At 41.6% G+C, this 144179-nt stretch overlaps 2 protein-coding genes across 3 annotated transcripts; one reads left to right on the forward strand and one right to left on the reverse strand.

Annotated features, from left to right (window-relative positions):
- Positions 1-18534: 18534 nt before the first annotated feature.
- Positions 18535-62195, reverse strand: PNPLA8 (patatin like phospholipase domain containing 8). 2 transcript variants are annotated; one of them, XM_063134021.1, is made up of 10 exons: positions 62124-62195; positions 56728-57907; positions 54908-55057; positions 52158-52309; positions 46754-46848; positions 45126-45297; positions 43147-43204; positions 39790-39984; positions 21934-22129; positions 18535-19884 (listed from the first exon to the last, which is right to left on the reverse strand). In XM_063134021.1, exons 2-10 carry the CDS (start codon positions 57820-57822, stop codon positions 19610-19612), a joined length of 2388 nt encoding a protein of 795 aa, XP_062990091.1. In that variant the 5' UTR covers positions 57823-57907; positions 62124-62195; the 3' UTR covers positions 18535-19609. The 2 variants fall into 2 exon arrangements, with proteins under 2 accessions (XP_062990091.1, XP_062990090.1); XM_063134020.1 differs by lacking the exon at positions 62124-62195 and adding an exon at positions 60443-60523.
- A 14555-nt stretch (positions 62196-76750) lies between these two features.
- LOC134403653 (mesotocin receptor-like) lies at positions 76751-79704 on the forward strand. Its single transcript, XM_063134022.1, has 2 exons — positions 76751-77727; positions 79505-79704. The coding sequence occupies exons 1-2, from the start codon at positions 76812-76814 to the stop codon at positions 79702-79704; spliced, it is 1116 nt and encodes a 371-aa protein (XP_062990092.1). The 5' UTR covers positions 76751-76811.
- Positions 79705-144179: the final 64475 nt, after the last annotated feature.

Below are 144179 nucleotides of genomic sequence, written 5' to 3' on the forward strand. Positions count from 1 at the left end.
ACATGACTCCCACCCTGCCCATTTCACCTTTCTCTAAGGTTGAGAAGAACACCTTCTCACAGTGCCAGCTGAGTCTTTTGCAGTGGGGTGGAGATGTGCACAAAGGAAAACTCGGCTAACACTGAGAAGCGCTCCTCCCCAACAAGTTGGGTGCCTCCTTTGTGTGTCATTTGTTGTCTAAATGGGGACAGTAAGCAGACTTGGCTGGCCACTCTTCCCAAGAGTAGCCAAGTCCCCAGCTTCATGTGAGCCCTCATAATCGCTGCTATCTCAAAACCGCATCATAGATAACAAACTGGAGTCCCGTGTCCACTGTTCACACTCCCAATTGGGATGGGGGTGAGGGGCATGCAGGGGAATCCAATCAGGATAAGAGCAGGGATCCCTCCAGGGGCCAATGCTGACCAGACAGGCAACACCCACTAGCAGATTAGACCCAAGGACTGTAGGCTCCCAAACCCTGTCTTAAAGGTATGCAATTCTGAAAAATGAAAACTTTCATTTTTCTCACCTTGTAATATCAAGCAGTACACTATTTATTCCCATTATATGTAAAGTGGCCACAAAAAACAAAGGCAGAAAACAATTATTCATTCACAGTGCAGTCCAATGTCTACTCAAAAACAAGTTCCAATGAATTCAATGGGATTTACTTCCAGGTCAGTGCATATAGAATTGCAGCCTCAGTTGCTGAAATCCACAGAAGCATTTCCCTGACTTCAGCAGGAGCCCTTATAAAGCATGTGTGGGCAACATGTGGCACCCCCTGCCACCCCAAGTGCAGCCTTTACTCACACACACACACACACACACACACACACACAAATTTTTTCTTTTAAATAGTATAAAAGTATATAAATCATTCCATAGCATATGCAGATTAGATTGGATCTCAACGTGAAGTAGCAGAGAAATACAAAACCTTGGAATGAAAATACATAATAAATAAAGGCTCCATATAGGGGCTGATATCCAAAGAATTGATTTAGGAGCACCTGGTGGGTGTAAAACAAAAACAAAAACTCTGAAGAGCTGACTTCAATGCCATTTTACAAACTTTTTGGAGCTTCCTTCAGTTTTAGGAACTGCTTAGCATATAGGATAGAGGCAACTGTTCAAGGAAGTCCAAAAACCCTCTCAAGTGCCCCAAACTAATTGAACACAAGTTTAGGTACCAGCATAATTTGCAACATCATCATTTAAGCATACACCATCAGTTGAAGCATTTGTATGTTATTCAAGTGGCACTAAATATTATATTAGGTAGCAAAGAAAACACATGTCTTCATAATCAGCATAAATGAGTATTGTATTTTTGAGTAAGACACAGGAATCTGAACTCCAATATATTTTTATTTTCAATCAAAACTTTTCATGTCCAAAGATCCATTAGCAGACCAAACTCAAATTAATGAACACTTGCAAGCTGGCTGCTTGCATTTATGACCATTTTTGCATAAGTATCAAAACTAAACACAGGCAGAGTGAGTCATCTCAGCATCCACTGTACATTTTACTGTTTCACAAATCCAATTCCAGATGTAGAGTTTACATCCCAATCCCTTTGGTTCAAGATAGGTTTACAAACACTTATTATATACAGGGATTCTAGATGCTAAGACATTCTTCTGCACCTTAGGGCACCTGCAAGCAATCCTATTACTTCTGCACTGGAAGCCTCTGAACTCAGAGGTGTACAAACACCCAGTGCAGAGTGGGAGGAGCAGAGGAGATGATCCCTGCCTCCGGTACTCCTCCTGCTCTGCATTTCAGCTAGACTGGCTTATTTGGACATCAAAAGAGGAGGGAAGGAGCCTGGTGATGCCTCAGGATAGTTTATAATCTGGTTTCTCCAGGACCCTCCCCTTCCCAGCCACCAGAACTCTGCCCCCTCTGCAAGATTGTGTTCCCAAGCATGGAGAATCAGCCGGCACAGTTCTTTCTACGCCAGCTGCGAGGAAGAGGGACGTAAAGTGCAGGTTCCATGCTCTGAGGTCAGAGCACTGTCTACAAGCTTAGATCTAGGAGTCTGAAGTATCCTATGGCCGCCCCAGATGTTGTCTAGGAACCATAGGATTGCTCTCCCTGTTTGCGTCTTTTTCCATTCGAATCATAAATGTAAATTAGGTATCATATACACCCACACAAACATTTAAGGGGGAAAATACAAAAGAGGATAAAGGAGACAATTTGTGGGGGGGGGGATAAACAAATCAACACTTTCTACTTATGAGACCACGTTTTTGGAAAAAATAAAACTGGCACATCCATTTAATTCAGACTACAGCCTGTCAATCTGGTCTGGAGCACTGGCTTTTTCTACAAGGCAATGTGGATTTTTTGACTCAAGTACATAGTGTTCTCCCACAACTGATTCTACCATGTGAACCAGCTCTCCTTCCTCTTTGCCCTCATCCCTTCCCAAATCTGTATAATCAAGATTCAGCATATCTGCCTCGCACAGATGGAGAAGGAAAAAAACAACAACACTCTGTAGCCTGCATGGGCCTCTTAAAACCCTAATCCGCGGCTGAGTTCGCTTGCTTCAGCATAGACAGCTCCTTTCTCCACGCATGCAATTGCAGCGGCTGCAAGAGCCTGAGCCAAATCAGGCGGGTTTCCGCCGGGCACGCGGTGGAGCCTGCTCTGTTTGCAGGAGCCGGGAGAGCTCTGCAAAGCAGGCAGCCTGTTGCCCCCTTCAGGGTGTCTGAAATGGCGACTGCTGTCAACCTCCGCCAGGCTGGGGACGTGGGAGAGCTTGAACTGCATGTCAGGAAATCTTAGCGGGCAGGGCTCGACTCCTGATGGCCAGGGGGCGACCTCCACCCCCTGCTATGTTTTCCTGAACTGCACAGATCGATAGCTATGCACCGTCTCTCCAGCGGTTTGGACAGCAGAGCAGACACTCCCCAATAATGCGGGCGCCCCACGTTGATAGGCCACCAACGCAGGATTCCCGCGCCAACCTTGGTCCCCACAGGGAATCAATGAATGCATGCTCGCAGCCACTTCCCTCAGAGGAACCGACACTTGTAGCACACAAAGGTCTCCTCCGGAGCAAGCAGTCCGAGCCCACAAGCCCGGCAGCTGCAGCCTCCAACGGACACCAACTCCAGTCTCCTTTGCAAAATAGGGTGGGCTGTGGCGGCGGCTGCTGTTGCAACGAGCCTGCCTGTCACACCCGGTGGATGTGCACAACGGAGGCACACCCACGCGGCTAGAGAAACGGATCCACCCCTGGCATCACGGCTCCAGCACATCGAAGACACGCTGGGCCTCGGGGCCCCCGAGCTGTTGCCATGCCTTCGCCCGAGCTTCAAAACCGCTACGGCCTGATTCAAAAGCCCTGAGGTTAAAGGCAACGGATCATCCGAGGCATCTCAGACTTCACGTCTGTAAACCAGCAAGGAAGAACGAGGGGGTTGGAATGGGGGAGAGAACGCGTGGAGAGAGAGAAGGAGAAGGAGAAGGCATGCCTGGCTGTGCGCCGGGCTCTCGCTGGTCAGCGCTACGCGCAGTGCGAATGCTGCCCCGTGCACTCGGGCGGGCGGGCCGGCCCAGGGTTGTCCCGGCTGCCCCGCTTTTCCTGGGTGACCCCGTGGTGGACTCCGGAGGGGGACCACACATGATTACATAATTCGCCTGGCCCCTCCGATTTCTGGTATTGGGGAGGGGGGAGTGTTTGAGGGTGGCTCTGCGCATGGCAGAAGAATCGGATGAAAAGCGGTTGTTGGGGGGGTGGGGTGGGGGGCGTTGAAAAACCCGGCCCTCCCTACTGGGCTCCAGAGGGTGGATCCCGCCAGCCAGCCAGGCTATCCCTGCAAAACACTGGCTGCTGGTTGCCATGGGGAGCGGAGAGAGAAGTAGAGCCGGGCAGACTCGCCGGCGGAGGGGCAACACAGCGCCGCGTCTCCCAGCGCCTTCGCCCTGGGTGAGGGAGTGGGTGCGGGGCTCGCGAAGGGTGACAGCCCACCCCCACCCACCCGGCCCATCCCGCGCGAAGGCAGCCCGGCTACTGCTGAGGCGCCCCACCCACCCCGCCGCACGCTCCCCAAATACTCTGGACTCACAGGTAGCAGCAGCAGCCGCCTCCGGTGTTAGGGCGGGGCGCCGGGGCGAGCGCACCTTTTTCTCCTCAGGAGGAAGCCGCCCGCTCTTGTGCAAGCTCCAGCAAGCTTGTCGAGGAGCGCTCGCTCAGCAAGGCAAGGTGGCGCGCGTGCGCGTGCGTGCGTGCGCTCCCGAGCCTACCGCCTCCCCATTTCGGCTGAACCAGCCCAAGGCGCGCGCCCGCGCGCCTGAAGAAAAGCGGTGGGAGGAGAGGGATGAGCGCGTGCAGTAAAGCGGCTCGACCCCCCGCCCCGTCCTGCGACGAGCCCGCGCGCGCGCTGCGCCCTCGTTAGGCGAGGAGGCTTCTGCCACCACACCGTCTGACAGGGCGCGCGGCCGCTCCCTCCCCCCACCGCCCACCGCCCTCGCAGCGCCACGACACGCGCGCCGCCTTATCTGTGCCAGTCTGAGGGCCAAACCTGTGAGGGCGACTGTCAGAGTTCGCATCCCTTGCCAAGGCGCCTCTTTAGCTTACTTATGTAAGGGGTGTTGGCAAGAGGCAGGAGCAACTGCGTGTAATGCAGTTGTTGATTAGACCGTCTTTTTCAAAGCCCTTTATTTGGTAGCAATAGAATTAAATGTGCCCTTTTAATATCTCTATGGGATATAAAACACTCTAGACAAACACATGTGCTCTTCTATGTTTGGGCCTTCAACTCTCATCATCGCTTACCATTGGTATGCAGATTAGGGCTAATGGGAACTATAAGCCCCAAACATCTGGAGGGCCACATATTGCCACCCGCTGGCTTAGGCAATATGCAACCCTTAAGGAGGTTAATGAGTGTAGCTCTCTACCTGTACGTTTTGTGTGCTGTTTTATTTTTGTAAAATTCCAAATAAAAATGAAACACCTACTTCCAGTTTTAAGTTAATGAGCTATAATTTTCTCTCTTTCTGTGTGTGTGTATATACATACACACATACATATACACACACACATACCACTGTTTGGACCAATATAAATGTGTTTGATGTAACTGTATACAGTGTGAGACAGTGGCTAGAAGAGTGTATGCCATCCATATTGAAATATACATCCCAACCACATGTGTATAATGTATGCAGCTCTTCTGAGTAGATTACTCATCTCTAACTATATCATTGCTGAATTGGGGTACAGAGACACTTACATTCAAATACACATGCTCCCTGCATTACCTGCTTAGGCAGGGGGAGAAAAATGATGGGGCTGTTCGCACAACATGATGGCCCATCATGGGTTATTTGCCCCATGATGAGGCTGTGGCACATGTGGCCACTATTTTAAATATGCAACCCCCATTTGGTGTGTGTGTGTGTGTGTGTGTGTGTGGTGTCATGTCCACCCAGTGAGCATTGGTCATACAGGCTTTAAAAAATTGTCTGTTTTAGAATTAGGTAATGGTTGCTTAACCCTCACATAACCAACAGTCGCAGAGTTCACAAGACACAACAACCCTGAGCAAGGTTTGCCTATGCAACTGGGTGCTACAGTTTTCCATCCAAATGACCTGGTATGTATCACGGAGACCTGGGTGGATGAACTGGGAGGGGTTACTCTCACCTAGCTCTGCCCTCCTGGGTACTCGATGCAGCACCAGCACCGACTTGAAGGCCGGGGAAGGGGGGTTGCCGTGGTCTATAGAAATACAATCGCCCTCTCTAGGCTTCCTGTTCAGTCGAGTGCTGGTCTGGAGTGTTTGTACTTTGTGTTGGGTACTCGAGACAGATTAGGGATTCTGCTGGTGTACCGTCCACCCCGCTGCCCAACAGTCTCCCTGCCTGAACTGACGGAGGTTGTCTCGGATCTGGTGTTGAGGACCCCCAGGATGATGGTTCTGGGGGATCTCAACTTCCATGCTGAGGATCCTGTATCCGGGGCGGCTCAGGACTTCATGGCCGCCATGACAACCATGGGGCTGTCTCAACATGTTTTCGGCCCAACACATGCAAAGGGACACACACTTGACTTGGTTTTCTCGACTGGGCAGGAGGATGGTGATCTGAAAGTGGGGGAATTAACATCTACCCCCTTGTCATGGTCAGATCACTTCCTATTGAGGTTTAGACTCTCGGTGGCCTTTCCCCTCTGCAAGGGTGGGGGGCCTATTAGAATGGTCCACCCCCGGAGGCTAATGGACTCCAATGGATTCCAGAGGGCTCTGGGGGATTTTCCTGCTGATATGGCCAGTGCTCCTGTCGAAGCCCAGGTCGCTCTGTGGAATGCAGAGATGACCTGGGCGGTTGACACGATCACGCCCAAGCGCCCTCTCCCTCTGAGCAGAGCCTGGTCAGCTCCTTGGTATACACCTGAGCTGAGGGCAATGAAGCAAGAGGGGAGACGGCTAGAACGCAGGTGGAGGAAAACTCGTGCTGGGTCTGATCGAACACGGGTTAGAGCTCACTATCGAGCCTACTCTGTGGTGGTGAGGGTGGCAAAGAGGCAATTCTTTTCCACCAGCATTGCATCTTCTCAGTGTGGTCCGGCGGAGCTTTTCTGGGTGGTTCGCGGCCTGTTACACTCTGGGCCAGGGCGAAAGATGGTGGAACCCTCGGTAGCACGCTGTGACGAGTTTGCACGGCACTTTGAAGATAAAGTCGCTCAGATTTGCCATGAATTGGACACCACACTTAATACAGCTCCACTAGTAGAGGCGTTCAGAGCGCCATCCAGTTCAATTTTATTGGATGAGTTTCAGTTAGTGAGGCTCGAGGATGTGGACAAGGTGCTTGGCCAAGTCCGGTCGACCACCTGTGTGCTTGTTCCTTGCCCCTCATGGCTCATTACATCAAATAAGGGGGGATCGCCGGCTGGATCCAGGAGGTTGTAAATGCCTCCTTGAGAGAGGGAGTGGTGCCGGCCTCTTTAAAAGAGGCGGTAATTAGACCACTCCTGAAGAAGCCTAATCTGGACCCGGAGGACGTTAACAACTACAGGCCGGTGGCTAATATCCCCTTCCTGGGCAAGGTGCTTGAGCGGGTGGTTGCAGGACAACTCCAGGCACTCTTGAATGAAATGGATTATCTAGATCCATTTCAATCGGGTTTCAGGCCTGGTTTTGGAATGGAAACTGCCTTGGTCGCCCTGTGGGATGACCTCTGCCGGGAGAGAGATAGGGGGAGTGAGACTCTGTTGATTCTCCTGGACCTCTCAGCGGCTTTTGATACCATCGACCATGGTATCCTTCTGGATAGGTTGTCTGAGCTGGGAGTTGGAGGTACTGCGTTGCAGTGGTTCTGCTCCAACTTGGATGGCCGATTCCAGAAGGTGGTGCTGAGGGATTATTGCTCTGTGCCATGGCTCCTAAGCCATGGGGTTCCACAGGGCTCTATCTTATCTCCTATGCTGTTTAATATATACATGAAGCCGCTGGGGGAGGTTATCCGGAGATGTGGATTGAGGTGTCATCAATATGTGGAAGATACCCAGCTCTACCTTTTCTTTTCATCAAACCCAGGTGAGGCAGTGGCTGTTCTGAACCAGTGCCTGGGCACGGTAATGGACTGGATGGGGGCTAATAAACTGAGACTCAATCCAGACAAGACGGAGGTACTGTTAGCGGGTGGTTCATCTGTCTGGCGAGGTGATGTTTGCCCTGTCCTGGACGGGGTTGCACTCTCCCTAAAGAATTGGGTCCATAGTTTGGGGGTGCTCTTGGATCCAGAACTGTCACTTGAGGCACAGGTGAACTCAGTGGCAAAGAGCACCTTTTATCAGTTTAGGCTGATATACCAACTGCACCCTTGAGCTTTTATATTGTATTTTATATTATGGTTTTATACTGTTGTTTTATACTTTGAATGTTTTAAATTTTTGTGAACCGCCCAGAGAGCTCCGGCTATTGGGCGGTATAGAAATGTAATAAATAAATAAATAAATTTGGTCAGCATCATGGATCTTCCACAAAAGGTTGGGGGTACAGTCCTTAATGTGCTCAAACTGGTTATTAAAGAATGTGACTATTTTGTGTTCATGAAAAAGCAAAAGATGTCTTGTTTTGCTCCAGGCAATTAAGCATGTGGGATAAAAGGTAATTAGGAATCCAGAAAATTAAATAAAGAATGAGGTAAGTGTTACCAACAGGAGATACACAGTGAGTTCACAATAAACTTCAGGTAACTGTTATCAAAATGCAATTGGCAAAGCAGTTTGGATAATATCCAAAGAGAAAATGCTAAATTAAAGCTCATCACTAATGAGGAAAGGAGCTATGTGAAAGATGAAGAGACATCAAACTATTATTCAGGGTCAAAGTGAACTTAAGGTTTGTGCTTATCAAATAATGAACAAAAATATTGTTTGAAGTACAAACATTAAAAAAACATGATATATAGACATCTAGAAAAAAATGCACTTTGGTTTAATTAGTAACCTTTGAGTAAGAAAACATTTTGTCAAAGGCATATATCAAAATTAATTAATCTTGAAGGATTCTTTAAAAAGTTAAGGTTGTGAGCCCAGATTTAAGAAATGACAATTAGAATTGACATATTGACAATGAGGTAACATTTTCGAAACTGTATAATATGGGGGTCAGATAGGTTCTTCGATATCGAAGACCCTTGCCTGTGATACTGCCAGGCAATTCTAATGTATAGAGAAGTCTTGGTAAGCAATATGGGCTCAGCAATGCTCTCTTTTGTAACAAAATGCTTAGGAAATATAACTTTAGTTGCTTATAAATACTTCAGTACTTAAATTTTATTTGAAAATTTGTATGTTTATCAAGAAAAGTAACAGATTCAAAGATTCCTGTACTATAATGACTGTTAGCACAAGACCTGGATTGCAAACACCTAACAATCCTAGGTGTAGACTTTATACAGAAGTTCTTTAATCTGCTGTAGGGAGTTAAGCTCCCCAGAATACCACATTATAAGTAGGTAGCTGAAAGTAAAACCATAACAGTAATGGTATGAATTCAACTCCACATGGGACACTTCCATGGAAGAGTGCTACAAATAAGGAACATATAAGTGTGTGGTCAGTGGAGAATCTAATTGGTTTTCACATTGGCTGCAGATTCTTCACTGGAGAAACTGCTTTAAGAGTCTTTGTATTATTGACTGTAGGAATTTGTGCACCTGCTAAATCCAGATTATTGTGGTAGCACTCCTCACACCTTGTTTCAATAAGAACTAGTGATAAGGTTACAGGAAGGCACAATTTATACATTCTAAGGCTGAAATTCAACACCTACTTATTGAGAGCAAATCCCACTGAACTCAGAGACACCCAATTCCATTTATATCCATAGAACTGGGCTGGAATGATAATGCAGCATACTAAAATAACTTGACTCGGTGAAATGGTTTTAAATTTACTTGTGGGAAAATTCACAAAAACTTATGAATATTCTCTGTGGGCACACTTTTTTTAATATAAAAAAACAGATTACAAAATAATGTGCATAAAAGATTACAACTCCAGGATTAATGTTCAAACCAGCTTTAGATTGTAATGCAATATAGGAACAACAGATAAATTATACACAGAAATTATTAGAATTAAAAAAGAATCCTAAGGGATATAATGGATGCAAAAAGTCCAGTTCGTACACATGTATCAAATCCAATATATAATTATGTAACAAGTTCCTTTTTTAAAACTCTTTTTTGTTCTAATGTTAAGGCATTGATCATCTTTAACTATTTGATTGCATGTCCAAATGTGTAGTATTAGTATCTTAAAAATATTGGAATGTTTTCATACTTCCCTGCTAAATCAAGATGCGGAGACACACAAACCACTTGTTACATACCCCTTAATGGAACAATCTCACCTATGTTCCCCATGCTTTATTTACTCAATATCTATTCATCATAGACAGATAACACACAAAACAATATTTAAACGGCAGCAGGAGTCATATGGGAGAGCTGGGACTGTCTTCTTAGTATTTCATACAGAATTGTAAGGAAAAACAGTAATTGTATTTCTGGATATGCAAATATTATGTCACAGCCTAATGAATAGGTTTCTTGGAATCTATCCTAAACTCCACACCACTTAAATAGTAAGATTTTCAAATTTAAAGTGTTTTTAAGGCTTGATAGAGTGATTTAAAAAAAAACACACACACTACTGCTTTACTTCAGTGAGTAAATGTCAGCAGTAAAGAAGTTAGCATGCTTCATTATTCTAACTTTCAGGGCAATAATTGTAGTAGGAAACATGAATGGATATCACGTGACTACAGACCTAATATAATACTATAGTTTAAAAAGAAGAAAAAAGGATGAAAGCATATGTTGTCAAATCCCACAGTTTTGCATGTAAAATGAAGTCATAGTTTCCAGCATGCTATCCAGGATATACTGTAGTGTTCTGATGTGTGTGTGTTTAAACATCTCTGAAAAAGGAATTACAGTGTAGGATTTTAAAGTTGGTTGTTTTATTATGGTTTTAATTTTTGTGAACTGCCCAGAGAGCTTCAGCTATTGGGCAGTATAAAAATGTAATAAATAAATAAATAAATAAATAAATAAATAAAGATTATACTGTGTTGTCCAGAATAGGGCACTTGAAAATAATTAGCATTTAAGCTTAGTGGAAAGCTGTTCAATTAAGCCAAAAAGACAGCAAAAAAATTGTTAAAAGCAACGTGGTACAATCCTAGTACACCAGTGGCAATTTTTACTAAGATAAAACTTGCACTATTTCCTAATGGTCAATAAACTCTAATCCTTGCCACTTCTGAGTTGACACAGAACATTATTACTTCTTTAGCTACAACACATTTATTATTTTCCATGTCTACATTACAAATTCCTAAGTAACTAACTTCAATAAATTCAATAGGCAGGGAAAGGCAATTCAGGATTTTTTCATTGTGTAAGAGGAATTGAACTCATCAGTGTACCAAAGCATTAATGTTCACACTCATGAACACAGTAACCCCTCTAAAATAACTGGAATGTTTGATGTATGTGCATGACAGAACACACTGAGTTCTAACTCAGATAATATCGGAAAACACTGCCTCAATTTGACATAAAGACATTTGTTTAAACCTGAAAAAACAATGCTGTTTCCTAGCAAAATATACTTCAGTACCTTGAACAGGGGTGAGGAACATGTGGCCCTCCAGATACTGTTGGACTGCAATTCCCATCAGCCCTAGCCAGCACAACCAATAGTGAGGGATGGGAGTTGCAGTTTAACATTCAACTGGAAGGTCACACACTCCCCCATCTCTGAGCTAGAACAGATAACGCAAAGTGAGGTGGAGGCATCTTTGAATTTAGGCAGGAAACACAGCAGACTTTTTAAATCTGTGGACTACAGTTCACACATTTCACCAGATGTTCTTGACAGAGAGGGCATCTAACAAGACAAATAATGGTGAGCTGACTTGCCTAAAAGTTTTAGCACTAATGAAGCTGTGCTCATATGATTACTTACAAACAGAATGAGATGGAGAGTATCTGAAATTCAAGTATAGTTTAATCTGAAACACACACATACTGCTGTAAATGTAAGCACCCAGAAGATGCTGAAAATATAACTTGAACCTTTCTCTGTGAGAACAGCTGGCTTACAGACAAGAGGTTAAGCCCTGCAATATCAAAAGAGCTGCATGAAACTACCATTTAATTCAAGTTAAATGATGGTATTTAACCTTTCCCCCTTTTAGCACTACGCAATTAGGTTTGCATCATTAGAACATAAGACCGCCACCAATTATTTTTTAATTGCTAGGTTACATAGCACTGTAATTTTTTGTATGGTTATGTGCTGGGTTCTTAAAATGCCAAACAGAGAGACTTAATTCCTCCAAAAGCTGCACAAGTTCTTTGATGTTTGCAGAAGGGATCCTCATGAGCAATGATTACAACTAATATGTGCTTATTGATATTTTAGTTGAGCCCTTCAGAACTCAATCCATGAAGATGGAACCAGTTCTATTATGTCTTCTGTAACCCAGACTACTTAGACTATTCTTCATAATTTGAAACTGATTTCATCACTAATTTTGAAAACCATGCATCTTGTCACATAATATTTATACATTAAAATAAAAGAGGATAACATACATTCTATGAAGTAAACAATTGATGTGCAGCGGTATGCTGCATCACATTTCTATCCTACTCTTTTTTTTTATGCTCCTGGTGGTGTACTATACCCCATTCTTCACCCTCCCCATTTATCCTCATAATCCTGTGTGACTGGCCAGTTACCACTTCAGCATAAGTTATGGACACCCAGTAAATCTGGTGGCAAATGGGTATTTTAATTTGCCCAATTCAAGTCCAGTATACTTCCTACTACACGCCTCAGGCCTATGCATCTGTTCCAGCATAGGGTATGGTGAAAAACCAAGCCTATAGCTTTCATTGGAGGTCTTGCGTTTACAAAGCTGGCCCGCTCCATTTCATATCTTGGTATGCCACAAGCTTCTCCGACATTTTACATGCATTGGGGAAAAGCTTTGGTAAGATGACAGACAGTAGAGCAATTGCATGAATCACAGAAGCAGTATTTGAAAAGCTGAAAGCAGTTATGCAGCTTTCTGGTCCAAATGTGATTATACTCTTGTTGGTTCTTAAACTGCATGATGCAGTAATTTTGGAGCCGGAAGATGGGTTTACGCAGTATGACAAGTAACCAATTTTATTATCACTGGGTGCCAAATCATCTAGTTTCAAACAGCAACTACATTAACTGAAGTTGGTAAAATCTCAGTGTAATTTTAGTAAATAAATTACTGCTGCAGCTACCAGGCCATTTCTGTGGGAGCAGCAACAGTTGAGCGAGTTGCTCAACAGCAGCACAGACAAAAGTGTCAGGCCTTTGCAACAGGAGTTCCCCTCCCCTGTTCCAACAACACCATTAGAAATGGGGGGGGGGGTTCACATGCTACTGGGGCAAGTTCAGTCTGAACCAGGCAAATAAAAGGGATGGAATCTCCACCAAGACCTGGTGGCAGAAGTGGTGGGCCCTGCTGAGCCCCCTTTGTCCAAGGGTTATATATGCAGGTCATATCCCACTGTAAGGCTGATGGGGTGCAGTTAGCAATCAGATCAGTCCTTGAGCCACAACTTTTCATCTGGTTTGCCAGCTGAAGCCATTATTTTGCAAATAGCTCCAAGTTGGTGGACCTTGGGGATTTAGAAAGAAACCATGCCAATCTTTCAAGCCTGAGGTCTGCCTTTACCTTGCATATACTGTCAGCTAGGTCTGAATATCAGGTAAGCCAGGCAGCTTTGTACGTAAACCACTTTAATCAGACATATCCAGCTACATTACTGATAAAGTCAAGTGTGGCTTTGATTTTTCTGCAAATATTTTTTGGACAGAGCTAGCAGGAAATTTTCTTATCCATGTCTTTGAAAAATGCAATGCTAGTGTATCTTGAGGTGATCTGATGGAGAAACTAAATCCTAATTAGTGCTAGACAGAGTATACACTACTTTGGACGCATAGGTCTATTTTAATTTTTTTTTTAATGAAAACATTTGTGAAAGGACTGCATATATGCAATGACCCAAAACAGTCTAAATCTATAAGCCTACACAGTTAGGTTCATTACTATATATCCCTAAGAGTATAAAATATAGAATGAAGTTGTTAGAGCAATACAGAGTAGAAGAGGAAATCTCATACAAAGCAGAGGTATATCAATGTCACAATTTTGAAATTCAGCAAGGGATACTGTTTTCAAGAGGACTGCACGTCAATGATGGCCAGTGGTATAGTCCTTCTTAAAATATTGCTTTGTGTTGTTCTACTGCAATAGAAATCTATACTTCCCAGAAACTGATAGCTGTAGTTTTGTGTGCTGAGATGTGCCATCTCAATGGCTGATACTTTCCTGATGAGTGATGAACTTCCTTGCCGTTTGGACAGGTCTGTCTCTGCTGTGACTGTGCAATTTATTTCATTTTTATACCGCCCAATAGACGAAGTTCTCTGGGCAGTTCACAAAAATTAAACCATGAAAAGCATAATAAAACAACCAACAGTCTAAAAAACACAAATACAAAATGCAATATAAAAAGCACAACCAGGATAAAACCACACAGCAGAAATTGATATATACCCTATTTCTTCAACTCTAAGACACACTTTCCCCCTCATATAAACATCTCTAAAAATGGGGTGCGTCTTATTTTATTTATTTATTTATTTATTTATTTATTACACTTATATACCACTCCTATAGCCAGGGCTCTCTGGGCGGTTTACAGAAATTCTAAAATTGAGGTAAAAACAAGTATACAAAATTTAAAAGTCTAAAACACAGAACATACACACATAAAGTAATTAAAAACCGATTAAAAACTAAACATGTGGGTAATTAGGATGTGCTGCCATATGCCTGGGCAAAGAGGAAAGTCTTAACCTGGCGCCGGAAAGATAGCAGCGTTGGTGCCAGGCGAGCCTCATCAGGGAGATCGTTCCACAGTCTAGGGGCCACCACCGAAAAGGCCCTATCCCTTGTTGCCACACTCCGAGCCTCTCTCGGAGTAGGCACCCGGAGGAGGGCCTTAGATGTTGAACGTAGTGACCGGGTATATTCACGTCGGGAGAGGCGTTCCGTCAGGTATTGTGGTCCCAAGCCATGTAAGGCTTTATAGGTCAAAACCAGCACCTTGAATTGGGCTTGGAAATCGCGGGCGTGTCTTAGGGTTTTTTTTTCCTGTTGGTGGTACTGAAATTAGTGTGCGTCTTACAATCAATGGCATCTTACAATCGAAGAAATACGGTAGATTAAAATACGGAATTAAAACAGCAAAGTTTAAATTTAAGTTAAATTAGGTGTTAAAATACTGAGTAAATAAAAGTCTTCAGCTGGCAATGGAAGGAATACAGTGTAGGTGCCAGGCGAGCCTCTCTGGGGAGCTCATTCCACAGCCAGGGTGCCACAGCAGAGAAAGCCCTCCTCCTAGTATTATTGAGGATCAAACTACATGTGCTATAGGAGATTCTGAAGCCTTTACTTCAATGAAAGCCATCCTATAGCTGTTTGGCACAGGTGGAGAAAATTAAAACCCTCCCTCCTATGTTTTTCTTAGATGGGGGAAACACTGATACATGTTTTCTCTGGGTCTAATAGTTTGGAAGGAATTTCAATTAAGGAAACTATCCAGGAGGAAGGGTTTAAAAGCTACCTCCCAATATTGCCTTCTTGAACAAAATTGGCAACCCCTGCAGCTCTGTTCAAGGAGAAAGGTCTTGGGAAATCTGATAGCAGATCACCAGTCATGTGTACTTTGCCCCAACCCCCCGGATTTTCTTCAACCCATTTTTCTTTAGAAAGACAACATTTATAAGGGGGAACATCATTGTTTTATTCAGACAGAGAGGCATCCTGAAGAAAAATCCCTCTAAATTCCCCAACAAAGGGAGTTTCCTGATGTTAAGAATAGAACTTAAATGGCAATAGAAAAAACAGGTATGATAAAAAAGGAGAGCAATTGCATTCTCATACAATATGAGAAGATTGAACTGACAGTAAGCCTATATACACCAGTTGCTGGGAACATGAGCAGGAGGATGTTGTGCACCTGTGTCCTGCTCGTGCGTTCCTGGTCGAAAGCTGTTTGGCTGGACTAGATGCACCCTTGGTCTGATCCAGCATGGCTCTTCTGTTCTTGTGACAGCAAGCTTCACTACAGGACCACATTTTCACACAGTAAGATGGACCACTTGGAAATATTCCTACTTAAAGCATGCACATGTCATCAGTTATACTCATTTTTAAAACCAAATAAACCAGACATTCAATGGAAAACATACTAAATAAAGAACTATAGTATGAAATCAAAGACAATTAAAAGCCAAGCAGCAGGAAATGCAAAACTGATCATTTCTCAGTGACCAGCTTTGACATGAGTCGATGCCTTTGACCCTTACCTGATTCATTTGCCATTCAATATTAAACTTTTATATAGATTGTTACCAAACCAACCTAGTTACTATCTGAGTGTCAATATATAAGGATGCAGATGGATCGTGAGTGCCTATTGAAATGTCTGCTGTATTAAGAAAATAGGATACAAGATTGGTTCATCAGAATGTCTTCCACAGCTAATGAAATAATTAAGGGAAATGTTCAGGCAGAGATGACCTAGTTAAAATTTATTACAGTCAACCACTATACCTTTATTGCAGGACTTTGGAGATCAAACAAGCTACCTTACAAGTGTCTGATGGGGTAATTGGAAAGGTTAATTGCATATGCCCAAGTGCAGCATTCAATCAGGCTTTGAACAAAAACCCACTGGATAAGCAGTCACTTCAGTTGAGATAAGAAAACTAAGACACCACATTTCCTTCAGATAAGGCAACAAATTTGTATCCTCGGACTGCAAGTAAAAAGGAACACCACGTTTGGAAGTAAAGCTGGAAATTTCTGCCACACAGCCTAACATCATTTTAATAACTCTTAATATGCTCCTTAAATTCAAATACAGACCAACCTATTAATAATATGAAAAACAATGGCTGTTAGATCTTTAGATCATTATTCAGGTAGAAAATAGAATCTCAAAACTGCATTTTACTCATAACACCTGTAGAAAATTCAGGTCATTTCCCCACGTGCAACACAACTATGTGTTCATTTAATTGAAGGTTTAGCAACATTATGATTAAAATAATTCTTTTTAAATATCTCTTTTAAAGGAATTGCATGCTGCACATCATGGCTTGTATCCAATGGTGTACTTTTGCCCGTGGAATGGGCACCATTGGCAGAACGGACACCCACTCCTCCCTGCAATCCCCCAAATCCGCTTAAGGGTTGGCAGACTAACCAGAGCAGATTTGAGGAGAGGGGGCTTCAGGGGGGAAAGAGAGGAAGAAGTTCCATTGTGTAAGCAGAACTCTGCTTGTGAGATGTTGCATGTAGTCCATGAGCAGAATTCAACAGTAAATCCTTTAATCAAGATTTTACAGTCAGTTCCTATTATCAAAAAGCTTGTTTGTGTTAGGAACAGCCAATTAGGAAGCTTACAGAGACAGCAGTATCTTTTGATGCCAGTGGTATCTCATATAATTCTTAGAAAATATGCAAGCAAGCCATGGAAACTTGACATTTGAAGCAAACATACATGTAAGATTAGTGCACTCTCATTCCAAGATAATGAAGTGATGGAAGCAATGATCCCACCCCCTGCCCCAAAAGGGTCTTGTGACTCTTGGCTTCTTTATTCACAATGCTTTGGGAGAACAGAACAAGTTAATTTTAATTTTTTAACTGTTTATGGCAGACATAGCTGAAATATCCCTTAAAAGTCAGACAAAACCATGCAAATGTATTGCTTCCTATTTAAAATCTGCCCTTTCTTCGTTGCTGAGGAATCGTTCTTCCCCACTCTTTACTAGAGCATAAAAAAGCTCTGAGCAGCCAAACTCCAAAGAGCACAAATGGATTGAGGAAACCCTCTAGGATTCTAAGCATAATGTATATCAGGAGAGAATTACACATTCAAAAGGATCTGTTTGATACTAAGTCAAACTAATTAAGAAAATAAGAACCATCCTGCTTAATCAGTCCAAAAGGTCCATCTAGTCCAGGATCCTGTTTCCCAGAGTGGCCAACCTACTGCCTATGGGAAGCCCACAAGGAGGACTTGAAAGCAACAGCCTTCTATTATTGTTCCCCAGCAACTGGCATTTAAAAGCATAATGCTCTGAATCTAGAAATTGCATATATAGTAGCTATCATGACTAAGCCATTGGCCCAGTTCACATGTAGTGACTACCCATGGGTAGTCGGGATCATGTATTTTAAACTACGGGTAGTTGGGACCGCACAGAAGCAAGCATGCTGCCTTCTAAGCACTTGCTATTTCCACTTTGCTGGACAACTCAGGAATGCCCCATTCTTGGGTTGTGCTCCACAACATCCAAACCTGGCAGTCTGTGTTGTTGAGAAAAAAACAACTCAAGAGCTTTAACTCAACAAGACACCATGGATCACTGTCTTTCTAACCCAGTCCTGACAACCCTGACTGTTGGCAGTGGTCTATGATCATTCAGTCTAGGTCTTTCCTATCTTTATTAAACAAACACCTTAATTGGAGTTGCCATTGCTTGACCCAAAGACTTTAGTCACTGTAATGTCTGTTCTACTACTAACTGAATTGTATGTGTCTCCTAGGAATAACATTTTCATGGACACACATGTGAAGATTTATGGGTTTTATGAAGAAAACATAGTTTAAAAGTATTTGAAACACCTCTAATGCCAGTATTTGATATCAACATGACCTGTAATTAACAAGTCAAAAAGACTTCCATGCTGTTTTAAATACTGAAACAAAATCCCAAGGATTCTGCCAAAGCACAAAACAAAATAAATCTATTTAAGGTTAAAAATCAAGACTTCAAGCAATTCATGCATACAATATGGGGTATATACATAAACCTCTTTATTTTAAGTAATAAATATACTACACATCACTAATGAAATCATACTACAAGTACATAAATCATTTTACAATTTTATTTTATTCCTTACAAGACATGTAGTTTTTAGGATAGTTTTCAAGCAGGGAATTATTTTGGAATAGAATATCTGAAAAGTGCTTAAACGTTTCTGGAAAATATGTAGATATTAACTATGATAGACCTCACAGCAATAAGCCAAATATTTAACTGTATAAAGTAAAATGGATGAACTATGCACATTATATAAAATATTTCAACATTTTAAAATAAGAATTTGTTTACATGCACAAACCTTGCCATAAGGCAATTCCCATCGTTATTAATCTCAAGGGATGGCATTTAATGGCAGTGCCAAGAACCTTCGTGTTTATAATACATTGCAATACAATCTGCAAAATAACTGACCAGCTATTAGTGGATTTAAGATAGTTTAGTTCCATTAATTTCGATGGGATTAAACTGGTTTTATTTATTCTGTCTTAAGTACTTGGAGAGAAAGCTGTCTAATTGGTTTGGTTCTTTCCCCCACTTCTAAACCATTCAACAATAGGTAAACACATTATGTTTGTCAACATGATTTTTGGTATGCATTTCCAAAACAAAATGTGTTGCCTCATAATTATCACAAATTCGGACTGTAATGAATGGCAGATAAAACCCCATTTTACTCTAATTTACTTCAATTACAGATTCTGAAAGCTTAGAAACAATAACTCACCACTTCAAGAAATTGTGAAGAAAGTTAGAATCCCAAGTTTCCACTGCATGAGTGGAATGCATTTCTGCTTTTATAAAAAACAAATTAAAAATGGTGAGTCTCACCAATTCCCACACTTGTGTCCTGCAGAAAACTGGCTTCAAAGAAAGTGCTAGGGAACCCTTAGGGCAGCAGACTGGGGAAGAGTGGGGGAAGAAGAGAAGAAACTGGCAGCCTGCTTGGAAAATAGGATCTTCAGATCCAAGAAACTCGGGGTGTGCCTTTGCTGCCTTTGCTCCACCTCATCTTGTTCATTATATCCATAAGTAATTACATCTCAACTAATAAATGCTGATCCCTTTTAGTACAGAATGGACTTCTGAAACAATCAAACCTATGACTTTTCATGCTTTACACATTCACAATTTGGAAAGAAACGGAAGCCCTTCATACATGTCTGCTTTTAACTTCATCCAGTCATTCAATCTCTGAAAAGTTGTTTTTTCCTGTGTTAATATTTTGGCAGCTTTTTTCAGTTTTTCTTCATTTCTTTCTAAATATTGGATGCCATCCATCTGCAACTGATTAAGCTTTTCTTTACGATTTTCATCCAATGCTATGTCTTCATTCATTAAAGGATTAAATCTGAAGTAGGTGTCTGGAGGTAGAAGGGCATCCAGCATAGTGTGGACTTCTAGTTTTAAAACAGAAACAGTAAAAACACAGTATTAATTTGGGAATACATATGCAGTTATATGATTTTAAACTCTGCTTTAATCAAGGATTAAGGGATCCAGATGAAGTCTTTCTAGAGGAGGTAGGTTTTGAGCTGGGGTTTGGTGGCAGGAGGTGGCACCATGGAGGGAATACCAGTATAAGTGAACAGGCTGCACTGTTTAAGAGCAGGCAGCTAAGTGATACAGTCAGGTCCATGAAGGCCATGGGTGGATAAGATAGCAGAGACAAGGAGTGGGAGGCAAGGCCACAGGAATGCTTCCATGCAGAAGACAATGGAATGTAGAAGTTGATAAATGTTCTGTATAACTAGGCAAGTGATGTCAGAGTCCTCAATACAGGCCTAAAGCATGGACCAAGGAAGGACAGAGGAGAAAAGTGCTTGCAGCAGCCAAAGTGGGAGATAAACACAGCATAAGCCAGAATTTTAGATAAGGGAACAAAGAGGAATGGTAGAGTTTTGCTACACTGTACAGGAAGAAGTGACACGAACTTGCAACAGATTGAGTATGATGGGCAAAGCAGAGTAAAAGTCAAGGTTTCCGTGCCTAGTCAACAGGGTGAATGGTAACAGTGTCAGTGGATATAAAAAATAATCCAGGGGGGAAAACAAGACATTTGGAAACAAAAACAAGATTGAAGTTGGAAATTAGAATGACTAATGTCTATATAGCAATTTTCACAGCCCCACTTCAGCTCTTCCTTTCCCCCTTTTGGTTTCTGACACTGTTCTAATGCTTCCTTGCTTAAGATTTAACATACGGCTGCTTTATTAGCTCATTTTATTTCTTTCCCTTCATCTACTCTCCATTCACTATTTCTATTTGAAACTTTTAGATTGATTCAACCATAGTTCAAACGATACAGGATGATAATAGATTAATATGTTTCAACTTGCCCTAATCAGACTGAACTCGGGAGGTTGAAAAATGAACAAAACAAGCAAGCAAGATGATGGTGTGAATCCTACTCATACCTACTGCTTACTTCCCTGCAGCCCTTCTACCCAAGTACATTTCATACTGGTTCTGATACCAGAAGCAAGACTGTCTAGATGAAAAGTGAAATGGAAGGCAGGGACTGTAGGTCTGTAGACCACAGGCAGGGGATTAGCAACTCCCAAATTCATGAGAATCTCATCCCACTGTCTGTATGACTGGGGCAGCCCCTAATTAAAACCACCATTTGAGATCAAGCCTCTCTTATTCCCCCTCCCTGAACTCTATGCTTCTCCATACCTTCTTTCCTAATATTGATGTTGGCAGTCCTACCTTAGATGCTTTAAGCAGTAATATAATTCTCAACTACATGCTTATTCCTACGTTGGTGAAAAACTGATGTGAAATATGGCAAAGCAGCACCTTCCTACGTTCTGGTATTCATCAGCATTACTATCACTGCCCCAGTTCCATAAAAGTCCTTGCCTGGTTACTATAATGCTCATTCCAGCACTCCTGAACTACAAGGCTGGTAGCCTTCCTGGAGCTTTGTATCCCTAACACCTCATCAGCATTATGACCACACTTTTCAGAAGTGATGTATTCATCAATCAAAGACCTTAATAACAGCATAATCAAGGTACACTCTCAAGCAGTTAATTTAAATGCATATCTGGCAAGCTTTATCATCAACTGCCAGTACAATCCTTGTTCACCAAATATCTAACACAATATATTAGTCAGGCAAAAAGGAAAATCTTAAACAATGCATTTTAATTCTCTTTTTTTAATGTGTGCTTTGTATAAGAACTAAAAAATCTAAAATCCTCTCGTGGATGGTGAGAGACAGGGATTAACAAAATAATCCCAATTTGAACAAAGGTTACGAAACATGCCCTTGATGGAAACTGAACGCTGTTTGATGATGGTTTTACTGGTAAATCACATTTATTTATACTTCAGTATAATGTCTGCTATGCTGCTTCTAATCATAAAAAACTATATACTAGATACCCAAAAGACTACAAATGTTTACTACAAAAACAAGAAATTAGTCACTAGATACCAACCTTCAGTATCTGTGGCACTGCTGATGACATTAGTCAGTTTAGCTTTCAGACTGGTGTAGGTGACATTGGTTTTCCCTTCATTTTCGTATCGACCAGTTCCCAAGGATATGACACACTGCAGTGGCACATTTGGCCAAAGACATTTGCACTCGTGCACTGCTAAAGCTGTAGGATTATTTAAAAGTAGGCCTCCATCCTACGAAGTAAAAGAGGAAGCAAGATGTTTGAGTTATCAGTATTCATAGGCAGATTTCAAAAATATTACAAAAAGCAAATAAGTAGTCTTGTTAAAAAAGCACATTCGGTATTCAATTTTTATTCACCTTCTACCAGCATCAAACAAGATGTGATATAGTACAATACAAGGAAGATGCATAAAAATACCCCCTTCTGCTCCCTTTAAGGATGAACCAATGTTCTGAGTATCAAAAGAAAACCTCATGTTTACATACAGAGTATCTTTACAGTATTGTAGATGCTGAATTTAATTAGTAATACTACTCCAGGATATCTATGTGACTGCATGGTAAGTTTCTGATCTAAATGTACATGGAAGCTGAACTGCTTGGTTAAAAGCTATTCAAGAATGGTTAAGGTGTTAGTAAAAGAAAAGTCAGTTTTAAGAAATTACCAGGAAACCATATTCCATATTCACAAGAACTTTTCAGCTGCTCCTTCTGGTAACTCTGCATAACCCGAAAAACACCCCTGGAAGATCCTGATTACAATCCCCACTAGCCTTCAAGGAGGGCAGGGACAGAATTTCTCCATTCCTACCTTATACAAACCAAATGCAATTTTGAAAGGAGCATTAAACCCTAGCATATCAGTTATACTAACTTCAGGAAATATCTTACTATAGAGTAATTATTCCAGAGGTGAGAAAGGAACATGCATTGTGCCTTATGAGGCTTCTGAAGGGGAAAAAACCCCAGGAAGAGTACAATCCTATGCATGTTTAGACAGTAATAGGACCTACAACCCCCAGGGTATCCCAACCAGCACCTCTTCCCTCTGCAATTACATATCAAAATGATTTCCTGCATCATGGACTATGTTGTTAGGTTAGAGGCATTGATTCCTCTGTCAATCTGTACCAGAGATCCATTGGCATATGAGTGGAAAATCCACACATGATCAACTGGAAGTACTGCCTCTTATTAAGTTATACTGGCAGATGGACCACTTCTTCCTTGGAGCTTTTGATAATATAAAACCAACTTCAGTCCCCAGCTGCACATAGCATCAGTATCATTTAGACCCATGGATTTATTTAAAAACAACAACACTGTTCTAATTCCATGATTATCGAAATCCCATCTATACTTAATATATTGTTCATACTACAGTTAAGTGCATTCTTTATTAAAAACAGAAAGTCTTTTTACCCCAGCTGCAGTAGATAAAGCAGTGATGCAGATCATAGGCTTGATGAGAAAGTCCTTTGAGTAAGCTTCAATACAATCTACAAAAGCTTTTTGAACTCTTTCTGGACAAGTTAGTATATTGTGCCTTCAGCAGAAGTACGATGAACAGTAGCCTCTTAGTACCCATTTTATAATTTTGGCTAAAATCAGATTTACCCCAATACCACATAGTAAACACTTGCTCTATGAATAAATCTACTGATTTCAGTTTAATACTCTATTTTTTATAGCGTAAAGTAGTAAACAGAAGCAGTAGCATCTACCTGGGTCCACACATTCCATTTTAAGTAAACCGGATTCATGAAATTGTAAATCATATCCAAATGACAGACTTCACAATTTATATCACTGAAAGAGCTTAAAGCATGACCCCTTCCAGTGGGTCTACAGTGAACATACTTGAATTCTGAATCTGCTTGTTTTCATCTTTCTTCCAGCACTCATTTGCATTATGTTTATTTAGCTATAAGTCATTTTGGCAGGGACCTGTCTGGGTCTTTTTCTCCATTCAACTTAAGTACAGTCTTTCGTTTTAAGAGCCATCTTGTCAAAACTGCCCTTAAGGTTCAACCACAACAGTTGCCTCCAAAAGGAAAGGGCTACTCAGCTTTGAGTTTGTTAAGTGGAAGGTTTGTTTTTTTAAATAAACAAAAGGCAGATGACTGACTTCAGTAAATATTTTTTTTGCCCTTATGGATATACAAGAACCTGCAGTTCTCATCTTTAGACATGTAATGAATTGTAGTTTTGTTTATGTTCTATTTGCAATATATATTTGCTTTCCTAAATACAGAGTATAACCTTGAGTAACTGTTTAAATGTAAAGTAAAAAACTGTTTTTATTTATTTATTACATTTATATACCACCCCATAGCTAAAGCTCTCTGGGCGGTTTACAAAGATTAATAAGATTTAGATTAAAAAGACTGAACATTAAAAATCAATATACAAAATTTAAAAACAAAAACAGCTAACGTTTAAAACAATTTTTAAACACTCAGCCAGGCCAAAGTTAGTTTTGGAGTAAGTTAAAAACTCTGGGTTGATAAAAAGATTAAAGCCAAACTTAAAATTTTACAGAGCGGATCAATCCCATGATGATGTGGCTTTAAATATCATGTCTGAGTATGTACAAAACCCCCACTTAGAATATGTGGGAAAAAACATGCTCTTCAAAATGAGTGATCTATTACAAACATGCGTATGGAGTGTATGCACAAGCCTTGGATTTTACTGAACTGTGTGGCAACTGGCCAAAACTGACAAGCACTTCATTCCATTTATTCTCCCTTCACTTCTCATGTTGCCTTTCCTTGCCCTCTATTTTGTCTTCCCTGCTCTCTGTTTATTCTTATTCCAACTCTCTTCACCACTCCCCAAATATACATGTGCCATCTCGGCCGCTCTTTGTACTCGTGCAGTCTTACATTGATCCCATGCCCTGCTGTTACCATCAGCCCACTGGGAACATTTAAAAGATTTAATCTTTGCTATAATACTATTGACTGTAAATTCAATTCAAATTTAATGCTTCAGCCAAAAACAAAAAAACAAAAAACAAACAAACAAAGAGAGAGAATAAAGTACTTGACAGCTATTACAATTTTAACATAGAGCTTTGATCCCTAGGTATTAAAGTATCTGCTTCATTCTAGATTGGAACTTCTAAATGTCACACAAACAACTGCCAAAGAAATTTATCTATGTCACTTGTTTTAAAGGGGCTCACTTTAAAACCAAAGTGTGAAGGAAACAAGTTGTGGGGCAGAAAACGGCCTTGATTATTCCTTCCAAGCTCAAAGCCAAGGTTTTGTTTTGCTCATTTTATGTGCTTTACTCAAAAGTAGCATATGACAGTAAGGAGAAAAAGAGGCAGAAGCCTTCCTTAAAGATAAGCTCCACCGAAATCAAACCATTAGAGATAATATCTATTTCTGAACAACTATGTTCCTACAACAGGTATCTCTACTTCTTTTTTCAAAACTCTACAGACCTCCCCAGTGTACCGGATGAGAACTGGGGGAGGATTAGATGAGAAATAAGTAAATAGGCATGCTTTTCTCAATTCTTTTTGGCACTTTATGTGCTGCTGGAAACTCATATTAGCTGTCTTTTCAAGATTTCACTGCAATAGGAAAACTATTTTTCTTTCTTTCTGCAATTCTGTATTTCAATGGCTAGTCTAAAAGTAATGGTAACACTTTTTAGAATGCTTTGCAGCTAACAGAATGTTTGGCCTGGCACAAATAGCCATTAGTACACATGTCAATGAGAATCAACGCAAAAATGCATTCATTCTAAATGTAAGAGGCTAATTAGAATTTTTTTTTTAAAAAAAAACTACCTTGTTACTTATTTTCAGCATTAGTGTACATTGAAAGCTATTGTGCATTATCAAGAACAGTTGTCACACTGCACATGACACTTTCTCTCTCTCCCCTCCACCTTAACACAGTTTTTACTTCAACACAGTGAAGTTATGTGAACCGAGTACCAGGGTACTGAAAGATGTGATTTAGCAAAGCCAATTCCAATACATGGAGCTTGCTGGCTCCATAGCAACCATTTCACCTCAATGCCTGTGCAGACATGCTTTGCATTTCTAGTTCATTTTCACAGACTTGCTCTGTTGTTTACCTCCATTGTATTTGTGAAAAAGAGTCCGAACTAGCACAAGAATATTAGACAAGCAAGATTTGTAATGGACATTTCCCCCTTTTCTCTTTTTAAATTGAATTCAACAATAAAATATGAACGCTGTGTTTGAATAATATGTAAAAGTGGTTTTTAAAACAGCTATTTTCTGAGAACTACTGAGTTTTTGCTTTCTTTTGTCTGGTAAATATTGGGTAGATAAACAGTTATGGTAAAATATGATTATTAGATTTATTACACATTGTTCTTGCACATCATTATATAAGCATTTTACAGTAACTGGATTCCAGCTTTTTTATTTATAGAAGAGAGAAGAAATGGAACATTAACAACTAATTGTACGAGCTGGATTTTAAAATTACCACTGAACCAGTACAAGCAAGCTGGGTACTTGATCCTTTTGCATCATTTAAGACAGTGGTGGGGAATCTGTGGTCTCTAGATGCTGACTACAACTTCCATTATTACTGACCATTAGCCATGCTGTCTGGGGCTGATGGGAACTGGGACTCCCAATATCTGCATGGCCACAGGGTCCCCACCTCTAATTTAAGATGTTTCACCACCACCTATGTTACAATGTATTTTACTGGAATGCTCTTCTGAATTCAAATTAAAGTCTTGAATTACAATAATGGAAAAAAGAATGGCACTGATATACTAAGTTGGAGAGTTTGAGGGGATATAAGCCAATGTTGGTTGGTTTGATCAAAGGAAGGGTGCGGAGATATCCTTTTATGCTCCCCTTAAATTTGTGAGAAGCCAAACCCATACTTAAATGTCTCATCTATATGGTAGGTATCTTCAGTTCACTATTGTTTAGTGTTTCAGTTCTGCAACTCTAAAAGCTTCTGGAATTCCAAGTTCCCACCTCTCTCATTTTCAATGGCAACACAATTCTAGCTCTAGTCACAACAGATGGGTAGAAAGTATGCTTGTACAAGCCCAAGAGGGGATCGGTAGGATCTTAAAGGTACCAATACTATGTCTGGGTTGGCAGCTGACAAACCCATCCAAATTCCACAGCTGCCCTCAGCACACTTCTATTCCCTGTTGATTCCCAATGCTGAAATTTAATATGATAACAGCAAGGCATGGGGCACATTCCTAGAAGAAAGCGCTCTTGTCATGTTCCAGGATTCATACCCAGACTACGTTCCGTTACCAAATGGTCAAGGAGATGAAATCCAGCACCCTGAGCTTCATGCCACAAATAGTAGGGGGGTGTATCCTGCCCCCCTCGCCACAACTCCATCAATGTTAAACACACAAGTCCATGTTATGACAAAAATGCCACTTGCGCTTTGTTAAGCTCTAATGATATTTTAAAAATCACCCTACATATGTGACACAGTTATCCTACCACTAGAGCATGGGCGTGACATTAAAAAATGCTGCATAAAAGCTACTTGAAAATCTGAGAAATTAAAAAGTGGCTTCTTACATGAATACTTTGTATCTGAAAAATTAAGGAAAGGGAAAGAAAAAATACTTGATTGCACATAGTCTGGGAACAAAACTCCCACGTTTTTAAAAGGTACTTTACAAAATGGTAATTTTATGTTTCAACAAAATCTTCATCCTTCTTGTCCTTTTCTCTGGGTGCAGTACAAGAGGCAACAACAATTAAACTTGGCTTCTGGTATGAAGGAATTGTCCTTTCCTCTCAAGGCCAATTTGTATTTTATATAGAATAGGAAATTGCCACTTGTCCACTGAATGTCTGCAAGCAAGCAAACAACCATAATGTTTTTAAAAAGAAAAGAAAAAACGTATCTATAAATATGCAGCAGACATGTGACAGAGAGGAGGTTCTATGATGCATCTGTACCACATTCCAGTGTATTTACAGAGATGCATAAAACAGTAAGCCTTCAGTTTTCATTTGCAAGTTTTCTATTTAATAATAAATAACATTATTTTGCTCCCATTCTGAAATTAAATATTTGAGATTCTGTCCGTGAACACAATTCCTTTCACCTAATATTTTAATATAATGTCTACAATTTTTGTTTTAAAGAAATTCCCCCATGAGCGAAATATAAGCACACTCAAATCGCCCTCCTTGACATGTGCTTCCATTTCTACAAAAACAGCAATGATTTCGGCACAAAGATCTCTATTCCTACACGGTCACTTGCAGACATTCCAGGGATAAATGCAAACCTAGGATAAAATCCTGCGCACAACGATTGCAGCATACATTTCTAACAGCACACTAGCTATACTTCATGTTAAACAGACAAAGTTTTATTCCTTTGTGCACGCAACTTTAAAACTAATACACACCAATATGAAAAATAGATTAATAGTTTTAACATACAGTAGATATCAATTCAGGGACCTGGTTCACATGTAACAACTTATTTATTTAAAACCAATGGCTTGTCATGCACGAGTGGGGAAGCGTGGGCGTGCTGCCTGCAGCATACCTGCCTCTTTCACTTTTAGCCCACTGCCCAGGATCCGCTCCATCACAGTTGTGGAGTGTGATGCATGGTCCTGGACTGCTGGGTTAATGATCTACAACCTATGAAGGAGCCAATGGTGGGTTGTGGGGTGAAAGTGGAAGGGCTGGTGTGCTGAGGCCGTGGGCCTGCTCGTGCACAGCAACTCAGCGGTTGTCGTTACATGGCAACAGAACCAGGGAGATATTCTAAGCAGATAAAGGATTTGAAAAGAGGCAACAGAAAAATACTGACAGCAATTGTAACAATACAAAAGTAAAGAAATCCAGGGGTTTGTACCATTCAAGAGGACTTTCCTCTTGAAATAACAACACTGCACATTTCAGAATTGGAGTGAAGAACTTCCTGAGGAAAGTCTGCCTTTGCTACTTAGGCATCACAAGTCTTCTTTCAAATCCACATGGCACAGGCTTTTCCTGAGCTCTGAGCCCCTGCTTAAAACATGGACTTACAATCAATTTGAGCTGTAGTATCCCCCCCTTTTATCTACTTGTTTCATATGCCACAAGTCGATGCAGAGAACCTTGATCATTATGCATACCTCATAGTGGGTGGTATTTCAGTCTATACTGTCTAATAGCTGTCTGAGTTCCTGAGACTGTTCAATGGCTGCAATAGTGCTACTGACAGGGCATAAGAAGAACAGTGTCTGCAGCACTCTTTGCATCAAACTCAATGTGCTACAGAAACCCAGATTCCCTTCTGCAGCCATAATTGTCTTTACCCTTCTAGTCAAGTATAACAATGGAGATAAATTATATCGATCTAGAACTGCATAGAAAAAAACATTGTTAATAATAGGAAGAAACATGTTTTATCTGCTTTGAATAGTGAGTACAACACAAAATAATAACATAGCACTTACAGCACCAACCACTATACTTAAGCCTATTCCTTTAGAAGCCCTTATTGTAAAGGTCACTTCATATATTATAAAAATGAATATCCTGCTTTTCTTTATTAAAAAACCCCTCAAGTGACTGGCAACAGAGCAGTTACAAAAATAAAAAATACTAAGTAGTAAACCTGAACAATTTTAAAAAGCAGAAAAATAACTAGCTGCCACCAAAGGTAGATATTAACACTATAGTGCCAGCTCTCCCATGAGGCAGGAACTAGGTGAGATACTTGCCTCAGGGCCAAACCAGAGTAGGAGTCTAATCTGGATTCTAGTCTAAGGGTTAAAGGGCTTTCACCCTAGTTTTGGGCCAAATCCAGAATGAGTGCTCCGTGCCTGCAATTTCTATTGCAAAATAATGAGCCATAAAACAAATGCATCACTATTTTGAAAGGGGAGAGGGTTAAAACCAAACACTAGGGTCCTAGTCCAGATCAAGCACTCTGCACTTAATCTAGACTAAAAATAAAAAAAATGTAGTTCGGTTTGGCCAAATGATAACCCACGTTGGGTTAAATAAGCCACGGTGGTTTATTTAACCCATCGTTTCATCTGTCGGGTATTTTTTTAATCCACAATGGCTATTTGGCCAAAATAACCTACGGTCTGCTGTAGGGGTAATTTAACTCACCATGGGTAATTGTGCCATTTGTTGGGCACTGTGGGCTATTTCGGTCACCTACAGAGTTGTGTAGCAAGAGCGGCTCAGATCGCTGCCACTCTACTCTTCACAGGCTTTCTCTGCATAACCATCTATGCCAGAAATGTCTATGGGAGGAAATGTGCAACTGGAAACAGTTAAAGTATCTATGCCAGCAATGGCTATAGGGGAAATGCACCATAGCACTTTAGTGATATTGAGAATTTTTGTGAACCGTCCAGAGAGGTTCGTCTATTGGGTGGTATAAAAATGCAATAAATAAATAAATAAATAAATAAACAAACAAACAAACACCCACAAGCCTGCTTGCCAGGAGGGAAATGGGCAATTGAGGGCTTTGATAGTGGATTGGGCACCACCTAACTAGGAAAGGCTGTGTGTAAAGTCTGGTCCTGATCCTGCAAACTTCCAAGGGTTTATCTGTGCTACTCCCTTTTTGGTGCATCTGGGATTTTCCCTCCTATGGGTGTAATTGATCAAAGTTTTGATGGTAGATCGGGTGTCTCCTGACTAGGAGAGGCTGTGAGTGAAGTCCGGTCCTGATCCTGCTAATTTCCAAGGGTTTATTTATGCACCCCTCTTTTTTTTGGTGCACCCAGGATTTCGCTCCTTGTAGCCCCTACAGTACTGTAATGAATGGGTGAAACGGCATCACTGCTCAGGTGAGAGGACTGCAATTGGAGACGGGCGGGGGATGGGTCAGATTACGCACAGTAGTTTAATGAGCTATGCACAGTAGCAAAGCACCATGGACTATTTTTAAAAAAAATCAACTGTGAATAACTTATTAAGTCATGATAGACTAAAGTGATATCCGAATGCTGACCTCAGGCAGATCAGGAGGGAAACAGTGGATGATGTTCCCCCTTCCATGGCCAGAGAGTTACCCACTACCATAACTGGCCATGTTCCCCCAGAAGTTGCTATGCCTGCACCACTAAAACAGGAAATCAGCTGGCGGGACTCTCTAGAGAATCCCCTGGACCCAGTGCTTTGCTCTGAAGGGATTTTCCCCATTCTATAAAATTGACACCACTGCAGAAGAAGTCCTGCTCTTGGTTATTGTTATGCATTAAAAAACACTGTGGATTATACATGCTGCTAAGTGTTAGAAAACACATAGCTGATTGTGAGGTATGCTAGAATGTGCTTTCCAAATTAATCACTGTCATTGTTTTTATAAAATATTGTTGCTCCTGTTTCTTTTAGCTCTGTTACCAACTTAATTTATTGCTGCAATTTGATTGAATATTGTCTTTTAAAACTGTAAGCCACCTTGTGGTCTTGCTACTGAAAGGCAGTACAGAAAGGTTGATATAATGGAATTATTCCATATATAGAAGCTAAGGCTCCAATCATTATTTCATATATACTAGCTGAAACCCAAACCAAATTGGGCTCTTTTGGACGATTTCTGGTGCTTTCCCACGGTGAAGTAGTTTTCCCTTTAAAGTGACCAGAACCAAAGCTGGACCTCACATGAGGCTTTGTACATGACTTTGGAAAAATGGACAGTCTGACACCCACCCACCCAATAGCATTTTTGGTTGTTTTTGTAAACACTGATGAGCAGGGGGAGAGTGTGTTTGTGGCCTGCTAATAATAGGACATCCTTTACCAGGGGCTTTCCAATCACTGCACTTTGGGGGAGGAATTGTGAGTTTCCACATTGGAAAGATCGTCACTTGTTCCCCAGATTTCCCCCCCCCCCCAAAAAAATATATATTGGTGCCTCAAAGTGTGCAATTGGGGTTGTACTTTTTAAATTACTATTTATGTTTGTCTTTTTCAACTGCACATGTCTATACTTAGAGCTGTCCCATATGTGAGGTCTTGCCTGGTCAATTTCCTTGTATATTTCAGTTATCAAAGGGAGCACAGAAGTTGAGCAGGGAAATCGCCAAGGTGAGGTTGCTTATAAGCTAATTTGCACACAGCTGCAAAGAACAGAGGGGAAATAACAGTAAGAGAAAGGACTCAATCTCTGTCCTTTGAGGGAGGAACTGTGAGTTATAAACTGTGTCTCTTCACGTCCTTGTTCTGTAGCAAGCACGGTAGGAAGCCAGAACTTCTATGTTGAGTTAGATGACTTCAAATTCTGATTGAGTATTATTTTATAATCTTTTCTTACCCCTTCTCCTTTTTCCTGCAGTGAAAAATCTTGCTTTCCAATGCTACTACACTTTAATGAAAAAAAATCCTCACACTGGCCTTTAATCACCACAATGCCCTAGGCCCTACACCTATCTTTCTGAAACTTTGCGGATTTCCTGCTGGGGGACATGTGTACAATGTGTGCCATTTTCATACAAACTGCCCCCATAAACCAAAGTGGGAGAAGGAGAAGCAAGTGATGCCTTAACAGATATGCCCAATGATCAGTAACGTTGTGCAATGTCATAAATTGTTTGTGCCTACAACTCACCCTCCAAGCATCCACACTTTTCCTTGTCCTTACATGCCCAGGTCCAGATGGAGAAAATGGAGTGCCTGAGACCAGCAAAGATAACCCACCTTGTCCTGGTCCTGTATTACCTTATGAAGTATCTGAACCTTACTGTATTGCTAGAGGAGTTTTCCCTGTGAGTTGACCCATGCCTGTTTATTCCTTGTAAACAAGCACAATTTGTGACATTGCCAACATCATTCCGCTCAGTACTCTCAAAAGGCTGGAATACTGGCATCAGTATTCTAGCTTCAGAGTGAAACTGAGCACGCCCAACATAATGTTCCCAGCAGTTGCAGCCACAGGATTTCATAGAGCTGAAAAACAATTTTAAAAGTGCTGGCCAGAATTTCACCAAACCAATTTAAAGGCACACCTCTTCAACAAACCTGAATAAAGAATATAGACAAATTGCTTACCTGTAACTGTAGTTCTTCGAGTGGTCATCTGTGCATCACACATATGGGCTTTGCGCCTGCGCAGAGCTAGTTCCGGAGAGTTCACAAGCTGAGAACTTTCTGGCGGGAACCCCTCCCCCACCGTCCACTGAGCATGCTCGAGGGTTCCCGCCCAAGCTCCCCAGTTCCGAGACCGCAATAGTCCCATTGAGGAGAAAAACACTAGGTGCCAGACTGACACATAGCGGGGACGGTGGGTGGGTTGTGTGAATGCACAGATGACCACTCGAAGAACTACAGTTACAGGTAAGCAACCTGTCTTTCTTCTTCGTGGTCTCTGTGCATCACACATATGGGCGAATAACAAGCAGACTTACTGGAGGAAGGTGGTGTCAGGATGAGAAGTCACAAGATAGATGAAAGGACGGCGCGTCCGAAGGTGCAGTCCTTTCTAGCCCTGATATCGAGGTGGTAGTGTCGGACAAATGTCAGAGGGGTAGACCAAGTGGCTGCTTTACAGAGGTCTGGGATAGAAATCCCTCGTTCAAAGGCCGCTGAAGTGGCTACTCCCCTAGTAGAATGAGCTCGAACGTGACTCTGGAGGGGAACGTTGGCGATTTCATAGCCCAGTTTGATGGTCTGGATTATCTAGGATGAGAGTCTTTGGGTTGAAACCTGTTGTCCCTTTTGTTGTCCTCCATAGCACACAAAAAGGCGTTGTGATTTACAAAAAGTCTTTGTCCTTGACAGATAGAAAGAGAGAGCCCTTCTAACGTCTAAGGAGTGAAGTGTGGTTTCCAGTGCTGAGGAGGGTGAAGGGAAGAAAGCTGGTAGAGAGATATCCTGATTGAGATGGAAAGAGGAAACCACCTTTGGCAAGAATGTTGGATCGGGTCGTAGGACCACCTTGTCATGGTGGAAAATCAGGTAAGGAGGGTCGATCCGAAGAGCACATAATTCTGAGGCTCTGCGAGCTGATGTTATGGCTACAAGAAAGGCTACTTTGAGGGTTAGTAGCTGAATGTTAGCTGTTGCAAGAGGTTCGAATGGTTTGGATGATAAGGCTTTTAATATAACAGATAGGCTCCATTGAGGGATAATGGAGCGTATTGGTGGAATCATGTTCTTCATGCCTTTCATGAAGCGTTTTGTTAAAGGGTGAGAGAAAACAGTGAAGCCATGGACTGTATTGTGGGAGGCAGAGATGGCTGCTAGGTAGACACGAAGGGAAGAGTATTTGAGGCCTTTTTCAAATAGAGAGTAGAGGAATTGTAGAATAATTGAAATCGGAGCAGAGGTTGGATTGGATGTTTTGCTGAGTGCGAATTTGGAGAAGGCATCCCATTTACGGGAATAGGATCGTTGAGTGTTTGGTTTACGTGTAGAGTGTAGTACGGATAGGATGTTCTGAAGAAGTTCTGGCTCTAGATTTGATGTCGGATTCTCCATGCTGTTAGTTGGAGTGTTTGGATGTCTGGCTGAAGGATGTGTCCAGGTTCTTTGGTGATCAGATTCTGATGTTTGGGCAGCCTGATGTATTCCTCCTGGGATAGTTTGAGTAGAGGAGTGAACCAAGGCTGCCTGGGCCACCAAGGTACAATGAGGATAGCGTTGGAATTGTCCCTCATCAATTTGGCTATAACTCTCTGTAGAAGTGGTATGGGTGGGAATAGGTATAGTAGGGGTCCCGACCAATTGAACTGGAACGCATCTCCCATGGAAGAGCATCCGATACCTGCTCTTGTGCAGAAGTGAGTGCAAATGGCACTGATGGGAGAGGCAAAGAGGTCTATGACTGGTTTGCCCCAGAGGCGAAAGATGTTGTTTAGGGCAGTCTGTTATAGTTGCCAGTCGTGGTCGCCGATAAAATGTCAGCTGAGGTTGTCGGCTAGAGCATTGTCCTGACCCGCAATATGAAAGGCTGAGAGGACGAAGCCTAGAGTAATGGTGTGTTGGAATATATCTAAGGTTAGCTCGATCAAGTCCATCGAGCGTGTTCCGCCTTCCTTGTTGATGTGCCACACCACGGACATATTGTCCATGAGTATGAGGACGTTGTGGCCTGCAAGGATGTGCTGAAAGGAAATGATTGCCTTTTTTACTGCTAGGAGCTCTAGCACATTGATGTGCTTTTTCTTGTCTGTGTGGCTCCAGAGGCCTTGAGCTTTGAATTGTCTGCAATGTGCTCTCCATCCTAGCTGTGAGGCGTCTGTGATGACTGTTCTCGAGGGGATGGGTGTCGCGAAGTCCATGCCCTTTGTAATATTGTCTTTGACTGTCCACCAGTTGAGGGACTGGCGGATGTGAAGTGGTATGTATAGTATGCAACGATGGGCATCTGTCGTGTTGTCGAAGTTTTGTAAGAGCCAAAGTTGGAGTGGTCTCATATGGAGACGTGCCCAGGGGACCACGTATACAGTGGCCACCATCAGTCCTAGTAATCTTTGAATTTTGAAGGCCGACACTGCCCTGTGATGGCAAAGGGATCGAGCAAGGAGTATTAGTGTGGTAGCTCTGTCCGGAGGAAGGAAAGCTTTGTTTACTGTGGAGTCTAGGATTGCTCCTAGGAATTTGATGCGTTAGGTAGGTTGAAGGGTGGATTTTTGCTCGTTGATGCAGAGGCCGAGGGACTTAAGTAGGTTGATCGTGGTAGTAGTATTTTTTAATGCTGTTGAATGGGATTTGGCTACAAGGAGCCAATCGTCCAGGTATGGATAGATTTCTATGCCTAGGGTTCTGAGGAAGGTGCATACGGGAGACACGCACTTGGTGAAGACCCTGGGGGCCGTTGCTAGTCCAAAAGGAAGAACTTGGAATTGGAAAATCTGATCTCCTATCATAAAGCGGAGGAAGTGATGTTGTTTTTGATCTATGGATATGTGAAAGTATGCGTCCTTGAGGTCTACGGCTGTAAACCAGGAGTCTTGTTGGAGCAGAGGAAGAATGGCTGCTAGGGTGGTCATTCGGAATTTTGTTGTTATGACAGAGAAATTGAGGTCCCTTAAATCTAAGATGGGGCGCAGCCCTCCGTCCTTTTTTGGAACAGAGAAGTAACGTGAGTAGAATCCGTTGTTGATGTTGTGCTATTGTACGCGTCTCCCTTTCTTAGTAATGGGGTAGTTTCCTGTATAAGATGGGGGGAGGGTTGGGTGCTTTTTATGATTCCGAGTGGCGGAAGACTGGAGAAGGTGATCCTGTAGCCTTGAGAAATGATGCGTAGAACCCAGGTGTCGGTAGTGATGTGGTTCCAGGTATGAAGATGAGGAGAGAGGATGTTTCCGAATATGGGTGAATGAGGGGACCTGTTCGGCGAGTCAAAGACGGCGTTTGGAAGTGGTATCAGACTTGTTCTTGGGTTGTCTGAAGCGGTTGGGGAATTGTTGCCTCTTATATTGAGCCTGTGGTTGATACCTGAGAGTGCGGTCTTGTTGTTGTGCAATGGCACGAGTGTAAGTGTTAGGTTGGTTGCGAAACCAGTGTTTGGTGCGAAAGGAGGGTTGGTGAGACTGTCCTATGCCCATCTTTTTCGCTGTGTTTCTCGCCTTTTGTATATTGTCCATTGCCTCATCTGTAGTGGAATTGAAAAGGCCATTTCCATCAAATGGTAAGTCTTCAATGCGTGTGCGTGTTTCTTGAGGCAGACCGGCAGAACGAAGCCATGCATGTCTTCTTAGGGCAACGGCTGCTATCATAGCCTTAGAAGCGCAGTCGGTGGCATGACGGGCTGTATTAATTTCTTGTCTGGAGAGCCTCATGGCTTCCGTGTAGAAAACTTGAGCTAGGTCTTTCTGCTCATCAGGTAAGTATTTACAGACAGATGACATCTTTTCCCATAAAAACAATTGGTAGCGCGCCATGGTGGCTTGGTAATTGGCTACACGTAGAGAAAGAGCGGTGGAAGAGTAGATTCTTCGTCCGAAGAGATCAAGTCTGCGGCCCTCCTTGTCAACTGGGGCAGAGTGTCTTTTTTGGGTTCGACCCTGTGAAGCTTCAACTATAATGGAGCTGGGTTTAGGGTGATTAAATAAGAAGGGTGCCTCTGCTTCTTGAATCTTGTACATAGATTCATATCTTTTAGCGGTAGCGGGCATGGATGATGGCATTTTCCAAGATTGTTGAGCAGTCTGGAGTAGTGTAGGTAAATAAGGTATAGCTACGGGTGTAGAAGCCTCAGAAGAAACTGCATCAAAAACAGATCTACTAATTTCTCTTTAGGTTGCGACATTTTGATCCCGAGTGAAAGAGCAATACGTTGCACTTGTTCGCTGAACTGGGCCATATCCTCAGAGGGAGAAGATCTTTCTGGGGGAGAGACCAGGTCCGTGGGAGACGGAATGGATGGAGGAACCAAGGAGTCTGAGTCAGAGTCATATTCATCATCTGACTGCAGGTGGTGCTGTTGAGGCTCGGCATCGATATGGGTGGCTGTAGAGGAGAGCGCTGTTGCAGAGATGTGCAACGGTTGCTGCATTGGAACCGAGGTGAGAGCTAAAGAGGTATGTCTCGTAGAGTGTAAGTTAGCTGGAGGAGCAGCATCCTCAGGAGGAGGGTGAGAGAGCGAAGCCGAAGGAGGCTATCGGTATCGAGGGTAGGCAGGGTATCCTTGTCTAGTGTAAAAGTATTCACGTTCTCTATGAACTCTCCAGTCTTCCCAATGAGGAGGTTGGAAAGGGGGGAGGGAGCATTCGGAGGCTCTATCATAGTCTCTTAAAGGGGAACGTGATCTATGAGTCTGGTGTGTGGGTACCGATGGTCGGTACTGAGAGACGGTTGAGTGCATCGAGTTAGGTGAGTCATCTCGGTATCGAGGAGACTGACGGTATCGTAGCTCCTCATCTGCATTGGGAGGCTGCAATGTTTGTCAGTGTCAAGGAGGGTTCGCAACCGACGGAGCCGGAAGTATAGGGGAGTCCCTGATTTCCCCATCGGAGATGGACGGTATTGGTACCGAGTCATCAGCCGGTATGGAGATTATCCGGATAGATGGGGAGATCGGTATCGGAGTGTTCGGTACCGAAGCTCTTGGTGTCAATGGGGATCGCATTGGAGGGCTAGGTATCGGGGAGTTTGGTACCGATGGTGGAAGAAGAGTTGCATTTTTGGCCAAATGCTTAGATTTTTTTCTTTTTCTTCCTCAAATCCTCATTCCCTGGATTATCATTACGCCTCTTAGCTGGTTTTTTAGCCATAGGAGGAGGCAAAGCACGGCTGGGAGCCAGCTCCTGGATGAGGCCTCAGGAGGTGAATAGGGCAGTGATTCCATAGCGTGGCGGCTGGAATGAGTCGAAGTGGGTGCGGGAGGATCTACCACCGCTAATGCCCTCTCCCAGAGTGTTGCTCTTAGGCGATCAGCTCGGTTTCGACGAGCTTGCCTGGAAAACGTGAGGCAAAATCCGCAGGATTCAACTTTATGGGACTCACCCAAACAGAGTAGGCAGAGAGAATGCCTGTCCGTAGAAGAAATCTTCTGAACACAATTTGAGCACTTTTTGAATAAGGCGTTTTGTGCCATAGGCAGTATAGGAAAACGAAAGTAAAAGAGAGAAATATATAACAATTTTTTAAAAAAATATAGGAAAGAGATGAAAAGGAGAAGGAGAAGAAGAGAGAGAAGGAGTGGAGCGAGTTCTCAGCAAAGGTAGGTAAATAGCAAATATAATAAGCGAAGTCTCACGGAGCTGTTAGCTCTGTAGTGGTCAAAAGGAACTGGGGAGCTTGGGCGGGAACCCTCGAGCATGCTCAGTGGATGGTGGGGGAGGGGTTCCCGCCAGAAAGTTCTCAGCTTGTAAAGTCTCCGGAACTAGCTCTGTGCAGGCACAAAGCCCATATGTGTGATGCACAGAGACCACGAAGAAGAACAGTTGTTTCCTCCAAAATTTGAAAGAAATACATGATATACCAAGCCATAGCTTGAGTAAAAAGTCCAAATGTGTCCATTTTCAGCACATTTTACCTTGCTGTGGCAATTTATTAGATCATTTTGAAACTGTGCATGATTGTAGACCTCATCAGGTAGATTATAAATGCCACGATGCAATTATTAACTCTACAGCTGTCTTTTTTTTTTTTTAAGCAACAGAGGTTTGATTTTTATAATGCTAGAACAATTTCTTGTTCTGCTATTCACCTTAACTAAAAGGGCACTCTAAGGGCTACTTTAAATATTTGTTTCCTTCAGTGTAGAGGGGGAAACAGCATATAGAAATATAGTTTCCAAGTCCTTCCATAATAGAAATGCATTACTTGTAGCAAATTAGCAATACTTGAAGCAGCCCTAAGATTCTCAATACTGTTACACATCAAAGCACTGGTATACTTTATAACTGGTTCATTAGGCAGGCGGAAGAAGCAAAGACAATGAATTTTTAATGCCACAGATCAAAGGGTTCATGCATCCAGTAGAAACAATGATTAACATCAGCATGCAATCCTCAAAGTCGACTCCCTGCCATTAAGGTTTGTCAACGTTAACTTGAAACATGCAGAACTTTAATAGAGATCATAGTATTGCAACACCTTTATAATCTGTTTAAAGAAATCCACAAAATCAGAGGGCCCTTTGAACTACTGAAGCCCATACGGCAGTATGAACACAGACGAGTACTCCATTGTGTGAATTCCTGGCAAGGAGTCATGGCCAATCCTGGCTCCCTTGTGTACACAACCCTATTACACACAAAAATACGGTATTTATTATTTAAATCTAAATAAATTATATCTTATGTAAATATAAAACATGTCTGTGTCATGTGAAGTGATACACACTCTTGTTGGATATTATTTACCATTAGTGCCCAAATTTACAACCTCATTTAACTCAACCATGCTCAATTGATCAACTTTCTCTACATTTCACTATTCACATGGAAGTCATATTTTTTATACTAAAACATTATAACTAACCTGATGAAGTTCATTATCCAATACATACTCCTGGAAGTAGCCTGGCGCAGCAGATGACGCTCTGATAGCTTGCCATAGTTTATACTGGCAACCTCCAAGATAGTGAGACTTGACTCCAGGGAGGTGATTGTAATTTCTAAATACAAAAGCTTTGAGTGGTGTCCCTCTGCTTACAATGGTGCTTATAGCAGCCACCTAATAAAACAGGAAACAAAACACTGAAACTTATCTAATAGCAGCATTGTTTTCTACAAGTTCAATGGTTAGAAATGGGATGCATGCCATTCACTTTTGTAGGCCACACTTAGCATTTCCTTCAGATGAAAAAAATATCTGACACAAAATATTACTGTCTACATAAAATTAAAGGAATATCAGTGCATAATAAAAATCACCACTATTACCACTTTTAATAGACAAGGAGAGAAGTCTAGGATAATTTCATGGTGTTTAGATATTCTTGTCCAACCTCTTCATAAGCAAGAAATGATTCACATCTAGAAATGTTTATAATGCTTAAAAACCACAGATTTTTAAAGGAGAAATACAGGGTGGACTGAAAATTAAAACACTAAATAACTTTACTAAATGTAATATGCTTTCTAGATTACTCAAAATCATAATGCACACTTAGCAATTAATATTCTTGTAGTCACTTTGAATGACAAGAATATGAAGAAATCATTCATGGTATTTTAGCAAGTAGTTGGCTGGATTGGTAGTATTGGACCCATGTACTCATGAGAATTAGCATTGGGTCCATGCACAAGTGGTTCATTCACAAGTAAGATATTGATTGGTTCACCCTTTTGCCCAATCCTGAACATTTAAGGGCCGAAGGGGGGAAAAAAAGCAGGGGTGGGGGGAAGCCTGGGTATCTTCTCTTTGGTTCTGTTTCTGCTACTCTTGCTTTCATCCACACCTGCCATAAATGTCTGCTTGTAAGACACAAACATGCTTCTACAATTTGCTTTTCTGCCAGATTTAGAAATATATTTTTATATTTTAAATTCCAAGTCATCAGATTTTCTAGTTTTTTTAAAAAAGTTTATTGACTGGGTTCGCATGACACGCCAGCCCATTGTGGGTAACAAGCCATGGTGGGTTGTTGTATTGTGCAAACCCAGACTGATTCCTGCAGGATGGCTAGTGCATAGGCAACAAGCAAAACAACCCATGGCTTGTCCTAGGAGTTGTTCAACCCATGATGGGTTGGCATGTCGTCTAAACCCAGCCAATCACGGGTTGCAGACATTGGCGAGTGAGACGCTTGGCAAGAAACCCCTACAGATCTTGTTGAGTTACCTCACCCATGAACAAGTAACAGCCCCACCAATGGTGCCCAAGCTGGTGGCTGTCACTTGTTCATTACCCCTTAAAACACACACACACACACACACACACACACACACACACTCTTTAGGCTGGCATTTGTGTATAATAGACCAAAAAGGTTTTCGGCTCCAGTAATGTGTGCAAACCCTGGGGAACATCCTGCTAAGGGAGTAATCTGCACCCCTTTTCACCACCTATCGACTGTAAAGGGCTGTAAATTCACCTTACATACAGTCCCCTCTGATCAGTTATCTTGCATGTTTGACAGCTGAAACATACAATGTACCAGACAAGGCAAGCCTATCTATTTTGGACAGTCAGAGTTGCCCAGTCATAGTTACCGTGGTAACTAGGGCCATGGTTACCATAGCAAGGGGGACTTGGTGGCAAACAAGATGATTCTGTTGCCAAGTCTCCTGGGATACCTGCTGGTACTGGCAGAGGGACAGAGGGGGAAGGAGTTAGAGAACAATCCACAATGAACCAAATTGTCTGTCAGGCTCACTGTGGGTTGTTAAGATGACAACCCACACCATGTAGCTTATTTCACAGGGTGGGTTGTCATATCATGTGAACTCAGCAATTAACTACATGAATGTGCTGATGAACCCAAAAGTCTTTGCAACAACCTATACATTTAAATACTGTTTTGCTACATGCTGATGGTTAACAGTGATGGACCCAGAAAGTTGTGCTGTGAGACTAATCCTATGACCACTAGCTTTGGGGATACTCAGGGTTCTCTCATCTTCTATGCTGTTTAGCATCTACTTGAAACCTCTAGAAGTCATTGTGACGTTTGAGCTGAAGTGTCATCAGCATGCAGACCACATGCAGTTCTATTTCTTTTCCATCTTCCTGCCCCAGGAAACAGTGGGGACATTGAACTAGTGTGTAGACACAGTTTCAGGATGGATGAGGGCAAACAAACTGAAGCTTAATTCAGATAATATGAAAGTACGGTGGATGGGGAAACCTGGAGGTGCGCAACCAGTTTGGGATGGGGATGCATTATCCCTGAAAGAACAAGTTCACAGCTTAAATTTCTCCTGGCTTTGGCACTGTCGACAGAAGCAGAGCTATCATCAGTGGTCAGAAATGCTTCTTCTCACCTTAGCCTGATTTACCAGCTAGAGCAAGGAGATCATGCCAGACATTCATGCCCAGGTTATGATTAGACTATTGTAATGTGCTCTCCATGGGGCTGACTTTGAAGACAGTCCACAAGCTTCAAAACAATAACAACACACCAAGCCAGTGGCTTGTGGTGACTGATACAATATAGTTATCTGCCTACAATATAGGTATCAGGTTCACTGGCTGCCAATTTCTTCCCAGGACCTATTTAAAGTGCTGGTAGTTGCCTTTAAAGCCCTAAACAGTTTGGGACCAAATTATCTGAAGTACTGCTTACACATGTATAAGCCTGCCCAGGCCTTAATATCAGCCTCTGAGGTCCTAGGTAGCCAAGCATTAGAGATAGGAATTTTTGAGGGGGGCTCCATATTTATAAAACTCCCTGCCTAGGAAAGTGCTTGTGGTCCCAGTGCTGACTATTACACAGGCCCTGCACACTTTTTTATTCCAAAAAGCTTTTAATTGATTCTTTTAGTTGTGTTTTATTTATACCGCCTTTCTGATAACACTGCTTAATTCCTGTTGTTGTAACACTTTTAGATATTGTAGTGTTTTACAGATTATGGTTTTACAATCTGTGGTAAGTTACAATGAACTGTTTGCTTTTAAAAAGCCGTGAGCTGTCTTTGGAGAGTTACTCTCTGAACGGTGGCCTATAAACATCAAGACAAATAAAATAAACGGAAGTACCCCAAAATCACCAAAGTAACAATAGCCAAACTAAGTACTAGGCTACTGAAATAGGGGAACTGAACAATTGAGGAAATTTGCTTTTAACAGAAGTGTGTGTGTGTGAGAGAGAGAGAGTTGATATAAATATTGTGTATGACACGATTATCTAACCCACTTTCAGTATATTTTAAAAGAATAATAAGGTACACTTACCTTAGGGCATCTGGGATTTCTTGCTGTTTCAATCATAATATTTAATCCCATTCGCTCTCTAAACAAACAAGAGAAATTACGTATGTTATTATTTCTGAGCATGCTGTCTCTCCTTGTTCTTTCATACTGTAAAGAAATACAGTTGTTTTCTGCACCCACTTCTCTAGCTGGATGAGGATCAATATGTACAAATATGTTCTGTGTGCTTGTTGACAATACAGAGCCCAATTCAGAAGCTTACATGTGCGCACACACAAACAGAGCATCCCAATAACAGAATGCAGCATCTTTGAATTCTGCATTATTTCTACAACCAATGGTTACAACAATTGATGAATAATGAAAACTAAATCTTATCTGTCAACAGTTTAAGTTACATCTTTTTAAACTTATTTATAATGGCTATTGATAAAAATATTTAATTCCTTTAATAACCAATGTTCTTTGTTTTTGGAAATTACTTCAGTAAAATGACTACCTCCTTCCATTTTTGTTTCTTTTTGGCCAACTGATGAATAGCAACCACATAAGAAGATAGTTGCATAAGGCTTATTACGCAAGATCTATCAGACTGATTTTGCTCATTTTTGTTTTAAACTGAAGCTTGATCAGCGAAGAAGTATAGAAAATTTTGAAAGTTCGAAAAAGTTCAAAGATTGAGCTTTAATAGCAGTTAAATTCCTCTGTGCCAAACAGGCCAGTCAGCCCCTGCATCAGCAGAATGACAGACAGCTCTGCTTGGTCAATCAGTGTGGCACAAAGGCGGGCCCTAAGCGCAGCCATGCAGTTAGGCTATTGCCACCAGCAGGGAGGGGAAAGGGGGTGGAGGCAGCCAATCATGGCATGCGAGGGAGGGGCGAGGCAAATTTTGGAGGGGGGATTCACTATTCATGAGTCACATTGGTATTATTCAGCAACCAGGATGATCAGGGGTCTGGAAACAAAGCCCTATGAAGAGAGACTGAAAGAACTGGGCATGTTTAGCCTGGAGAAGAGAAGATTGAGGGGAGACATGATAGCACTCTTCAAATACTTAAAAGGTTGTCACACAGAGGAGGGCCAGGATCTCTTCTCGATCCTCCCAGAGTGCAGGACACGGAATAACGGGCTCAAGTTAAAGGAAGCCAGATTCCAGCTGGACAGTAGGAAAAACTTCCTGACTGTTAGAGCAGTACAACAATGGAATCAGTAACCTAGGGAGGTTGTGGGCTCTCCCACACTAGAGGCATTCAAGAGGCAGCTGGACTACCATCTGTCAGGGATGCTTTAGGGTGGATTCCTGCACTGAGCAAGGGGTTGGACTCGATGGCCTTGTAGGCCCCTTCCAACTCTGCTATTCTATGATTCTATGAGGCTGTCTGTGGTGAGGACCCTAAGGGGCAAAAAAGCAGTAGTCCCCATGGCAACATAGGCTTTACACTAGTACTTAAGATGAGTGCACATTGTAGCATTTTATTTTAGCATTTTTTTTTAAAGACAAAATTGTTCAGGTGATTTATTTATTACATTTATATACTGCCCCACAGCCGAAGCTCTCTGGGCGGTTTATAAGTGATTTGGAGTGACACTAATGAATTACAATTAATAACATTATGGAGCAGTTGGGCATATATTTAGAAAATAGATCTCAATTTATTAAATAACTCAATTAATTCCCCAGTAACAAAAAAGGATAACATTAAAAGGCTTTCAAATACTTGAGCAGCCTGAACACAAAGAGTTATCTGAAGAATTTGCTATAGTGCACCCACGCAACAACTCTAAAAATAGGTGTTACCATTTGTATTTGCAATTTCCATCACTGAAATGTAAATATAATGTCATTTTGTGGAGCTGTGCTGACATGGCTACAGTGACACAAATCCTTAAAGTTAACATGATGTGGAACAAAGATCTGTTACAGCTCTATTTTATACTTTGATATATCCTGAAGGAAGAAAATTGGCAAAGACTTAGATATCCTGATAAGTTTAACTTACTTAAGAATAGTCTCCCAGATTTCGCTATCATAAAATGCATGGCTCCAGCCCATTTTAACTGTCCCAACAATGACATTTTGCTTGAACACATCAGTTCCTAATTTGCGATAAAGTTCTTCACACTCATCCAGGGGGATATGGAATAACCCCAACATAAATGCTAGTATAGCACCTGAAAACAAGAAAAATATTTATACATTTGAAACATGGCATTTTATATGATCACCACCTAATGAATCCGTATAGCAACCTTCTCCAACCCAGTGCCCACCAGGTGTGTTAGATACACCACCCAGCATAGTGATTATGGGAGCTGTAGTCAAACACATCTAAAAGAAACCAGTTTGAGGACAGCTGCTTTATAGTATTCCTGTCATTTTTGTTAAAGTCTGAATAGACAAGATTATTATTTTCAATGCTAACACTATAAACCAGATTTTTGTCAGACAAGTTGTTAGGAGCCTGGAGAAAACAGAAAAGCTTAGAAACTGAGTGATAAATGCTAATGTGCAGTTTATGTAGCATTCATTTATAGCACCACCTAGTGTTCATGAAAACAGCAGGACCCTGAAATAGTCAATTGTCTGGTGTACACCAGAACTAATTTTAGGAACATGATCAGTTCTGTAAGATGTGCAGGATCCATGCCAGTACAGTACTGTTCTTCTAAACAGCACTCTTCCTATACTGCAAAATTCTTAAAATTTCTACTTGAATTGGTGTATGCAGCTAGGGTACACACTGGGGCACCCAGTTATGTACACATTGCATTAAAAGACTGGCTACTTATTAGCTACTGAGCTATGTTCAAGATTTTGTTTTTGACTTCAAAAGCCCTGAATAACTTGGGATCAGTATTCCTAGCAGTCTGCCTTCTGCTATATATGCCCAGCCACCTAGCTGACTTTTCAGAACTTCATAAGAGGCCTTGTTGGCCGCTCTGTGACCAACAGAATGTCACCATGTAACATCACAGGAGTGGGCCTTCTCAGTAGTGGCATCCACCCTTCGGAACCCCCTCCACCACACAGTTCAGAAGGTGGAAAATGTGGTGAGTTTTAAGCACTTTCTGAAAACGTACTTGTTTATGTAAACTTTCCCTGGTTTGTAATTGATTACAACACAGCTGTTTCATTGTTTCTTTTTATTTGTTTGTTTAAATTATAACTGTTTAATGATGTGCATACATAGGAAACTGCCTTATACTGACTCAGACCACTGGTCCAGCTAGCCAAGTATTGTCAACACTGACTGGCAACAGCTCTCCAGGGTTTCAGACAGGATTCTTCCCTAGCCCTACCTGAGATGCTGGGACCTTCTGCATGCAGAGCACGGGCTCTATCACACTGAGCTACAGTCCCTCCCTCACACACACACACACACACACACACACGAGAACACATATAATTATCACCACTTTTTATGTTTATATGTAAACTGCTTAAAGATATTATATTAAGTTTAATATAATTAATAATATATAAATAATAATGTCTGTGGGGGAAGGGCATTGCACAGGTTACTGTTTAAAACACAGGAGCACTGCTTGACACACAGGTCTTCTACCCTTGCAGACAGAAAAGTGTTCTGTGTAACATAAACATGACATTCATTTGAGAAATATTTACCTGTACTCACTCCACAAATGTAATCAAAAAGATGATGAATGGGTTTTCCAGTGAGCTCTTCCAGTTTACGAAGAGTCTGAAGGGCCACTAAACCCCTGTAACGTATGAAAAACAAGTCATGTTATGCAAGTTATCATGCATTAAGTTAAAACCAAGTGAGTACATTCATTTATTACTGTTCAAGTCACCACTATATTAGATTTATTTATAACATTTGTATGCTGCCCCATAACAAAGTTTTCTGGGCAGCTTCCAAAAACAAATTTAAATTCAAACAAAACCATGAAATCAAAAGCAACATGAAGTACTACAGCAAAACAAAACTCACAGCAGCCCCAAAATTAAACTGATTCAAAGTTTTATAGTTTGAAGTGTTGAAAGGAACCCCAATAGTAAAGATATATCTAGCTTTAGGCATCATCCATTTTTGTACCATGAAAACAAAACACCATATTCATGCTTTAAGAAGTTCTTCCTAACAAATAATAGGAAAGGACAATATAGGCTTATAATGCTTCAAAAAATGGATAGGCAATTTCTGTACTGTAGGATTAGAATTATTTTCTTCCTATATAATTCCCTAATCACTTTCTTGTGCTCTAATTTCCTGCAAGAGAGAATAAGACATTCCCAGCAATGGGAGCCACAGGCCATACAGTTTTGTACAGATCAACTGGGCTCCAGGTTCAAAACACACAAATTACAAACCTGCATCAGTCCTAGGAGCCTGACTGCAGGAAGCACAAAAAACATGTCTTATGATTTAATTGTCATCGTGATAAATCCTGAACTACCCTATTTCTTCAATTCTAAGACGCACTTTTTCCCCCCATATAAACATCTCTAAAAATGGGGTGCGTCTTAGAATCGCGGGTGTGTCTTAGGTTTTTTTTTCTGTTGGTGAAATTAGTGTGCATCTTACAATCGATGACGTCTTACAATCGAAGAAATACGGTACATAACAACCTGGCAATCTTACAATAGAATGCAAGCTTGAGTGTGTGAGAAATAAAAAAAATGAATATGCAATCCTACGCATATGTACTTAGAAGGAAGCCCCACTGTGTTCAATGGGGCTTAGTCTTAGCTGGGTGTACATAGGATTGCTGCCTGATTTACAAATCATGATGTCTTTAGTTAATACCTTCGCCCTGCCATGAACTCATTAGTTACTCTCAGCCTTGGGGCAATACTGACCTACTTTACAACATTGTTGCAAAATTCCAACAAGATAGGAAGCACTTTGAACATCCTAGATCGGCTCTATTTATTTTAGAGAACTGAACTTTTCCCCTCCAAGACGCAACAGTGGATCCAAAGGGTCCTCTCTCGCTCACCTGGATGTCTGACAGAGGAAAGGTGCTTTTGTATCCACCCTGTGGGCAGTACCCAACAACATCATTCTACAAACTCAAAAAACTTGAGAGGAGCTCCACCAACTTTTCTGCTGCGCAAGCAATTCCATATTACGCTTGCACAACCAGCTGCGCAAGTGCAATGCATAACAGGGTACACAACTGCACGTACGCAAATGCAACTTTAGTTGGATCCTCCCTTGCACGTAGTTCAGAACCTAGTTTCTACTAGTGAAACGTCATTTGCACAAGCGGAACGATGTAGTTGGATACTGCAGAGTATCTTATTTTTAATATCATGGTCAAGAGTGTAAATATGCCAGACACTTTGTATTATTTTGTTGTTAAAACCAAGACTTTTGCACTACAAAGGAGTTTATTGCAAGCTTGGAAAAAATAATTTTCTAGTGCACAAATATAAGAAATAAGTACCTTCACAGATAAAAAGTGCAGAGGTCATGAACTGTGCAGAAACTGTAATAATGACATTTGGAGAAAATGTGCTAATAGGAGCTCCAATACGGAAAAAATACCAAGCAAGAAAGCAATTGCTTAGTAAATCAGAAACAAGAATACATTAGCACATACCTTCATGGCTCACTGATTCAAAACAAGACAGAATGGTAGTGATTACAAGTAATTAATGTTTTCAGGCTGCTCTGCAGATTATGAGCAATTAATTGGTTACTGTCAAATTTATGTTATAGTCGACAGTTGGTGAAATTAATCCAAAATGTCCCTATAACTGACAATCTGAGCACTGGACTGAAAGAACTGTGTTAGAACTGTGTTTTACAGGGGAAGTCAGAAGGAAACTATTTATTGAGGAGAATAATCTGAACATCTCCCTTCTAAACTAATTCTGGCTTTTTATTCCAGTATTATTTAGAATGATCTATTAAATGTGACACAATGTCAAAGATTCTTCGAAAATAAGAATTATAACACCTGTTTTGAAGGACATATTAGTGTATCCTTTTCTGTCTCCAACGAAAATTCCTTTTAACCTACACAGGAGATCTAATATGAAAACATATCAAGTTATGATAGTGGCTGCTAAGTTAACATGTGGTAAACACTGGAATTCACCTAAAATGCACAATATAAATGAATGGACAGATAAATTATGGGGTTCTGCAGCAATGGCCAAAGTGGCCTTTTTTATATAAAACAATGTCATTATAAATCTGGCAAGTGTATGAATAACAGGTCACTACTTATTATTATTTTTATAAATGTATGAATGCTAAGACCACATTTATTTTTAAAACGAATAAAATTAATAATTTAGGCAGTGCACTAATAAATTGTGTCTTCTAAGCTGGAGCACTAGCAATTTTCTGCCTGCATTTTGTAGCCTTTATATATCTTAAATTTATATTTCTCTGTAAACTATAGATACCCTATTCTTGAAAATAATAAATCTACCAACAACAAAAAAAACCCAACCCGAGAGGAAATGATTGGAAACTTTCTGGGATGTTTGCCACAGCAAATAAAATGACTGAACAAAATGTTTCGATTTCTTTTATAACTTTCACATGCACCTTTCCCAGATGTTTTATGATTTGGCTCTGGATTGCTAGCTTTAGAAAGGGAACACATTGGTGGTCTTGCCCATTCCAGAAACATTAGCTAAAATAAACAGTTGCCAAAAGCCACTATAGTTTGCTACATGATTGTTTAATTTTCTCTTTAAAATTGAAACGTTCAATACAACTTCCTCATCTTATGATCATCAGCATAAAAGCATATTTTATAACGAATTTGCTTGCCAAGTCTCACACTCAATTTGCCTAACTACTCATCCCAAGAGTTTTTAGCTTGCCATGATTTTGCCAATACACCAATTCTTGTAAAGTTATGCCAACATTGCTAAGTTATTAGGATGACACAACAGTTAAATATGTTGATTTAATTGTATAGATTCAGTTACTGGTTATCATGTAGAGGCATGTCATGATAAAAGAAATGCAGATTTACAAATAAACTGAAACAGAAGTATTCGTTAAAATCTTCACACATCTGTTATAGTAGATACTGAGTTGAAGACGCAAGCAATTTGAGAGAGCACATGGAGCACACTCTCAAGCCCTTCAGTCCAAAGGACAACTTCAGCTCTCAGAGGACACATTCCAGTGGTGGATGGGGCCAAAGACAAAAAGGATGGGGTGAAAAATACAAAATAAATAAATGAATGCTGCTGCTTGAAGGTTTTATTGCCACTAACAAAGCTTTAGTAAAGGCATTTCAAACTTTTCGAAAGTTGCACAGAAGATGGGAAAGCCTGAGAGGGCTTGGTTTGGTCCCCGGGCCTGAGGTTCCCTGCACCAGTCATATATGCTTCCACTAGGAATTTGACTTTAAAATACATCCAATTCAAGAAGAGGAAACAAATCAAAGCTTGGACAAGGATTCAGAAGTATTTAATTTATTTATTATTGCATTTATATCCCACCTTTTTTTCCTGCAAGGAACCCAAGGCGGCATACGTAATCCTCCTCCTCTCTACTTTTTCCTTACAACAACAACCCTGTGAGGCGGGTTGGGCTGAGAGTCTGTGACTGGCCCAAAGTCACCCAATGGATTTCCATGGCCGAGTGGGGACTAGAACCCAGATCTCCTGACTCCCAGTCCAACACTCTAGCCACTACACCACACTGGCTTTTCCGGCTAATAATCATGTTACTCTTCCATTTTTAGAAATAGCTTGCTATTTATCATGATTGTGGATAAATTCTCAACAATGTGAACTATGTCTTACGGTTGGTTCACATTTAACTACCAGCATAGTGTAGTGGGTTAGACTCTGGGACTAAGGATGGGGAGACCCAGGTTCAAATCTGTACTCAGCCAACAATGTTCTCTAGGTTATCTTGGGCCACTCACCATTCCTCAGCCTAACCTATCTCACTGTTATGAGGATAAAGTCGAGTGAAGAGTACCACATATGCTGGCTTGAACTCTTAGGGAAGCAAATAAATGCAATACACAGAAAAGTAGTACTGATCTGTGATCCGGCATTATATCAATGGGAACAGTGCTTCCAGTTCTTTTAGTACTCACTGCAATGATTAGTTACTTCCACTTTTGCATGAACCTGAGTCTACAACTATTTCTGAATCCCCAAACTGTGTTTGCATAAACCCTCCAAACCAGAAATGCAAAGCAGAATAAGGCCATTTAGATAAATGTGAGCAATCAAGAAGTAGCTAGACTGCCATCTGTCAGGAATGCTTTAAGGGGGATTCCTGCATTGAGCAGGGGGTTGGGCCTTATAGGCACCTTCCAACAATACTATTCTATGATACTATGATGTTTGCTAGTTGAAACATAATAGCAACTAAGGTTTCTACAGGAGATAGGAAGAAACAACATAATGATGGGTGCTATTCTATGCATGTTTAGACAGAAAAAAATCCCACAACTCACAGTATCCCTGCAGTCAGCTATAATAGGACGCTCATATACACAGCTTATTCAAATAATGCCAAAGCTTGGTTTAGCATAACGCACAATCCAACCCTTAGATTCGGAGATTTCTAGGAGACTTTTAAAAAATATCCCAATTACAGTCCAAGGGCATAAATGTAAGGTACAAATCCAGTGACATACTGGGCATGTCTACACCAGCCCTATATCCTGGGAGCATCCCGAGATCGTTCCTGTGTATCCAAATGCCACACAGGGGATCCCGGGGGCAGGCAGGGACGATCCCTCCATTTTCCTCGGATAACCCTTAGGTGTAGAAAGGGCCACTGAAACATGTATCATTTTGTTTTTAATTACCAAGAGAGTTGCATTACTTTTTTTCTTGTCTTAGATGGGCAGAATGGGTTTCATAAGCAGAAGACTACGTCTGGTAACCACCATGAAAAAAGTTTTGTTTGAAGGGTGGGATATAAAATGATAAAATAAAATGTTAAAATAATCCCACCATCATCTAAATTTAGCTCTAGTCACAGATTTAACACTTTCCAAACTACTTTAAGAACCTTTTTTTAAGATGAAGGGTGGGATAAAAATACTTTAAAGAAAGAAAACATTACCTTGTTCCCCCACCATCAATGGTAAGAACCCGAATACCCCAGCCTTTTACAGGGTCTGTATATCCAATTACAGCCAAGGCTGCCCTAGCAGCAGCCTGGAGAGCTTCATCATTTGCCTGTCTTAGCCGCAACAAGCATGGAATTATTTTTTCCTAGAAAACAAAGTAAACATTTTAAATGGAACAAAAAAGGTAATTGTTAGTTATTCCTTCAATAAAATACAGCTGAAACCATTAGATACAATAGACATTTTTGTATTAAAATGAAAGCACTGATACTGTTTAAACTTCTCTCACATATACTACACTTGGACTTAGTTGGCACTTAAGTTTGTTTAACCCAGAAATTGCTGTGACTGAGTAGGAGCGAGCAACCTGGCTCCTGTGTGCTCATGTCTTCAGCATCCAAACAAGATATTGTTCGTTTGTTATTGTGATGTTCAAACACAGGAATTCTGGGTGGTTTAGGAGTTAAACAACCCAGAGTTAACCCAACAGCACAGCATTGGTGATTACATAACCCAGGAACTATTGCTATATGCTAATCTGGTCTTGGATTAAAATCCTAAACATTTTTTTCAGGAAACAAATCCCACCAAAACCAATGGGACTCACATCTGAATAAACATGGTAACCATCATGCTGTTAGAAAAATCTCACTTATTCAAAATACAACTACAGATATTTTGTTGAGTTACAGATCAATAAAGAAAAAAATCTAAATATGTAGTAGCTGTAACAGCATATACCCAACTCAGACTCTACTATTAGAATAACTATCTCCATAGTCTTTGAGTCTTATATACATCATTGTTCTGTGTACTTGGAATATAATGTAACACAACTAGCTCTGCAGCATATTTATTGGCAAGGAACCTTTCTTATGTCGAATGCTGCATTTCTTCTGGGGTAATCTGCTGAGTGCTACATATTTGCAGTGGACAGGATTGAAGCCAGCAATTGGTGGGCCCAGAGTATAAAGTGGCTAGGGACACTTTATCAGTCTCTCTCTTCCTCTATCTTTCTACCGAGACACTGGATTGCTAGGCAATGGACTGACTGCTTACCAAGGGCAATATGAAATCACAAAGAGGTCCACGGGTTACCCATTCCTGCTTTGGTGGATATACAGTCGTGTGAAAAAGAAAGTACACCCTCTTGGAATTGTATGATTTTACATATCAGGACATAATAACAATCATCTGTTCCTTAGCAGGTCTAAAAATTAGGTAAATACAACCTCAGATGAACAACAACACATGACATATTACACCGTGTCATGATTTATTTAACAGAAATATAGCCAAAATGGAGAAGCCATGTGTGAAAAAGTAAGTACACCTTATGATTCAAAAGCTTGTAGAACCACCTTTAGCAGCAATAACTTGAAGTAATCATTTTCTGTATGTCTCTCACATCGTTGTGGAGGAATTTTGGCCCACTCTTCTTTACAAAGTTGCTTCAGTTCACTGAGGTTTGAGGGCATTTGTTTATGCACAGCTCTCTTAAGGTCCCGCCACAGCATTTCAATCGGGTTGAGGTCTGGACTTTGACTGGGCCATTGCAACACCTTGATTCTTTTCTTTTTCAGCCATTCTGTTGTAGATTTTCTGGTGTGCTTGGGATCATTGCCCTGTTGCATGACCCAATTTCAGCCAAGCTTTAGCTGTCGGACAGATGGCCTCACATTTGACTCTAGAATACTTTGGTATACAGAGGAGTTCATGGTCAACTCAATGACTGCAAGGTTCCCAGGTCCTGTGGCTGCAAAACAAGCCCAAATCATCATCCCTCCACCACTGTGCTTGACAGTTGGTATGGGGTGTTTGTGCGGATATGCTATGTTTGGTTTTCGCCAAACATGGCGCTGTGCATTATGGCCAAACATCTCCACTTTGATCTCGTCTGTCCAAAGGACATCGTTCCAGAAGTCTTGTGGTTTGTTCAGATGCAACTTTGCAAACCTAAGCCGTGCTGCCACGTTCTTTTTAGAGAGAAGAGCCTTTCTCCAAGCAACCCTTCCAAACAAACCATACTTGTTCCATCTTTTTCCAATTGTACTGTCACGAACTTTAACATTTAACATGCTCACTGAGGCCTGTAGAGTCTGAGATGTAACTCTTGGTTTTTTTGCAGTTTCTCTGAGCGTTGCACAGTCTGACCTTGGGGTGCTTCTCTAAGATCATTGCTGATGTCTTTCATCCTTGGCATTGTGTTAACACACACCTGAATGCTCCAGACCAGCAAACGTTGGCTTTTATTGAGGTGGTCATACTTGCTGATGATCAATTAATCACGGGCATTTGATTAGCAGCACCTGTCTGCTACTTAGCGTCTTAATTCCTATGGAAGCAGTAAGGATGTACTTACCTTTTCACACATGGCTTCTCCATTTTGGCTTTATTTCTGTTAAATAAATCATGACACGGTGTAATATGTCATGTGTTGTTGTTCATCTGAGGTTGTATTTACCTAATTTTTAGACCTGCTAAGGAACAGATGATTGTTATTATGTCCTGATATGTAAAATCATACAATTCCAAGAGGGTGTACTTTCTTTTTCACACGACTGTAAAGGTCACTAATCCTTGTGGACGTAGGGCTTGATATAAAACGGCATGTTTGCTTAGTTTTAAATATAACTTAATATCACACGAGATATTCCTAAGTATTTCCTTTTCTAGGACAATTTTTTTGCACATCTGTGGCTCTATTCCCTATTCATGGTCAGGCGATGGAACTGATTTGTACCTTAATAGCAACTCCTCTGCTGTCTGTACATTCCAAGAGATGGTACATCAGTTCTTCGACCCTGTTGATACAGACTCTTCTGTTAGATGATCTTCGTAATGCTTGAGCTAAAGCCCGGGTTCTGTTATCTATACTCACCTTTGCAATAATCTAGGAAAATAGATAGTGTTTATTAATTTTTTGTAAATATCAAGGGGCCTTGCATTAAAATAACAAATTTATTTTGACATAAGCTCTTCATGGACTCTCTCTTCTTCTCTGAATAAACAGTGTAGCCAGTTAGATGGCCAATTTGAGCATCTGATGAAGTGAGCTAAAGCTGGTGTTTTATATCAAAATGTTTCACATTTTAAAATCTGTTTATACATGTATATGTTTTTGTTTTAAACCCAAAGCTTCAAACATTTAAATTTTAGAATTTAAAAAATGTTTTTATATCTTATATATAATGGATGTGCTACTAGTTGGGTTTTGCTTTTGGAGTGCTGTATCATGCGCACTGCATCATCTGCACACCAGTGGATTCATATTAGAGAGTCAGTGTGGTGCATTGGCTAAAGTGTTGGACTGGGAATTGGAAGATTCAAGTTCTAGTCTCCACTCGGCCATGGAAACCCACTGTGTGACTTTGGACCAATCACAGGCTCTCAGCCCAACCCACCTGACAGGGTTGTTGTTGTGAGGATAAAATGGAGAGGAGGAGGATTATGTATGCCACCTTGGGCACCTTGGAAGAAAAAAAGGTGGGATATAAATGAAATAAATAAAATAAATAATAAAATTTCATTTTACACAGCCCTGAAGGCCAACCTGATTCAGGTTTATAATGAGCTACTTATCTGTGGTGACTAGATTGCCTCCAAGTGAGAAGGGAGGGCTGATTTTTTTTAAAGTTAGATGGCAATGGATCATCTTCATCCCCATATCCATTAACATGCCACAACTGGTTTGTGTTAGGTATGCATGGCCAGCACCTTTTGGGAACTTAATTGAAAAGTTGTACCAAACTACCTTACATAGAAAACCACTTCATGCAAATTATAGTCAGTTTTTACTTTATTGTAAGAACTCACAATAAACCAGGCATCTCTCTCTGCACTTTACTGTAAGCATTTCCATACAGCTGTGACAGAAGTTGTGCAACTTTAAATAGTCTCTATTAGGGTTGTGCACTGTCTTGGATTTGGATCCCAAATCGAAGCAGTCCGAAGCAGATTGGACCAGTCCTGAAGTGCTTCAAGCCACTTCGGCCCAATCCAGGGTAATAGTGAGCCACTGCCTGTCAGACTTACCTGACCCGTCTAGCAGCCATCCGTCCAGACATGGCCCTTTATGGACGCCGTCGTTTGAACATTAGATCCAGGAAACGACAGACCCATCTTCCCTTAAAAATGAAGGCTCTCATCGAGGCCGGGCATCTGCTGGTGGGGTCAGTAACTCCTGTGAGTGGGCACAGCAGCTCACCAGGTTCGGGTGGGGTGGGGTTGCAATTTACTTATTAGATGGAACCTTACTCATCTGTATCTACCACATGTTGTGAAGTAGCCACAACACCTGGCCTAAACTTTGAACTTCTTCATGTTTTCTTTTTTCAACCCACCTCCTGCTTTTTTGTTGCACCTAGCCTGCGAGTCCTGGAGAACTCAAAAGCTTGCACTCTGTTGTGTGGGATTTTTGTTGATCCTAATAAAGGTACTGCCCAACTGTGGAAATGGATTGTGGCTGTTTTTCATATACTATCATGGCTATGATTCCCCACGCCTCCAATGAAACAACTTGAAACTTTATAAAGTGATTGTTAAAAAAGAAGAGAGACTTGCCTTTTCCCTTTGAAGCGACAATCTCTTTTCTTTCTCTTCCGCACGTTTAGTCTCCTTGTCATCTTTCAACATCTCTTCATGTTCTTGTACTTTGTTTTTTTCTTGTAAGGCAGATTTTGGATCAGATCGTAACTTGGGCACTAGGCCACCAATATAGCTATCCACAAAGGCCTGTACACTGTTACTAGGGTAAGAAAGAAAACTTGCAATGCTCTTCTTGCTGGAAGCTGGAGGACTGGCATTGGCTTTCTCAAGATCGGGAGATTGCGCTGCAGGTATTAAATCGGATACTGCACTCAGCCTGTTTTCATTACTTAATATGTCATCTTCTGATGAGTCAAGTGTTTCTCCTCGTTGATTTTGTGGCTTAGGTGGGACAGCATCCCCACCTTTTTTCTCTTGATCCATCCCACCAGTGCTAAAGTACCAGTTGATGTGATTGGCTAGAAAGTTGTAGGTTTCCCCAAAGTTTGTAGCAAAATAGCTAACATGAAAAAGACTACTCTTGATACCTGCAAGATCTTTCAAAGAACTTTGGCTAGAACCAATGGGACTCAAGGCTCCACCTGCAGACAAAGGTTTTTTGTCTTCTAAGCTATCATCACAGCTTTCCTGACTTCCATTGTCTGTGGCTTGCCTGTCATTTTCTGGATTTATAGGAAAACGATTTTCCTTCCCATTATTTTCGACTGATTTATTCAATATACCAGAATGTGGCTTTAGCCGAGCTATCCGTGAAACCAGTTCACTGTGAGTACCAGACACGGCTTTTGAGACAGATTCTAAAGTGTTCTTAAATCGTGACATGCGACTGTTTGTTTTTGTCAATTCCTTAGAAGTGCTAAGGTTAGAAACTTTGTAAAGGAAAAAGTCATGACAATAGAGGTACTTGTTATACCACAGTGTTTTGCTTCTGGTCCATTTACAATATGGTTTGCTTGTGTGAAATACTCTAAGAGGAATAGCATGACTTATCCTCCAAAAATGTTTAGGTCTGTACAAGTAATACAGTTGCCTGGTCCTCTGTTTACCCCAAAGGCTTCTTGTATTAATTACTAAACACACGCATGTATCTAAATGCAAACGAACTGTCATTACTTATAATTACTGATGATGTCCATAAATTCTTTCCCTCCAGGAATCTTATTTTAAACAGAAACATCACTCCTCATGACATTATCTGAAACAGAAAAAATAACGAGTATTAGTCTGATCAAAGCATGCTTGATACATATGCCAATAAGAGTGTGCCCCCCCCCCAAGAATAGGGGTGGGCAGTTGTTGGCCTTTCAGATGTTTTGGCCTACAACTCCCTTTACCCCTCACCATTTGCCTTACAAGTAGTTTAGAACAGAATGTATTTGTAAGATTTTTCAAAACATATGTAGACAAAGACAAGTGGCCCTAAGGAAGGTGTGAAATGTGTTGGGCTTTTTCAGGTATTGTCAGGCACCTGACAAGATCTTCTGTTGTTTTTTGTTGTTGTTGTTTTTTGACAAAACACCTGGAGTACCACATCTGCCTATTCCTGGTCTAGTAAATATCTCACCAAATTTTAAAGTTGTTGCATCCTAAGAAACCACTCCTTAAAAATACGCTGATAAGAAAAAGTTGGAAAAGTCGCTAGGAAGTAACTAGAAAATAACTTTGAGGATGCCCCCAGTAGGAAAGGCATTAAAGATTCTCAAATCCAGTGTCACACACTGAAGCAAGAAGCATCATACTCCAAGCATTCCTACAGATTAAGCAATACAATATAACAAGAACAACAACAGATTACAATCATCCAAATTGTAGAGCATGAGGCACTATGTCATTAAGTGCCTGCAAGAACAGGAGTGAAACTAATTAAGATACACAAATGAATCAGGAATTAGCAAAAGAGTATTAGACATAAACAACTTAGTGAACTACTCCTCTCTAAGACAAGCTTTTTGCTCCTGAGAACTCTTCATTGTAGTTTGGCACCAACACACCACATTCAGTATTTGCAACCATCAATGCCTCTAAGCAAGAATGCTTTAGGGTGAAGAAAATGCCCTCTTAATATAATAGCTTTCTACTGTAAAATAATTAAAAATCGATTGTGTGTGTCCCAGTGCCCTTTCTTGTATTTCATATTTTGGGTTGTCCTTGCATTTTAAGGATGGAAAACCTGTATACAAACAGCTATGTACATAGCCACATTGTTTTTACTTTTAAATTAGAGGCAAACTGAATGAAAGAGGATGACGACTAGTTGACAATAGGGCACATGACAACTTGTGTGACCTGTTAATGCTTCTGAGGCACTACTCATAACTGAAGTGAATTCTTCATATAAGAGGAGGGGCACTTTCTGGGAAATGGATATATTTAGTTTCTGGCTTCAGTGAGTCATACATAACTAGGTGTTACAGAATGCTCATTGCCACTCTGAGAGAGATTGGCAAGCATTACATGTACTTTCAGGAAACAAGACTGAAACATAACAGTACAAACACAAACACACAGAGACAAGCCCCATAGCATAGACAAAAGAAGCCATCTTGGTTTCTCTCCCTGCTACCATCACTTGCATAATTCACTATAATGCAGCATGGCCTGGTATGTTGTCCAAAACTAGTGCATGGCACGACATGGGTTACTTTGTACCCACCCTACTTAGCCCACTAACAGCTGCTAAGTGAAAAAAGTATACATTACATATATAAGGATTTTCTCAGAGAAACACAGATAGTAGGAAAGCTTATACAAATCACTGAGTCATATTCCCATCCGTTTTTGTAGACAACAACATCCAATGGATATTTCGCAGAAAGCATTCCAGAAGCAAGTGTTTCAAAGCAACACACACTTTTCAGTACACACATAAATAGGAATATTAAAAGCACATGCACTATATTGGAGGCGTTCTAATTATCAGGGATGGGGGTGGAGACAATTTAAATTGAAAGTATCACATCTACAATTATTTGTATTTCTTTTTAATATAAGACAGACATAGAAGAAGAAGAAAAGCCACCAGGCCCAGGAGTATTAGTGGGCAATTTTGAGGAAGATAGTGTAGCTGAAAGCATACTTGGAAACCATACTCTTGAGGGGCACCATGCCCCCAAATGCCAACTGTAGGTCTAGGTCACTCAAAGGTGAGGGAAAGAGCCACTTGTGCATCCCTGGAACAAACTTTTCCCATTGAAAACATACTCCAGGGATGACTCCTGGCTCAAATTGGTATTATGAGGGAGCAAGTGAAGAGGGCCAAGCCACATAAAGGTGCAACAATCCTGTAACCAAGGAAAACGAAACAGCAATAAGACAACAAGACCCTCAAAAACAGTGACTTTACGCAAGGCAGGCCGTACACAGGATCCTCACACTGGACAAGACAAGCGACTCAAGTACTCAATGGGAAACCAGAACTACCACGCACCTCAAGCAGAGCTGCCCAACAGCCAGCATTTTGCACCTCAGGCCACTTGCCAGAATGCCCAGCCTACAACCCGGAACATCAGTCTAGCCGGCCATTTTCTTTCAAGTTTCTGAGCATGCGCAAGTCACGTATGGAACACACACAATGAAGAACTACCAGAGATTACCCACCATGCTATCTGGAATGCTGAGACAAGCTCCAGGAAAGAGAAAGAACACCTAGTCTCATGTCAGTTTTTCTTTCAATTATTCAAATATTTCTTAAAGGGCCACTGAGACAAGAATCATTTCAAGGATCTCATACCTGTGTCTAGCCAGGGTGTCCCAGGTTCATAGTGGAAATGGCATTTTTAAATCTCATCTGGCCTCCCCTCTGCCCCCGGCAGAAGTGAGAGCTACCTGAAGAAATCGGTGCAATGTTCTGAGATTGTGATTTTGCTTGGATTGGGCACCAGTGTGTGCTTCTACAAACCAAAAACAGTGGTAAAGGAAGGAGGTGATGTTCTCTTTCTCACTCAGGCAGGGTGGGGATGTTAAGGATTTGAAAAACAGCCTCACCAGTGCAATACCCACAAAACCACAATCCAACCACAGAGCATATCTGCCTCCATGGACTGAAGCAGAAAAATCATAGATCCACCACTCGTGGGCACCACTACAGCACAAAAACATAGATCCAAGGCAGGGATTCTTATGATTTTTACAGAACATATCTCTCAAACAATAATCAAATCACAGAGCACATCTGCCTCCAAGAACTGAACTAGAAAAACCACAGGTCCACCACTCATGGGCACCTCCACAGCACAAAAATTTAAGGCAGGGATCCTCATGACTTTTACATGGAAAATACCCCACATCACAATCTAATCATAGAGCATATCACCCTCCATAGATTGTACCAGAAAAATCAGGGATCAGCCTCTCCTGGGCACAGCCATGGAACAAATTCAAATTCCTCACAACACAACCAAATTACAAAGCACATCTAGCTCCAGGGATCAGCCACTCATGGGGGCTGCCACAAGAAAAACCAGGGAGCAGCCTCTCCTGTGCACAGCCATGGAGCAGATACATGCAAGAGAATGCAGTGATCCTCTTGATTTCATACTATTTTTAAAGAGCAAATCCCCCAAACCACAACCAAATCACAGAGAACATCTAACTCCATTGTTTGAAGATGATCCCTGCCTCAGATACATGTTTTTTGCACTGTGGCAGCCCCACAACTGGTGGAACCATGTTTTCCATGGTTCAGTCTGTGGAGGCAGGTGTACTCTATGATATGCTGGTGCTTGGGGCTATTTTTCTTGTAAAATTCATGAGGATCCCTGCCTCAGATCCATGTCTTTGCACCGTGGTCACATTTAGTAGTGGCAGATCCCAAGTTTTTCTGGTGCAGTCTTTGGGGGTAGATGTACTTGGATTGCAGTTTGGAAGATTTTCCATGTCAAAATCATGAGGATTCCTGCCTCAGATACATGTTTTTTTGTGCTGTAGCAGTGATCACAATTGGGGGATCCATGATTTTTTTGTTTAGTCCACGGAGGCAGGTGTGCTCTGAGATTGGATATGGTTTTGTGGGTCATATAAAATCATAAGGATCCCTTTTTGTTTTCATGGAGCCTTGTTTTACCTAGGCCCAGCGCTGTATCCTGTTCATGGGCTTCCACAAGCATCTTACTGGACATTCTTGGAAACAGGATATTGGACCCGACTTAGCCTGACCCAGCAAGACAATTCTAGAGTCGCTTCTATCATAGCCTGTACACAGCTACTCCTCAAGCAGTTACTCTAGCTCGGGCTTTCTTTGGGGCAGCCGTTTCCGGGGCAGTCTGTTTCCCTCCTCCCCTTCCACTTATGAGGTCATAGGAAAAGCCCAAAATATGTCCCCAAATCCCAGGCAGTGCCGGGGCGGCCGGAAGAGCGACCACTCATCGCTTCCCTCAAACCCAAACCCACAAGTTTCCCCTTCGCCAACTCACCGAATTCACCGTGTCCTGCAACTGCGTTAGACGGTCCGCCATTATATGCTACTTCCTAAAGGAACACTTCGCTCCTAGCATCTCATTGGACGGCACTCTCGGGGAGAGCAGCCAGCCAATGAAATCCCTCGGTCTAGGCTAAGCGTGAGAAGAAGCGGAAGATCAGGTTACCAAGCAACAATGCAGGTTGTTTTCTTTCTGGTCGGACTCTATACGTCGCTGTGACCACAGCCTTGTAATAGTTAACATGAGTCTTTTTACGTCTCTATGGTGGGAGCGGGGTTAAGGGGAGAAGCTTCGTGGTGCTCCCTCTGTTGGAAGAGAGGCGCCGCTGCCGCCGTTTACGGGAGAGTAAACTGCGTTGCGTTTAACTGGATTCGATGGCTGGCTGGAGAATGCTTGGAGTTGTGTGGCTTTTTTCTGCCTACACATGGCATGGGATTACGCCCTTAATAATGTTTATGAGTGAGGTGGGAATTTTAATACAACAAGGATCCATGAAATTAAAAAGAGATCCTCGTGATTTCATAGGATTTTTAAAGAGGACACCCACAAATCCACCATGCAATCAAAGAGCACATCTGCCTCCGCAGACTGAATCAGGAAAATGACAGATCTGCCACTTGCGAGCGCCGCCACAACAAACAACAACAACAACATGGTTCTGAGGAAGTGATTTTTACAGAGCAAATCCCCAAAACACTGGCATATCACAGAACACGTCTGCCTCCATAGAATGAAGCACAAAAACATGGATCCACCACTTGTGGGTGCCTCTATGGCACAAAAACATGGACTGTAGGCAGGGATCTTCATGATTTTTGCATGGAAGATACCCCACACCACGATTCAATCACAGAGCATATGTGCCTCCATGGACTGTATCAGAAAAATCCACCATTCGTGGGCACCTCCATATCACAAAAACATGGATCTGAGTCAGGGATCCTCATAATTTTTAAAAGAAAAATACCCCCAAACACCATGAAATTACAGAGCACACCTGCCTCCAGAAAAATCATGGATCTGCCATTCATGGGTGCTTCCATGCACAAGAACATGGATTTGAGGCAGGGATCCTCAGGATTTTTACATGGGAAATACCTGATACCGCAATCCAATCCCAGAGCTTCTCTGCCTTAATGGATTGCATCAAAAAAATCCAGGATCTGCCAGTTGTAGGTGCCTCCATGGTGCAAAACACACACACACACATTGATCTGAGGCATGGATCCTCATGATTTTTACATGGAAAATACGTCAAATCACAATCCAATCACAGAGCATAACTGCTTCCATGGACTGCACAAGAAAAATCTGGGGTGTGCCACTCATGGGCACAGGGTATCAATGGCTACTAATCCTGATGGCTAAATGTAACCTGCAGTATCAGAGGCAGTAAGCCTGTATACACCATCCGACAAGCGTTTTATTGCATGCTGATTACTGGGCACTCACAGAGTTTGCTCAGATTCTCACTAACCACATTATGCAGCATGGTTAGTGGCAGTAAAGTTGGCTTTAGGTGTCATTTGACATGCACCTGTGGTTAACTGGCTAAAATTATAGAGGTATTAGTATAGAGCAGCCTAACTTGCTCAGGCTGCTTTAGCCTGCAGGCTCTGTCACTGCTCTGGACTCCTCCACTGCTAGTACGGCCACTTCAGCTGCCATTTTGCATATATATGGCAGCCACTCTAGAGAAAGGGTCCATCCATTTCCTTCCAGGATAGGCCCTTCCAGGTTTCTGGCTGCTCTTGGCACAATTTTCTGCAGCATTGATTTAACTCGATTGATGGTGCTATATAAATAAATAAATAATAATAATAATAATAATAATAATAATAATAATAATAATAAATTATGTGAGGCAACGGCAGTTGTTCTGTGGAAGCTACAAGAAGAGAAGGCAATGATGGGATTGATCCACAACAGCCTTTGTTTACTCCAGCCTTCCACAGAGTTGTCCAGAGGGTTTATGGGGCATAGAGCAGACATGATATTGGAAACCCCCTACAAAGAACCTGTGTGTATGTGTGTGAGTCTGGCCTGGGGTGGAGTCCAGCAATACTCTTAGGAGCTAAGGCAGGAGCCCCTTGCTTTGTAGGAGCCTAGGGCAAATGGCTACAGTTTTCCCCCTCTGGACTTACATAAGAAAAATAAGACCACTGAGACAGTGGCTGGGATACCATACTTCCTCACCTGTGGTATTCCCACAACGACGATAATTTTTGGTTGGGGAGAACTACTCTTTGTGTTAGGGAGAGACAAAAAGACATTATGAGGCTGTGTGATGCTATGTTTGTCGATAACAGAATAGAGATTTATCATTTGCATTCCATCCTTCCACTCAAAAGGTCAGGGCACTATGCCCCAATCTAGTCCTCACAACTCAGTTTTTGAGGTAGGACAGGCTGATTGGTCCAAGACTCTTCTCATGTAGAGCCGATCTACACACATAAACTGGTATGTATGTAGGATCATTCCATATGTGAGCTGAACATGCAAGTGGCATGGTTGGGCCATGGCCACTGGTCACAACTTTGACTCTCTGTCAATATCTGAGGGGTGTTCATATGAACAATCTCATGATATGCCCAAGCTCGCCCAGGCTGCAATCCTTTGCACACTTACGTGGAAGTAAGCCCCTCTGAAAATAGAAGTATCTGTGTAAACATGAAGAGGATTGTGCTCTGTGTTTGAGCTTATGGCTGGGGAACCTGGGTTGCTTCCCCTCTGTTGCAAACACTAATGATCACTACAGCAGTCTGATGCTCTTGATAAAGGATGTATAAATATGCTTAACCATATTTTTAAAATAGATTATATACTTAAACAGTACCTTCTGGAAACAGAACAGAAAGTGGTGAAATAAATATCACAAATCAGATGGATTGGTGAAAAAGATTTCTAGGGGGAAAGGCATCAGATTTCTAGGGGGAAAGGCTTCATAGCTCTTTGCTCCTGTCCCTGACTTGCAAAATAAATTATGTAAAGTGGTTAACATTGCAGAATAAATTACGCAAAATGAGTGAGAATATTTTACTTGATGTGCATGGTTTATATTGGCTTCTTGTGGTTCTGAATTTTAGTTTCCAATTAGCACCGGGATTTTTACATTGTATATGGAGCCCAAACATTTTGTGAACAAAAGCATGGAAAATGTTTTCCCCGACTTAAAAAGTGTGAAAAGAATTCAGCAGTAAGGTTTAATTCCTACACATTCTATAAACTAAATCAAGAGAGATTTAACTAATGCTGTTCACTGTTAATTGAATCAACAAAACTAAGATTCTTTAATCCATTACCCAATTGAAATATTGTGGGGGAAATGTTAGCTCTTTATGATAAATCATGTTTACTTGTTGGCAGGAACAGTTGAAGACTTACTAATCCTAAAACACTTCTTTGCATACAAACACTAGATGGCAGCCCAAATATTTAAAATTTAGGAATGAAGAGTACTAACCAGAAATAAACATTATTGTGCTTGTGATTATATGAGTTTACACACACACACACACACACACATACACACACACTATTGTCATAATTTTAGGCACACTTTGTTCAGTACAACTGCTGCCTATTCATTTTGGCAAAGTTGACCATAGAAACTGCAGGGCTTTGGTACTATGTGGATTTGCAAAGAGGCACCCATCCCAAAATTCTCAGTTTGCTGGCTTTTTCCTTTTCCCCCACCCCCCAGACTTCTACATGATCTATGGCCTTTTTCAGCTCCAAACACCTTGTTTTAATTTGGGATTTCAGCAACACTGAACAATGTTTACTAACCTGCCAAAAAATCATTTTGGGACAGAGGGGAAAACATGGTAATCTGAGCTAGTTGATAAACAACAAGCTTATGTACCTATCAAAGAGCCTTCCCAGACATTGGCGTAATGATGCCTTTGAAGCTTTAGTGAATATAGCTCTGATCCTAATGGGAGTACGTCATCATTAAGACAGTGTAAAGAGCTCGGTCGTAAACTGAGTAGCCAAGCTATAGTGGTAAGATAGATAGTGGATATGGACCCCTGTAAAAGTGGTTGATGTAAGTTTCACTGGCAGGTGAAGCTTACAATACCATGTGGATTATAGCATAAGGAGAAGGAGATGATTTTGGTAATAAGAGGACTTCTATTTTCCCAACATAAAACATTGTCATGGATGTAGGAGCTGAGCCAGGTGAGCCAATGCACTTCTCATATCTAGTCTAACAGCCTAACCAGCTTTCACCACTACTAGCAGGGCTGGCCCTCATGATGCGAGTTGAATCCCTCACCTCAGGCGGCAGAGTGGGAAGAGCAGCGAAATACATACTGCTGCCCCTGGCCAGGAAGATGTGTACCCATAGGCCACCAGCCCACCTGCCCTTTTGCCATCGATACATCTCCCACCCATTCCCTACCCTGTTGCCACCACTGCCTATTCTGCAGATCTCAGAGTGAAGGGTGAGCAGGTAATCTCTGAAGAGACAGGTTGGCAAGAAATGCAGACAATGTGGCTCTTCAGAGAGCTGGCCAGGCCCAAATGACTGGCTCTGAGGGGTCCTTCTTCAGAGCTAAGCAATGTGGGACGGGTGTTTCTGAGGCTTGCCTGTGGTGCAGCTTTTCTGGCTGATGGAGCTCTTCACCTACGTGCTGCTTAATCTGAGTGGATTCACAGAATGAATGGCACCAATGGGGCAGGGGCGGAGCGGGGAGTGAAGGCAATGGGAAGTGAGGGTAGTGGGAAGTGAAATAGACAGATGCACAGTCGGTGGGAAAGGAGGGAGACATTGCAGGGCAATGAGGGGCCACAGTGGTGGCAATGGGTGTGTGTGGCATGTGTGTGTTCTTTGGCCTGAGGTAGTGGGAGAGCTTGTGGTAGCTTTGACTACCAGTGTTAATCAGTTTACCAATGTCAGGATGTTTGGGTTACAATCTTCCAGAGGGGTAACTGTGTTAGTGTGTTACAACAAAAACAACAAAGAGTCTTTTGGCACCTTAAATACTAACAATTCTTTTACACATAAACTTTTGTGGACACAGTCCACTTCATCATAGACATGAAGTGTTAGCCCCAGTTGGCAGGTTTATATACAGATTGTGGAGCAGAGGGAACTGTAAACAGTGAGATCAGATGGAACTGAAATGCAGAAAGTACATTAATTATCTTAATACTTGCCATTAATAGAACAATTGTTGGGCGATAACATAGACATCCTTTCATTGGTGACCTGATTAATATGCATACCGTGATAAAAAAAAAAAATACAGGCCACAGACAATCTCCAGGGATATCTCTTGTTCAAATCATAGCAGTCAAGAGTTGAATCTCTTGATGAATTATAGTTTTGCAATTTTACACTGAAATCTGTCTTTAAAGTTCCACCAGGTTCGACTTACCCTATGAAAATGAGTAAGCTTAAGCAAAAGAACTTATTTATTTGTTTTAAAAAGCAGTTTACAGTGCAATCCTATGCATCTCTACTCAGTTCTATTGAATTTAATAGGGTTTACTCCCAGATAAGTGTGTATAGAATTGCAGTTATTGTCTCGTATGAAGGTAATAAATTACAGTACAGCTCAACATAACATTTATCCTTAAAACCATATACCAGACAAATGTCCAAATAAGTACGAAAGGTTTATTTAGGAAAAACAGAAGAAAACACGAATACATAAGAAAGCTTTTAAACATATATTCTCACTTAGTGACACAATGATTTAGCTTTCAAAACTGAAAAATGTCAGAGATGATACTTAAAGTAGGCATATTCACACCTAAAGCTGAATGTTTAACAGAAAAGTATCTAACCAATATGTGAAGTCTACGCACCTTTTTCTTTTTCCAGAAGCAATTTCAAGAATTTTCATTTTTATAAATATATTATACCAAACTACTCTAGAGATTGATAGTTCAGTAAATGGAATTCAGTTGGATGGGAGAGTTAGAGTCTCAGGGGCAAATCCTTGTTCAAACAGGGCTTCCTCTGAAGTAAGTGATGCTTTTATAGTAAGTGAAAGCCATTCACATAAATAAGAATCCAAGGTTAACCTATAACCCCAATGTACAATAAAACTGCAGGTTTCACTGAAAGCAGGTTAAAAGATTACTATAATAGATAGGATCTCCCAGGGGATAAGAAGTGCCGTGTAATGATCTCCTGTTGTGCCGCAAGTCCTAGTGCTTTATTAGATTCAGGTTTAAGTTCAATAACTTGATTTCTAGACTGTGACCTGCAGGAAGAGAGAAGGTATATTCCCGGGAAAGCACTATAGGGTTTTGTTTCTTTGGAACACTGCAGACATATGGTTTCTTTGTTGCATTTGCTTTAATTACAAATACTCAAGTAGAAAATAAGTGAAGGCAAACAGCATGTGATTCTAGGCAGCAGATCCTGAGTGAATATTTATGCAGGCCTTCCAAAGCTGCACTCCCAGTTCTAGCTAACTGTAGCTAGAAACTCAGCTTCTTCTACTTCTGTCTCTTCCATCCTAAACGCCAAAGTAGTTTCTGATCCATACACACACAATCTGTGTCTGATCTGAAACTAGGGTGACCACATGAAAAGGCGGACAGGGCTCCTGTATCTTTAACAGTTGCATAGAAAAGGGAATTTCAGCAGGTGTCATTTGTATAGATGGAGAACCTGGTGAAATCCCCTCTTCATCACAACAGTTAAAACTGCAGAAGCGATACTAGAGTGACTAGATTTAAAAGAGGGCAGGGCACCTGCAGCTTTAAATGTTGTGATGAAGAGGAAATTTCACCAGGTTCCCCATATATACAAATGACACCTGCTGAAATTTCCTTTCCAATGCAACTGTTAAAGATACAGGAGCCGTCCTACTTTTCACATGGTCACCCTACTGAAACCCCACAGCTGCAGATAAAGTGCCTATCCATAGAACACCCATACCCATTAAAACGGGTGGACAACACGTAGGCTGCATGCCTTGCTTTTTTGTGGCTCCCCACTGCTGGCACGGTGGCCTGCAGTGGCAAATACGATTATAAAACAAAAGGGCCCCCTTTTGCCATCACCGCCACTGAATTTTTGCAGGAAATGGCAACTTTATCCTTTTAAAAGGGGGCTCCCCCCCACCGCTGCTGCACCACCAAATTTTAGCAGCAAAGTCAGCAGCATGGCAGGCGTACAGCCCCTAGTGGGGCTGGGGGTGGGCAATGTAGTCCCCTGACCCTCAGAAGTTGCTTACCCTTAATTAAAGGAAAATTAATGTTCTTTTGCCAAATCCCTGAGAGGAAGTTGTAGCTGCCATTTGGCATCTTAAAGCACAAGTCTATGTTTAGACAGAGAAAAGGCCTACAACTCACAGCATGCCCAGCCCAGCCTAGGGCCTTTTCCTGTCTAAATATGCACAGAATTGCACCATTAAAGACAAACATATTTAATATAGCATAAATTTCCATGGTAAAGAGCCCACTTCATCAGGCACCAATCAGGTAACACTGTAGGTGAGCCCACAGTGACACACTGTTTCACAGTAAACAGGCAACCAAACTAACAACAGAATGCAAAGTCAGGATTGCCTGAAGATGAACTGAAGCTTGTGATACTAACTGCAGCACACAACTTATCACTCAGGCTTAAGTCTTACTGAGTTTAATTAGGCTTACTCAAAAGTGGGTGTATTTAGGATTGTAACCATTGAGACTGAAATGAGAAATTGTGTCTTCAGTTTCACTTCCTCAGTGACTGATTGTGCATTTCTCTTTTTAAACCCCCCCCCAAGCATTTTCAAAAGAATTCACATATATCTAGCAGCAAAGCCATACAACTGAATTTCTCCATATAATTGGGCAAACGGATGCTCAGAAAATGCACAAGATTACTAGAATCTGTTGATTAGGTCCATCTGGTTAATTGGTAGTCATTGCCATAATGACAGCAGCACTTTGTTACAGAGGCACTCCAGATCTGCTGGCTCTTTGACATGGATTGTGTGCTTTGCATTTAATTTACATTACCCTGAGACACCTTGTTGGCCCAAGAACCCATTTTGTTCAGTTAGACAGAGCCCGAGAGCTTCCAAAATCCCTGCTATGGCTCTTAACTGCTTCAGAGGCACAGGAGCCATAGAACATACTTGCTTCCTTTTTAATTAGTGTTGGTAATATTACAACTTTGTCTATGAGTTACTGGAATGGGGCAGTGTTGCAGTTAGTTAATTCATGGGAATTTCAACCACAGCTAGCCTTAGAATCTCTATAGCTTACAATGTGGTTTACAGTGATTTCTTACTTTTGCTCCTTCCCCTCTTCTCTGACTTCCACCTTTGCTAGGGTCACATGTGTTTGCTGTCTCGCTCTTGCCTGTGTAATGGAACACAAAATATACTGAATAAACTTCTTTTTTGAAATTCTATGCTGTACCTACATTTTGTATGTAAGAACATTTGTGAGTAAAGCTAGTTTACCTTTTCTTCACTAAAGAAGGGCATGGTCTCTTTTTATTCTAAGATAGCTTCATGTGCATGTGGGACCGGTAAATTCTCATTCTCTTTTGCCTTTTTATTTTGATTTTCTCTGCTAATTGTCTTTCTTACCGGAGACATCATTACTAAATAGTCCTATCAATTAAATTAATGAAGGTCATTCCCTGCATTCATGGAAGACATGAAAATGACTGTGATACCACCCAGTCAACTAACCCATGAGGGGACAACAGTGGGGCATATTCTAAGTAGACATGCATAGGACTGCACTGTTAATTATTTTACCAATCTGTATTTCATGTGTAGGAATCTCAGAATGTTCTTATTGGCTACTAGTCCCGATGGCTATGTGCTACTTCCAGTATCAGAGGCAGTAAGCCTATATACACCAGTTGCTGGGGAACATGGGCAGGAGGGTGGTTGGCCACTGTGTGAACAGAGTGCTGGACTAGATGGACCCTTGGTCTGATCCAGCATGGCTCTTATGTTCTTATAAGGGACATAGGGCCTTCCTAGACGAGGCCTTAGCGCGCCTTCTGACCTGGTTTCCCTGCTGTGCGTCCAGATGACGCACAGGGGAATCCGGAGGCAGGCCACGCTGAGGCCTCCTCCAACGCGCAATAAGCGAATGCGCTTATGGCGCGCCTTTTCCCCAGCTCCGGCCTCAGGCCGGAGCTGGGGAACGTCTAGGGACTTCCGTGGCTTTTTGCGGCTCCTCGCTTACTCGTGAGGAGCCGCGAAAAGCAGCAGACCTGCCTGGCACAGCGCTCATACGAGCACTGTGCCCATCGGCCCGGGGGGGGGAAGTGAGGGGAGGGTGAAGGATGGCAGGGTGGGTGGCAAGGGGGGAGGGGGGGTGAGATCGCGCTGCCGCCGCCCGAGCAAGCAGCCGAGCGGCGCTTGCCTGCTTGCTCGGGCGGCGGCGGCGGCGCGATCTCACCCCCCCTCCCCCCTTGCCACCCACCCTGCTATCCTTCGCCCCCCCTTTTTAAAAAACAGTAAAAACACCACTTACCGTCTCCGGAGTCTTTGGGCCGCACCCGGCCCCTTTAAACCCCCCCCAAAAATGGCGGACGCCGCAGGGCTGCGCATCCGACGTGTGGAAGCCTGGGGGAGGTGCGCTAATGTTAGCGTACCTCGGCCCCGCCTCCCTGCCGGCGTAAGCCGGCAGGTCTAGCAAGGCCCCCAGTTTAGGATAAGCAGATGCAAAATCATAAAAATCCACTCTTACAATGAAAGTGAAATAAACTGACTATAAACAAAAAATTATATAATTTGAAACCATCCTAGGTTTATCAAAGCATGTGTAACTAATAAGGGAGAAACCTTGAGTTTTGTGAAGTTTTACGTAATTTCTAATACTTTCTCTTCATATCCCTGCATACTGAGGCTGTAAATATTAGCCTTTCGTTTATACTTTTGCTAGCAATCATTCTGTTAGTAGAAGGAACTCAGTTTATATTTGTTACCATAATTACATTGAGATATCCCAGATATCTCACAGCCTATTTTTAGCCATGCTATGAAGTAAGTTTCATCTGTTTTTCGATATCTTGGCTATTGTAAGTAAAGGTTTTGACATACATTTTGTGATTGATATAACCAGTGTTCTAATCTTTTCATTATCTTGTTGCAAGGTATTTCAAAAATACTAGTGCTTTTAAAAGTCAATTCACAAAGTCAAATTAGAGGAAAAAAAACCCCTGAGTTTAACTGAGCAAAATTACCCAATTGACATGAATGTTCTCAATAATTGTATTCATACGGCATATTGCAACTGGATGAGTTGGCTCAACATGTTTTTACTCTGATTGATAGCTCCACTTTCACTGTAGCACAAACTAACCTTGTGTGATGTTATTGTCTTCTCCAAAGTAAACTTTCAAGGATCTTGGTTTTGTTCTTTTTCCATAAGACAAACAGAATTCCTTTCCCCCATTAGGGGATATCAAATGTACATCCAAACTAAGCAAAAGCCTCCTGGATTTCTTCCAGCCTCCTAGAGTCTGCAGACTCTTCTTAACAGAGCCACAAACTGAGGCAGAATTCCTCAAGAAAAACACCATAATGGGGAAAGATGTACCTCATGTCACACACCAACAGAAACCATGGAAGCAGCCCCAAATTATGTTGTTTATTAGCCAAGTGATATGAGGACTTTGGTCTAACTCACCAGTTTAGCATTTTTTGGTTTGTTTGCATGCTTCTTTTTAACATGACAATTGTCTTAAATATTGAAATATCAGAATGGCATTTGATATGTATGTTCAGGATGTAATCTTACATGTCAGGTTCAAATACTGGCTCTGTCCTAGGTGTTCAGTACTAAATTTTATTGATGGGGGGAGTAAAATATCTTTTCAAGAATTATATATTGGAATGAAATTTGATGCATGCATTTATGACAAGATGCCATGTTTCCAATTATAACCCTAGCTTAACCACTGCTCCATTTTTGAGGGGTGGGGAGACATACGTTGTAATGAGATATATCTCTTTAGTGCAAAGTGAGCATAATGACAGTATATATACACACTGATATCATTCTCCACTTGAAGCTTGAACGCCTCTTTCATCTCCATACTTGTTTGCAAGAGGAGAAGAAAACATGTAAAACAAATGTTACAAATATTGACCTTAAAAATGTAGAGCAGGGGTGAGCAACCTCCAGCGCTAGGTCTGCAAGAGATTTTCTTAGCCTAATTTGAAAATCCCTCTGCATGGAATCAGTTCAGACCTCTGGAGAGAATGATCTGTCCATTCTCTGGCAGTCTTCCGTGCACGAAGGAAGAGGGAGGGAGAAGAGTGAGAATTGGGTTGTCAGAAAGAGAGTGAGAAACAGGGGTGTCAGAGAGAGGGAGAAGGGGGTGCCAGAAAGAGAGGCAGAAGGGAAAGAGAAGGGGGCATGAGAAAGAGAGAGTGAGAAAAGGGGGTGTCAGAGAGAGAGAGAGAGAGAGAGAGAGTCAGAAAGAGAGGGATATGTGTGTGTGTGTGTGTGTGTGTGTGTGAGAGAGAGAGAGAGAGAGAGAGAGAGAGAGAGAGAGTGTGTGTGTGTGTGTGAGAGAGAGAGAGAGAGAGAGAGAGAGAGAGGTGAGCCACTCACATTTGGCTCTGCCCCTGCCCACTGCTGGCTTCAGCCTTGCTCACTGCCAATTTGTATCTCCCGACAGATTACCCATGAAGATCATAGACGGTAGAATACAATGTTGTTGCACGTACCACAAATGTTTCTATATTTCAAGTTCAAACATTGGATTGACCCCTTTGTCTGTTTTCAGGGCGGACAGGAAAGATGCAAAACACATTGTAAAGCAATATCTGATTCAAGGTTTCTCAAACAGTGTGCTTCACATGTTTTATTTTATTCAGATACAGAAAGGGAACAGAGGACTTCCACAGAATGGCACCAGCTTCCTCAGTTTTGGAATTCTGTCCCAGTAATGGTTGTGTTGAGTGGTGGGGCACGCAGGTGGTATTCCTTCATTCACTACCATGGGTGGCTTGGCGTTTCACCTGAGAAAGCAGGTACAGTATATAAAGGGTGTGGTCTGGCATACTGCTTTCCCCGTTCTAGGAAAACACAGAAAATAGAGGGGAAGAGGTGGGGTGACTGCAGGACAGGCACGACATCATGTGAGTACCACACTGCAAAATGTCAAACCAGGCATGACGAGAGTTCGATAAAATGCTGGTGTGATGGACCCCATAGACTTGGAACTTGATAAGCTTTGTTGGGATGAAGTCAGTGGTGCAAGTTTGGCTTAGGGCCTTAGAGTAGCAACAGAATAAGAAAGTGGGACCTGCAACAAAATGTTGCAGTGTAGAATGCCCTTTTTCAGTGTTTCAGGAAGTCAGCCTTCCTCGATTGTATTTTATTCCATTCTCTCCCTTCCCCCCTGCACCTTCCAACTGTCAGTCAGCATTCTGTGGCCATTGAGCATGCCCAGTCCTGATTGGCCTTAGAGGCGATTTTTCCTCCTAAAGTGTTTTTGTTCTTCTGCAAAACCTGAGATTCCCTGAGCCTGCTGCTACCTGCCTTTTGGCTACATAAGCAACAGTCTGAACTCTGGAATTAGACAGAATGATACATAATTCATGGATAAGTGGGACTTGCTTTATTTTGAATCACTGTAAAGCTTTGATAACAGAAGCAGGAAGGTCTGTGTGCCTCCTGGGAATACTTCAAGAAAAGTTTATTAAAAAGTTATTGCAATGTGACCTAGTACTACCACTTGTAAACATGAGAAATTCAGGGCATCATGTATGCGTGCCATTCTCCTGCCAAGCCTACAGTCTTGGTATACTGCAGGAACTTTAGTTTAAACATCATTAGTATTGAACACACCATAAAACAGAGGTGTAAAACATAGCAGCTCTGTTCAGAAGACACCTTAAACCACATTTTTAACCACGGTGCTTAAGGCTTTTTGGCTTAAGCACTGTGGAGAAAGCTGTGGTTTAAGGTGTCTTCTTAACAGGGCCACTGCTATGTTTTATGTTAAATGAAAATTCACTAAATCCTTCCCTTCACTGGAAAACATAGTGCTTTGATTTAAGCTAAAGGGATGAATTCAATGAATTTGCAGGAATATAATGTACTTTAGCAATTGGTCTTAAAAATCACATAAATATAAACCAAGTGTGAGTTGGGGAATCATTTTGACCCAACAAGAGCTAAAGTGAAATAGTTTTCATGACAACTGGTGCAAGGACATCCCTCTCCCCCCACCACCCACCCCCCAGCCAAATGAAAGGTGGAGAAACACTGTTCTGCCACTCAGTTATTGCTATGCTGCTCTAAGCAGCCAGGGGGATGATTACTTTTGAGGACTCGGTGGATTCATGTTGCCTTATGCACACTGATTAACTGGACTTAACAACACCTGCAAGATATGTAAGTATTAAAGCCCTTTTTAATAAATATGGAAATAATATTTGAGCCATTAGTTGCCAGATTCCTTTGCACTATTACCTTAAGTTGGAAGAAATAAGAAAGAAGGCTCCATGTACATTCTGGTATAGTCTGTCATTCTATGTGATGTTTATGGCAGTGGGGGAAAAGCTAAAAGAGGAACTATTCAAGAAATGCACACCAAAATCTTACATTAACTTGAGCCACGTGTTTAAGGTTTTAGCTCTGCTACGGGCTGCTTTATAAAAAATAGCCCTGTTGCTACTCCTGGGTATCCCTTCACTGAAAACCAATCTATACAAACCTAATAATTGTAACTATAGAAAATATACACATGTTAGCACATTTTTCTTGTCGTCATACATTACAGTTTTTATATGGCAAACTCAAACATTTTATGGGTGCATCTTAAAAATGTAAATATACTCCCAAATGCAAATACTGGTTTCTCTAATAGAAAATAATGTAGCCTGCCCCAAGGAAAGAAAAAGACGGGGCAGGACAGCTTTCTAGGGATTTTACAAGATGTAGCTGTTAAAACAGCATCTGTAGTTTTTCAGATCTGCATTCCCTACTGTATTTTTGCTTTTTTCCATGTGAAAAAAGAACAGAACAGAACAGATATGCAATCTTAATTTGTATATCCTATTTCACATGTATTTGCTTTCTGACTGGGGATAACTAGGGTGGGGAGAATGATTGTTTTTAGAGACATTTTCTCATCTCATAGTAAATGCACTCTGTTTTTGTGTGTGTGTGTGGGGGAAACAAATTAATGAGAAAATATGATTTCCTCTTTGAATACACTTGTTAGCCTGTTTACTTTGTCCTGCGGTCCAAGAATGTTGAATAATCCATTCCCAAGAGTACAACTTTTCTAGGTACATATGTAGAAACATTTGTCAGTGGATGACCATCAGCATTAAAGAACACAGTTGTCACGTAGTTACTCAGCAACAAATTCCGAAAGTAAATACATAAGCATGGATGCCACTGTTATTGTTTTTGGATTTTGATGGAAATGTGGGAGGGTCATTTTTTTAAGCCAACAAGTTTCTTTAAATGTATACATTTAACTGTATTGTTTTCTCCCCCCTGAATTTCCTCTTGGCTAAAACAACTACAGGCTCTCAAGTTACATGAAGCTCTACTTGTTGAGAGTAGAGGGGATCCCCCCACCCTTGGAGCATGAGCGAGAGTTCAAGTTTACAAATGCATGAATCCATACTTTCAAGACACATTAATACCTGAACAACTGGCAGTGTATTTACTAGCTTGTCCTTTGTAGCTGCCAACCTAGGTGACGCTCTCAGAAAGTAACTCCTGTGCGCAATGAAGAATTTCTCATTTTCTCACGACAGCATCTATGAGCCTGGAATCCCTTTCCTTCACAGGTTTTTCAACTCAACAAATGCATCTCATCTTCCGGAAAGACAACCAAGAGATGAACAATTAGCTCAAGTAGAGATCAGTGTGCTAGGAATACTATTCATGGCAGCATCTGTGGGCAACTTCATCCTCATACTGGTGTTATGGAGGAGGAGAATGAAACTGTCTAGGATATATGTGTTCCTGCTTCACCTGAGCATTGCAGACATGATGGTTGCATTCTTTCAAGTCCTTCCTCAGCTCTTTTGGAAGATTACAGATATTTTCATGGGTCCAGACATCCTGTGCAGAACCATCAGTTATCTCCAGCTGTTGAGCATGTTTGCCTCCACTTATATGATAGTAGTTATGGCAATGGACAGATTCCAAGCAGTATGCTACCCTATGGCCTCATTCCAAAAGAAAGGGGCTCTTTGGAACGCTTCTATCTGTACAAGCTGGTTTATCTCATTGGTCTTTAGTGTTCCTCAAGTATTTATCTTTCGGAAGAATGAGGTATCTCCAGGCATATTTGACTGCCAAGCTGACTTCATCAAACCCTGGGGCACAAAGGTGTATGTGACTTGGATTTCTGTAGCTATTTTCTTCCTCCCTGCAGCTATCCTCATCATATGCCATGTTATGATTTGCAGAGCAATCCACATGAATATGCATCTGAAAAGCTATAATGATTTTGAAGTAACAAATCAGAAGCAAATACTCCCATCCCAGGCAAGCAATGCAAACTGTATGTCAAAGGCTATGATCAAAACGATAAAGATGACAGTGGTGATAGTTGTTGCTTATGTATTTTGCTGGTCACCTTTCTTCATTGCACAGTTGTGGACTGCATGGCACCCCAGTGATGCTAGGACTGAAGGTAAGACAAACCTATTTTCCTGAATGATTTCAAAGACATGATCACACTGCTACATTTCTATATCTGGATGAATATACATTACATCAGAAATCATTAATACATTTGAATTCGAGTAAATTATTTTGCTTTGCATGACTTTTTGTAATCATAATAACATAATAACACAAGAAGTGTCATGCTGGATCAGACCACGGGTCCATCTAGGGCTGTTCCACACGTCGTTCTCGGGGTGCTTCCATCCGCCCCCAGTGCACCCCGAGAACGAGCGTGTAACTTGCCTGGTGAAGAGACGAGGAAGACATGTCCTCGCCGCCGCTGCTGCCGCCACCCAGCTTCCTCCGCGCCAGACGGGACGAATAGCTCGGCGGAAGAAGGCGGGGAGCTATTCGTCCCGTCTGGCGCGGAGGAAGTTGGGTGGCGGCGGCGAGGACGTGTCTTCCTCGTCTCTTCACCAGGCAAGTTACACGCTCGTTCTCGGGGTGCACTGGGGGCGGATGGAAGCGCCCCGAGAACAACGTGTGGAAGAGCCCCTAGTCCAGCACTCTGTTCACATAGTGGCCAACCAGCCATCGGCCAGGGATGAACAAGGGGGACATGGTGCAACAGCACCCTCCCACCCATGTTCCCCAGCAACTGGTGCACACAGGCTTACTGCCTCAAATACTGGAGATAGCACACAACCATCAGGGCTAGTAGCCATTGATAGCCTTTGCCTCCAGGAATTTATCCAATTCCCTTTTAAAGCTATCCAAATGGGTGGCCATCACTACATCCTGTGGTAGTGAGTTCCATAATTTAACTATGCGCTGTGTAAAGAAGTACTTCCTTTCCCACCCCCCTGGAGCTTCCACCATTTAGCTTCATGGGATGTCCCCTGGTTCTAATATTTCGAGAGAGGGAGAAAAATGTCTCCCTATCCACGTTCTCCATACCATGCATAATTTTGTTCACCTCTATCATGTCTCCCCTTGGCGTCCTTTTTTTCCAAGCTAAACAATCCCAGTTGATGTAACCTTCCCTCATAGGGGAGATGCTCCAGCCCCTTAATCATTTTAGTTGCCCTTTTCTGCACTTTTTCCAGCTCTATAATATCCTTTTTTAGGTGTGGTGACCAGAGCTGTACACAGTATTCTAAGTGTGGTCGCACCATGGATTTGTATAAGGACAGTATGATACTGGCTGTTTTATTCTCAATTCCTTTTCTTTAATTAGAATGGCAGTGCCATTCTAATTAAAAAAAACTAAAACAATGACAATATGAAATATGCTCTTAAAATTAACAAGAGCCACTGTACTTGATCTGGCATTTATATCAATACAGCAGTTGTTTTATGTTGGACTTTTAAAGTATGTCTTTTTTTAAAACCTAATTAGTTTTTTGTTCAAAACATGTTATTAAAATGCCAGTCTTGAAATACATCTAGAGAGTTATTATATGTTACAGCCGTTAAAGAAGTATATTTCATGAGCATCTGTAATAGATTAAAGCACTTATGTTATAATGCGCTAACAATTTGAGATGTTCCCAATTAATCCTAGAAGTAATCAATAATGCATGTGAAAAGCTACATTGACCTGATTCTATAACTTTTAAAATGGATTTTGAAAATGTGACAAAATATTTTTAAGGACATTTGGAAAACTCGTCTTGCTGGCAAACAAACAAATTTACAGTTAAATAACTGGTTGAAGATCAATGGAATCAGAAAAGATAGATTTTTTCAATGTATTTATTTATATGTCTTCTATGAATGACTTGTAAATTCTTTCCTTTCAGGTCCAGTAATAGCCATTCTTATGCTCCTAGGGAACCTTAATAGCTGTGTTAATCCATGGATTTATATGTGCTTTTGTGGTCAAATACCATATTGTTCAAAAAAGAAATTGGACAACCCTGCAGCGCATGAAGAGTCTACAATTACAGGCAGCGTTAACTTGGGAGATAAAGAGGCTGAAGACAATATCACAGCTGTATAATTATAAACTGGGTTTATAGCTTATAAACTGGCTTTATAGCTTATGGTATTTTCATATTTTTCTTTCATTTTGAAGCAAATATGTACAAAAGTAAGAAACAATCTAGAGCTGTGCCAAAAATTTCTTCCACTTTTTTTTCTACCATTCTTATTCAGTTTGATAGAAAAGGAATTGCTTTTGAAAAGAAATACAAAGGAGAAGAAAATTTTGGTTAAATTCTCATGGGTTGGGTTCACTGTTCTTTTGCTTACCTTACTTAAGAGATGGCTGAGGAGTGTGTGTGAGTGTCCTGTGTTTCATTGCACAGCTATCTTTCTGGCAGCTTGTACTGTCCCCAGCTTCCCACACTTATTAAAGCCTAGGGGAAAACATCATGAGGTCATTCCTTCCATAGGGCTTTTTTGAATGAGGAAGTGAAGGCAGCAGAGGAGGCTGAAGAGCAATGGAGAGATAGAATAGATAGAAAACACACATGCACACCACACCCACACACCACAATGACTGTGAATGAAGCTAGGTATGGGGCAAGGTGAAGGATGCAAAATAGTGACTAAGGCCGGATCTACACTATTGCTTTAAAGCGCTTTATAACAGTTTTATAGTGCTTTAAAGCAGTTAAAGCGCTTTATAACTGTTATAAATCGCTTTAAAGCAGTAGTGTAGATCCGGCCCAGGCTGCCAACACATTTGCGGCTGTTGCTACTGGCAGTGGAGGACAAAAAACCCGAAGAAGCTGTTCTACAGCCACTGCTAACAGTAAGCTCCTTCACTGAGAAACTGTTTGAGAATTTATTCTTTCCCTACAGAAAGTTAGTGAAATCCCCCCTCCTCCCCACACACAATTTTGACCATGCAGATCCTATATCCAAAACATTGTAGGTTTTTTTTTTTTACACACATAGTGCTGAAATCCACACGTACAAAGGAACATGTCGAACTACACCTATCTGCAGATGCCTCTCAGTTCCGTATCATCTTCCAGTAAGTTTGGTGAACAAAACAACAACGACCCCAAAACCTGGGCATGACAAATGCATATCTGAATTCTCTTATGGCTCTTTTCACCAATTTTATTAAGCACATGTTTTGGTAATATAATAATGCTTGGCAATTTTATTATGCTTTAGAGCAGCATGTGGGTGGACTTCAGGCTTTCCTGGAACTCCACCAACCTGAGCCAGGTGTGAGAAAATGACAGAAAGGGGTGTGGAGGTAGGTAGAATGTTTCCTCAGAGGAAGGAGCAGATTATCATACACTGGGATAAAATGTAAATAAAAGTTCTAATCTACATCTTAATTACTATAGGTCAGAGACTCTAACAGCCTAGTTTAGAGTGGTGGAGAGATGTGGAAGCTTTTGCTGCAGTTAATTAGAAGCTTTTGCTGCAGTTAATTGGAAGCCAGAACCCCTTTGCTGGTTTATGCAAGTCATCCGCTAGTAGATTTAGATCTAGCATCTGCTCAGCCCTGCATTAGAGTGTTCAACATTACTATAGTAATAGTAAACAACATTATTATTAGATAGGTCAGTAGTATGTGTTATTCACATTTTGCAGATAGGAAGCTTAAGTTGAGAAGGTAGTCACCACTTCACAATGTAGTTTAGCCCATGCACGACATTCAAATGCTACTGTTAGAGTCACTTCTGAGAAAATTCTAAGAAATAAATCTGCAGCTACAAAAGTTTTAGCTAGCACATTTTGTGTGCATGGAAGTAAATGCTGGAATACAAAGCATTCAAGGGAACAGTGTAACAGGCAAAAATGAAAAGGTTCAAAGGAATTCTATTTTTGCTTTCAGTTTATTTCAAGGGAAATGGCATACTTAAAATTTACTTGGGATCTCTTGCAAATTTTATTCCCTCCCTATCCTAAATAACTGCTTTAGGATTGAGCAATACTTTTGCCTCCATTTGTTAAATCATAGACTTTTCCATGATTTGAGATGATATATAAGAGTGTCCAGATTTTAATGCTGTAGTAGAGAGATGAAGTATGGATGATGATCTTATTACACTTTAGCAAATAAGGCAGCATATAAACCTTAAAATAATAATAAATAATAAATGAAATTACTTAACACCGATCCACAGAACTGATTCTTATCAGTTCACATGGTCAAAAGAAGAATTTAAAAAACTGGGGAGCCATTCTACAACTTTTACTATAGCAATCTTTGAGCATTGCAACTTGGGATTCTGTATGAATTGATTGGCATGGTTTATGCTGATATTATTATTTGAGATACTGTGGGAGTAAACTGTTGCCAATTTCTCTTGTATAAATTATCCAGCAAACCTCAACTTGTTTCCAGGTATGCAGTTATATTCATGGTACAGATCCTCTGTTCTATTTGGTCTTGATGAAAACCTTGTCAGTATCCAAGTGTACTCATACACAGGGTAGACCCATTGAAGTGAATGGACTTAGAGGGAATCTACACAGCGTACTGAAGGCGCACGCAAGCGCCTTCAGTGCGCCCCGAAAATGCTTGTGTAGATCCTGCCTTCCGAGGCGCAGGAAGAGACGGAGGCGGCGGCGGCTGAGGAATCTTGCCACCGCCTCCTCCCCGCCGGCCTCCTGCTGCCGGGGTAAGAGCGACCCGGGTCAGAGAGCTTGGCGGAAACGGAAGCCAAGCTCTCCAACCCGGGTCGCTCTTACCCCGGCAGCAGGAGGCTGGCAGGGAGGCGGCGAGGAGGCGGCTGGGGAACCGGCTGCGTCCTTGCCGCCGCCGCTGCCTCCCCGCTGGCCTCCTGCTGCCGGGGTAAGAGCGACCCGGGTCGGAGAGCTCTCTCACCCAGGTCGCTCTTACCCCGGCAGCAGGAGGCCGGCGGGGAGGCGGCGGCGGCAAGGACGTGGCCGGATTCCCCAGCCTCCTCCTCCTCCTCCGTCTCTTCCTGTGCCTCGGAAGGCAGGATCTACACAAGCGTTTTCGGGGCGCACTGAAGGCGCTTGCGTGCGCCTTCAGTACGCTGTGTAGATTCCCTCTTAGTCTGGGTAGGACTACCATTGGATATTGCTCCTGAAAATAAGGGACTAAAGGTTGTTTCACCCATTAATTATTTTAGTGCAGTCCTATGCATGCTTCTCAGAAGTAAGCCCCATTGCATTAACTGGGTTTTACTCCCTGGTAAATGTATAGGATTGCAGCCTTAATGGATAAGTTACAGATTCATGTTCTATCTATTCAACCCTATAATGTTTGAAGCATATACACACCTTTTAAAAAAGAAATCTACAAAGATGAAGTACACTGTGGCTGTTTCTACACCTGCCTTTCCCCCCCGGAATCGTCCCGGGATTCTCCCTGTGCATCCAAATGACATACTGGGGATCCTGGGAGCAGGCAGGGACAATCCCTCCATTTTCCTGGGATAATCCTTAGGTGCAGAAAGGGCCTGTGAAGAGCTGCAATTGGCCCTGGCATATACATTCTTCCTGTGATCACATAAAGGAGGAAAGACACAATTTCTAGCCGCTTGCGTTCCACATACAGCCTTCTTGCAGTATATCCCACACCAATCATTTCCTCCCAACTCTCAGGAGCAGATTTTCAGGAGTGCAGGAGACTTCAGAAAGACAAGGAGGTGGGAAAGCCTCATTCTGTTCTGTTCATGGAAGGGAAGTTAGAATCCAAGCCATTGTGTCCATATTGTTAAACAAAGATGAATGTATGCTTCAAATGCTACTGTTTTGGAGTGTACCAAGTATGAGTGCTGGTTTGTAATGTGTATTCTTTGAAACTTGTAACAGCCCTAAGTCAAGGTGTAGATTTATTCCTCCAAGGAGTGGCCAGTGTGTTAAACCTGGGATGCAATGAAAGCAAAACAGGATAAAGGATGGCTGAAAAGACAGAATCAAAGGGATCAAGATGGTGAACATGGATATGCAAAGTGCTAGAAGGTACCAGAAGTGAACTGTTTGATAATGTGAAACACTACCTGTGCTCTTCTTGTAGCCCATGCTTGTTGGCTGGAGCCAGCACTCAGGTAAGCATGGTTACCAAGCATGTGTTTACTTAAACAAAGGCACAGGGATTCAGGAGTAGCCTTTTACAGAGTCAATCTCCTTGTGAAGGAGGCACATGGTGGTGTTTTCTTTCTCTCTTACAGTTGTGTCTATAAATATACAAGCTAAGCATTGAGTAGAAAGCAGGCACACGAACTGATAATGCTAGACTTAAGCATCAGTTCTGCTCCTACAGCTACCAGCAAGGCAGTCCAAGCCAACTATACCTTGACACTTTTAACATTCGTATTCTGAGTAAACTGTATACAATCAATTTATTTCTTTTTCTACAACTTTCCAACCCACCACAACAAATCTAGAGGTTTGGAAGCATTGTTGGGGGGTGGGGGCTCTTGTAGCTTAACCTTTTGGTTGGAAATTGTTTGTACTTTTGTTAAACTGTAGGATATGACAGTCTTTCAAAGAATGTATAATGTATATATTACACATGTTGAATCTATTTGTTTCTGTTTCTGAAAAGGACTGTAAAAAGCAGTATGTGGTGTATCTGTGGGAAGATAAGGTTGTACTATCAGCTGTCTAAACTCTTAGCAGCATACTTAACCTAGAATTATTTATATTATGCACAATTGTGGCTTAGTATGTATTTCCAACTTTACTCGTAGAGTTTTGAGAGAAAAACTACGGGTTGGATCCAGACTTAGTCATGCAGAGAGAAATGAGACCGGATCTACACTACTGCTTTAAAGCGCTTTATAACAGTTTTGACAACGGTATATGGAGTGTGTCCTGGGCCCCGACAGTTGTCAAAACTGTTATAAAGCGCTTTAAAGCAGTAGTGTAGATCTTACCCAAAATGAAGAGGGCTTCAGTTAGTCATGACTAGCTTATTACATTGATTTCAATGGGCCTGTTCTAAGCATTACAGGTCTGGATCCAATTCAATGTGTATAACAACCTGAACACTTTGTTTTAAAGAATTCTTGGCTATTAATAGATACCAGACTGTACGCATATGTTTATAGGATTGCAACATAAGTTTGGAATGTGGTATATATAGCACAAAATAAAACAACCTGGGAATCTTAGTGGCACTGACCTCTGCTTTTGGCTACAACAAAAAGGTGTGAAAATACACAGATAGTTAATTTACCTTTCTGATCCAAATTAAAAGTTAAATCTGGTTTCCTGGATAAAGTAGAGTGTTAGGTCAAAGGATGTATTATCATTTTGGCTAACAGAATGGAACCCTGTAAGCAACAGATGAGTAAAAATGTCTGCATACAGAAAACATAGCTGCCTCCTAATATTAGCAATATTAAAATCAGACTGTGGCTGCTTCCGCATTAGACGTTTAGTGTGGTATTGCCATTCTTCATTAACTCATGGTGGAGTCCATATGATGTCATCCTTTTGTGATCTCCCCCCCCCCCCCCGCTTCTTCTGTCCTTGCCACAGTAAGTCCGCCATTTTTGAGAAGGTCAGAAATGTAGCGCAATTTCTACAGGTGCAGATGTCTTTAGTGCTACTCTGTCTGTTTCAAGAAGTGTGGCTTTGATATGGGCAGTGACATATCAGGCGGATAGATATCCCAGCTCAGCATAAATTCACTATAGCTTTTGCGGTAGGCATCTTCTTATAACTTTCATTAATAATTTTAATTAGATCTGTTAATTAGCATTGAAATGCTTTTCCGGATATTATATTAATATTAATCTCTATTTTTGCTAACTTTTTAACAAAAGAGTGCTACAGCACTATAACTCTATGATACTAATTTAAAAAATTAAGGAAATCTTTCAGGTCATGACCATTTTGGCAATACATTCCCCCCCCCCAATGTGTTTTTCACCTAATTAAATACTTTCAATTTACACTTCAGATCCAAAACAAATGTTAAACACTTTTTGGTGGGGTTTTTTGCCATTTCATTTGTGGCAATGGGTGATCACACTTAAATTAATGAGTACTTAGGCTAAATTAATAGTTGATTTTTTTAAAAAGGATCCCCCCCCCAACTAGCCACTCAGTGAATTGAATTTCACCCTCCACACCCGCAGCAGCTATGTCATATCCACTAGTGTGGACAGAGCATAGGTAGATGAACGTACTGAAAGAGTACAATATCCCTGTGTGAAGGTTTGAGGCCTGACACCCTGATAGTGTGTAAAGTCAATTGCAATTCCTTTTGCCGCTTATATTGGAAGAGCAATGCTTTATTAATACAAGGCACCACTCATCTGGAAGCCAGCCTATCATAAACATGTGTCACACAGACCCATAAACAAGTGTCACACAGACCCAGAGAGCCTCGGCTATGGGGCGGTATATAAATGTAATAATAATAATAATAATAATAATACATCTCCAATAACACCCTTTTTATTTCAAGCACTGCTAAAAATCACAGCAAGGTTCAGTTCATCCAGATGACAATCGTTGCGTAACGTTCCATGGCTTGTAAAACATCCAGTCCCCCTTATTTATTTGAGGAAGGAAAAAAAATCAATCTGTTGATTCCAGCTGTGATTAAAGTGTTCTTCTCGTCTCTCCTACCTTCTCTTCTGGAAGCCAAAGCAATTTTATTTGTGAAAGAGGCCTTTTTGCCAAGTCAGTCAAAGAAATGAAACATATTGGCTTAGATCCAAGGACCTTGCTGTGCAAGTTGAAGACTCTTCTTGCACAAGAGAGCTGCCAATTTCTCCCCATCTGCAGTCCCCTTCCCCCCCTCCACCCATCATACGCTTCTTTGGAGCGTATCTTCTACTGGAGCCAGTTGACAGGGGTTTGCATCTGGAAGAAGAAATTGGCAGCCCTTTCTGTATGTGTGTAACTGTCTTCCATGCAGTGCAATCTTTGAAGCCAAGCCATTGTCATTACTGCTTTTAGTTCCAGAACAATGATTTTTTAAAAACTTGACTCAAAAGTGACCTAACATTTCTAATGAGAGGCATAACAAGAGGCTACAGCCCAAGTGGGGTTTGTCACTATTAGTGAAGGGGCCAATGTGCCCCAACAGGGATCATAGTTTGCTCATCAAGTTACAAAATCCTCTGTCCAATCTTGGATGAAAGTTCTCCAGCATTCTGAGATTGTTGTGTGTATATACTAATTGTTGTGCATGCACGTCAACAAAGTGCATCATGGGAACTGTAGTATTGCACCATGACATCATGATGCATGGCATGTTATGTTCTCCTTTCTGATTGCCTTTTTCCACACGTCCTACTGGTTACCCTACAGTCGGTTTGGAGCCACTGGAGCTTGGGCAAGTAGGAGCTGCAGAAGCGGTGTCTCCATCTGCCAAAGCCCAGAACTGCTCTTCACTTGCCAGCCACTTCTGGCTGCACTGTTCGCCTCCTGAACTCCTCCTGTTTGGATTCCCTGTCCAGTATCCAGTGCCACTTATCACATAAGGAAAATAATCTGTCCTGTACTAGGGAGAAATAGCCTTGGTTGACTAGTTGCATATGGAAAAGAAATGACACCACAAGTGAGAAGGAACCCGTGAAAAAGGGATGGATACTAACCTACATGCTTGTTCCTTCAATTGTGATTGGTTTGTTGAAATATTTCCAACCCACTGATTGGTTTGGAAAACAGTAACTAGAGGGTTAAGGGACTGCATTCCATGAGTCTGAGCATTGCAAATGGGAAGTTTACATTTCCTTTAGAAGGGAAAGGGTTAAACCACCCGACATCAGGACATGGACAGAAATAGCAGTGTTTAGATGCTTTAGGACACAATCCTATGCATGTTTAGACAGAAAAATGTCCTACAACTTCCAGTATGCTCCAGCCAGCCATGCTGGTTGGGGAATGCTAGGAGAGGAGTGATTCAGCTATTAAGAATTATGTTTATTTACAGATGTTATTTTAACCTGCTATCTACCATTTTCACATTGTCCATCTTTGATTCTTCTAAGCTACCCTAGAAAGTTTGGAAAGGCAAAATAATACCAAAGGTGGATTTACCATCACACATTGTAACCAACAAAGTTCAGATTCATCAGTAATGATGGCTTCCATTCTATAGCTCAAAGTGGAATATCCTAAAAGCATAATTCTATTCCGTTTAAATGCATGGTGAGGCTGCTGGGAAAGACTGAGTTCATTGGGCTAAAACAAATAACTGTCTCGAAACACTGGCTGCATGCTCTGCACAACACAGCTGGAGGCAGAAAGTATGTTTCTCTACAAAACATATTGTTTTGGAATGATTTGGAGCAGTCTCTACACAAATAAAATATGCTTCAGGATATAAAAGTAGCAAATGATTAACAGCATCACCTTAAGCCAAAACTGTAGTTTTATATTTCATTTGCTCATGTGAGTGGTGGCAATGTTGTTGTTTATTGCATGTGTGGCTGAGCAATCTGGCACTTATCAGCACAAAGCTGCACTTTAGGAAACACACCATGTGAAAATAAGCAAGCAAGCAAATGGTCTGTCGCTGGGATTTCTGTGGGTGGGTGGAAGTATGTGTTTGTGATTCATTGAGTGTATCTGATTACAGACACACTGAAACATAGCTTTTCAGCCTTTCTACAAAAGATGTTTTTACTTTTTTGTGCACTTGTGGTTTCTCACGGTAGTTTGCGGGTGCTTTACACAATGTTGTCATCCTCCAGGCCCTCTCCCGTGCTTTGCAATCATTATAGTGGGTCTTCTTTCCAGCAAGGAAAGTCTGGTATTTTGTTAATGGCGACATAACCCCTGGTGTATTTGCACAAATCTGGTGTACAACAGTGCCACCTAGTGGTTATGCAATGGAACATATGGAAAGGCAGAGAAAGTAAACCCCTGGTAAAAAAAAATGTCTGAAGGAGCTGACGATCTCAATCCCACAAAGTATCCAGAAGCAGAAGCCTCGCTAAACTGGCAGGTTAAAAGCCTCATGTAGAGAAGCCCCTAATCTGCTGTAAACTACTTAGAGAGCTGTGTAGCCCATTTGTCATGTTGAAGGAACCAACCATTTTAGAACTTCCCCTAATGACAGGTGCACATCAGTCAGGACAACTGTTTGTCTTATGCCTTTATTATGACCCAAACAGTTGTGTGAATCACCCCAGCTCTGGCAGGTAGAGTGGGAAAAAGGAGAAGCACTCCTTTTATATTCCAAAGCAATATAATGGTGATTGTGCCCCCTTTTTATTTCTGACCACCTGATGTATGTAGTACAGAGGTGCAGACCCTCAGGCCCAGGGGCCAAATCTGGCCATCATGGGGTCTCCAGATGGTGATGCACCCTTCCCCCTTTCCCCTAATTATGAATCACTTGGTGATTTCCTGGCTTTGGTGCAGTTTCCCCCCATTTTAAAAGGTTGAAGTGCCTCTCCTAAGGATTAGTTACTAGCAGTAAGAGCTTAAAGCTAAAATATTCTGATCTTTTTTAGGACTTGGGCCCCACCCACCAAACATGAGGCCCCTGACTGCTTCCCCAAAATGAAATTCAATCCTCAGGCTGAGAAGCTCAAAATCCATGATGTACTGTAATGGGAAAGGCAAAGGGAGATTTTCCCTCTCCTCAAACCAGTCCGCTACATGGGCACGTGTCTTCCCTTCTTGCTGCAGACCTCTGCATCAGAAGTATAAACAAGCATTTTAATTTCCTAATTCAGGCAAAAATTTCCACCAGCTGCGGGACCTTTACTGTATACGACCATGTGTAACAGTGACCTTAAGAAGGACTAAACCAAACTTCCCTACTCTGGTGCCATCCAGATGTGTTGGACTACAATTCCCATAACAACTAGTGGCCTTGCTGGACTGAGGATGATGGGAGTTATTGAGTCTGAAAGTAAAAGAAGAAGCTCTGCTAGACACTACACAATTAACATATTGTCCAGTTTAGCCCTTAGGGTTATAGCTGCAAATAGTAATTGTTCTTCTTACAGCAGAATTTTCTCCAATATATTTCATTAATCATAATGGCTTTATGGCCACAAACCAATGAAGAATAGGAGTGCTCACGCTTATTTATTTCAATGGCCTTCAGTGTGGTTAAATTGCTGTAGGTTTTTGGCCAATGTCCTATGGTCCATTTTGGTAATGCTAAAAAGGTAATTTTGGTAATTATGTTTAGGTAATTACGCCTTTGTCATTTTAAAATGCTGGTCTCTTTTAATAAACCAGGTTGCTAATTGTCAGTCAGTGAATTTGCCCAAATGATGTTGATGCACTAATGGAATAGGTTGTATGTGTGGTACAATGACATGATTTTCTGCTTTATGTATTTTTTTGTTATCTTGCCCTCCTTTTGTAATTCACTTTTCCAGCTATGGATCATTCATCATTTTCTGTTACTGCAGGCTGGAATAAAAGATTTTATACCAAGTTTCCACATTGTTGGTTTTGAAACATTTTTATTGCATCATCTTGACTTCATTCTGACATCTGGAGGCTCATTGTATTGTTTTCTGTTTTATTTAGTCATTTTGTTCCATATACACAACTTCAGGGTTGCTTCCACGCTAGCCTTTTTCTTTAGAATTGCTATTATTTGTTCACTCACTTTTTACAGAGAATGCAACAACACTGTTGTGAAATGGTACCAATACAGTGTTTTCTGTGTTGTCCTCCTGTGCTTCTCAGACCTGATTTGCGCAAAAAAATATCTTTGGGTAGGGGGTGGCAACATAATGTGCATAGTCAAAGCACTGCTAAAGCTTTCCAGGGCTCCTGTGGCTTTAATTGAATGTTTCCTGTTTGCAAATCCTTGGCAAAACAATAAGGATTAGCCTATTAACCACCCTTTAAGTAGCCTCTCCTAATTGTCCATATACCAGTTTCTGAACCAACAAGGGAGAAGCTTTAAGTTTATTTTTCTCATTTTCCATTTTTCTCTTTTCCCATTTTTATAGTGAAATAGTGCTATGTTGCTATTAGAAATGAAAAGAATAAAATAATGCAAGGAAATTAGTAATTTATCCTACCGTGCCATAGGAACAGGAACTGACATTGAGAAAATTAAGAAAGGGCATTCATAGGGCAATTCAGAGTAATCCTACGGTTTCTGAAGGGTGTTCTGGTGAACATAGGATGGAGTAGATTTTCCCTATCTCCTCCACCCAGCCACTGAGGAAAGCTCCATGGTGGTTCCTCATTTGAGTTGTAACCTTGGAAGAGGGATGGAGAAGGAGGAAAGGTGGCAGGACAGTGGGTGGGGAATGGAGGGGAGGAGAGAAATGTGGATTTATTGGATCCATAAGACTGTCCTTTGCCCATCCTCACCAACAGCATGGTAAGTCAGCTAAATGGCCAAGAAGCCCGTCTAGCTGAAAATATTTAAAAAATGAAACAGGGGGTGTTTTTCCTCTGTTTTCCCACCTGCCCTGCCTGAAGTTCTTCGGATGGGTGAAAGGCTCTGGTCTTGGAGGTCCTCTGTCAAAAGAGGGCAATCCTGCTGGATTGTGTCCTAAGATTACTTCAGCCACGATCAAGTGAGCGTAATAAAATGGTCAGGACCTGTAAACAGGAAGCTTTAATTAACATTTAATTAATAGCATTTAACAACATATGCTGAGTTTGTTTTTAATGGAGCCCAGAATAGCTGTTTTTATATGGATACTGTTGTTTTTATGCTTTTTATGCTTTTAAATTTTGTATATTTGTTTTTAATGTTTACTGTTTTTAACTTTTGTAAACCGCCCAGAGAGCTTCAGCTATGGGGCAGTATATAAATGCAATAAATAAATAAATAAATAAATAAACATTGGAAATGACTTTTGCTGAACATGACTTACTGGTGAGTCAACATTACAGAAAGATGTTGCTCATAGGGAAAGGTATTGACTGGATAATATTGACTGGATAATATTGTGGTTGTGAATCAGCGCTGTGTCGATTATATGACACAGCTGCTAATTTGCTGCTACCATGCGGCAAAGATACGAAGATGTACATTAGAAAAATCAGGGACTTCCCCCGACTTTACTGCTGGAACGAGGTCAGCACAGCTGTTCCACCATCTGTCCTCACTCTGGTGCTGCACTGGGGGGTTCCTGGGCAAAAGGCAACCTCCCATATATCGCTGAGGGAGGGCCTGGTGAGCTGAATGGCCAATGGAAACCCTGCACTGCCTCCTGTGTCAGGATTACCCAACACCACCCTGCAGCTGCAAAAGTGTGGCCGTGGGCAAGCCACTTTAGATCCTCATTTCTGAAGATATCTCTGAACCCAGAATGAACCACATCCTGGAAGAAACACCATGAATGACTTAAGGAGGATGATTTATAAGAGCCTGATTGATTCCTGTAACAACAATGGTTTGCTGAAGTAGATTTGTGAAGACTTCAGTGTGTTGTTTGATGATTATAACCACATGCTGAAATCCCTTGAAAAAAAGTGGGTTGAAATGGACAATGGTGGCAAATTGAAGTATATGTATCAAATATTTTGGAAGACAAGTCCCACACACCGAAATGTCCTGAAAAAATCAACTTGCTATCACTTGACTAACAGTCACATGAACTGACTCTGTCAGTAACTGACCTAGCTATGCCCTCAGAGGGCTATGCCTACACTAAGAATCTAGTCAATATCCTCTGAAAAGCAAGTGGTATTGGACAAACTCGTCATCTGTGATTAGCTGAATTTCATTATTTGGGTATTTAGTATGTTTCACATTCACTATTCATTCTCTGTTTGCCCTGCAGACATGTGGGTATTGCTGGGATTGATTTGTGTGGTGAGACAGTGCCACCCCTGTTTTGTGAAACCGATTTGGGTTCTATCCATATTTTGTGCTCACAACATTGCATCAGCTCTAGGAACCTCCCTAGTCTTGTTGACATAGTCATGACACTATGTAGTGTTGCCTCTCCACAGATCTGGTCCCTCCCTCATGACCTTCTGCCAGATTGAAATCTTGCATTGCAACATGCAGAGTGTTTACTGTATTCATTTTTATTTATCTTTTTACTTTATACAAACTGATCTCATTGACTGGTATTTTTAATGACTGTTTTTTATGCTGTGTGTTTAACAGAATGCGGCGGCCAGATTAATAGCTGGAACAGGGAGGTTTGAGCATATAATACTAATACTGGCCCACTTGCATTGGCTGCCTATACGTTTCCGAGCCCAATTCAAGGTGCTGGTTTTAACCTATAAAGCCCTACATGGCTTGGGACTGCAATACCTGATGGAACGCCTCTCCCGACATGAACCTACCGGTACACTGTGCTCAAAATCTAAGGTCTTCCTCTGAATGCCTACTCTGAGGGAAGCTCGGAGGATGGCAACAAGGGAGAGAGCCTTCTCAGTGGTGGCCCCCTGTCTGTGGAATGATTTCCCTGATGAGGCTCGCCTGGCGCCAACATTGTTGTCTTTTCGGCGCCAGGTCAAAACTTTCTCTTCTCCCAGGCATTTTAACATTTTAACAGCATTTAACAACGTTATGTTTGTTTTTAATGGACCCCAGAATTGTATTTTTAAAATGGATACTGTTTTTTATACTGTTTTTATGTTTCTGATGGTTTTTTAAATCTTGTATACTTTTTAATGTTTACTATTTTTAACTGTTGTACACTGCCCAGACAGCTTCGGCTGTGGGGTGGTATATAAATAAATAAATAAATAAATAAATATAAATAGGTTGTTTTTGACATATGTAAGCCATCTTGAAGGCATTATGGAGCTATGCTGGTTGGATAAAAAAACCCAAAATAAATTTATTACACAAGAGGACTGGCAATCACATTTAAAATTCACATGCTGCCTGATCCTATGCATGGTTATCCAGATAAAGTCTCACTTACTCCCAGGTAAGTATGCAAGTGAAAGCACTATTCTCTCCCTCCTTCTTTTACAATGTAAATGTACATGGTATGCAAAATAGCAAAGACATCTGAATGTAGTGGGTGTTTCTGATTTCTTTCTTCCCTAGTTATGCTCTAGCCATGCCCTTTTCTGATTTCTTGTTATATTGTAAAATTGCTCATCAATATAAATGTGCTGTGGTACAAAATGCATGTGCTTGTACCATTCACTAGACTTGCAAACATGTCTATCTTCATTGAGAAGAAAAAGGTGAGGGAGGAGAAATAGGAATGCCATTAGGATGAACAATCTCGGAGTTATAAAATAATCACTACACTTGATCAAGGATTTTCAAAAGAGACTTAAAGGCTGCTACTCTAGAAGCACAAGGTCAGGTAATAAATGCAAATTACTTTGACTTCCAAAACTAACAACAAAAATCACCTAACACAAAGGACTGGCAGAAAAGAATCCTAAACCTGTGAAATAAACTAAAAAACAAATGGCAGGAATTTGCTTTTCTTGGCACATAGTTCAGTGTGATTTATTTGGTGAAATGCATCTTTTTGCACATCAAATCTGTTTGACAAATCGGGTCCTGAAGGCACCTATTCTAACCAGCAACACACTTACACAGGGAGTGTGCGAGCAGCTGATAATGCTAAGCTGCAGGACAGAATGGGTTTCACTTGCCTAAAGCTATGATCTGACCTAAGTGATAGTTTGGAAATTACACAGAAGGGGGATATGCAGAAATGAAAGGGATTTGTTCTTTAGCATTCTTTGCTGCTAAGCAGTGATTCTGCAATGCTGCAGAAATTCAGCGGCAAATTGCTTCTCCCCATGGCACTAGTTCCATTGCACAAGCATTGGTTTATGATAGAGTGAAGTCAACAGCACTAGTGGATCCACACCATCGAATTCTCCCCTCTGTAATTATAGGCAGCGCCAGGGCGGGGGATGGGGAAAATGTCAATTAGTAACTTGACCCCCTCTCCATTACTGGATCTCTATGGTTATTTAAAGGAAATGCACTTCTACTATCTAAATTATATCCAAATCAAAAACTGGAAATTAAAATAAGGCTACAGTCCTAAGCATGCTTACTTGAAATTCAAAATCAATAAGACTTACTTCAGAGAAAATACATTTGACGCTTCCAGCTTAATGTGAAACATGGTGTTACTGCTCTCTCAGAAAACTAAGATGTGAGAGAAGTTCACCCCACTCAAAAATGCATTTTCCCCTTCTCTGCCTCTCCCTCCGTTTTTTTCTGGTGCTGCCAGTGGCTGCAATAAAAACAGAGGGACTTACGGGTTCCCACACCTTCCCACTCCCTTACTTGAGATGGAGAGGTTCTTCTCCATGTGCCATCTAGGTGGGAGCTGTGGTTGATTGTAATAAGGGATGGGGCCTTCCCTCTGCCTTTAGCAATATAGTGACATATCTTCCCCCATGAGGTCCAGGTGGTCCACCTGTCCTATTTGGAAGACATTTTTGTTCTGCGAGGGCCTTGCCTAGTGGGAAGCTGACAGTTTTGAACACTGAGTCTGTCAGGCTGCAGTGAGGGACAGAAGAAAAGCAGGAGGGCCACTGCTTCTGTCACCTGCTTATAGTTATTCAATCAATTTGCAGCAATGGAGAAAAGGGAAGCAGGAAGCAAGGAGAGAAGGGAAGCAGGAACATTTGGGTGCTCTTCTATGTGAACTGTTTCTATTCTAGCTGGTTGTTATAAGAACTTGGTAACTAAGAACCAGTGCCTTAATCAAATTAAGATTAAAAAAAAAGAATGAACAAAGAGCAAAAGCATTAACAAATTCTGGTTAAGAAAAGCATATATATTTTTTAATTATAGTTATAGGCAGATAATATAACTCTAGGCAGGAGTTCCATATAGATAGATAGATAATGGATGGTTTAAAAGGTGTGAATGCAGATTCCCCCCACTCCAAATATTAGATTGCCCCATGAAACTAATTTAAAAAGGGGGGGGGAATGGATTGGATCCAACTGTGTCCCTCTGTTTGTGATGTTTGTTGTTTTCCCCTCCACCCTGAAGCTTCCTGTGTCTCCTGAAAATCTGCTCCAGAGGATTGGGGAACACTTCTGAATAGCATGGAAGGTGCCACTGAAAGCTACAGGGGAAGGTGGAATTGACAGAGCCCTCCATAAGTGGAACTCTCCACTAGATCAAAGTTCAGACAATGGAAGGACTCCTTCTGTTCATGGAAGGAAACCCTTGGATACAACAGTAAGTATTTCTTCACAGTGCATAATTATGCAACAGTGCATAATTATCCTATGGAATTGTCAAATAATAGTTAAAAAAGAAAATGATAAGGGAAAAAGAACAGTGTCAAAAGGGTTAATGAGTGAAATATATTTTTGGAGAAAGGGTCGATGGATAGTTCAGGAAAAATGGTTTGGATTTGAATGTACAAATAGGACAACAGAGCTGGGAGGGACTATGGAAACAAAGAGCGTTGAGAAATATGTCAGTGAGAATAAAAGAGAATTACTTTAAAATTATATAGAGGTGGTACCTAACCCCGGTTAGATTAAATAAGATAAATAATCAGCACTCAGCAAATTGTTGGAGAGGATGTGGGGGAAAAGGAATGTATTTACATATGTGGTGGGAATGCAAATATGTACAAAAATTGTGGAAGATGGTGTTTTTGGAGATTGAAGAAATTGTGGGAATGAAGATAGAACGAACACCAAAAGTTGCATTACTGTCACTATTTGAAGATTTAAAATATAAAAAAGAAATTAAGGAATTGATAACGAATTTGCTGACTGCAGCAAGATTGATTGTAGCTAGGAACTGGAAGATTCAAGGGGATTATTGTATTGAAGAATGGTATAAAGAAGTATGGGACATAGCTATTAATGATAAATTGACTTGTAATATTAAACTGAGAAGAGGTATAGCTAAAACAAATGATTTTGAAGGAATCTGGAAACGGTTCCTAATATTTGTGTTTTCTAAGGGAAGTGGGAAACCACTAGCAGAAGAAAGTATGAGATTTTGGAATCAGGAATGAGATTCCGAGGTGGGGGGTGCACTTATATGTTAAGTTTGATTATGTTATATAGATATGATATTAATGTTATTCAACGTTTATGTAGTATGTTGTTTTCTTTAATTGTAATGGTGTATGTTTAAGCATTGTAGAAATATTTTTTTTTAAAAAGGAATTCTCAAATAATAATCATAATCATAATCATAATCTTACCTGCCTCTTCCTTTGGATCGAGGCAGGGTACAACATTAGTACAACAAATCAACACATCTTAAGAATTCTTGGTTTCACACTCATCTGGGTAGTGAAGGATATGTGCTTGAATGTATTATAGATATATCAATGGCTATAAATTGTGATGGTTTAAAATATTTGCTTTGCTTCTTGTACAAAAGAAACAAATGTGCCCTTGCAACCTCTTGTATCTCTAAATAAACTGGTACAAGGAAGGTTCTGGTTTAACTGGTTAATGGGTTACTTGTGGTATTCCAGTTACTATATTTCTAGGACAAGTCATGGGCCAGCACCCTTACATTTGCTTTGCCAGCAGAGAATAATTTTAATGGAAATCGTCTTTCACATTCCACTGCAATTTGGTGCCTAAAATATAACAAGCAAAAATAGCATTTCTTTCAATGGATACAGTTATGCTATTACAAAGGCAAACGTGGCTTGAATCTGAATAAAAAAATCCTAGGGAAAGAAAACAAAAGAAGATGGCAAATATCTGTGAGGATTTTTCTGTCTATAGCTATCAGCAGTGACCATTTGTCCATCTTGTTGAACATACACAACATTTTTGGTGCACCCTGTCTAAATCACTAATTCTACTGACAACAGGAATAATTTAATTATTCATTCATGATCAGCTGTATGAACATAACTTTTTAACCTTTCAATACTAAGGCCTGGGTCATTCATCTGCTGGTGCCAGGACACACATGCCCTCTTCATGCATTCATCATATGAAGGGTCTCCACATGATATAAGAAAAGCAAGGCTATGCGTTTGGCCCTGCCCTTGACCGTGACATACACTGGTGTCACTCTGGATCTATTTCAATCCTCTTGTGCTATCACCTTCCGAATTCTTGTGTTGTCACCCCACCTAATACTGCTCCTTTACTCCTCTGTTCCTGAATATAAGGACCCAGCTCAGGTGCAGGTGACAAGGGTTTTTTGGACTTGCTGCTGTAAGGGTTAAGCGGATCTTGGGACTGGCATGTTTTTTAATGCATGAATTTTATGGTTTTTATGGTTCTATAGGAGGGGAGATAGGATCCAGACCAGCTGCATGAGGGGGAGAAGACGGAGCCATCCGATTGTAACTGTCTTGCGGCCTTGTGTGATTAGCCATCCCGGGCTGAAGTGTGAAGTAACTCCTTGCATCAAAGCCGAAGGGAGGGGGGAATGGAGTGAAAAGGATAGTATAAAGAAACCCTGTGAAAAGGACAGGGAAGAGTCGGCTGAGTCTGGTCTGGGTGACGTATGATCTGTAGTTTTAGATTTTAGCTTGCTTACTTTGGGTTCTGGTACTTTATGCATGTAACTAAGTTTTATTCTGTTGAATCCCATGTATTTCCTACCCTTATCCTGAATAAATGGTCTTAAACCTCATTCTGTGTGAGCTTTGAGTGTCCAAACCAAGGGTCCGTGCTAAATCCAGTCTGAAGCCAGCGGTTTGCTGGGCGTTCTTCCTTTACAGCTGCAACCGTCCCTGTGATTCACCTCTCTCTCTCTCTCACACACACACCCCACAGCTATACAGCTCAGCAACCTAGCCCCCAAATCTCTCTTCCGCTGCCACCATTTACCAGTACCTTTCTCAGGTACTCCCAATGACCACACCAGGTTGATGTAAATAAATGCAATTTATTAATAATAGCTGAGGTAGATAAAGCTTGATGGTTTCCTCAGTTCAAAAGCATATTGGAAACAGGCACAATGCGTAATGGTTCCAGTCAGTAATTTCTCTTAAAACGTTTCAAATAGAGACTTCAGGGTTCTCCTGTCTACTCTACCCCTCTCTGGGCTACTCTATTCTCCTTCCCTCCAATCAATTCCACCAGAATAATAAAGCACACAGACCTTTCCTAGGTCTAGTCTCTCTTTCCAATCACTTCTTAACTCCACTCCCAATCACCTAGGGTGACCAAATGTCTGGATTTGCTCAGACAACTCCAGAAATCCTGCCCCCAACTGGGATCTGGGGGAGATTTTAAACTCCCTCCAAATGTCTGGGAAAATTGTGGTCCTGCCACCCCCTCCCATGACCCATCCAGGCCTTCCCTTGGCTGGCGCAATGTCGCCGGCTAAGAAAAGACCTGGATCACTGTGCTGGGAGGGGCTGGGGGCCACGTTTCTGTACTTCTGGGAACACAGCCTCCAGCCCCTCCCATTCCCATCTGGGTCTTCCCTTGGCTGGCGCAGGCATTTTATCTCTTTTGTCATATAACCACTCTACTCTGGAATATCTCACGGGTTCACACAGATATATCAAACATCTAGGCCAGGGATGTCAAACCACTTTTAGTCTGAGGGCTGAATTCAATTTTGGAGAACGTCTCAGAGGCCACATCCCAGTGATAGGTGAGCCTGAAGGCAAAAGGAGGCAGGGCCAAAATACCCAAAATAGTAGTCTATCTTGGCTTAAAGCTCTTCCAATAACTAAGCCTTAGGAGAGACATTTTAACCTTTTTGAATGGGGAAAGCTGTGCAAAAGCCAGGAGACCCACCAAATGTTCTGTCATCAGGGGATAGGGCCAGAAAGGGGAGGTGGGCACCTAGGGAATCCCAGAGGGCCAAATTGGGACCCTAGGTGAGCTGGATTTGGTCCATAGGCCTGAGGCTCAATACCTCTGAACTAGTCCCAGATGCACATCACTACTGTGTAGTGTTGCTAATGATAGACTTCAAAGATATTGCTTCACCCCCCAAGAGGAACCAAGTGTTAAAGCTAAGGAAGAAAGTGGGTAAAGGCAGAACCTGAAAGGTTCTGGTGGGAGAGGGTCATGAGGGATTTTGGCTGGTCAGGTGAGGAGCAAGGTGGATGGCAGAATAATTTTGTGGGCCATGGGTGAGGACTGGTATAATCTTGAGTTTATAGGCTTTGCTGGTCCAAGTACTGGTTACTTGGCAAAACACTATTTTATTGACTGGACCAATCTGACTGGCTAGTAATGCTGATACTACATACAGTTGCATGATCTGACTCATAAATAACATGAGACAATCATACATTCATCATGGCACCTTTCAGATCTAAATCTTGCCCAGCAGGAAGCTGCACTTTTGCTCATGCCTTTGATACATTGATTTAAAGCTGTACTTAACAAAGCTAACTGGTGATAGAGAAGAAAACCCATACTCAGTCAACATTCTCAAATGAAGACCCTTGAAATGGTGCCTCACTGTCACTCCAAAAGAAAAGACTAGAGGCAGGCAAGACTCATTTTGGCAGGCTTCCTAAAATGCTGCTTTCGTTTCTTGGCTTTATCAAGAATATACAGACCTTGTTTGTAAATGGAAATTAGCCGCAACTAATTCACGAGCAATGTGCGAACGGGCAATTTATCCCAAAGCTTACAACTGTTGTTGCCTGGCTACAAATCCGCTCAAATGCCTTTATATATGAAATGATGGGGGAGGGAGTGTTGGAAGTAATTTGTTTAGATTACAAGTTGTCACAGGGCCAGGTCATGCAACAAACCACATTAACCTTCTAAAGGACTCGCTGTCTACACAGATTCACCAGTATTAGGTATAACGCTGCACAATACCCCGCTGGATGAATTTCATGGGAGAAGATGCCATGTAGCTACTTTAAATGCAGCCAGTCATTCATCTTCAAGAGATTAGACAATTCACGACACAAACAGTGAAATGTCAGCTGGATATATCTGGTAAGCACCTCATTTGCTATGTTTGCAAAAGCAAACCAGTACAAAAGCACAAAAGTGTGATTTGGGGATAAAAGACTACATTTTCCATGCACATGAGTGGACCTCCCAAAAAGGCACAAGGATTTATTGGGGGAGAAAGAAATGCAAACTTTTTGCATGCATCTGATAGGCCCACATAACAGAATGTGAATCCTCAATGTATGCTCATTATGAATCAGTATGGGAAGGCAGCTCTTGGAGCAAATGTACTGTTGCTGAGTATGTGTGTGTGTGTGTGTGTGTGTGTGTGTACGCGCATGTGTGTTTCCCAACTATTTGTATAGTGCTATATGAACCAGTTGCTGGGGAACATGGGTGGGAGGGTGCTGTTGCACCATGTCCTGCCTTGTTGGTCCCTGGCCGATGGCTGGTTGGCCACTGTGTGAACAGAGTGTTGGACTAGATGGACCCTCGGTCTGATCCAGCATGGCTCTTCTTATGTTCTCTCTGGCAGGCAAAGAAGCAGTGGTGGCAGCAACCAGCAGCTGCTGCCACCACCACCGGATGGGTGATAAAGCGGCTATGGTGGTTTGGAGCAGCACTTGCTGTTGCTCACTTACCTGGCAGCAGGTGATCTGTAGTTGCAAGCAATAACTGGTACTATTGGCCATCTGTCCAGAGGGGAAGAGTAACTCCAGCAGCAGTACAACTAGTGAGGTGCAATGAAAAGAAATTAATTCCATGTGCAAATATACCCTTCTTCGGTAAGGTACATGAGCAGGTAGTCGCTGTGATGAAATGGCATATGTTTGGCTGCAGGCTTGATTTGCTTTAACAAATCCTTTTTATTACAGGCAGGGGGTGGGGAAGTTAGAACGTTGAGTTGTTTGAATGGTGTCATCTGATTGGCCGTTTCATTTTGAGTTGAGAGTGAGAGAGAATATAACTGTCACTGGGTTTTTCTTTGTGAGGTAAATAAGGACTAGCTTTGAACGGGTTAGAATTGGGGAATCTGGGCTATAGATTTTTTTTTGGGGGGGGTAATTAGTTTTTCCTGTGAGATGGATGGAGGTGTATTTATTTTAACACCATGTTGTATTAATATATCCTTTTCCTTATAAATAAAGTTTTTAGTATTGTTTTGTTATTTTAACACCGCATCTTCTTCATTCTTATTTGTTGTGGAAGGTTTTGTGATACACACACACACACACACACACACACACACACACACACACACACAGAGGTTTAAAGTTCCCTCTTCAAAGGAAGAGGGTGGTGGCAGTGAAATAGAGGTTGTTGATAGCATCACAGAGGGTGGTAACGCACAGTCGCTCTACAACTTCAGTCACTTGGATGAAACACTTTATTTTGATCCATTTCAATCGGGTCTCAGGCCTGGAGTCAACAGGGAAACCAGATGGTGACATTCTCTTCTTCTGCTTTCAACCCTTTTCTTCCAACCACTGACCATGTTTTCCCTATTCTAAAAAGTAAAAATACTTCTCCTAAGGCTTAGTTAAGCATCTCAAGTTACAATATGCAGATGTTTTTTTTAAAAATGGCTCCACCCACTTTCCCTTTAGCCCTGCCCACCACTGGAATGTGCCTGCTGAGAGCATCTCTGAAATTGGTTTTGACCCATGGACTGAAAGAGATTCCTCACTACTACTGTAACAAATATACATGATCACTAGCAATCAGTAGATTTACAAATAGCTGTGAGGGTGTCTCAGAAAGTCACAACAATTATCAGCAGTATCATAAATGTAAGGTTAAAGAGTCTTAACACCCCCCATGTTAATAATGGAAATAAGCCCCATGGAAATTTCCAAAATGTGGAAATAAGTGCTACTGAAGTCAGTGGGGCTTATTTCCACATTTTGTGACCATTATTGGTCTGTTGACTGTAAATAAAGAAATGCAATACATTAGACAAGCGTTTTATCACACACGCATTACTGCCCACTCACATTTTTTTGCACGTCCTTTAGATAACGCCAGGTGCCACCCACACATCTGTTCTTTCTGGCCTTCGTTCCATCACAAAATAGACACCGGTACATCTGTTTTTTTTAAAAAATTAAATGTTCTGCTATTTCCTGCCATGTGGAGGGAAAGCTGTGTGATAAAAATGCCCACTGAATGGGCCATGTGGTCACTGTTTACTTCCTCTTTCTTCCCCTGGGACAGAAGTGGGGAGGAAAATGACGGTAAGAAAATGCGATTTCCCCATCTGCTGACTCTCTAAATGTCTTTGATTGTGTTAACTCATTTCTACCACATTCTAAGCTTGTGTTTCCCGAATTGGAAAATTGCACACCGCAGCAATCAAATAGCCCCTTCCTGCTCAAAGCCTTCTGAAGGTGACCAGCTACACAGGTAAAGTCCCATAAGTCTGTAGTGCCAAATCTCTTGCCCTAGATCTACTTTTAGATATGGCAAAAAGCAATAAATCAGGTACATAATTATATTGTTATTTTTATTGCTTCTTGCTATACAGTTAGCTGTGAGGGTGTCTCAGAAAGTCACAACAATTATCAGCAGTATCATAAATGATACAACCAGCAGATACTAAGATCGATGCAATATTTTACCAGAATGAGAATACCTGCAAGGCAAGGAAGGGAGTCATTGACCTGAGCTTGAACAAACACCTTAGATTTCTATATTAAAATAGAGCAGTCATTCGCTAATTCAGTAGCATCTAAAAGAAACTCTTTTCTCCAGTTTCTACAACGCTTATCCCTCTGCCCTGTTGGAAGCCATTTTAATTTCCTAGCCAAAGCTGGACTAGCAAACAGCACTTTTGATCTCCAAAGCAGAAATAACATTATCCCGGCTAACCTGTCCAGTTTGTTCAAAATATCAAGGATGGCTCTAAGCTGTCTAAAAGCTGAGCATACTAAAGAGTGCCCTGCCTAAGCTTTAGCAGACAAAAGATTGTGCAAAGGGATAACACTGACTTCAAAGTTAAGCAAGTCACTCTGAAAATGAAAATCCCATTGATCGTGATGCCAGCTGTGGGGAGGAAGGGAACCAAATAAGAAGATTAGCTGGGGGCGGGGGGGAATGGTAAAAAAAATCATACAGGCAATTCCTGATTCAAGCTGGTAAAATAATAGCACCTCTTTTTTTTAACAAGTAGCATCAAGGCTGATTTATACCCAGATATTTGAATGAAGAACAGAACAAATATACAATATATAAATAGGGGAAATCATGCGCTTAGGAAATTATTATTTACAGACATTTAAAGTAATCACATTAGTCCTGCCTCTTGGCAGACATCATCTCCTGTAGGGTTAGAAATTGTCAGATGCCTGTGTTTTTAATGCGTATCCAGCCAATGCCCTTGTCATTTTATGACAGGCCTCTCTTATCGTGATTGAGGGCTGCCTTCCGCTTCATCAACTCAGCTTTTGGTGAAAAAATATAATTACTTAAAGTGTTTCTCGTTTTCCATCAGTTGGACCCACATGCTACAACGATAATTGTGCTACAGAGAAGATTGGCTTTTAGCCTTCATGACTCGAACGTTACATTTTTCTCTCAAACACAATAGGCCTATTATGCCTTTCAGTTTTGAATATGGCAATAGGCACTTTACAGTCCATTCTGGGGACTGGAATGATTGTTATAGAGTGTACCAAGAGAGTGAGAGGCCAGGAGAGTTAAAGTAGGGTGCCCATTATCAGAACCCTTTTATTGAAATCCATGATGTTAGGCTTTGTCTCTTTTCCTTCACAAGTTTCTCTAATCAAAATGATAAAACAGTGACATTGGGTTGTAATGTCTGAAACAATTTTTCCACTTCCCCCCCTCTTCAATGGGCAGCCAAATAGAATGGTAGAGTTGGAAGGGGCCTATAAGGCCATTGGTTCCCGAAACACTAGAAATGCTGTCCCATCCTCACCCCCATGATCCATCAGAACAACTATTCTGTTTTCTGGAGGCATATGGTGTTGCATACTGCCTCTTTAAGAGCAAAGCCAAGCCAGCTTCAGCAGGAGATAGACCATGAGCTACATTACACCAGCAATTTCTCTCACACTCGCCATCCTGGTATGTGGTTTTGCAGCGCAGTACTCAGATGACACCGTTCCTGTCCTGCACTCATCTCGTCCCTTCCCCCGTCTTGTGTTTTACTTTGGTGTGGGGAAAGTCTGGATTATTTTTCCCTCTCACTTTTTTCTTTGTTGGGGACGTGTGCTAATGGAGTCTTTTTGATGAAAGGGGAGGGCAGGGCAGTACTCTTCCTCCAACACATCATCATAGGGATTTGTTAGTCAGCTGAATGGACTTCTTAGTCCACCGAACTCCCACCACCACCACTTCATTGCCCGCAGAAATGGAGCCCAAATGAAACCTTAAAAGTAATTGCTACATAACAAAGCCGGAGTGAGGGGGGAAAAAGCCCACGCCCATCAGAGTACCACAACCAATGAACTGGAGGAGGAAGGAGAAGGAGGCAGAACAAACAAGTGAAAACCCATGTGAAAAGGACCACGTGTGATGGAGCCATTGACTTACTTATGAAGTGGAGGTAAAAAAAATGTCAGAGACAAACTAGAGGGGAAAAATAGGTGTGATGAAGCCCCATGTGAGAAAATTGGGTGGAATAATTTCACTTTTTCAACAGGGGTATGGGCCAGTTCAGACAACATGCTAAGCCATGGTTTGGTCACTAACCCTTTTGCAGCAAATGGTTAGTGAGCCTATTTAAACCATTCTTAAGTAGCCACCATGGTTTGAAACGGTTCACATGCGACGCTAATCCATAATTTTTAGCTCAAAATGCTTAACCACCATGGTTTAGCATGTCAGGGTCTATGAGTAGTTGGCTTTGCATGATCTCCTTGGGGCCCTAAACAGTCCTAGACCTGATTATGGATGGGGAATGCTTGGATCTCCAGATGTTGTTGGACTGCAACTCCCACCATCTCTCACCATTGGCTCTGCTGGCTAGGGCTGATTAGAGATAAAGGCCAACAACATCTCAAGGACCACACAGTGCCTACCACTAACCAACTATTATGTGGTAAATGGTTTGGATGTTTTCCAAGCTGTATTAATTGGCCTGCAATGAATTTTTGGGAGGATCTGACGACAATGATGACAACAACAACGCTAGAATAGTGTAAACAGATTAAATCAAATAAACTTGAAAACAGGATTTCTGTGATTTAGTATGATGATTTCTTAACTATTTTCTAGGGATGTGCTCCGCTCCGATTAGGAGCGTAGAAGCAGTAGCGGATTGGCCTGCTCCGCCTTACCCAGAGGCGGAGTAGGAGCGGACCGCGGACCCCCTAGAAGCAAGGCGAAGAGAAGCGCCCATTTTTCGGAGCTCCTAGTTCAGGCGGAGCGCTCCGGTCGCCATCTTGAAAACATTTCGCCATAGGATTGCATTGCAGCAAATAATCGCGCATAACTACGTTGTTTTTGAAGCTATCATTCTGAAAATTCTTGTGCACAGAGAGTCGTGGATGGGGGTCATTTTGAGACCACTCTCACCTCTCTGCGTTGTCTGGGTCGCGTGCTATATTTTTGTGAAAATCGGGTCAGCCGCGCGGCTCAAACGGCGTTTTCGGCTTTTCGCCCATAGGATTGCATTGAGGGAAAGAATCGGGGATAACTGGGGGGGGGGTTAAGCTATCATTCTGAAAATTCTTGTGCACAGAGAGTCGTGGATGGGGGTCATTTTGAGACCACTCTCAACTTTCTGCATCGTACGGGTCGCGGGCTAGAAGTTTTTAAAAAATCGGCGGGAAAAATACCTTTTTCAAAGGGCTGAGGGGCAGAGTCAGCTCCCGGTCATGATGATCCCAAAGTTGGAGGAGGGCATAGGCAAAACAGGTAACTTGGGATTCTGGGAAACTTCTCTTTCTTCATCTGAACGGGCTTTTCCCCGTGTTTTTTAACACAGTAGCCCCACCAAATGCACAAACACAACCTGAAATCATATACTAAGTCAAGAATAAGAGATAGAAACACAGCACTGCTCCCCACCCTAACCTTGGTGAACAACTGAATAGATGTGGTGCAAGGGGATGAGCTCCCCTAGGGCATCTCATCGTGGACGTGCCCCCACTCTCTCCTGCACTGGAAGGCCATTAGAGCCTTCCAAAGAGAGTAAAACGGTGGAGCAATGCCTATCATGAGTTGAAGTGAATGGTCACTTTTCAGTGGTGGAGCAATGCCTGTTATGAGTCGAAGTGAGCGTTTTACTTCTTCTCAGAGCTGTTGGTGGCTGTCAGTGTCTTGAACTGGCAGCTACTTCCCCCTCCCCCGGGCACGTCCCCCTATTGCTGGTAAAAGACAGATATAGCCTTTTTAAAAAAATTCTTCTTGCTGTTTATTGAGCAACACTGCTGCTTTTAATTCCACCCCTCCTTTGTTTATTGATTGATTTATTCCATTTTATATGCATTACTGGCTTATCCTTGGCTCACTTCCTTATGCCCCCAGAAATGCCAGCTGCATGCCTGCCTGCCTTCCCTCCCTCCTCCCCTGCCCACCTCGCAGGGATGTTGTGTGTGGGGTGCCCGATTTTCAAAAATTCGCCAAAAATCAGGGGATGATGGGATTGCTTTGAAACTTGGCGTGCGTGTGTATATCCCCATGAGGTGTCATGGTGCCAAACATGAGGTTTCTAACTTGAACAGAAAAAAAGTTGTATAATTTTTTAGCTTTCAATGCAAGCCTATGGGGGGGGGGAAACGGAGCTCCGGATCCGGATCCGGAGCTCCGGGTGGAGCGGAGCGGAAGTGGGCGGAGCGGGGGCGGGGCGGAGCGGCCCGATCCGGAAAATGGCGGATCTGCAAGTGAAGCGGAGCGGGGGGTCCGTGCACACCCCTACTATTTTCCCATTTTTGATTCACATTTTATCCCTTAACAAAATAAGAAAAATGCAGTTCTCAAACCTATCATGTTAGAGTTAATTAACTTTTACTGACAAATGTACTATTAATTAACTTTAGGTTCCCTCAGGAAAGAATCTGGCTTTAACGTCTCTGAATGCTTTTCATCCTTTTAAATCCAAATCTGCTGATATTATTTCAAATCCATGCATATATATCAGGCTAGATGAAAAACAACCAGATGCAATTCCTTTGCTCTAGCTGTGCTCTGTACAGAAGCTGACCAGCTTTTGTTTTTCATATGGGCCTAAAAGGTCCCTTTAAGGGGTCATCTACAAAAATGAAATGAAACTGTTGTTTCGGAAACAGATTTATTAACAGCTGCAGCCATTTGGAAATAGTTTTGCAAAACCAAAATTGCAAGGCATCTTTTAGGGCTGATATACATACTTCCATGTCAGCTTATCAGATATTTAAGCCCTTCAGCTCCGACTTCAGAGTTCAAAAGCAATAGCTGGGTGAATGTGTGCAATATAGGAATCAGGATTCAATACTGGATAAATAACTTAGCAGTGGAACCTACCTGTACACTAGCAACAAAGATGTATAGAACATAAAGATGATGGTTTAAGTGTAGCATGTACTTGCACTTCTTTCTTTCTTTCTTTCTTTTTTTAAAAGACAATAAAGAATGACAACCAATATGCCAAAGGTCAGCTGGGAACTAGTTTATCCAAACATATTTTCAGTATAGTAAAATCTGACTGGAAGATTTCAAAACAATAAAGTTACTACAGAACCTACAGCACTTTGTCTGCTGTATCCTCACCTCCTAACAGGGGTGCTCCTAATACGAGTGCCAGCTATCTCCACCTCCAGAATACTCCATTCCATCCCCACCCTCAGTTTTCCATTTTTCTTTCCTAACTGTCACTCATCATTCTGTGGCTACTGAGCATGCTCAGTACTGACTGGGGTTTTTGTGGGGTGATAGTGGTTGTCCCCTTACATTTTCCTAAGATGTGTTGTATTTCTGCAAATTTGGGATCCAACTGAGCATGCTGATATCTCCCTCTCATTTTTCAGTGGTTCTGTTTTGGTTCCAATCCAGTTGGCACTAACAATTTCAGAGAAATTCGGAATGGAATTAAATGAGTTTGGCTTTCTATAAATTCAACCCATGGATTCTGCAGTGGACTGGCATTTTGTGAGTCCCGCAGGTTCCATGGATATGCGGACTGGTTTTTGTTTAGTTTCTTTACTTTCCTGAATTTTATGTAAATTTAGTTATAGAAAAAAATATTTTTTTAAAAAAACACCAGCTGAAAATTTGCATTTTCCCACATAGTATATAAAAATGTCTAATTTAGTGGGGAAGGGATTTGTGCATTGTGCAAATTCAGAAAATTGGACAAAATTTGATTCCATCAACAGGTAGATGACAGAACAAAAGGCACCTGATAATCCAAGAAACATAGACAGAATGGATTTTACAAAATACATAATCTCTAATTGCCACGCACAATCTGCAGCCTAAATACCTGCAAATAGAAATGATCAGATGGTTGCCTTTAGCAACTTTCAAAGCACTCCCACATGTTTTCTGAGCAGCTTTGAACACAGAAACCTGGTATTGATGATACCTTCCTAAAGAAGCAAGAATCCATCAGCTTCACATGCCAGGAAACTGTGCCAATCTATTAAATTAACTACCCATAACCATGTCCAAGTGCTTTCTTCTGGAAATCAGGGATTTAAACGGGGTGATTTCTAAGCTGCTGCAAATGGTGTTGTGAGGTTTGGGTGGGGTGAGGTTGGCCAAACATTTACCATATAAAGGAAGGTAAGGACTATAACCTACTGAAAAGCCATTGGGAAGAACTAATTGGCAAAAACTTGTGATTATATCTGGTGAATAGAAAGTTTGCATACTTGAAGTAAATGGATAATTCTGCCAAATGTACTATTACTGCACAGTCTGCTATCAGCATCTAGTGGCGAAAGGAGGTAATAATCATGAGGATGATATCTAGAAAGCTCTCAAGAAAGAAAAGTAATAGTAACTGTATTTTAACATACCTATAATATCCATACCTGAATACTTCTTGTAATTTATATTGTTGTATAAACTTACTGCAGTAATGTAGTAAATAGTTTGGAATATAAACGTACCAGCTCTCCAACAATACATATCTGGACACCAATGTGTTGGAACTACTACTCCCATCATCTACCCACAGTATAACTCCAATGGAGAGATACGCAACAGATTCAAATGAGTTTGAATTTCTATGAATCTGACCTGCGGATTCTGCAGTGGACTGGATTTTCCCAAGTCACATAGATTTGGAAGACATGCATACATTTGTTTGTTTTTTTACTTTGGGGGTTGATTTTGTGCAGTGCACACTTGCTCTAATGCTCATTAGTGCAGAGGTGCATTAGTGCAAATGTGCATTTGCAAACAGGAATGAAACTCTTGTGCATTCCTTAAAAAAAACCCTCCACTTATGTAGGGTGACCATGTGCCCGGTTTTGCCCGGACATGTCCAGAAATAGGGGGCCAAAACCAGCATCCGGGGGAAAATCCTGTACTCCCCCCCAAACCCAGAAAAATTCCCGCACCGCAGAGGCTGGGAAGGCCCGTTCCAGCACTTCTGGGAATAGGCCTTCCCTGCCCCAGCCTCATCTGGGCCTCTGCTGGGTCGTTGCCTTAGCAACGTCCCAGCAGAGGCCCCGATGCACCATGGGAGGGACTAGGAAGGCCCATACCCGGAAGTGCTGGAATGGGCCTTCCCAGCCTCTGCCATGGCCCATCTAGGCTTCTGCTGGGTTGCTGCTATTGCGATGACACAGCAGGAGCCTAGATCGCTGCACAGCAGAGGCTGGGAAGGCCTGTTCTGGTGCTAATGGAAATGCGGCCTCCAAGCCTTTGTTGCCCGAGGCCCAGCCACAGCTCACCATAGGCAGCTGGCAGCCACCTTGCCCCTGGCCACAAAGCTGCTGCTGCTACAAAGGAAATCCCTTGACCACATTTGACTGCATTAGGGTGAATGGGCACTTCTTGGGGGTGGAGAAGATTCTGGGGGCAGTGAAGGGAAGAGGAGCATTTGCGTGTGTGTGATGTGGGGTGTTCCCCCCAAAAAAACTTACAAAAATACAGAGGTTGTCAGTGAATTCAAAGTATGCATGTTAGGGAAAAATTCCTTTTAGCGAAGTCTCCTTTTCCTTCGTTTTTCATTTTATTGAGAACTTGGTAAATCATGCAGCATAGCAATGTAGATTTTTTTTTAAGGGTACACTTCTGTAAGGTTCTGTATAATGTATAGACCTTTGTACATACTGTAATATAAATATATATAAATACTGTATGTGGTTGGGCACATAGAGTAGTTTTCAACACCAAAGATCCATTTTATGCATGGTTCTAAAGTCTGCTTTGGGAAAAGGTGTATTCAAGGCAATTGGGGATAGGGGAACCAAGAGTGGTTTTAAAAAGCAACTTGTGCGTAAAACTAGAGTGCTTTTTTTTGTAAATATCTTATTTCTACAACTCCATAATATAATATACAAGTGCAAAACAACAGCACCTTTTGCAAAAAATAAAGGGGGGGAATAACATCAACAAATTGTATCTAAAGGTGGCTTTCTGTTAGCAGAAGGAGCTTCCTTTCATGTAATGTGGGGCACCTAATTTTTGCCAGTTCCTCCTAACCCTGTAGCTACCTGCAACCTGCCAAAAGCTACTTCTTAGATTAGAGGAGTCTCTGGAACAATATAGGATTTGTGTGGAGGATACCCCATGTTGCACAAGAGAAGCACTTTCTGTTAATGCAGAGTCACGATTGGATACAGCATAATAATGATAAATAACAACGTATCAAAAGTGCAGAATTTTTTTGTTCTCTGTTTTTCGGCGCCCAAATTCAGGCATGATAAAATTTACATGTTTGTCTGCATATAAATTTCCCATTTTTCCAAATCATATACTTGTAATATGTTTGGTTTTGAATATATACATTTGCAAGTGTATAAAATTCATTAAATATCAGGATAGAAACAACTTAATCATACAACTTATTCAAATTATTTTGACCCAATTTTAATTTTGGAGCTCCATTTGTTGAATGTAAGAGATTAAAATTGGTTGCAAATGAACACATTTAATCAAAAGTATTACACATTCCATTAGAAAATACATCACCATATGTATATTTGCTTGAGATTTGTGCTTACTTTCTCCATAGTGCAACAGTCTCTAGTTGGTGCTAGAAGATAGTAATTCATTTTTTTAAAAAATAATACATTTTGACCCATAGACCTTCCTCTACAATTTGCTTTGATATAATTGGCATGACATATATTTTGTAACAATTGCTGATAATTGCTCATTCTTCTTAAAAAATAATAACAGGGTTACTATTGTTGTTGCTGTTATCTCTTTTCTTGTTCGTGTTGTTTTTTCTAGGTAAATAGGATGGGTTTTGCCAAGTCATGCTGTGTTTTTCTGATTCAGAAATTTCCTGACTATTGAACATGTTTTAAATTTGGCTGCTTTCTGGATGTGTCGATGTGTTTTGGTAGACCTAATTTCTGAAGGTTTTCTGTAAAAAAAAATAAAAAATGATAAAATGATGTGATGCTGGTGACTGATGTGACTAATGGAATAATTGTAACTTTCCCCTGTTGCCATAGTTCTTTAACTTCCATAGCCAGTGATGTATATTTTCCTCTCTCCTTCCTCTTCCTTTTCTGCAACATTTTTGTCATTAGGTATTGCTATGTCAATGAGGTACGTGTGTTTTTCTTTTTTGTTTATGACTGTTATGTCTGGTTGGTTGCAAAGTATTGTCTTGTCCCAGAATTGTCCCAACATAGTGTAGCTTGGCTTGACTTATTTGAGTGTGTCTGGATCTCGTACTCTCTGAAAGCATCTTTCCGGAGAGCACCTACTGGCTGCATGATCCACAAGGCCAGGTTCTGTGAGTGCATAGTTATCCTTGACAGGAGAGGCTTGCACTTGCTAGAGTCGGGTGAACAGATATGAAGTGGCTGCAGTCCTATATTCATTTATCTGGGAGTATTTATTAAAATCAATGGGACTCTTTTCTGTCATTTCTTTGGGCAGTTTTCTTTGGGTCCCTGATTAGAATTTCTGTTCTCTGCACACTGAGGCAGTGTAAATTCAGGAGATATTTGGATAAAAGAAGGGAAAGATCCTTGTCTAACATTGCGATAATGGGCATCTGTTCAGATACATTGAATATCTCACTTGTTCTTTATTTCAATGATTTTAACATTAAGATGTTATGTAAGACAGGTTTGTCTTAATTGTGTGCTGTGGAATCAGGCATGTGATCAAGGCCATGTTTGGGTGGGCACCCCCCCTCAGGGGCTGGCCATGTTGGTGGGCACGCCCCCTCAGGGCGGCCATGTTGCCCTCCTTTTTGGTTTCCAAAATATGGTCACCCTAACTTATGTCAAGGAGCAGATGACAGAACAAAAGATGCCTGACAATCCATGAAACAGACAGAACATATTTAACAAAACCCATATAGCCCTACTCAGGAGTCAAAGGCTGAGGCCTATTTGGCGCTCTATTGACTGAATGGTAAAGTGCCAGTGGTCAACTTCAAGTGTGGGAATCTTGCCTGAGCCATGCTTTCTCGCACAGTGCAGCTCTGCCCCCTCTCTGGCTCCAAACTGAAGAAGGCTTCAGGCCTTCACCTCACTAGAGGACGATGGCTTACTCACCACGGTGAGGGCAGCCATGCATGAATGTTCACAAATAGTTGAAGAGTCTGAGAACACTGGCCCTGTAGAGACAACGCTGCCCAATGCAACCTGACGGCTGTGTAGATAGTGAAGCTGCATTACCTTAGTTAGAACTGCCCTGTGTAAAATAGAATTTCAGTACATGCATTTGAAAACTGACTGATCAAGCAACATGTGTTCAACATGTATATTCAAAAAGTTATATAAAAGAGTGCACTCATTTATTTTCAAGATCCATTTAAACCTCTCACCCCCTCAATTGTGCTGCTTTTTCCGTTCATCCTAGATTAAAGGGGTGCAGAACCTCTTTCAGTCCGAGGGCAAAATTCCAGTTTGGAGAAGCTCTCAGGGGGCTGAATTCTAGTGGGCCAGGGGCAAAAGGGGTGGGATCAAAATACCATATACCAGCATATTTCAGCTTAAAGCCTTAGGAGAGGTATTTCTCTTGGATAATAGGAATAACTCTGCATGCTTCCAGACATTAGGGGTTAATAAAGATTGTCCAGTCGCTACATCACTTCCTTTCCCCTGCTCCTTCTTCTTCCTCTGCCTCAAGCAAGCATCATGCGATCTCTGTAGAGAGGAAACAAGTAATCACATCTCACACTTTCGCTTACTTACCCATTGTTTGGGGGTGCTGGTAGTTAAACTGTGTTAGATAGCCTTCTCTGACAAAGCACTACTAAAGTAAGTTGATCTGAACGTCTTTTAAACTGGCTATAAGTTGTGTATATTGCCTCCATTACTAAATGCTGTGTTGCCATGCTTTCTCTGTCTAAAGCAACTCTGTTGTAAGTCACACTAAACTTTCCAGGAATTTTAGATTTTGGGGAAAATCTGCATAAAAAATCATGAAACACTTGACGATTGGCAGTTGGGGGAAAGGGGGTGGGGCCATGATCATCTGGAGAATTCCAGCATGTCAGACTTGTACCTCAGGTGGGCCAAATGTGAATCGAAACCTCAGTTCCGCACCTGTGTCCTAGATTCTTGAATTGCAATTTTACATTGTATTATTATAATCTAAAATAAATGATGTTTTTGTAAGTGTTGCTTTCTATGTCCTATAGATGCTTTAGAAATCAGGACTGCTTTGCAAAACGTGATTTGAGGACTAACTGTTCAAATAAATGAATATTATAGGGCTTGCTCCTGTGTTGGGTGAAGACCTGCAGGTCAAGTATATCTCCTGTAATTTAAATTGTTCTTAACTTTTAAGGCTCTTATTGTGGCTCAACTAATGTGTTTTTGTAAAAACAACAACAACAAAAATCTAAAACAATGTAAGCACTTGCTGCAGTATTAAAAATACAGTTGTGCTACAGCTTTTGAAATGAACTATTATATGAATTACTTCTGGGCAGTAATTTTCTTACTTGATTAAGCTAGTAGTACTGCCAGTGAATGTTACTGAGGCAGATTTAATTTTGAAGAGTGTCGGGCCTCTGGGAACAGAAGTGCTCATAGCTCTTACTGATGAGTAAACAAGAAAGAAATCTGAAATATGAACCAGCCACTGGAAAGCACAACGTACCAAATAGGCTTATATATATTTTTTAGAAAGATTCAGTTCTCAGCAGTGGGTGAATATCAAGGACTAATATAATAGATGTAGATACACGCTTGCATTGCATGCTAAATACCTTTTCTCAGTAGGAAATTGTAGCTATAGCCCTAGCTGTTTAGTTAGGATGAAATTAATCCCCACCCCTCCTAATTCAATCCCCCGTTTTCTCACTGACCTCTCCTTTTCACAGGACTTGTATTAATCTCTTTCTTTTCCTCCTTAATCCTTTGGCTCCAAAAACTCATTCTTAGCCAACTAATAATTGCAGCCCACCCTGTTCCTAAGCTATATGGGAGGTTTTTGTTTTGTTTTGCTTTTGCTCAGCTGGCAGTTAAAGATACAGGAGCCCTGTCCTCCTTCCCACATGGTCACCCTACAAATTGCTTCTCTCACATAAGCTTACTATGCTGCATTGATGATCGACATTCCACAACTGCTTTGCGAATGTTCACAGACATTCTGGGAGGGAATCTACACGTTGTACTGAAGGCGCTGGCATGCGCCTCCAGTACGCCCCCAAAACGATGGTATAGATTCCTTCCTACTACCTGCCCAGAAGAGACGGAGGAGGAGGAGGAGGAGGCTGGGGAATCCGGCCGCGTCCTTGCCGCCGCCGCCTCCCCGCTGGCCTCCTGCTGCCGGGGTAAAAGCGACCCGTGTCACCGCCTCCTCCTCCGTCTCTTCTGAGCAGGTAGTAGGAAGGAATCTACACCATCGTTTTGGGGGCGTACTGGAGCCGCATGCCAGCGCCTTCAGTACGACGTGTAGATTCCCTCTGGGAGAGTGATTAGAAATGCTGTCTCAGGGAGAGCAATCCTGTGGTCCCGGGAGAGGATTCTTTGGAGTTCCTCCTCTGAGGCTAGAAACACTGCGACACCCTTGGAAGGTGGACTTTGGAATCTAGCCCCCCCCCCCCCAAAGCCACTGTGGAAAGAACCATGCCGGCTTCTCTCCAAGGTTGCAAACTGGACCTCAGAGAAGTTGAAAATTTATTATTTCTTACATTTATATACTGCCTGATACCCATAAAGGGGGCATTCCAGTGGGCGGGGAGGAGAGAGGAGAGGCCAGGATACATAAGACCCAACCCCAGCCCATCACTTCCTCTTGACAGGCTCAGATGCCGATCTAGGGGGAAAAGGAAGATGGAGAGGTGAAAATCACCTCTGTCACCTTCCTGCTCTGTGAGCAACAGCCTGGCAGGGCATTGGGTACTCAGAAACCTCCAAGATCAGAGGCTTGTGTTTAATGAGGGCACAATCTGTAGGGCTGAACCCATAACAACTTGTTGGCTGTGATTTCAAACAAATGAGTTCCACACGATGCCTATCTGTTCCCTGCTGAATATTTCTACAGGCTCTAAATCTAATGCAATTGGCTAAACCACTTTAATGCATATTTGAAACAAAGCAATTTGTCTTAGGCTTCATGCTATAAGGCAGTGCCAAGCACACAAAAAAAGAAAAAGAAAAAAAGTGTGCTAGTTGATCATTCCTTAATAGCTACTAATGGGCCCATCATGTGTGTCTCTTTAAAAAGCCTGTTATCTGTACCTGCGAGGTGTAAGCCAAAAGGAAGCCTTCATTTAGTCAGTGAAAGTCATCCTACTTGGTGAGTTGATTCATTAGAACAGGGAAGGGGAACCTGAGTAAATAAACTTATAACAGATGAAAGTGGGCCTTCTTGTTGGTGGCACCAATCTTTTGGATCACTCTGCCATGTGTGGTTCAAGAGACAGAAGCAATGGTAAGTTTTAAAAGCCACTTGAAATCACATCTGTTCACACAGGCTTCCCTGATCTGTGAGAGATTCTGTTAGCACCTTATTTTATTGTTATGGTATTGTAATGAGTGTTTTCAATTATTTTATGTATATGGTTTTTAATGTTTTATACTTAGTTTTCAATGTTTTAATCTTTCATAAAATGCCCAGAGAGCTGGGCATTTTATATCCTCTCTATAGAGAGGATGATAATGATAACAATGATATTTTAAAATGTTTTAATTAATTTATCATCATCATCACCACCACCACCATCTTGCTTTTATATTGTTATGTTGCATTTTAATTTGAACTACTTATGAATTTTAATATATTAAGTGAAATATAAAAGCATCATAATAAAATATACATTATTTAAAAGCTCCACATCTTATAGAACTCCTTTACTGCAGATGGGCACAACTATTTTATGCAGCCCAAAAGTACTAGTCTAAGATATTTTGCTGCCTGAACTGAAGCCCAAATGGTGCTCTTTTCCCTGCTATGCCCAACTCTTCAAAAATTCTTTGTAACAGAAGTCTGTAACTCCTGTTACAGCCAGAAAGGGAAATGGACACAAGCAAGAGACATGGTCTTTGTGTTAACTGAGATATTGTGTTCCTGCTTGATTCCCAGAATGGTATGGATGGATGGCTTGAACCCGCTGGCCTTTGCTTAGACCTGCAAGTAGGTAAACAGTGACCGCCAAGGGATCGTCTCGTATATGGTGATAGAATTATTTTACACCCTGAGATGCCACAGTGAAGGACAGAGCTTTACAGACAGGACAGGATCCATTAGACCAATTTGGGCAAGGACCTTTTCATGTCTGATCTGCAAAGGGGCCTGCGACTTGTGATTCTGAGCAGGTGGGGGTGAAGGACTAACCAACAGGTTTGTCGTCCTCCTGTGGATGGTGGTGGGGGGTATTGATGAGGGAATTCAGGGATGGTGTGCATTCTGAGGCACCGTGACGGTAACAGGTGAGCCCTGAGGGCCTCCTGCTGAGGGTTTTATGCTCCCAGCGGTGGTGGTGGTGGGGAAGAGTTACATGTGAGGCCACCTCACCTCACCCACCCAATGTTTTATGGGCCAGGAGGGGGTGACATGGGAAGGCCTCCCCTCCCCAAAAGGGGCAGTCCTGTCGGTGGCGATTTTGCAGGCGCCACTCAATAGGAATGGAATGTTTTGGCCTGATAACAGCCTAGCTAGTTGCTGGCTGAGTTTAGTTGCCTGCCCAGTTAGTCCTTTGCAAATCTAGTTTGAATAGATGTGGCCCAATTTTATACCATACCTATCTGTCTCATCTCTTTATTTTCGCAAAGGGAGATGGACACAAGCAAGAGACATGACCTTTGTGTTGCTGCTGTTGCTGTTCCATGGAGCAGGGGCAAGGCTGCAGTAGCCAAAATAACAAGGGTAACTGAAGGGGGCAGGGCCAATAATGGTAAACACTGGCATGGTTTGGATCCGGGGTGCAGAACCTCTTTCAGCTTGAGGGCTGAATTCCATTTTAGAGAAGCTCTCAGGGTCTACATTCTAGTGGTGGATGGGACTGAAAGCAAGCAGGGTGGGCCCCCAAAATACCAGTGTGTTTCACCTTAAAGCTCTTGCTGTCAGACACTAAGCCTTAGGAGAGGCATTTCAATGTTTTAAAAGGGGGGCATGCAAAAGCCTGGAAACCACCAAATGATCAGTGGTTGGGGCAAAAGCTGTGGGGCTGGAGGAAAGGAGCACGGCCATATGGGGAAGTGGGAGGGCTGGACTTGGTGCCCCCAGATTTAGTTCTAGGCCTGAGTTTCTGTCCCCTGGTCTGGATAAAGGATGTAATCCAGACCCCATGCTATACGGCTGAATTTTTTTTTGAGGTCCAGAGATTTTCTCTGCTGTTATGTGATTTTGAGGTATTGGATTAACAAAAATAACTTGGGCAGGCATTCTGATTCTCAGGCAAAACTATTTTAGGTGTTATTTTCCAAATGGCCGGTAGTTTTCTTTAGGTCACTAGTTTTCATCAACCACAGAAATAACTGTGGTATCAAATTATAGGCTTTTGGGGTCAAGGAGTTCAAAGAATACATTGTTTTAATTGTCAGAATTCTCCTTCCACCATTTTCCAAGGTGGCGCTGAAATGTTCTCTCGTTTTCTCATTTTCTTGACAAATCAACATACAATCATGATTTTGGCTTTAGGTTATAGTTTTTGGGGGGTTGAGAAGGTCAACAATGGCATTAATTTTGATGGAAAGGCAGCTCTTCCACTATTTTTTTAAAAAAAATGGCACCCAAACTTTCCCCACTACAATAGGCCATGTAATGTGAATGTCTAGTTTATATGGTCAATTTTTCATGATGGATGCTAAAACTGTTACCCTCCAAAATATCTTGATATTTACTGAATATAGATCAATCAGAGTTGCTTGCAATACAAATCAGAAGGGCCAACAAACAGGAAATTAATCCCAGTTTGGTATTTTGTAGCGGTTGATCCACTACTTCTATAACTCTGCTGGCTTATGCCAGCCAGGACAAGGTGTCTAATTCAGACACAGCTCCCATAATTTAAACATATGGTAACAAGTCAACAAACATGGAGGACTCCAACTTTTGCAGGAGGTTAGTTTCTGAAAGTTCTGCAAGCTCACTTGAGAGATGAAGTGCAAATCGGGAGTGGAACTTTGACTCTTTATCACTCCACAAGCTAGCGAAAGAATGAGTCCAGAGCAGGGAAAATGGCTTTTATCATTTGCAATTCCCTCCCCCTAAGCACTGTGATTGGAGGGGGGACAGGGAGGAGACTGTGGCTATTGGTTAGGCACAGATGTCAATCTCAAAACTCCCCCTTCAGCATCTTCTTAATATGAAAGTGTGTTCAGTTAACATGAAATGACGAATCCTCACATTGCCTAAAAAAACCACACCTTCGTATACCTATGGATCAATTTGGGGCTCAAAACGATCTTCTAACCACATTGTGGGTTTCTGACAGCTTTAAAACTGCCCCCTAACTGCACCACGATTTCAAAGGTCCATTGAAGGTCTGGATTTTTGGTGTGGAGTACACACCCCTTGTGGCAGCTAATTTTAAAATCTTTTATGAGGTTGCAGATTAATTCCATGGTTTCACCAAGTGATTGCCAGGCATGGTTGCAAGGAAAAACTTGTTCCCATATCAAACTATCAGAGGATCTTACAATATTTAAAAATATATTTTTAAAAATCAAACTATACACAATAAAATAACAAGTCCACACAAATACACTAAGTATGCCAAAACAGCATCTGTAAAAGCAGCATTAAAGTAATATACAGGGCAGAATAAAACAGATAATCAAAAGTTCAATAGCCCAGCAAATAAAGAGATCTTGAAGACATGGAGACAGCAATCGTATGTCCCATAGACAGCATCTCGGGGTGGGAAGACATAGGATTTTTCAGTTTCTGGGAACCAAGGTCAGAACTAGGGCTCCAACCTCGAAGCCCAGAAACTATGCTTCCCAACATCCCTTCCTCTCATAGCCAGTGCATTATGGCTATGTCTCCATACTTGGAAACAGAGTGCAGAGGTGAGGGAATGGGAGATGGACCGAGGGTGGGGCAGAAAGGAGACCATTGAAGTTGCTTTATGTCCATCTAGGGAAAATGCAGGGTGGCTGTAGCATGGAGGAGAGTATCCTCCCAATGCTCCAGCCACCCTGCTTAGGATAGTTGGCAGGATCTGATTTCAGAGGCTGGTGACTATGCAGATAGGATTGTGCCCTAATGTAGATGCCAGAAGAGAATCTCTAGTGAAAGTGTTCCAAAGCCAGGTGCCACCACTGAAAAGGTCCTTGTCCCGGTGACCACTCACCATACCTCACACACTGGGGGAGATGGAGAAGGACCTCTGCTGATAACCTCAGAGTACAGGCAGGTATGTGTGGAGATAGGTGATCCTTCAAGTTCCCTGGCCCCAAGCTGTGTAGGGCTTCAAAGGCCAAAGGCAGCACTTAGAACTGGGTCCAGCCAGTGTAGATTTGGAAACATCATTATAATATGATCATAAGTGTCATGCATATGCAGTGGCAAGTTTAGGGGAAAGAGTATTAAATATCAAAAATAACTGGGATGAAGCTGAGACTGGATGATGTTGTGATAATGTTACCTAATCATAATGCCCTTATTGAAATAGAACATCTATTAGTTGTATCATTTTATCTGTAAAAAATATCCTACATTGATGTATAGAAAAATATACAAGAAAACCATTTTATATATTCACCACTAGATGGAGACATTACACTAACTTTTGTGCAGGGGAAAGCTTGTTTATATATTAAGGAATAGTTATTGATTTTTTTTATGTTCCAGCATAATAAAAATAGCTCACAGAATACTAGGCAAAGCTGGCATAAACTAGGAGACATAAAGATTTTTATATTTTGTGTTGTATGTTTATTGGTTTACTAAAATCACCTCTGTTACATTAATACCACACCCACTTAAAATTATATAAGTGAAGGAAAATGCCAGGTTAACCAAAATTTTTTATTATTATTATTATATTATTATTAACTTTATACAATCTTTATTATAAATGTGCTAATTACATTCTTGCAAAATGTACCATGATGCCAGCTTATGGGAATGTGTATTGAAATGTGATTGCAAATTAGATATATTTAGTAAACTAATCAGATTAATTTATTAAGGGTGCAATCCTATGCATGTTTAGACAGAAAAATGTTTTACGACTCCCAGCATGCTCTAGGCAAAACATGCGTAGGATTATGCCCTAAACATTTTTAATTGACTAAAATAAGTGCCACTGATCAGAAAGCAGATTATTTCCCCCCCCCCCCCACATATCCTTAATACAATAAGTTGCCAAAGCTGTATGCGGTGGACACTGTCTAAGGAGATGCAATTCCCATTCTTCCTTCCCAGTCATGAGGAACTGCTTCCCTGGCTGTGGTGCATGTGTGCGTCATCTAAAATCCAGAGAAGCCTGCATTTCTCTTCAGACTTGTCTCATGCAATTATGTTGGCTAAGATTTAGCTTAACGGGTAAGTGTGCCAGTGGAAGCTGGTGGCTCCAATTTGGGTGGGGCTGTGAATCCACTCTGGGTTTCAGTCAGAACCAGCCAGAACTGTAAAGGAGCTATCCAAGATGCTGAACCTAAGCTGGGGATAGGATTCAGCACCTTGGGTAACTCCTTTAGAGTTCTGACTGGTTCTGACTGAAACTCAGAATGGATTCACAGCCCCACCAAAATCAGAGCCATCAGCCTCCACTGAAGTGAGCATTAACGTCCTCATAATCAGCCGGCTTTTCCCTGCTTCCTTTCTCTTGGACTTGGCTTCTCCCCTGAAGTCCCCTGCCTCATGCCTGTAGCCCTTTCCATGAGGCCTTTGCCATCCCTTCTTTTGCCCCCTAGCTCCTATCCTTTTTCTAGGCATAAACTAGCCCTGTACCAACTTTGTTTCTTCTTACCCACCTCCTTCCTACAGTTCCTTGGCACTTTCTGGCCCAATTCAGATGGTCACAGTGGGTGGGTGGGTAGAGAAACTATGGGTAGGGGTAGGAAAACCACAGTGCACTGCCCCTCACATGACTGACATCCACGCAGCGTGCCATCGATTTCCATGTTGTCTTCCCTCCACCACTTATCCCAGTGGCCAGTGTGGTGGGAAAAGGCACTCAAGCAGCCATACAGAACCCATGCTCTGACGAATGGGCAAGGTGGGCTGTTTGCATAATTTACGATACATAGTTGTTAGCAATCCATCATGGCTTAGCATTATGTGTGAACCAAGCCAGTGTGTGTGTGTGTGTGTACATGTGGGGAGAATGTGAGGGGGACAGTATGTGTGTGTAGGTGGCTGTAAAGCCCTATTCAGGCATTCACTTGACCGTGTGAGGGCTTAAAGTGTGCACAGCAATGAGGCTGTGCGAACTACCCCCCCCACCATTCACCTCTATGGACCCCGTCCCTTGCTTCTGATCTTGCTGTGTTGAACTGGCAAAGTCTGAACAGGTGTTCTACTTGTGAATACTTGAATAAAAGTAGAATTCTTTGTGCAATCAGGAGTCATGCCTTCATGAGGGTGAATGTATGTGCATGTCTGGGTATGAATTAGTGTGTCATAGGGTGAACGAGTGTGTGCTTGTGCATTTATGTGTGTGTGTGTGTGTGTGTGTGTGTGTGTGTGTGTGTGTACACAGTCCCTGGTACCCTGGCAGACAACCAATGCAGCCCTTGGACCCAAAAGGTTGTGCACCCCTGCTCTACACACTTAGCTACGCCTCTGGATCACTTCACTCCTTTTGTCACAAATACACTCAGGCAATGCACACTGGAGCAAATCACCTTAACTTCAGAGTTACATTGATGGGTACTGAGCTGGCAGTTGCTGCCCCCAAAATGGAATTGTGGTAGATAGCTAAATGAAAATGTCGACCCAACATGCAGCGGCTGTGAAAAGGGCATACTCCGTGTTGGGGATCATTAGGAAAGGAGCCGAAAATAAAAGTGCCAATATCATAATGGCTTCATGCAAATCTATAGGGCAACTTCACTTGGAATACTGTGTAGAAGTTGGGTCACTACACCTAAAAAGGGTTATTATAGAGTTTAAAAAAGTGCAGCAAAAGGCAACCAAAATTATCAAGGGGCTAGAGCAATTCCCCTATGAGGAAAAGTACAATATCTGGGGTTCTTTAGCTTAGAAAAAAGAAAAGGAAGAACATGATAAGTGCATACAATTATGCATGATGTGGAGAAAGTGTGTGGAGATCTTATACTGCTAGAACCTGGGGTCATCCATTGAAGCTAAATAGTAAAAGATTCAGGACAGATTAAAGGAAGTCTATCCCTTTTCCTACTTGCCTTGCTAAAGTTTGTGCTAGAAGCAGGTCAAAGGGTCTAACGGGCCAAACTTAAATATTCTTTTCATGTTGTGCTTCAAACTCAGGAGTGAACACTTGGTAGGTCAAGTGCAAAGGTCGTCATGTTTTCAATGGGCTGCATTTATTTGCCCATATTATGAAGGCTTCTGTCTAGAGATGCTAGGCAAACAGCAACAACAACGCCATGAAGCTGAGTCCTCCACCTAGGGGGGGGGGGGGGGGGAATTAAAGTATATTTTGAAATCTAGGGAGTTTGGAAGTCCAGTAAAGAGATGTGGAAGTCTGAGTGTGGGGAAACGTAGCAGGTGTTGTCTTAGGAAATGGAAAGGCATTTAGTAGGGATATATGAGAATTTTGTGCCAGTTCACAAATCAAACTTACCCTGATCATAATCATGAACATAAAGCTGTGTTTTTTTTATTTTATTTTTTTAAAATCCAGCAAATTCCTCAACTTCACATTCTGTCCGAAAAATACATATTTTGAAAAAAAAGTGCACTTGGAAAACCCCACATACATTTCATGCTACAGTCAACGGGTGTGGGTGTGTGCAAACTTTTGAAAATATACACTTCTTCTGCTCAGAATGTGCCCGAAAACAAAAAACAGCTTGCAAATGAGAATGGGAGTGAAATGAACCAAGCTACTATTTTTATTTATTTGTTACATTTTTATACCGTCCAATAGCCGAAGCTCTCTGGGCGGTTCACAAAAATTAAAATCACGAAGAGCATAAAAACAACCAACCATCTAAAAACACAAATACAAAATACAATATAAAAAGCACAACTAAATGAACTTCAGAGAATTTCTGAAAGCTGATTCTCCCATCCCATGCATTTAGGCTGCAATCCTATGCACACTTACCGCAATGGCCACAGCAGGACTTTCCTCTGAGTAATTATTTGCAGGGCTGCACTGTTAGAGGTCTAGTGTAACTCATTGTGGTGAGCGTACGATGAAGCCGCAGCTTCTTTGCTGTGAATGCTAAATGGTGTGGAAATGCTCTGAAGGGTTCATGACCAATGCTTTATGAGCCTGACCCACACTTTCGATTTGTTGGAATTGCTCTCCTCCTCAACACCCCAGTACACAAAAGGATTTTTGCCTTTTTTTTGTAGCTTGATATATTAAGAGTTGCACAGTGGTCTTCTTTTTAGGCAAAAAGGAAGCTCACTAATTCTTGGATGGGTAAACATCCATCAATTAGGTGTAAGGAAATACAATATATGACCGTGGTGAAGGAAAATTATTCAACACAGCTGGTGCTTATAAGGGTTGCTGAGAGTTTGTGGGCTTACCTTACAGTAAAATGTTTGAAATTAACAGAGGTATAAATTGGGGGCTACATTTAAAGTGTGGTATATGACTGAGCCTTGTAATAAAGACTTTCTGCATGTTGGCTGTGTGAGTAATACCAAAACAGAAAGGGACAAGCTGCTACACCAACCTTTGTATTTCAGCTGTCAACAAAAGCTGGGTATGTGGCTGCTGTAGAAATGCCATGTCAGCATCAATCCAGCTGCACAACTTTCCAATCTCACCCCCTCCCCCCGCCCAATACCTGCATGCACACAGACATTTAAAAAATGGCTTCACTGTGGCAACTTAATCAAACGAAGTGTCCCACAATTTCCCAGTGGTACATCTTCAGTAAATTTAAACGAGTGAATGTGGAAAAACCTGCTCCAGGAGTACTTTATCTGTTATCGTTTGAGAGCGGTGTGCAGGCGGCTATAATCCAAGTTCTGTGTCAAGAGCAAATTTACTTCCTGTGTGTGTGTTTTAACCATCTTCATCAATGGAAGCAACAACTACAGGAGACTTGTGGCCCATTAAAGTCTACCAGATTTATTGTGGTATAAGAGTTTGTAGATTAGAGTCCACTTCATCAGATGCATGAAGTGTTATCCCCAGACGGTGTGTGTGTGTGTGTTGTGTCTGTGTGTATGGGCATAAAGAAAAAGAAATATACAAAGCAGGGAAGGCCAAGAGGTACAGTCTGTGACAAAATATTTTAATGTATACAAGATAAACATATTGATAATTCACAAAAGCAGTAATTGTTGATAACACAACAATTATCCTAGCTTTCCTATATTAATAGTAGGGCAGGGGTGCAGAACATCAGACCTGGGGCCGAATCTGGCCCACCTGGGGTCCTAGTCTGACCCTCCAGGGGTCTCCATGTAGTCACAGCCTTTCTTCTCAACTACTGATCGTTTGGTGTTATCCTGGCTTTTGCATGCCCCCCCCCTCTCCTAAAGGTTGAAACACCTCTCCTAAGGCTTAGCTATTGGCAGTAAAAGTTTTAAGCTAAAATATGCTTCTCTGAAGTGGAATTTGTCTCTCAGGCTGAAAGAGGTTTTCCACTCCTCTTGTAGTGGCAAAGAGAGCCAAAGGAGCTATATTTCCCATCAATGGACACTGCTACCTATGAGACTGAAATGTCCTCCCACTGGTTTCTAAATGGTGGCCTTTTCTTATGTCAGATTTGCATCCATGAATTATTTTGCATAGAGACTGGCCTGATTGCCCTAAGCAGACAGCAGAAGGGCTTTTCTGGAAGGTGACAGCAACATGTTGGGGGATGCACGGCTGAATGGTACTATTAATGTTCCTGAAATAGTGTTGCCTGAGTGGATATGGGGACAGGGTTGGCATATGGGGTTGTGCAGCATCTGATCCCTGTGCCTGTGCCCATGTTATGTGGCCTGTTGATGATGGTGAGGAACAGTTTCAGATTAGGATGTAAGTACAAGTCTATCACTCAAGGTCTGTGGGAGGGAAGTCTAATTGTATGCAGTTAAGTAAATACGTATAGCCTTATTTTGCGGAGTTTCTTCTGCGATGGATGGAAAGGTATAGAAATTGGGGATATGTGGGCTAAAGGAACAGGGGAAAGCTTGAAAAGCCATTTTGGGGTATAAACATCAGCCTTGACCATGGGAAGTCTAGCCCTATTGAGATTTCATCAAACGTTGCCTGGATGTTTTAAAGCTTTTCTCCACAATCCTCAGGTTGTGCTTTTTACAAGGCAGTCTCATGCAGTGGCTAGAATGCTAATCTTAAATGGGGGAAATGTAGGTGAAATCTTGGCATGACTATGTTTGCTGGCCTTGGTAGCCAAGCTATAAACTGTGTTCACCTGTCCCTGCTGGTTTTGGCTGATGCTTGGTGGAGGTGCTTTTAAGGTGGCTTCATTGAACAATTGCCATGTGTTCATTTTCTGCTCTGAAGCAGAAACACTGGGTTGGGGACTCACCAGTTTGGTTCTGCATGGCCAAGTCATGCTAGATTTTCTGGCCCTGCAGTTGCCAAATAATCCCGCTAGGGGAGAGGATGGGGATTGCTGCATCATTGACAGGTTGATCCCTGCATCTTCAAGGGAGGAAGGCTGGTCACATTTACCAGAGGGTGGTGGAACACTTGCCATGTCAAGCATGAAAAGTGAACACGTCCAAGTGTGGCTATGGGTCATCCCAGGTAAATGACCAAGGCCAGATCTACACGAAGCAAGATATTGCTCTATGAAAGTCATATGAAAGCGGTATATGGAGGCAGGAGGCACACTACTGCTTTATAGCAGTATTGAAGAGCACTGACAACTGTTGGGGCCCATTGACACATGCTATATACCACTTTCATAATGTTATATCCTGCCTGGTGTAGATGTGTCTTGGGCCCCAACAGTAGTCAGTGCACTTCAATACTACTATAAAGCAGTAGTGTAGATCCTTCCCAAGTATAACATTCCACTCTGAACTGGGGTCAAGGTGCATTCTGAATACTGGGCTGCAAATGAAACAAACAAAAGAGTTAGCTGAGGTTTTTGGATGCACCAGATGCTGCAAACTGGAGAAGACCCCCCCCCAAAAAAAAAGGAAAGGAAAGAAGCTGCTTCCTAGTAGCAAGTGTTAAGGGGTTCTCTTAGAGGTGACTAAATGACATAGATTCACCTTGCCTTCTTCTGATATTACCATCTCTTGGTGAAACCCACACTGTGATGACTCATAGGTTAACAGCTATTTTTCTCTGCCAGATGTACTGTGCTTCGTTCTGCTAATGTCACAATTAACCAAAAGTACAAGGCTAATGACTGTACAAGGATAGAGAAATGTGAATGCAGGAGATACTTCAGGGCATTGCATTTATCTGTGTGCAATTTTGCAAGGATGTTGCCTCTGCGACTTGCTCTGCACTTTTCCCCACAGATTCCTCTCAATTTATGATGCTTGTCCTCCAGTGTAATGGTTTATTAACTGACCACAGTAATAGAGCTTTCATTTCAATAATCTTTCATTACTGACCAAGGATTAGAACTCATCCAACTGGGAGATCTTTGCCTTTATTGTATACAAAGTTAGTACCCCATAAATGTGAGCAATATAGTGGTAACAACTGAATTCCTAAAAGTATTTCTTCTTGTAATGAAACAATAACAACTGGCACCCTCAAGACATTTGCTTGAAAGTTAAGTCTCACTGATTTCTGTAGCACTTATCTACCTCTAAACAAGAATTCCCGGCTGCATGGCAAAAGGCTGAATATCCTGTTTGTATCCCTTTCTTTCTTTCTTTCTTTCTTTCTTTCTTTCTTTCTTTCTTTCTTTCTATTCATATCCCGCCCTCCAGAAAAATCCCAGGGTGGCTAACTATGTTAAAACAATAAAAGATAATAAACAATAATTCATTAATATACAACACAGCTAATAAAAAAAAACTATTAGAGAGAAACAAATACATAACAGAGATCCAGTCATATTCATTGACCACTCATAAATGCCCAGGGAAATAGGGCCAGATTTACACCAAGCAGGATACAGCACTTTGAAAGTGGGTTGAAAACGGTATATAGAATGTGTCATGGGTCCCAACAGTTGTCAATACTAGTATAAACTGTTATAAACCAGTAGTGTAGATCCTGCCAAAATGCCAGTAAAGTTGGTGCTAGCAATACCCCCTGGGGAAGGAATTGGAATTAAACCATTGGGTGTCACCACCCAATATACTTTTCCTAGTGTTGGGACAATGAGATGGACATCTCTTTCAAATCAATTTTCCATGCTAAACATAGGTACATAGGAAGGCAGATTTTTTAAAAAATCTGACAATAACTGGATATTGAGGATAAATGAAATACATTGTGGATCAATTAAATATATTGTGGATGATTATTCTAGCTTGATGCTAATTTGTATTTCATAATACAGGGTTGTTTATATATTTTGCTGTATACTATTTTATTGTCACTTTATCAGCAATTTTTATCTCATTCCTTGGCACAAATGCTTTTGGGGCAACTAACAAATCCAAAGCTTCCCCTTTTCATCCTCACGACAGCCCTGTGAGATAGGTTAAGCTAAGAGATACTGGCTGGTCCAAGTGAGCTTTATGGCTGAGTGGGAATTTGAACCTGGTCCTAATCCCAACTGCTATAGCAGGATGGCTACTGCTGCTTTTATTTTTGTAAAGTACTCTGAGAGCTTCAGCTGAAGAAAAATAAACAATTTAATTTGACAAATATTACAGAGGGATACCCTGCACATAGTTTGGGATAATTCCTTTGTTTGGTAAGATTTATTCCTCCTTTGCCTTTCTCACTTGGTTCTATCAATTTTTTTCTTTTCCATCTTGTGCTTGCTGCTCTCAAAAGCCATTTTGGTGTCCCAAGGGCATTGGCAAAAGGAATGTCACCAGCTGGTTATTTTGCTTACCTTGTAGTGACATTGAGGTAAAATTCCCCATTTATTTGACAGAGAATCATGAAATAAATTTCTTATGTGAATCTGAGGAATTTCTGCAACACTAGCGGTGAGATTCCTAACTCCCTGGGATTCATTCTGTTCTTCCAAGCTATTGGAAAGTGCACTTGAAATGTGAATTTTCATGTTTGTGTGAGACAGTCTCATGTCTTAGAAGCACTCTGCTAGTGTTGCATTTGCAAACTACAGTAATGTGATAAAATTGGTCCCCCATCTTCCCCTTTTCAACACTACATGAAATCCCAGGTGTTTGTAGGCAGCCAGTCAAGCCTTTCATTTCGACATCGTGTGCTTTAGTCCCTAACAATTTGGAATAATGGTTTCAGGTACATTAGCCTAATGCTGCAAATGGCTTTGTGAGAGACAAGTATCTGCTGGATAATAATGACAAAACAAGCAAAGGTAAATTGTATCCTATGCCAAAAGCCCAGACTGTTCAGGACTTGTCAACAAAGCGAATTCCACCCTGACAGATCTTGAATTGTACATCCGATTCTACCAGGGCAGCTTTATTCTCTGGGGTTCTTCACACTAGAAGCTGCCAAATTGAGTGTCACTTTTTATTGAGTTTGGGATGTGAGCCTTTGGCTGTGAATGGAGAGTGTGAGGAGAACTCATTTCTTCCAGTGTTCCAGCTGACAGAGTTTCTCTCGCCCTTCATTTGCCCATCCATTTTCCATTGGTGGATGGGGTGTCCCAACATAGCAAAAAAAGAATGCAACCAAGTAACTAATGACTGTGGCTTAGAATTTGAAGTCGGGTGCTGTTTTCTCCTCTCTTTTTTGTTCTCAGCTGCTTCTATTTTACTTCAGTGAGCAGCGGTTGAGACGCTGCTTCAGAAACATCAAAACTCACCTTCATCTGTCTGTAGCGCTTCTTCGATTTGACATTGTAATAACCGACGTTTGATTCATTTCCCAAGGTTGTAAATCTCCCTCCCCTTGTTCTTCTTCTTCTAGTGTACTGCTTTTGAATACTTCAGTGGTAATGGAACAGCAAGCAACAGTACTGAGAATCTGTTCTTTAATGGAAATGGGCTTGATTTTTAGCAAGATGGACAGCTAGGAAAGATCCATGTAATCTGTTCTCCAAGCAGAGCGGTGCAAATTGATTGGTATGTGAAACTGAAGCCCTATTCAGGCATCTATATCTAAGTATAGTAAACATGTGAGGGGCCGCACACTAGCCCTGTACTCATGGAGGGTGACTTTCTGAAGACAAGAGCCTCCAGTTTCTATGGAAGCTCTCCATGTGATCCAAAACGATGGAAAATCCATGTTCAGAATTGAGTGGAAAGTCTCTATGGAAAGAGGTGGCTTTCCTCTTCAGAAAGTTTCCCTCCATGAGTAAAGGGCAAATGAAATGCATGATGAAAGAGTGGGTGGGCCTAGTGTATGGCCCCTTCCTCATGTGTTTTCTATACTCAAATGTAGGAGAACTGAATAGGGCTTAAGTTATGTGTATGGAAACGTATATGTAAATATATGTAAATGTATGCAACTATGGGCTCCATCACACCAGCAATTTAGTGCATTCTTGCTATGCCTGGTGTGTGGATTTGTAGTACGGTACTCACAAGATGCCGTGCCTGTCCTGCTGACACCCCACCTCTTTCCCAGCCTTTTCCATCTTTTCCTAGAATGCTTAAAGTCTGGATTCTTTTCCCTAAGTGCATTTAATGTACCCTTAAGCCTCTATATAGTGCTGTACTCTCACATTTTCCTTTGTTGGGGTGTGTGTTATGATGGAAGTCTTGCTGTTGGCTTGAATGGATTGCATCAGGTCCTGGCAGGGAAAAGTGATCTCTCCCAGCAGCCGGCTGCAAGCCTCAATATAATACCCAAACCTTGCATCTCAGGCTCAAAAGCGTTTTTTTTTTTTAATTGTACAATGCCTGAATCTCTGCAGAGACAGGATTGTACTCCCTCGATGCCCCCAAAGAGCCAGACTAAAGGGTCATCCCATTTTTGCCGGGCAGAAAGGCAGTCTGGTTGAAGTATTCATCTGACAGAACCTGCTTGTATTTGTCTTGTTAAAGGGGGGAAGGAACAATCAATGAACTGGAGGGAGAAAGAGAAGGGGCGGGTTAGAGTGGAAGAGCAAACAAGCAAAAGAGCAGCATATTCAGGTGAAAGGGACCATAAGCTTTACACACTTATGCATCTGAGGTAAAAAACACGGAGACAAAGCAGGGGGGAAATTACCTGTGATGGAGCCCCCTATCTGTATGTAAATGTGCACTTCCCTGTTCTTTACCAGGCACTCTCAGCAAATTCTAAACCAACAAAAGCAGATCTTAACAAGGATTTGTCCTGCTTCCAAATATCATAGCTAATTTGAATTGACAAAAGCAAAAGTCAAGAAAAGAATGAAATGTGAGTCTTTGTATCTACTAGTGGCAGATTAATACATAAATAAACAAACAAAAAAAGCAACCCATCTCCTTGCTTATAGTATGATTTGCAGGATGTACGTTCCTTCATAGTGTATTATTTGTTGCAGTAGATTCCATTATATTTAATAGCTGTGCAGATTAGAGGTTTTTTTAAAAGGGCTGTTCTGCATAAAATAACATCATTTCAATTGTTGTGTACATGTTGAATATAAAAATGAAATAAGGAAGAGGCATTTTGTTGATGGCATTTTGCTCAGTCACTGCATTAGGTGCATTGTGTTAGCCAGCCGTCCTTACTGTGTTCCTGTTTAAAAAGAACCCCAAAATGATAATTCTTCATGGTGTTTTAGAGGCTCGAGAGAAGACGGCTGAATAAGGGATTTCCTAATTGGTGTTCTTGACATCAGAGGAAATTGCATGGCTGCCAGTATGAAAATCTCCAGCGTTATAAATCACACATAACAAGGTGGTTGGATATAAATGTGAGGAGAGAAAGCGCAGAAATGAAAATCCTGTCTCTGATTAAAGTCCCTGGGAGTTAAAACATCCCCAGTGGTATTTTCTGCCTTAGGCGTAATCCTTTTTTTTCATACACTTGGATCCTGATCCTGCCACCCAGCTCAGCCTTTATGATTGCCATATCTTTCTTTCTTTTGCTATTTGAACATAGTGTTAGGAATAGTTCCTCCTCCTCCCTGTCTGAGAAGGAAGCTCACCTGAGGCCACTCTCGAGCTTCTTTGGCTCCCATTTCCCAGCAGCCTCTACAAAAGTTGGCAGGAAATTGGGAGTTCTGTGCCACCAGCCTAGTCGGCAGCTCCTGCTTAAAGCCCCTTGCGTGTGCCTTCTGACTTCCCCACTTTACTTTTTTTCTGTCCTCCTGACTCTGTGAATCTTAATTGATTTGTTTGCCTACTCGCTCTCAGCTTTCCTTCTGATCTGGCTTTGCTGTAAGCAGCAGTGGCCAGGCATGTTGACTGAGAGGCCCACTGCTGAACATTGAGTACCAACGTTTTTGTTCTTGGTGCTCACAGGTGGGTACCGGTCTAGCGCCAGCACGCAGCACAGTTGGGCAAATGACAGGGCCCCAGCAGAATCCACCACCACTGCTACTGATTGGCTGAACTGAGTAGTGGTGGGGACAGTGGGGGATGGGGACAGGCATGGGCAGTCCCAGCAATGGTGCTGGGACCAATTAGTTTACCCAAACCTATTGGCATAGGCATAGCCATCTTCTTACAGTGGCCCCACTGACAATGTGTGTATGTCGTGAGCAGGGCTGGGAAGTTCAGGCAAGCAGGCCAGAAACTCTGCTTGGTGCTGTTGCCAGGCCACTGCTAGATTGCCACGGGCAGGTAGGTAGGCACCAGTGACTAAACAAGTAGTAAACGGCAGGGTGGCAGCCTGCAGGTGAGTCTGAGTGATGCTCCAGGCCAGGGCACTCTCTGGCATGAGTGTCTCAATCATGCTTCCATCAAGAAAAAAATGCTAAACAGCACACAACTGCACAAAAACTGAATAACAGCCACAATAGTGGGGTAAAAGGACTGATATAATGTGTGAGCTCAAAAGCAATTATAATAGGTTAGAGACATATAACATCATATAACATAACATTAGTATACATATGACAGAGGAAAGTACAAAAACAGGTCCGTGTATTTGACAATGAATTGCTGAGTGAGATAAGAGCCAGTGTGGTGTAGTGGCTAAAGTGTTGGACTGGGAATCAGGAGAACTGGGTTCTAGTCCCCACTTGGCTATGGAAGCTCACTGGGTGACTTTGGGCCAGTCACAGACTCTCAGCCCAACCCACCTCACAGGGTTGTTGTGGTGAGGATAAAATGGAGTGGAGGAGGAGGATTATGTACGCTGCCTTGGGTTCCTTGGAGGAAAAATGGCAGGATAGAAATGCAATTAATTAAATAACAGGACTCTGCATTTTACACCTGTTTCACTGCAGCTTCCTCAGAGCCTCGCTATAATTACACCACTAATAAGCTTGTGCTCTGGGAGAAAAGGTGAGGCAATTCTTAAATTGTTCCTCTGCCCCAAGACATGTTTGAATGTCCTCCAAGGCAAATTGACTCAAATCCCAGGCAAGTTTTCGGAAAGCTTTAGGGGTGGTGAACCACTGCTCAAAAAACTGTTATTCAGTTTTTGTGCAGTTGTGTGCTGCTTAGCATTTTTTTCCTTGCTGGGCAACTGCAACTGCTGCCTCTGCTTTGTGCTTCAATCATGCTTCCAACCGTTAAGCAGAGGGTTCTGGTGGTGGTGGGGAGGCCTAGGCCCCACCAAAACCTGGAAATGGGCAACAACAATACAAATTGCCAGAAATCCAGTGGCTTCATTTTGAAATCTATTTTGTATTGTCGAAGACACAGAGGTTTAATTGCTGCTATATATGAAAGGTAGTTTGTCCAACATAAACAACAACATTCAATGATAAAAACAACAACAACAAAACTCCTGCCAGCTTAAGAACAGAGTTAAGGATATTTCCTGTTGGCTCAAGCTCCACAAAGCCAAGAAATGGGAAGCTGCTAAGGATGCTGCTGATGTCGTGCCAAGTCACAAATTGTACTTGCTTATAGCTTGCCCTCCATGCTCCCGTACTTTTCCTTGGTCTTTCAGGCCCAAATCTAGATGGGGAGGAGGGAGTGCCTGGGACCAGTAATGTTGCCCCACACTGTCTTGTTCCTGTATCGCTTTATGAAGTATCTGAGCCCTATTCTTTGCTAGAGGAATCCTCCTGTGAGTTGATATATGCGTATTTGTTGCTTGGAAGCAAGCACAGTTTGTGACTTTTTACAACGTCATCATTGATTACAGGCCTTCAGCCTCCCTATCCCCATTTCCTCAGTGATCTATCAGTCAGGGACAGTGATTCCCTCAGCCTTCAAAATTAACTCAGTTGACAGTTTCATGCTACCCTCACCCACTGTTAGAATTCTGACAGGAACACTGGAATTCCTCTCAAAACAACAGGAGCACTGGCAGCGTTCTAGCTTCAGAGTGAAATTGAGTCCGCCTAACATAACTACCGACTACTTCCATAGGCTTTCATAGGGGACAAAAACCTTCATAACTTTGGAACCACTGCTCACAACTTTACCAAACCAATGAAAAGCACATCTCCTAAACAAACCTGAATAAAGTAGATCTACCGTTTCCCTCAGAGTATATATTACAGTCTTATATGTGCAGTTTGGTGTAAAAAGTGCAAATGTGTAAATTTTCAGCACTTTTCACTGTACCTATGGGAATTTTTATTGGATTGCTTTGAAATTTTGCACAACTGTAGACCACATGAGTAGATCATGGATGCCAAGTTAACATTATTAGCTGAAAGAAATTTGAGGCTTAAAGTGGTAGAACATTTATGTTTGTTTCCAAATCACCATTACTGTGCTGTATAAGTAGAGTGCGGAGTATAAATGGAGTGTGCAGTAAGTTAATTTTTTCCAGGACAAATGTGATTGGGGATATATGTTTAATACACCATATATAGAGTCTGTTCTTCACCAACTGTTTTCAATACTATTGATATCAGTAAGACCTGAGGTGCCTGTTTTGATACATGAAAACCCTTTTATTTTTGTGTTCAGTTTCCAGAACTGGACACTTCATTAAGTCCTCTTTGATTCATGTGACACAGATCCAATGTTCTCTTGAAAGCAATGCTTCATCTTTGGTTACAGTTACTCACAGCCAAATCTGACAGTCTCTTGTACATTGTATTTAACATTTGGCCTACCTGACCATATTTGGGAAACCAAAAAAGAGGACACCTAGTGTGTGTGTGGGGAAGCAGCTTTCTGAGTTCTGCAGAAAGTACGTTATTCCTCCGCCACCTTAAAGAACCCGATTGGAGTGGAGGAGGGGAAAGGATTCATTCTGCATCACCACCATCCACTCCAAGTGGGGCCTTTTCTATAATGTCCACGAATGACCCCCATTCCCCTTTAAGACCTCAATTGGAGCTCAGGGTGGGGGAATGACGTGCCTCAAGAAAGCATGTCATTCCCTCCTGCCATGCTAATGGCAGCCTTAAAGAGGAAGGTGTATCATTCCAGGACATTATTGAAAATTATAGAAAATCCCCCCTGACACCATGGAAAGAACAAAAACCAGGACAAATCCGGGGAAATCCTGACAGTTGGTCACCCTAATAACATTAGACTACCAGATGGTTGAACTGCAACTCCCATCATTCCCAGCCAGATGGGAATTGAAGTCCAACGCTTCTGGAGGGCATGAAGTTGAGGAAAGCTGTACTACATTATATCAACTTTGCTCAGGAGGAGTCTGAAGAGTATTTACAAGGCTATATGTGTTTCTTTCTGCCTTGACTAAAATATGCTCCCATTTGACCCTTTTCCAAAGACGAATTCAGAAAATGATCCATAGTTACCTTTTCCTGGCAGGGTAGAATGAGTATAAATTCCCCCATTCTCCATGGCATTTGGATCATTAAGACATCACTTAGATGTCTGCAGACAATTTAGCTATGATTGCAATTCATAAGCAGTTGCTTTGTATTATGCTATTAATTATATGCAATTTACTAACTTCTTTCTATGAACCATTGGTACACTTATCTATCTGCTACAGGTGATGTAGCAAAATGGAGTTGATCATACATTTCAATGTTATTTTGTAGTCTTCCATTTTCACAAGCAAGCTATATATGGAAATTAGTTAGCTCAGCCAATACCACTCAGTACCTTCTGAACATACAAAGTATGACTGCATCAATAAAACCCAATATCTTCAATTTTCAATGACAACTGTTTTATATAGCTATTTTTATACCACCTTTGGCTTCAAAAAGGCTTCTTGGTCACTTGCTCCAGGATCGGGCTGCCTATTTCATCAGTGATAACTTGTCCCAAATCTTGATTGGTGAAGGTCTGAGTCTCGCTTTCTCCTGAACTTGGAGGACTGATTGCCATTATGGAAGGTGTACATTGGGTTGCCAAGAGCCATTATCATTTGGAGAGTATCCTCTGCTGTTTGCCTTATGGACAAAGAAACTGTAAAAAAAAAAAGAAAAAAAAGAAAAAAAAAGAAAGGAAAAAGAAGTAGTTCTCCTGATTACATTGTAGAATAGAACTGAGTTGTGGCATTCCCCTTTTGTGGTCTGGACGTCTGTTCCTGAGTACATGGTCTGTTTAACTCTGATGCTGACCTCAGTCAGAGCTTCCTACTTCTTATAGGACAATACACCTTTTTTTTTACCAGTTTAAGCTGGTGGGTCAGCTGCAGCTCTATTTACACAAAGAGAAGCTGGCGTCAATTATCCATGCTCTAATAACCTTCAGGTTAGACTCCTGTAATGTGCTCTACAGAGAGTTTCCTCTGAAGGTCATTCAGAAACTGCAGCTAATTCAGAATGTAGCTGCTAGATTACTAACTGGGACTAGGTGTTATGATCTTATTACCCTGTGCTAGCTGCAATGGTTTCTAGCACTGGTTGTGACATATCAAGACCTTTTGGGCATTTGACTACACTACTTGAAGGACCATCTGTACTTACCCATACATTAAGATCTTATGTATGAGGTCTTCTGCAGATGCCCTCATCACTGGAGCTGAGACAGGTAGCTATCAGGGAGGGGGCCCTATCAGTGGTTACTCCCTGGACCACTCCTGCCAATTAGCAAACTGTGGCTTGCATTATATCTCCAGGAGTCTTATGTGTTGAGTTTCAATAGTGAAGAAGCTTAAATATTCCCCAGTTCACTGTCTAGAAGTTCCTTGATGTATTGGAGTAAATCTCTCTCCATATCTATTATCACATCTAATCACTCTATATTTAAGGACATTATGCTGTTTCCTGCATGAAAACCATGTGTAGTGATGTGCTGGCACTTCTCATCCTAAGTGGCCTTTTGCTTTTTATTTGCAAAATTATAGGTCCAGTTTTTCCAACACAAATGTAGCTTTTGGAAGAGCGCTATCTTTAATTGTTATCTTTATGACCAGAACTGAAAAGAAAACTTTTAAGTAATCTAATATGCAATCCTAAAGCTTTTGACTTCTTAAGTGCTTTGCCTCATTAGCATGGATACAATTTACATTAATCAGTTCTGCTTCTACATTGCATTGTCTTTTATAATGTGTAATAATACAACACTTAAATGCTGATCCCATTGTCCTGCTACACTGATGATTGTTACATTAGGGTTTGCACTGCTGTAAGATATGTATGATACCGGAATCTTCCCAGAAGTGAGCTCTGTAGTGCCAACAATGTTACCTTTTTATGATCCCACTGGTTTTCCTATAATCCCACCAAAAAGTATCTATATAAAAATGATAGCCTTACTGGGCTAACAAAAATATTGGCTTGACAAGAGGATATCCGTTGTCTTGTATTCCTTCTTCTTTAATTTTTGATGCCATCATTTAAATTCTTACCATATCCATAAAACCGTATCCCTTTAACATGCAATGAATAGCAAGGTCCCAGACCAGAGGAGGGAAGTCTGTGGCCCACCAGATGTTGTTGGATTGCAATTCCTATGGTGATGTATAATGGGAGTTGCATTTTAACAGCATCTGGAAGGCTACAGATGACCTATTCCTGCTCTAGGCTATATGCGTGGAATAAACAGACAAGGAGATTTATTCAAAAATCAAAATAGATGTAATTGTTTTGTTTATTTAATCTTATTTATACATTAGGATATTCCATTATATTGAAGATTAGATGTTATCAATATGCTTTATTAGTTTCTTCTTTAAGGGTACCACTTTTTAAAGGAAGCAGCTATTTTGTTATCCTAGTTTACTTCCCTATTAAAACCTAGTTCCCAGTTACCCTTGTGCTACCTCCATAAAATATGTTTATAGGATTTTTAAAGAAGTTTTGCCATGTACTTGTAGCAGGGATAGCATGGTCAGAATGCCAGGAGAGGAAAGCCTAAAGGCAACCCCCTTGCAGGGAGCTTACCAGGCCAAGACAAAGGGGAAAAGGGGAGGGGAAAATGCTGAGATTCAGGGCAACTGCCACCCAGTCCAACCAATTGCCACAGCTGCAAACTGGCCCAGAAGGTGGCTGAAGGGGTGGGGCTGCTGAACAGGCCTTTACTAATAAAAAGCCTCTGATATTTCAGAAAAGTGAAAGAACAAGAATGAAGCCACTGGATGTTGATGGAAGTGCTTTTCGAAGATGCAGCTTGCTATGTTGCATGGAAGCGGGGATACTGGGGCAATGCATTGTGGGGGGGCAGATCTTGATGAGCTTTTGTCAGCTCCTCCTCCCTCCAGACTCCGTTCCAACTTTTGCCATCTGGCCCAATGTGATCTGTTGTGAGTTGGCCCAGCTGGGTGGATTTTCTGTTGCCGCTACTGCACAACCATCCCTCTCTCCCTGTCAGTGCCAGCCCCAGCCTGGAGGGCCCACTGCCTTACCTTTCAGACATGCATGGGACTGTCCAGGCTGGGCACTGATGGTGGTAGAGAGGGTTGTGTGGTGAAAGGGTGTAAACCCCCATTCCTGGGGGTTAGGGTCATAATTTTGGGAATTATGGCCATAATGTGCAGGCATTATGACTGTAATTTGCAGAAATGGGGGTTTACTGTGGGGAGAGAGAGAAAAAGATCAAGTTCCCAGATGTTGGGAAAACCCTGGTTCACCTCACAAAGGCAAGCTAAGCTGGGGGCACTGCAGGTGCCACGGGAGTCTGTCAGGTCTTGACATGGCCGGATTTCATTTCTGGCAACAGCCATCCCTACTAAGAGCCCATTTCCTTGGAAATGCTGCTATGGTGTATTGTTTTCTCATCTGATGAACCTGGGAAGAACTTCAGCTAAATAGAGACCACTCCTGTTTGAAATGTCCCTATAAGTGATTTCAGGACTGTTTGTTTAACTTTTGTAGCAGCATGTGAGCTAAACACTGACTACAATTTTGATATCTCCCTTCCCATTTCATTCATATATATATATATATATATATATATATATATATATATATATATTTAACTTTTGTAGCAGCATGTGAGCTAAACACTGACTACAATTTTGATATCTCCCTTCCCATTTCATATATATATATATATATATATATATATATATATATATATATATATATATATCAGCAGAGGTGATCCTCTGCAAGGAAAGGGAAAGGTAGTGGTGTTTTCAGCTGGGACCCTGTGTAGCCCTCATCCTTAAAGAATACCAGGAGATACCAGGGAAGGTGCAACGTTCTTTCATTTCAATAGACAGAATGACACAGCCTTCCTGGAACAGCTTACCATCCTGTAATGACACTGCTGTGTGTAGTTATGTAATGTTACATTGACTTATAAAACTAAAAGAAAATTCAGAAGTCTACTGTTAAAGATGGGAAATTACTTATAAACATATTGACTATTGAACATATTGACTATTGAACATAATGAACATTAGTGATGTGCCTGTTGTAGCATTGGCTTCAAAAACCCAATAATTGGAGGATCTGTTGGAGGTTTTAACCACAGTCCTACTCCCTAGTAAACACATGGGGTAGGATCCAGGATCTGCCTGTTGCGAAAGGAACCACTCCACTCATAGAAGTTCTTCCCACTCAGTTTTAGGGATCTCTCTCCCCCCATACCACTTGCACCAGCCCAGTTGCTCATGCTTAAATCTGGATCTAACCTGTGATGTCCCCTTCATGCGTGATGGGGGCTATTGGCTTAAAAATAATATTGTTGGGAATCCTGCATTCAAATAGTGCAATCCTATGCACGATTACTTGGAAGTAAATCCTACTCTATTCTTTGGGGCTTACTCTTGGGAAAGTGTGCACAAGATTTCAGTCTTAGGGCTGTACGCTACACTGCCCCACACTAGTGGAACTGACTACTAGTGGAACAGGAACTAGTGGCAACAAGGGAGAGGGCTGTTTCAGTGGTGGTGCCCCAATTATGGAATGATCTCTCCAATGAGGCTCTCCTGGTGCCAACATTGTTATGTTTTCAGTGCTAGGTCAACTTTTCTCTTCTCCCAGGCATTTAACAGTATATGTTGAGTTTTTTAACTAACCCAAAATAGATGGATATTGTATGTAATCTGTTTTTATGCTTTTAAAATTTTGTATATATGTTTTTAATGCTCCGTGTTTTTAATCTTTGTAAACCACCCAGAGAGCTTTGGCTACAGAGTGGTATATAGATGATGATGATGATGATGATGATAATAATAATAATAATACAACTGGAAACGAGCAGCAACACTCATCTCTGGAATGGGCCAGGTGAGTGGAGCTCACAGAAACAAAGTCTGTTGACCTGTTCCTTCCTAGAAATGAATATCTGTGTACATTTCAAGGCTAATTTCAAGAACCACTAGTCCCTGTTGTGCTAGCAGTCCATTCTGCAGGTATAACAAAAGTAGCGAACGCATAGCGGTGGTATAGGATGCTGTTCTTAGTTTTACAATCAGGCTTCATTAAAAAAAAAAGGTTGATGGTTGTATCCTGTTTCACATATCTAAGTTTTTGTTTTTGTTAACTTCTTAAAGATAACTTCCAGTCAGGCACACTATAATTGCTGTCAGCTAGGGGGAAAAAATAGAAGTTTGGTAGAAATATATATGATGGAGTGAGAGGATAATATATCTAATCAGTAAACTTTCGAGTGTAAAGAGAACTCCTGTAGGAACTCGAGCTCCGGATCATTTAAAATAAATAAATAATCTTAGTCACGTCATTATTTTCCTGTTATAGCTTCTCTAGTAGCCATGGAAATGTGCTCTTCTATCCACATTTCCTGACACAATGATATACTCTTCTGGCAGCCTAGTTTTGCATAAAGTGAGGCTGCTTAAAATTCATCCTGCATTAGAACACCTGTGAACGTGTCTTGTCTGACACAGATAAAAGAAGGAACAAGCTCCTCAGAAAAACAGACAAGTATACACATTTCTCCTGCCTGCTTTTGTTTTTCAAAGGATAATAAGTGTTCTTAATAATCTGCCAAACATGCTGTTCAAATTACATTTTGGAATAAGGCTTGTACTAACAGTTTTTCGCTAATGAACCTGTCTGCATACCGTACATCCATAAAAAAATGAATTTGCTTCTCACTGGTGGCAAGAAGTAATGAGCAAGCACCTTGCGAATTTAACTAGTGAGAATGAAAGCTTGTCCATGCCATTCTAACTGCTGGTTTGACAAATAGCTCTGGTAGCCTGTTGCTGTTGCAAGAAATGTGAGAAAACGTGCTGTGGGTTGACAGAGGTACAGAGAAAAAATTGAGAGGATTCTTCTTTTGCACTGTTGAAAAGGTGAGTGTGTCAGGTGGGTGTGTCAGAGCACACGTAGCGGTTCTTCTTCCCACCAACTAGTAAGGCTAGATTTACACTACTGCTTTATAACAGTATTGAGGTGCACTGGTAATATGCTGCTTTCATAGTGTTATCTCCTGCTTTTTATCCCACATTATTCCAAATACGGCAACAAATGTCATTGTGCGTTCTACAGGGTAAAAAAATGCTCTAGAGGGATGTGGCGTTACCATGATGGGACTGTAATGATTGGACATGAGGCGTAGATCTGGCCTGAGCCTACTAACGCACTATGCAAATACCTCTTCCTTCATTGGAGTACCCCGAAAGGGGTCAAACTGGATGTTGCCAGTCTGAGCCGATGAATATCAGTGGGGGTAAGGAGGGAGCTACTTCATCCTTCCCCTCCCAACTCTTCCCCTTCCTCAAAATTACTCCTAGGGGCTGTCTTCCCGCCCAAAGCTCTACGGTGGTTGTGAATCTGTGCTGCAGCAGTTATATGATGCAGCTGTAGATTCACACCCACTGTGGGGCTTTCCCACAAAGCTGCACAGAAAAAAAAAGTCAGGGACTTGCACCGACTTTTCTGGTGAGAGTGAGGTCACCCTGGCTCTTCTGCCATCTGACTTCATTCCGTGGCCAATCTGGGGAGCAGTCCTGGTGGAAGGCAATTGGAGATTGGTCGCCCAAAACCAGGAAGGGGAGTGGCGGCTCCAGTACCCAGATGACCACCAGAAACGCTGTGCTCCCTCCTTTGTGTTGGGATTACCTGATGCCACCCTGGGTAAATAAAACCGCGGGGGGTTGAGGGAAGGTAGCACCAACTTGGTGTTTTGAAGACAGCCCCCGAGATGACTTTTCTCCCTACAAGGGAAAACATGCAGTAGGAAAAGCAGGTTGGTGAGTCCAGTTTGAGTAGGAGAAAAAGCTGAAGGGGAAAGGGTAAGACAGCCCTCCCTCCATTCAAACTAGCAGTTTTGTGGGTGATTTTTCAATGTGAGGATGTCAGGAGCCTGTTTCCCTGCCATGTATCATCTTGCTTGGTCCACAGATGGTAAGAAACAGAGACGTCCATTCCCTGCAAACGCAATGTTCTTATTAATTTGATAGCAGTAAAGAACTACTCAGCCTGTTGAATGTGTCATTTGGAAAGTGTGTCTTAATAGACCGCACACATTTGCTGATCTTTAAGAACTAGCTTTGAAGTGCAAGAGGTCATGAATATGTTCAGAGCATATTGCACTGTTAGAAAATCCATAGCAGAGATGCAAGAAGTGTTGCTAAAATCGATATGAAGAAATTGATGAGCGGATATTATTTTCCCTTTTCTTTTTTGCTTCCACTCTTACTAATCTCTTAATGTAAAGGGCTCAGAGAATATTAACAGTTCCTCAGCATGCAGAAGAAGCTTCTTAAGAGTCATGTTGATCCCATGAAATGCGTATACCGAGAGATGGGGGGTAGGAGAGAAAGAGCATGGGTCTGAAACCAAGTACATTACATCAGTGCATGGGTTATGTCTCTTAGAGCCCAAACTACATGGTATGCTAATTGCCTAGCATGTAGCTAAGGCAGGTTTTTTTTCTTACACAGCATGATTTGGATCAGGACCATGGAGCTCCAGGAGGGGAAGGTTAAACTTCCTCCACCACCATTTTGACTCAATGGAAGCTTCTTCTTCTTTTAACCCCACCCCAAGGGGAGGATTTTGCAAGAAATGTTTGGTGGAAGGGAGGATCAGCCCTCCTCTTGCAGAGCACTACACAACACTTCTCTAAACAAGTGATTTATAGCACGCTCGTGATTGGCAACTCACAGAAGTTTGCAGGTTCGTTTCATGTCATCAACAGTATCCAGGGCCCCCTCTCGTGCTGAAAATTGTGGAATTAAAACCTCCAGAGATAATGTGGGAATATCCGGGTAATCATGTAATCTCAGTATTGTGCTATAATTACACCACCAGATGGCACTGTCTCAGTCAAGTCAATTGAGCACATGAAGCTAGAAGTATTCAATTTCAAATCACATGGCTGTCCATGTAATGCCACCAATAACGTCCACAAAAGAAAGAGGATGCAGTTAGCCATGGTAAGACAGCACAATTTTTTAAAATTTAGAGAAGCCCCCCATCCCGAGTTCTCCTTCTGTGCAAAAAAGGGCAACTAAAATGAAAAGGGCAACTGGAGCATGTGAGGGAAGGTTATAATAGCTGGGATTGTTTAGCTTGGAAAAAAGAAGGTAAGGGGAGACATGATAGAGGGGTACAAAAGTATGCATGGTATGGATAGGGAGACATTTTTCTCCCTCTCTCATAATACTAGAACCTGGGCCATCCCATGAAGCTGATTGATGGGAGTTTCAGGACAGATAAAAGGGCATACTTCTTCACACAGTGCATAGTTAAAATATGGAATTCCCTACCCCAGGATGTGGCGATGGTCACCAATTTGGATGGCTTTAAAAGGGGGTGGGTAAATTCCTGGAGGAGAAGGCTTTCAATGGCTACTAGCCCTGATGGTTATGTGCTACTTCCAGTATCAGAGGCA

This window comes from Elgaria multicarinata, chromosome 9 (genome assembly GCF_023053635.1).
Source record: "Elgaria multicarinata webbii isolate HBS135686 ecotype San Diego chromosome 9, rElgMul1.1.pri, whole genome shotgun sequence".
NCBI classification, from domain to species: domain Eukaryota; kingdom Metazoa; phylum Chordata; class Lepidosauria; order Squamata; family Anguidae; genus Elgaria; species Elgaria multicarinata.

Excerpts from the sequence above, each read along its gene's own strand:
- PNPLA8 (XM_063134021.1), bottom strand. The coding sequence starts at position 57,822 with ATGACAGTTCGTTTGCATTTAGATACATGCGTGTGTTTAGTAATTAAT. Across the intron at positions 55,058-56,727 it reads TGTCGCTTCAAAGGGAAAAG|ATTATTGCAAAGGTGAGTAT; the intron begins GCAAGTCTCTCT and ends CTATTTTCCTAG. Across the intron at positions 43,205-45,125 it reads ATCTGGGAGACTATTCTTAA|AGAGCGAATGGGATTAAATA; the intron begins GTAAGTTAAACT and ends TTGTTTGTTTAG.
- LOC134403653 (XM_063134022.1), top strand. The coding sequence starts at position 76,812 with ATGAAGAATTTCTCATTTTCTCACGACAGCATCTATGAGCCTGGAATC. Across the intron at positions 77,728-79,504 it reads CAGTGATGCTAGGACTGAAG|GTCCAGTAATAGCCATTCTT; the intron begins GTAAGACAAACC and ends CTTTCCTTTCAG.